The 142742-nt window shown below is 52.1% G+C and overlaps 2 protein-coding genes across 4 annotated transcripts; one reads left to right on the top strand and one right to left on the bottom strand.

The window, feature by feature from the left end:
- Positions 1 to 22502: 22502 nt before the first annotated feature.
- On the bottom strand, positions 22503 to 92816 carry BANP (BTG3 associated nuclear protein). 3 transcript variants are annotated; one of them, XM_052655493.1, is made up of 13 exons: positions 92750 to 92816; positions 75022 to 75160; positions 71360 to 71451; positions 68863 to 69062; positions 57766 to 57882; positions 56355 to 56530; positions 47103 to 47342; positions 42352 to 42519; positions 39146 to 39276; positions 37612 to 37674; positions 35708 to 35746; positions 24328 to 24471; positions 22503 to 23126 (listed from the first exon to the last, which is right to left on the bottom strand). In XM_052655493.1, exons 2-13 carry the CDS (start codon positions 75089 to 75091, stop codon positions 23055 to 23057), a joined length of 1512 nt encoding a protein of 503 aa, XP_052511453.1. In that variant the 5' UTR covers positions 75092 to 75160; positions 92750 to 92816; the 3' UTR covers positions 22503 to 23054. The 3 variants fall into 3 exon arrangements, with proteins under 3 accessions (XP_052511453.1, XP_052511454.1, XP_052511456.1); XM_052655494.1 differs by lacking the exon at positions 57766 to 57882; XM_052655496.1 differs by lacking the exon at positions 92750 to 92816 and having other exon boundaries at positions 24232 to 24471; positions 68863 to 69015; positions 75022 to 75036.
- Positions 92817 to 106184: 13368 nt separating this feature from the next.
- On the top strand, positions 106185 to 131850 carry CA5A (carbonic anhydrase 5A). Its single transcript, XM_052656362.1, has 7 exons — positions 106185 to 106341; positions 108610 to 108807; positions 121993 to 122111; positions 124887 to 124982; positions 125112 to 125174; positions 129026 to 129181; positions 131707 to 131850. The coding sequence occupies exons 1-7, from the start codon at positions 106185 to 106187 to the stop codon at positions 131848 to 131850; spliced, it is 933 nt and encodes a 310-aa protein (XP_052512322.1).
- The last annotated feature ends 10892 nt before the right edge of the window (positions 131851 to 142742 follow it).

Genomic DNA, 142742 nt, shown 5'->3' with positions numbered 1-142742 from the left:
GGGGTTCTTTCACACTGTTTGTTTCATTACTGTGTGCAACTGAAAACAGGGCAGGAAACAGCTCTGGTGGGGAGGCTCACCGTAGCTCTACACGTTTTAAGGAAACTCTAGCACCCCATGGAATAAGAAAGAATAGGCGTATTTTGACAAAATAAAACCCGAATTATAAAGAGTAACCTTGACCAAAGCCAGGACCTAGCATGTTAATATTTACATAGTTACATCAGAACTATGCAGTTTGGTGTTGCAACTGCTTTGCCAATTAGGGATTAGGAAGGCAGGACTTAAAGGTTACCGAACAACAGACAAAATGATTTATTATTCTGAGGTCACTGGAATAAAGTATAGATATACTTAAACATTTCTGGAATTTCACCTACTCACTCTCACACAGGCCCAGGGCCAGACTGGAACAGACAGGCCAGCACCACGATCCACAGCCAGACGGCAAGGGCCATGCGGCCAAAACCAAATCCCTCTCAAGCACAAATCCATCCTCTGCTAGCAGATCCCTGAGCTAAGTGCATGCACCCACCCAATGGCCATGATCAATAGTTTCAAAATTTTCAGCCTGTGAGGTGGCTTTGGATGCATCAACTTAGCTTCTATTCTCTGTCTGACTTCTTACAAATCTCTTAATTAAACTCTCTGAATTTGACACTTAGCACAGATCAATGTGGGGCACACAAGAGGCATCTGGTCAACAAAGGGCGGGGACAAAGCATCCACACCTTATCCTAGGGCTTCTCCAGAACCTCAAAAGGTCCCAGGAAGGCCAGCCCATGCTCCAGCCACATGGTTGCCACGGGAGACTGCCTTGGCACTTCAGCCTGGCCTCTGTCTCCCTGGAAGAGGTCCCTGTCCCCAGATCCCCCAGGAGACATGGCCGAGCATCCGCCTTCCATTTCCTCTCCCTGTACCTTCTGCCCACCCAGAGCCAAGTACAGAGGGCGCGTGGGAACCTTCTGTCCTCATCCGTGAGGTCCACCCGGAGCCGTGGTGACTCACACTTTCTGGCGGATTGGATGCCGCCAGCCCCGCCAGCCCAGCTGAGCGCTCCATGGACACAGGGCGGCGCCTGCCCTTGGTGGGTGGGGGGAGACGCCTCCACTCAGCTGCTCACACTGGAGCAGCTGGGAATGCCCAGCCTTCTGCCACTGATGTGTTTTCAGGTGACCCTAATAACTGACACCTGACTGCCTTCCCCAGCTGCCTGGGGTTTGGGGGAGCCCCCTTGGCTTACTTTCCCAGCCCTGTAGCTAGTAATGCCTCCCAAAAGGGCTGATGACATCACTCATGAAATGGAAGCAAAGCTCAGAGGCACAAATGAATTTATCATCTGCCTTTTCTATGACTTGTGCGAGGCAGAGGAGGGGGCCTTGAGCCCCGTCTCAAACCCTGGAGGCACCGCCAAGAAGGGACACCCAGGCCTGCTCCACCCCCTCGAGGATGTTCATCCTCAGAGACCATAAGGCCAACCTAGTGCTCCCTGGAGGCGAGAAGCCTGGAGAAAGGAGGGGGAGTGGGGGTGCATGCCCCACCCACCTTCCCAGGGCTCATCACCCACATGCAGCCAATGTCTTCTCCCTCCAGAACCCCGTGTGGTTAAGGGGCTTCTCAGCTCTGTTGGTGGGAGATCCAGGTCCCTGTTGCTGAGCGGCCTCCCCAGAAAAGACTGCTTCCCAAGCTGTGAGAGGCTTGGTCAGGACAGGCAAACGTTCTTCAAGCTGATCCCGGCATCCCTGCTCCAGGATCCCCCCACAAGCTCAGTTAGAACAACTAGGGGTGTCCACACCCACCACCCGTGGTGAGCTGTCTTCCCTCACCCGCGACCACTCTGATGTTTCTGAATTAACCAAGACCAGAGTTTAGCGACTGGGGCAAAACTGCCTTCCTCAAAGTGCTCTCCAGTTGTGGGGAGATGCTGGGAACAGAGCACCCGCTCCCACGTCCAGCTCCTCTGGCTGGCCAGCATCTTCCCTGGTGGGTGGAGGCTGCATGCTCAGCAGGTGACAGCTCCCTGCACTTGTGTCTCCATTTCTATGTCCTGCCCTCTGTGGAAATTACATCCAAGCCTGGGTCCTGGCCCCTGGCAGGAGCAGGTGTCCTTCATCTCTGCACACGGGGTGTTTGGTTGTTTTGAGCCATTTGCTTGGAAAGGAAAACAGTGACTGGGAGAAAAGCTGATTCCCACAGCCCGAGGGCACTCTCACTCTGCTTTACAGCGATGAACGTGCTGCGGGCTGCTCAGTCAGGTGCCAGGGTTCTGGGCCAAGGGAGCCTGTGCTGAAGGGAAGGGGCGGGGGACACAGGAAATGGAGTGGTGAGTTTGAACCAGGCTCCAGCCGAGCGAAGAACTGACATGAAGGCGGGGCTGCACCGCATCCCCCGAGCCCCATAGCTTCCACGAACCTGATACACATACGCCTCTGCAAAGCCTTTCCTCCTCCATCTTTCCTTTACTCTCTCGACAACTTGGAGACTGGGGGAATGTCATTACCATTCAATAGCTACAAGCATCAGGAAAACCTGCATAGACGGAAATGGACAAACTCCTTCTGCCTCTCTGCCCTCGCTGCCAGCCCTGCAGCGTGATCTCTATCCACAGAAAGGCAGGTGCAGTGCCAGGCGGCTCAGCCCCTCTGTAAATCCCCATTGCCTGCATGTGTGGTTCTCTGAAACCTTTGAAACATGGGCAATGTCTCCCTGGTTCTCTCATTAGTTAATGAGTGAAATAAAATCCCTGATGTGTGCATTTTGTACTGGTTACAGTCAGATATTTATCTTCTTTTTTAAATGACCCTTACCCACTGGGGTCTTACTGTCAGGAAATGGCCAGTGCAGCCCTGAGCCCAGATCGGCCCACTTGGCACAGAAAAGGACAATGAACCAGTCTGGTGCATCGGTAATGTGCCGACCATCTGCATTTCATTTCATCCTCATTCCTCAGACGAGGAAGCTTAGGCTTAGCCGTATATAGAGATTAACTGAAAGTGAACCAAATGCAGACTCTGCTCCTAAATCCATTACTGGCCCCAAAGCAAGCCCTCCACCCAGCACGGCCAGACACTGGGTCCTCCCTGCTGCCTGTGCCTGTGGAAGCTGATATGGGGCCCCATCCCCAAGGCCTTCACGCCTCTGGGCCCTGCTGTGAATGGCCCTCAAGAAAAGTCCAAAGGCCCAAAGGACTGCCCAGCACTCTAGAGAAGATCCCCTGGAAGAAACACACCACCTCCAAAAGCCCTAAAGCAACTTTAATATAGAGATGCCGGTCAGTAACTAACTAGCCAGCCACAGAGAAAAACACATCTACAGGTGTGGTTGCCTAGAAAAGAAGGAAAAAGGAAGAAGAGGGGTGAGCTAGGCTGGGAGGGAGGGGGAAGGAGGAGGAGGGAGGACCCCTAGTGGCTGTCCATCAGTGGCCTGGGGACCTGGCTCCTGCTGTGCAGCTGAAACACACTGAGACTTTAGTCACTAGAACCCGCCCTGCACCCTCAAGAAAGTTCTAGACTTTAATGCTATAGACATCCTCTAGGGCTACAGCTTACAGTGCAGACTCCTGGGTTCTGCCCATAGGGATACCGGATCTGATCTTCTTGGGGGCCCAGCAATCTGTATTTTTGATGAAACTAGCTAAGGTAAATCTGCCATCCCCAGGATGGATAAAGGACTCCATGACGTTGAGTGGGAAAAACACTAAAATCTTCATTTTTTTCTACCCTTTAGTGAACTAGAGTGTTTCCTTCAAGTATGAACATCGGTCTCCACGTGCAGTAGAGCCCACGGTGCCAGTGGGGCAGGGTGTGCTCAGCATGGCATCTGAGCCCAGGGGCTGCTGGGCACCACTCGGCCCTGTAAGAACTTATGAATCACTGGGTTTGCTCTACTGGGAATCTGTACTGTGATAGAGCTAGGCTCCTTGGTATGTCCAGAAGAGAGTTTTTACTTTATATGTTTAAAAGTCTTTACAATGAGAAAGGGTCCAGCACCCTAGCAGTCAGGGGCCCTTATCTGGGCCGGGACCACCCGCAGCACAGCCCAGGAACTGAGCTCCTGATGAGGGAATGAAACCCCCACCTTGGGTGGAGCCGCTGGTGTAGGAGCAGGGAGGGCCTCTTCCCCACAGGAACATGGCAGCTCAGAGATGGGTGTGGGGAAACTGGCCCTGAACACGTGACCAGTCTCTCAACTGTGATGCTGGGACAGGCCACCAGGTAGCACAACGTCATCCACAAGGGCTGGTAGCTTCAGAAGACATACCAGAACTCACCTCTAACCTGGCTGCAAAGGAGGGCAAAGGCCTCTGCATCCCTAAGCATAGCCTGTCAGAGCCTGTCAGTCGGAGACTGGGGCCCAACCAGAGAGGTCAAGGGTCTTATTATAGGTCACAGAGCAGGACATGCACTCAGAGCCTGCAGCTTCCCTCCCTTTGACACCTGTCAGTGCTCCCAGCAATAGGGTTCCCCAAGGCCTGGAGACCTGCTCTGGCCACCAAGGCATAGCTGCGCCCTCGGGCCAGACTGGCTCTGCCTCTCTTGGCCTCCGCTGCCCGGGGGGCCCGGGCTGGGTCAGAATTCAGGAAAGACAACGGGCTACTCCCCACCAAGGGCTTCACGGCTGACCCACCATGGCGGGGACACACCTCACCCCAGCCATCTTCCGTACGGAGAGCTGGATGACCCAGGGTGGACCCCAACTCGCCTGTGCTGAGGAAGGAGGGTGATGAAGGCCCCCAGAACGTGTGGCAGCTGGTCTAGTCATGGGTAGTGGGTAAGTGTGTGGCCTCCAGAATCAGTGTCAGGTTCAAATCCCTGCTCTGCCACTCACTGGCTGTGTGACCTGAGGCCAGCAGCTTTACCTCTCTGTGCTTCCCTTCCATCTTCTGTGTCTGGAACACATTAGGTGCTCAGTATCTGCTGGCTGGATGCTAAGTGTGCACCATTGATGGGAACAGCCACGAATGTTACTATGCTACACAACCTTCAGAACACTCGCCCACGCAGTCCGCATTATGACTGGGTAGGTTACTCATCCATTATCAAGGCTTAGCGAGACGGGGTCCCCGGCTCCAGCTAGGTCGAGGTCTTCCTGGAAAAGCCCCGCCTCCCCTGGGGTCTGACCAGCTTGAGTTCCCAGAGCCGCCTCGTGACTCAGATGGACTTAGTCACTCTCCAAGTGAAAAAGATTAAAGGGAGAAAACAAGAATTCATGGTGCTTTTTCTTTGGTTTTCCCCTTATTTAAAACTTTACTCTTTCAATAATGACAAATTCACAGGAAACTGACATGTGCAGGAGGGCCCATGTCTCCTCTCCCACTCCCAGGTCCCCTGCGTTAACAACCTGTACACACCTAGGAGGCGTCGTTGCTGCCAGGCTGGCCTAGGTCTCACACGTGTTTGGATTCCGTCAGCTCAGCAAGCACGTGTGTGTGGGTGCATGTGCGCATTTGTGTGCTTGTGTGTGAGCAGCTCTCTACTCACAGAGATCATTCCTTTTCACTGCCAAGTGGTTTTCCATGGAGGTTAAGGACACAGCTGTGGTTTCCAGCTTGGGCTGCTAGAAGTACAACTGCTGCGCATGTTCTCCTGTGAAGACAGGTCTTCATTTCTCGGGGATATAAACGCCCTGTGTCGTTACTGGACTGCATTTTCACTTTTAGAGGAAAGCGCCAAACCGTTTTTACGAGGGCTGTGCCATGCCGCACGCTCCCAGCAACGGCCGAGACTTGGTTCTTCCCCATGCTGCCGGAACCCGGTGTTACCAACGTGAGGACGCAGCTGTTCTGCCAGGTGTGCGGCATGTCTCACTGCAGGCCTAACATGTATTTCCCCAGGGACTCATGATGTTAAATGTCTTTTTGTGTCCCATTTGCCACATCTCTCGGATGAGGTGTCTGTTCATGTCTTTTGCCCATTTCAAATTGGGTTGTTTCTTACTGTTGACTTTTGCGAGTTCTCTGTATATTCTGGACCCAGATCCTTTGTCAGCGCTGTGATTTACAATCTTTCCTCAGCCTGGGTCTTGTCTGTCCATTCTCTCCACAGCATCTGTCAATACTTTGACCAAGCCCGTTTGATCGGGGTCAGTACCTTTATGACAACTCTTCGAGGGGCTGTGCTTTGCAACGTCAGGTCTCAGAACTTCACCTGGCCCAGGTCCTGAAGATCTTCTCCTGTTCCTTTTTCTAAAGTTGTGTCATTACCCGTTTTACCTTCAAGTCCGTGACTCACCTTGTGTTTACTACAAGGAATGCATGAACCAGAGGGGCTCTCAGAGTGTAGATCCCAGACCAGCAGGAGCAGGACTGCCTGGGAACGTGTGAAACATGCAGGTTCCTAGGCCCATGCATGCCAGCAGAACAAGACACCCGGAAGGGGCTCCTGCTCTGTTCCCCGCCACCAGCAGTTCTCATGTACCAGGGCTGAGTGGCATCCCACTGGGTGATTTCACAAGGGGCTGGGCTCAGACATCCTGTGAGAGCTACTTCCCACCCTAAAACATTAATGTTCCACGTGGTTTCTTCCTCAGAGGGTGTGTATTTCATAGCTGAGTGGGGAGGACAAATCAAGATCACTAACAAGAGGATCGAGGCCATGTGGTGTGTGCCTTGGGGACACTGTTTTATGGCAGAGGGTTTTCTGGATTCACCCCCACATGGGCGGCCACCTCTCAGGACACCTGTTCACATCCACCAAGTGTATGCAGGTAAGATGGGAACTCACTGATAAAGCCCCCAACTTAGGGGTCAGGAATGTGAACACAACACCCACATGACCTGACAGGTCCAACATCAGAGGCTTAGTCCCCTGCCTTGTATGAGGACCCAGAGGTTATGCGTGGCCCACCTGGACAATCCATCCATCTCCATCTCCAATCCTTTATCTAATCACACCTGCAAAGTCCTTCTGCCATGTCAGGTCACATATCTGCAGTTCTGGGGATCAGGATGGGGGCATCTTTGGGGGCCACTTTGGGGGCCCCCCGTCACCTCATCTTAAAACACAAGACCTTAAAACATGAGACCTACCCTCAAAGGCCCAAGGGAGCAGAGGCGCACAGGACATGCACACTCTGTGGGCCTGGCAAGGTCAACACAGCAGTGGTAGTAGGGACCACTGCCAGATAAGACAGCAGTGGCCACCTGGTGTCCACTCTCCTGGCTGGTAGGGCACTCTCTCTGGGTCTGCTCAGGATAAATGGCCCCCAGGCACTTAAGCAGGATGGGGAAGAGCCTCAGGCCAGCCCTGCCTGCCTGCCCACTGCAGAACAGAAGCAGCCGCGGTAGAGTCAGAGGTGGGGGTGACGTCCTCATTAGCCCAGACGGGAGCAGACTGACCGTGCACTCCCCGCTCTGGTTGTCTGCTAGCTGGGTTTCTTTTTAACAGGAAAAACTGACTTTCCAAGAGAAATGAGTTAAGCAGGAGGTCACAAACAAATGCATGCATGAGTATGGGGACCTGGAAGTGGGCCTCAGACACCTGACTCCCCCGAGAAGGCACCTGGCCTTCTCATCCAGCCTCCTCCATGGGCGCTCACTGTACTTGCTGTCCCTCCAACAGAGGGACACTCCTTAGAAGCCCCAACTGCCAAGGACTGTTCGTTAGTTGTGAGCAGGGGAGGCGCCGGGGGCAGGGTGGTGGGGGACGGGCTCGTAATTCCTCTGCAATGCGCTGACTTCAGAGGTGCGAGGGCACATGGTGGGGGCTGGCGGGGGCTGGACCCCGGCCCGGCACTGGCACCCATCCACCATGCTCCCTCTGTAGGGACCCACTGGCCAAGAAGGAAACGCACTGTGCTGACCCGAAAGTCACCAGATGTGGGGAGGCAAGAGATTCTGGTTATTAAATCCTCGATTACTCAGCGGGGGCTGACCTGGGAGATGACTTCCTCGCAGACTCCCTGAAACCAGCCTGCTGGGCCTGGGTCCAGACTCCGCCTGCCTGAAACTTGGCCTGGTCAGCACAGCTGGGCCTGAGGACGTGTCTTTCCATACACACACACACACACACACACACACACACACACACACAGATTGGTGCAAGGCTTGCCTTCTGAGTGTGCCTGGCCTTAGCTTCCAGGATCCACTTCTCCCTTTCAACTAAATCTGCCACCACACAGCTCACTATCATCCCATACCTAGCCCACAGCAGACATCATCAATCAATCACCAAATCCCAGTCAGGGCTTTGGAATCTTTTATAACATAGTGCTTTAGGCAGGTCCAGCTGAAATGACACATATTCACTTATCTTGCCTGAGGTTGCTGTTTGCTTTTGAATGCACACTTCATACACTATTTTGAAAAAGTTCCCCAGGGTCCCCTGGAAATCCCTTTTGCACTTTCAGAAGTGGAAATTCCTCTCCATGTCCAAGTGCTGAGGGAAGCCAGCAGAGTCCCATGGTTAATGGTGAAAGCTGGCTGGGCTGTTAACTTAGCAAATCTGGCGGAGATGGCCACGGGTCCTGAGCCTTCTGTGTTCATTTGTCACAACACGGAGAACAGGGAAAAACATGAGGTCACCATGAGAAAACATGAAGCGGTGCCCTAGATGAAGCTGGAGGCTCCTCCTAAGTTTCTGGATGCCTTCAGGGGCTCTGGTGCGAAAGGCCAGGGGTCTCACCCAGAGACACAGGCTGCCACATGGATTTGCCTTGAGGATGTGATGCTGAAGGAGGCGGAGAGACACAAAAGCCAAATACTGTCTGATTCTGTTCAGGGGGAAGGCCCAGACTGGTAAATCCATAGAGACATTGAGAGGGTTAGGGGCTCCAGCCACTGGGGAGATACAGTGACTGCTGATGGGTTGATGAACATATTCTGAAATTGTTAGCAGTGAGGCTACTGCATCACTCCACAGACTGACGGAAACCAGAGAACTGTACTCTTTAAATGAGTGAACTGTATGGTACGTGAGTTACAGCTCAAGCCATCTGATTTTGTTTTTCTTTACGATTACATCTGGGAGGCAGATGACCCCTCTCCAGCACAGCCAGGTTGCCAGCAGGCTCAGAGCTTCTGGCCAGGTGGCCTTGGCAAGTGTCTTAACTGCCCTGAGGTCCAGCTTCTGTGACCATTGAGGGGGCTAAGATAACTCCCTGTGGAACTATGGGGCCTCTGATGAGGATGAAAAACCACAACAGCAACAACCTGGTGCTCAGGAGCAGGCCTGATCCCAGAGTCAGAGGGAAGGCCCCTTTGACCACTCCTAAGGGCTGTGCCCACCCCTCGCCCCCCATGGGGCAGGGTCCATGGCTCCCATGGTGGGAGAGCAGCTCCCTGCAGAGAAAGGGAAGCAGGCTCCTACACCCTCATCCACAAGAAGCCAATGGAGTATGTGTGGTGGGGGCTCTGGGGAGGAGGAAGAGTGCCCCAAACATGGGTGGAGAACACCCAGCAAGGAGGTTAAAGCTGGTCCCCAAGAGAGAAGTGAGGGTGGCTTTGAAACTTACTCAAATGAACCCTTCATGGACCCTCCCCCTAACAGAAAGTCCCCTCCCAGAATTCCCACAAACAATCCAGGACCATCTCTGCCTAGCTGGCGCTCAGTGGATGCAGGTTTCTGTGGACACACACACAGTATGTGGGAGATGGACTAAGAAAGGCTTCCTAGAGGCTCACATTTCCATCTATTTCCCCAGTAGATCACATCAGTGCAGATTCATCAACATCCTAGGCTCTTCGCATTACCTACATAGTAGATGGTAGATAAATATCTAACCCTGTTAACTGCTGGATCTTAAACACATAACAAGTTCTGACATCTTAAAAGACCTCCAGCCAGGCCTCACCTTCTATTTTCCAGGGCAACATTCAGTTATACTGGAGAACAACAAGAAGGGGTAAATGACTTAAGCACAAAATGTGGGACTTAACGTTCAGAGCCCTGCAGTTAATAATCCTGCCACTCACTAGGTATGTGTCCTTGGTCACTAGGTATGTGTCCTTAACCTCTCTGAGCCTCAGTTTCCTCATCTGAAAATGGTAGTTGCAAAATCAAATGAGATAAGAAAAAATAAAAGCATAACATACTTAAAAAGCTGCAGGAACACTGTGTATTATTATTACTGTCATCGTTACTATTACTGTTACTATGTCACTAATATTGTTACTATGTTATTATCAACTGTTACCATTCCAGCTCTGCAGGCAACAGTATTTTCAAATCTTCTCTTTCATCTCTTTACCATTTAAGAGGTGGGGTTTTGTATTTTAATTTAAAGACTAACAGAAAACCCCCCAAACCCACGGGGGGGGGGGGGGGGGGGGGGCGGGGGGGGAGGGAGGGGGGGAGGCACCCTTCCCTGCTATGGAAGCCTGTCAGTGAGGGTGGTGGGTGCCGCTGCATGTGTGGCGGTGCCCCTCCAGGTGGTTCAAAAACTCCGCATGGAAACCGCGACTGTCACTTTCACTGGTGGCTGACTGTGTAATGGGAAACAGACACGTCAAGAAGCACCAGGAAGCGAAATGTTTTGAAACTTGCTCAAATGAAGCCATTACCAGAAGACGGGTCCCCCCATGTATCATAGCATGGTTTGTTATCCACAGTGCAGACTGGTAACAGGTTATATGCCACTGACTGAGAGGACCCCATTCTCCCCACTGTGGGTTGGGGGACCCAGCCCCGTCTCCACACTTTCTCACAACAGCCATAATGAGATGCACATTGAGCATAAAGTGTCACTAACTAGGCTTGTCTGCAGCACATCCAAGCCTGGGTGCCGAGACAGAAGACAGTTACCAGGGACGCGACAAAAGAAGAAATCGGGAGCGAATAGAAGGCCTTAAGGAAGGAGGGAGCCCTGACTGTGTGGTCAGAGCAGAGACAGCAGGCGGACCTCTACCCACCAGACGAATCTGCCTCTGGGCTCTGGCTTTCTGGCCAGCACTCTGAGTTGTCAACAGGAAAGCAGAATTCTTTGTTTCGCCGTAAAGATGTTTCCAGACTGCATTTGTTGCCACGACTTGGTTGCGAGTCTGAACGCATGAGTAATAAAAAGACAGGGATGGCTCTCAGAGCAGCACACACCAACTCCTCATGAAAGCGCTGCGTTTCGGACGCCCCCGCCGGCCCCTGGGGCCCCCCGGCGGCACTTACCCTGGCGGCGGCCGTGGCTCGTCTGCCGCGTGTCCTGCGGGCGGCTGTCGACGTGTCCTCACGACTCCGCGCGCCCAGGTGCCGACGGAAGCCACGGGGTGGCCGGCGCTGCCTCTCGCGGCCGCTTCGCCCTCGGCTGGGAAGTCTCCAGTTCCGGCGGTCTGGGATTCCCTCTCCGCCCCCGACACACACTTAACCCTGCTCGTGCCTGGCGGGTCGCACGAGCCGGAAGAAGCCCCGGCTCGACGAGAGCTCGCCCGGTCCCCGCCGGGCGTCCCTCCCGCTCCTGCTTCGTCAACTGAACCCTGTGCAAGCAGCCGGAAGATGCTCCTCGGCAGAGCTGGCCGGTCTCTCCACCCTCTAGACTGGCCCCTGGGCGGCGAGGGCGCACCTGCCGCCGGGGCTCCCGGCCCGCAGGTCTGGGGGGCGGGGGGAGGGGGCGCTGTCTTTGGCAGGGCTTCTGTGGGGGCTTCCCTTGGAGCGTGTGGCGGTTCAGACCCGCCCCTGGGCGCGGAAGGGTGGGAGAAGCGCGGCCCGTCGGCCCCCAGCCTCCGCCCGTTCCCCTCAGATGTCCGGCTGTCACGCGGCTTCAGGCCCGACCTCGTCCTGTCAGAAGTCAACGGCAGCCCCAGCCGGTAATCCCCTGGGGGGACTGTACGTGCCCCTTGGCGGGGAGGGGGCGAGGGTCGCCTCTCCTCCGAGCTGCGCACCCCGCTGCGTCCCGAGCTGCCCGTTCTGTCCTTTCACCACAGTGTCCGCCGCTGTCATCAGCCACCACGGAAACCGACTCCGAGAGCTTAACAGGGCCATTGCTGACCCGAGACGGGTCCTGAGCCCCCACTGCCCGCCAGGCGAGGCTTCCCAGCCGGAGCAGGAGTGGAAGCCGTCAACTACACCCCTCAGGGGACAGCAGCCCCGGGGGAGAACGCCCCGCCCTCAGGGGACCGGGCGCGCCCACGCACGCATGACACGCACGTCTGCCACAGACGTGCCCACGCACGCATGACACGCACGGGCACGCACGCCCGCTTCAGACGTGCCCACGCACGCATGACACGCACGGGCACGCACGTCCGCTTCAGACGTGCCCACGCACGCATAACACGCACGGGCACGCATGTCCGCCGCAGACGTGCCCACGCACGCATCGTGTTTACGCACAGGCGAGACGCGTGACACGTTTGCTCACGCATGCCCATTCACACGCGCTAAGGCACCACAGGCGCTCACGTTCTTACTCCCTTCTGACCGCGAGGACACTGTGAGAGTGGTGGTTATAATTCCTGGTCACACAAGGGTCCCGTGATCCTTCCGAACGGTCTCAGGAACCCTCCCTTCTTGACTAAGACTCCATAAGGACCCTCGGCAGCCATTAGACTGGAAGCCTGAAAAGACGCCTCCCCAATCATGGTTCTGATTCCTGGTTCCAGAGCTCTCCTTAGGTGGAGAGCTCCAGTCCACAGGGCGAGGCCCCTAAGGTCTCCTTCAGTGGCTTCCCCTGCTCCCAAGTGGAAGAAAGGGGTGAGACGCCCCTCAGCACCCACCCCCTGGGGCCTGAGAGGCAGCCCTGCATAGAGGTCTGTTGGACTGCCACCTACAGGCCTGCAAGCCTTGTGCTTGTTCAGTCTTGAGACCCAAGAAAGAATCGAGAGTCAGCAACAGACATCACTGGTTTAATGAGTAGGGGGCGCTTACATGTCTAATCAGGGTCCGGGAGACACCCCAGCATGTGGGCAGAGGGCAGGCAGGACCAGGTGGCAGGCTTCACTCCTAGGGAGAAGGGGAGGTTAGCAGTCATAGGGGGAACTGATGGGCTTATTGGTTACCTGCAGAGGGGCATTAGAACAATCACCTTCTGGGACCTGGGGCAAGTATGCAGGAAGGTCAGTCCTGTGCATAGGGGGTAGGTAAAGCTGGCACTGGTTGGACTAGGGATGGCCACCATGTCAGGTCAGACCCTGACTCTGAAGCCAGCTGCCTGGTTCAAACCTGATTCCACCACTTGCTGGCTGTGCCGCTTAAGGCAAGTTGCTTAACCTCTCTGAGCTTCAATGTACAAATACACGAAATTCAGTTGGTAATGGTACCTCTTTCGTGGGGATTATGTTCGGGGTTAAATGACTTGTAGCACACGGAACATTCTTGGAAGTGCTATTAATATCACTGGCATTCAAAGGAGAGATTCCCTCATCTCCTGGTACTGATGCTCCCTGAGAAGCCCTATAGTTTGAACACGTAAGAGCTGGCCCTGGGCACTCAGACATATGATGACAGTCAACCTGCTGACATGTGTCTGCAGCCCTGAAAATGTTTCAGACATTTGCTGCAGTCACTCCACAGGCACTCCTCTAGGGGAGGAATCCCAGATCCAGGAAACATATTACAAAGATGGTAAATAACTGGAAATGAAGGGTCCCCAAATCAGAGCGGTGGTGGGGGGCGGGTGGGTAAATTAGGAAACATCAGGACACGGGTAGCATGGTGCTCATGGGGTGATGCTTGAGTGGCTGTTGTTACCTTGCCAGGTTTGTATCTGAATATATGTTTTAGATATAAAATTAATAGATGTAATATACATTAATACATATATTCAGAATTCTACCTGGGATAGACAATTGTCTATTTAGTCTATTGTCCAGAATAGAGGAACAATGCATTAAAATGAGTAGCGTTTTTAAATCATCTTAACTGATGTCTAAGACATTCAGTCCTGAGCTGGTGGTGGGGGAGAAGAAGACTGAATAAAATACCCCCCAAACTTTAATCTTGGTGTCTGGGTGGCAGAATTACAGGTGGTCTTTACCCTCCTTGTTCTTCCTACTGTTCTGTATTGCTAAAGCTCTGTACAGTGAGCAGGACTGAATCCCAAGACAGCAGCTATTTCAGGTGGAGTGTCCAGGGAAGGCCCCTCCAAGGAGTGGCCAGGAGGGAGCCGGGACATAGCAGGCTGAGTGTGGCACCTGGTCAGGTTGGCGAGGCACCTGGCCGGGCTGCTGTCGTGATTCAGTCAAGTGTTCACCTGGGGGCTGGGTGGAGGCCCCTGGGGGACGTGGGTTGCCCTGCCATCAGCTGACTTGAGGTGGAGATCCCCCTTCAGGATGGGGCGAGGCTCAGCCACATGGCTGAATGGCTTTTGGAGAAAAAGGGGGGTTTCCTCGAGGGAGGAGAAATCCTGCCTTTGGGCTAGGGTTGTTAGGAGCAGCTGGAACACCTGGCTGTTCCCAGGTGCCAGCCCACAGCTGTGTGCACCAGGCCCTGCAAGTCAGTCTCTTTCTGTATAAAAACGGCACACAGCTTCCATCCCTGGGAGAGCCCTGCCTGGTGCCAGACCGGACCAGTCTCTGAGTAGCTACTGTGTGAAGGGACCTCGTGAGTTAATAATGCGCAGTGGTCCCCGTGGGGGCTCCTTCCTCATGACTTCCGTCCAGCTGGGCAGCTGCGCTCTGGGCAGGTAGAGCCTCTGTGGTCGTTTACAGAATCAGTGAACTGCCCTGTTTGTGGCTGCTTCTATTTTAAGAGCCCAGCCGGGCATCCTGCCCTCCGCACAGTGTTTCCTGGGGCACTTTTTCCTGTGGCAAAATGCGATTAAACATAAACCATTTCAGGTTAGACCGCCGTGTCCAGGAAAGCCATTTCCTAAGATGTGGACTGCCTGATGAGTGGGAATCTCCTTTTTAACCAAGTGCTCTATGTCGTAAACAAGGCCTGAAAACACTTTACAAGCATCAGACTGGCCAGTGTGAGCCAGCGGTTTCAGCCGCGGCCGCATTCTGAACATCCGAGTAGGTCTGAGCCTCCACATGGGATGTGTCCCAGAAGCTGAGCGGGTATCTGGCTGGGGCGGGCACTGGGGGCTTCCGGCTCTATGCGCCGCTTCCAATGTGTGGCAGAGGCTCAGAACCTCTGGTCTACCCATAAGAACTCTGATTTAGGCGTTCTCAATGAAGGCTTTTCCTTCATGGGGCAGACACAAGCAGGCCCCCTGCTAACAGCTTGCCCTATCTCGGGGAGGAGCTGAGACCCAAACATGGGCTCCCAAGCTGTGAAGCTGCTAGTCTTGTTGTCAGGTGCTGGCTGGCTCAAGGCCCTGCGGGCAGGAGTGGCCCCCCCAAGCAGGTCACCAATGCTGGTAGGAGTGCCGTTACCCCAGGGTGAGTAAGAGGGGCCCTAGGCAGGGAAATGAGACGGTTTTGTCTGTCCTGGGCGCACCCCCATGTCTATGGTCTGTGCAGGTCTGTGTGCGTGTTCCAGTCACTCCTGCTGAGTCTGGTCACCGCCACACTCGGCGGCTTCTCTCATGCTGTCAGCTGGCCAGGCCTCTGGGGAGGGCTCACCTGGGCAGTTTTCACTTGGGCTGGGATATGAAGTCGTGGTCCTGTGTCAGCTGGGGCCACGGCTGGACTGGGCTGGGAGGGTCACTTCCCATGTGGCGCCAGTGCATGCTGGCATGCGGTGTCTCTGCAAGTGGCCCTCTCTGTGGGGCTGCCACCATTCAGGAGGCCAAGGTGGAGGCTGCTGAGCCTTTTAGAGCTTCAGTCAGCTCCATCGTGTGCTCTCGGTCACACAGACCAGCCCTGATTCTGCATGGGATGGGGATGCTGACCAACAGGTGGGGTCCATGGGACCACCCTGGAGGCCAGCCACTACAGCGCCACCATGGAGGGCGGGTTGCGAGAAAGCAACGGGAGGGTCCAGGGAATCACACTGACCAACCTGAAAGTGACCAAATTAGACACGAGGGTGATCAGTGTTGAATCATGAAAGGTCAGGTAACAGTGAGCTTGCAGAGCCTAACTCAGACTCCGCGAGCCAGTCTTAGCCCTCCCACTTACCGTGTGGGGTGGGTTGTGAGCATCACAGAACTCCCTTGGCAGCAAAATGGGGACCACATGGTGCCTGACCCCCTTCTACTCCCATGTTTTGGAGATGGGAGCCTGACCCCCTTCTACTCCCATATTTTGGAGACGGGAGGGGCGACAGAACAGCAGAGTGCCAAGGGGTGATGCTGTTGTCATTTACTTACTGTAGTGAGTGACAAGGCCCTTTAAATATGTGCAGCTTTGCTGTGATAAACTCACACACTGTACGTGTGGTTCAGTGGTCTGGGTCTGCCATCACCACGAGACTCAAGCGGACATTCGACACCTGAGCAGGTATTTTCAGGCCTGAAGAGAAATACCAGTTAAAGTGGCTCCATAGGGAACTTCTTGCCCCTGGAGGTACACGGAAGCATGAAGCTTGGGGTTAAGTTTGTTCTACTGGTCCCTACACTTTTCCTGGCCGAGGAAAGGAAGGGATGCCCATGGTGGGAAGCCAGCGGTGCCCAGGGTTGGGGGAGGATCCCAGCCTCAAGGGAAACAGGACAGGGCTTCTGGTGCTTTCTGCTCTCCCACCCGCTCCCTAGTCCTCACTCCTGGTCCCCCAGATGGCCCTGCATCCTCCACCCACTAGATATCAGTAGCATCCCTGCCCGCCCCCGGCCAGCTTCCATCTCCCCAGTGTTCAGACACTGACCAGTGTCCCCTGGAGGGTGCAGAACCATCTGGTTGAGAATCATGAGGTCCTCCTATGACCCACCCTTGTCCCTCCATTCGCCAGTAAGGCTCTGGCACCCGTGGCTTGTGAGTGAGAGGACTCCACCAGCCCCACTGTGAGCCAGGGAGGAGCCAGGGACTGGGCCAGCACTCAGGTGATCCTGGGCCTTGGGGCCTAGTCCCGGCTGTAGAGAAGCTTGGGAACAAAGCAAACTGCACCGAGTGGACAGGGATCCGCCTGCAGAGCTCGTGATAAACCCAACAAAGACCAGACCCAGGCCTACAGTCAGCTACGCCCACGGCGCTGAGATCATCCTCCAATACTCGAGGGGGGAAGCACGGCAGTGATAAGCTGGGTCTGGGCTTTGGGGTCCTGGAGCTGCCCCAGGCTTTCTGGCCTGGCCGGCATGAGTCCTCACTAGGCAGGCCGCCCGCGGGTGGGCGGAGAGAGCCTGGGACTCCACCGAGAGGCCTCGCCCCACGCCCACTCACCTGGCCAGAAGCCAGGGCCCCTGTGTGATCACACCCGGAGGTCCTCGCAGGGAGCAGGGCTAGTGCTGGGGCGGCGAGGGGGCCGGGCCCCAAGGCTCACCTCATCCGGGGGACAACAAACAGGGAATGTGCTGAAGACCAGCCCCTGCCGCCCACATCCCAGGCCAGAGCCCCTCATCCCTCCCGCCTGACCCTTCAGCCACCAGTGCCCACAAATCGGGGAGTTGACTAGATGGAGGACAAACTCTGGTTTTGTGAGGCAACAGCTTACGTAACTCTGGGGTCCTTCTCAGGAAAAGCGGTCCCGGAGCCCAGACTGGCACAGCAGTGGGCACCCTGGACCCCAGGCTGGCACGGCAGTGCACACCTGATGCTGGAGATGTCCCAGAGAGCCACTGGTGCATCAGGTCTGGGCGCTCAGACCCTCCCTGGCCGCTGCCCCCACACCCAGTACAGCTAGCAGTGCTCAGTTCTACCAGAAGAGACAGCAAACCCCCATCAGCACGTCCCACCAAACCCAGATGCTCCCTCTCCCCAGCCTGCTGCCCTGGGGCAGGCCCCAGACGAGCCGGAGCCGCTGCTCTGACGGTGCCAGGAAGGGAGGTGATGTGGGGGGTGGAACGGTGATCATAACCAAATGTAGCTAAGACATCGCCGAGCACACTTTGCGGACGGTCACGGCCAGGGGAGCACAGCCTCAGAGGCTGGCGCAGGGTGGGGGTGGGGGACGGGAGCCCCTGCGGGCACCTCCCGGGGTCAGCAGGGGCTCAGGTCCAGCCGGGCAGCAAGGCTGTCTGCAGCCAGTCCTCCCAGCTCTGCCCACCTGGGTTTGCAGTCTGGTTCCAGGGTGACAGCCAAGTCCCCCTGGATCCCCAGGCTGCCATGCAGGTGTGCAGGTGAGCCAGGCTTGTCCAGTTCTCTCTTCCCTTCCCTACCCCACCCCTGGCCTCCTCTGGGCATCACAGACCCCCCGCCAGCCCTTGACCCTCTGCCCCTCCATCCAATGAGAGGGCAGCTGACCTAGAGACCCGGCCTGGGCACCCAGCAGCCGTGCTCACAGCAATGACGCTCCCTCCTGCTGGTGCAGCGCCCGGGACCCTCTGCCTCACCTCCTTCTCCCGCAGCCATGAGGAAGAGGAGGAGCCAGGCCTGAGCCAGAAACGCTCCAGGTGAACCTCACTCCTTGCAGAGCCCACCAGCTCGCTGCCCCAGGGCTTTGGGTGTGCATTTGCAGAGTGTGTATTTGCAGGAAGGCATAAGCGAGGGTGGGTGGAGTGCGAGCCATGTCATCTGGCGCTGTCTTAGAACAGGGCAGTGGGGTAAGGGGTCTTTGATGCCACTGGAGTGGGAGCCACAGCCTGACCCACCTCCCAGTTTTCTTGCAGAGAAATGGGCAGAGAGGAGGAAAAGGGCAAAGAGGAGGCATGGCTCAGGGATGCCCCACTCCGCCTCTTGTCCTGAACAATGGATACCACTGCTGCCGACTCCTTCCTCTAAACCATCGGCTCTGCTGTCCCCAGCTCCCTCAAGAGGGTCGCCAAGCTTCTCAACAGCCCCTGGGCCCATGGGAAACCGCAAGGCTAATAGGGCAGCTGGGTCCCGAACGGTGGTGCTGGGGGTTCTGCTCCATCCTGCCTGGCATGGAGGCCGCGCCCTGCCTCCCGGTGCCCAAGGTCAAGGACAAAACAGGGTTCCCGAGTTAGCCACCTCTGGACACAGAGGGAGGGGCTCCCTCTGGCCCCTTTGTGGATCTGGGCCCTTTATTACCCCCTGCCTGGTGCAGTTCAGAAAGTGGAACCCGTGCCAGGGTTACTGCCCAGCGACTTCAAACACTGGGCCCTGTGGGATGGCAGGAGAAAGGCCCTTCTGAAATGAGACTCACTGGGGCCCAAGGAGGCCTACCCAGGTGAGCAGGGGGTCTGAGTTTCGAGCCCACCCAGGCTGGTCTGAGCAAAGGCCTCAGAATTTCCTGGCATGTTCGTTTGTGCTGCAACCAGAGGGTGTGTGGGGGTGAGAGAAAGCAAGGGTGGGGGGACCTTTCAGGGAAGATTGTGTAACCAGCGTACCCCTGGCCACGTTTCCTGGATATAAAATAAAATCTCAAGCCGACGTGTCTCTCAGTCCCAGCGAGTCGGGGAGCAAATGATCTCCTGCCTGTGGGTTGCTGGGTTTGACCTGCTAGTATTTTGCATACATTTTTTTTCTCTGAGTAAGATTGTTCTGTAATTTTCTGTCTCTACTTTATCTTCCGAGGTTTGATGCCAAAGATATATGAGCCTCATAAAATGAGCTGGGAAATGTCCCATCTTATTTTCTGGAAGAGTCTGAGAAAGGATTGGATAAGGCCTTCTTTGAGCGTTTGGTATAACATTCTTCATTTTGGCTGTTTTCTCCCACTTTATTTTCCAATTCACCAGTGATCTTCACAGCTCTGCCTGATACCTACATAGTGAATTCTTCACTTTGATTTTTCTATTTAAGTTGTAGAATGACTGTTTTGTACTTTGAGACAGTCCCCAGGTCAGTTTAAATCCTCCCTCTGAACAGGTAAGCAGGTGGCAAGCCTGGGCTGAGGGCCACACTCACGGCCCGCTGTGTTGCTTTTGTCTGGGCAGCCCTTATCTGACAGTGTGCAGGGCAGTGAGTGTGCAGAACTGCTTGTGGATGGAACTCCACGTTACCTTCCTTTCTCTAGGATCGTGTTTGCTTCAGTAGGCATTGGGGACCCAGCAACTCAAGACCTGGGCAGCCCCGCTCTCCAAGAGGAGGCCCCACCCTGCGCCCCCTTCGTTCCCTGCCTTCTTTTGGATCCACCTGGTACTTTTCCTCACGGCAACTCCCTCCCTATTAGTTTGGAAGCTGTAGCTACTGCCCCTGGTCTTTTAATGGATGGGGAATTACAATGTAATGGATTGAATTTATTAACTTCCTGCCATCTTTCTGAAAACTCTCTCCAGCACACTCTTGTTATTGTTCAGTCACCCAGTCGTGTCCAACTCTTTGTGACCCCGTGGACTGCAGCACACCAGGCTTTCCTGTCCCTCACTATCTCCCAGAGTTTGCCCAAGTTCATGTCCACTGAACCAGTGATGCCATCCTACCATCTCATCCTCTGAAGACTTCTTCCTATACACACGCTACTTCTTTCTTTTCCTTTTAAGCCCCACAGACATTACTTTCTCCTGTGCAGTCCATTTTCTAGACAACTCAACACATTTTACCACTTTCTTCCCCACATCTCAGGTCTTCCATCCGGGCCCACTTTCCTTCTGCCAGAAGTGCAGGTTTTAAAATGTTTTAGTGCAGGCCTACTGACAGCACATTTTGGTCCTTTGTGTGCTTTATTATTTTTAAAACAACACTTTAAACACTTAACACTGGTTAAGAATCCACCTGCCAGTGTAGGGGACATGGGTTCCATCTCTGGTCCACGAAGATCCCACGTGCCGCAGAGCAACTAAGCCTGTGCTCTGCGACTACCGGGCCAGCACCCTGGAGCTCAGGAGCCGAAACAAGGGAAGCCACTGCAATGAGAAGCCCGAGCACCACGAGTAGCGAGTGGCCCCTGCTCACAACTAGAGAAAGCAATGAAGACCCGGTGCAGCCCAAAACGGCATGTACAAAACAGCTGCTACCATTAGAAAAATGGTAATAAGGAGGCCTACACCACGTGCAGCGCGTTGGGCCCGGCTGCCCTCTCTCAGCGTGCCTTCACGGCTCCTCCACTTCACAGCCCGTGTTGGTGCTTCCTTCCTTCCCTTTATGGCCGAGTGGCGGTGCTGCCGTGCGGGTGGACCTCTGCTGAGGGATGCTCAGCGGCTCCCAGCCTCTGGCCACTGTGACTAGTGCTGCTGTACACGTGTGCCCATGTACAATGCATGGTGTCCACTCTCCCGGGTGTGCCCCTGGGGGTGGAACTCTGGCCAGACGGGCACTGTCACCTGCGTTGCTCAACAACAGCTGTCCTACTAAAGGCCCAACTCCGCGTGGATCATCCCTCTACGCCTCTGCTTCGGACGTTCCCTCCCCCACCTTCCTCTCTGGCTGCTTCTGCATCGTCTCTGTCTTCGAGGTTCTGCACGTCCAGGTGTGGCTTTGTCTGTGTTTCTGCTCGGGATCTGCTCTGCTTCCCGAATCCCCTCACCGTCACCTCCTTCTGTTCTTTCCTCTGGGATCAGATACGTTACCTGCACCAGCTCCTTCCTCCCACTTCACCCCTCAGGCCTGGCCTCCGAGTGCCCGTCCCTGGAGGGCAGATGGGGACGGGGAACACAGGGGTGCTGTGCCACAGCGGGCGCCGCCCCGACCACCGGCAGCCCAGGGCAAGCCTCGACATCATCAAGGCCAGGACGGGGCCGGGTGAAGGCAGGTCTGAGGGGACACCCAGGAAGGCTCCCCGGCAGCAGCGCCATGGCCATGTTCCGAGTCAGTGAGCACAGCTGCTGTGGGGACTTCGCCAGCTAACAGACGACAGGGGCAGAGCAGGCCAGACCCGCTGGCCATGGTTAACACCAACCCCCTCGTGGGCTTCTGTGTGGAACTCCTTTCCTTTCCTGCCCTTCTCTTTCCTGTTTATACACAACACGGCTCCTTCAGACACGACTTCCTCCAAGGACCCCCTAGATGGAACATTCTGGGGCTGGAGGAGGCCATGTCAGGCATGGGGTGATGCTGAGCGCCCAGAGGAGGAAGAAGCAAGGCTGGCTTGGTTGGGGGAGTCGGGGAGCGGAATGCCCCGGTGTGTGGGGGGGGTGGTGCTGGGGGGCGGGGTGGTGCTGGGGGGGGGCCGGTGTGTGTGGGGGTGGTGCGCGGGGTGCTGGGGGGTTGTGCCACCGGTGTGAGGGGTGGTGGTGCTGGGGAGGGGGGGGCGGTGTGCGGGGCGTGGTGCTGGGGGCGGGGGGGCTGGTGGGGCGGCGGTGTGTGGGGGGCGGTGCTGGGGGGGTGCCGCCGGTGTGTGTGGGGTGGTCCTGGGGGGTGCTGGGGGGGTGCCGCCGGTGTGTGGGGTGGTGGTGCTGGGGGGGAGGGCGGTGTGCGGGGCGGTGCTGGGGGCGGGGTGCCACCGGTGTGTGTGTGGGGTGGTGCTGGGGGGGGTGCCGGTGTGTGGGGGGTGGTGCTGGGGGCGGCGCGCGGCGGCGCTGGGGGGCGGCGCTGGGGGGGCGGCGCTGGGGGGCGGCGCTGGGGGACGGATGTGCCGCCGGTTGGTGGCAGGCGGTGCTGGGGGGGTGATGTGCCGCCGGTGTGTGGGGGGTGGTGCTGGGGGTTGGGGGGGGCGGTGCGGCCGGTGTGTGGGGGGCGTGCCGCCGGTGTGTGGGGGCGGTGCTGGGGAGGAGGCAGCTCCCAGGAGGAAAGACTGCGACAGCTGCCGTGGTCATAAATACATTTATTTCATGTATTCCATTAGAAATGCACAATTATAGCGCTGAGCGCATCCATCCCCCTAAAAAAGTAGGTAAGCAACGTCTCCATCAAAATCATCAGTCGTCTCCTGTGAACATCTATCCTTGTTACACTGAACAGATCACACAGCAAAAGGTTTCTGCTACTCCATTTTTTTTTTCGATTTTCTTTTTTGTTATAAACACCATAGCAAATTAAAAAAAGCTGTTTGAACAGAGAAAAATATCGCAGTTCTTGATTTCCAGCGTGCACTTGACGCAACTGCACTGTGCTTCCCGCTCCTTCCCTGGACGTTCCAGGAGATCAAAAGAAACAGGGTCTCCGGGCGCGGGTGGCAGGGGCTACCATTGTCTTCGTTTCCCAGGGCACTCTCCCCATGGACAGGCGCTCGGATGCACTTCAGCAGCACGCGGGCAGACCCCTCCCGTGCGAAGCCGAGGGGCGGGCGCGTGTGAATGGTGTAGGTGGCGGGGGCCAGCGTGCAGGGGTCAGCACGCAGCGGCGGCGTGGCTCAGGTCTGGGCGGGTCAGCAGCCTCACTGGATCTGGATGGCCCCGTGCTCCAGCTGCATCTCAGGCTGCAGGGTGGGCTGCAGGGCGTCAGCCGCCTGCAAGAGGGGAGAGGGCTTTCCATCAAAGGGCCCAGGCCACGCCCAGTCACAGACATGCGTGGTTTTCAGGCACAGAGTAGAACACACACCTGGGCTGGTGGCCCAGGCACTGACAGACCCGGGGAGGCCTCTGCAGGGCCTCCGGTTTACCCCCACCGGCCCACCCACTCACCCCTCCCACAAGTGCCCCAGCACCCCACCCCCCACCAACACTGGGTTCCATTCCCACCCTGCTTCTCACTGGGGGCACCCTCCAAGTCGTCAGCATATTCACAGGTTTACGATAAGTCAAAGGGAAAAATACAGTCTTAGAGTAAGTCACTGACCATGCGTCTCAGCCACCAAGAATGGGGCCCCCAGAGAGAGACGGTCTGGCGGTTTTTGGGACTCCCTAAGCCACTGGCCAAAGGTAGTGGAGGTGGGCTCCCCTGGCAGGAAGTTTAGCTGGGTGGCTCCTGGGGCCACGCAGGGGAGGCAGAGGCCCCAGTGGGGCTGGTGCTGCTCCTCCGACTGTGGCTCAAGGCTGTGCTTTCTCAGTGCAAACGTCCCATGGACATAATAGCGTTTCCCAATAGTGGGGGTGGCGGGAGTCGGGGTGTCTGCCCGCCCGTCTGAGGGCTCAGCACAGGGCTCCTCCAGAGGGGCTGGGTTTGAGGACGCTCAGGAGAGCATACCTGTGTCACCCCCGCCCCAGCAGTCTGAGCCTGACCACACCCTGACAGACCCCGATGATTCTGCCTGTCCTACGGGCTTGGGCACCACACGGGAGTCCAGGTCTGGCTCCCCCAGACCCAGGGGAGGTCATGATGGTCTCCTGACCAAGCACCATCACTGGGGGTTACAAACCCACACGCAGGCCTGCAGGACCTCGGACCCTGGGCTGGCCCTGCCCCGACCCGAGGAGCAGCAAGGCCTCAGGTGTACTTGATTTGGTCTCTAAACTCATAGGTAAACATGTGCCTGACAGCATCTCAAGAACTGGTTTCAAGCTGGTCCCTGGGCCAGGAACCGACTTCTCACCTTCACACTTCCAGGCACTTACGAGAGACAGAATCCCAAGTGAGCACCTAGGTCCACACGGGCACCTCTCACGGTCACTTACCTTCCTCACGGAAGAAGGTCCGAGGTAGAAAGGCCCAAGCGTGTCCACACCTGCAGGAGCCCCGGGCCCTGTGCACTTCCCGAAGGGAGGACCCACCTGGGCCGCAGCGGTGTGGTCGGTCACCGGCGCCAGCTGGACGTACTGGACCTGGATGTCGCTGCCCTGGAGCGGCGAGCCGTCCACCCCTGTGGCAGCCGGGTCCGAAGAAGCCACTGCTATCAGCTGGGCCCCCTGGAGCACCTTGAGACACAGAGAAGACGCACGTCAGCACAGAGGACAGGACTGAACGACGGAACAATGATTCAAACGTGCAGCCGCATCCTGGCAACCTGGAGACTTCTAGACCCCCAGCCTGGAGTCACCCTGGCAGGAGCTGGGGCAGAACAGCATGCGATCGCCAGGCCCCAAATCCCACAGCAACCTGCCTGAGGTGTGAGGGACCGACAAGCTGCCGAGTGGGCGCGAGTCAGGCAGTGCAGACGTACCGCGCTGGCATCGCTCAGCTGGCACTCGCCCTGTGCAGGGATGCTCTGTGAGCCGGTCCCCCTGGCTGCCACCCCTGTAAGTCTCCTGCCCTGACCTTGCCCCCTGCGGGTCCTGGACTCAACCACACGCGTTAGGTGCTACGTCATTGTCCTGGTTTTGTTGTTGTTGTCCTGGTGAAAGATCCCTTAATATACGAATTTAAAGTCAAGTCAAAAACTATCTTTTAATGAAACTTATGAAATCATGGCACTCTGGTCCTGGTGATGAGCTGCCACCCCTACAAACGGAAGGCATCTATGGTACTCTAACAGAGAGCTCTTCCTCTTGGCACTGCCAATAAAGTGACTTTTCACACGATCTGCAAAGCTGATTAAATCTTAAGAATTACAAAGTCAGAAACCCCAGGATCTAAACATGCAACATTTATAATAAGGAAGGCAGGCCCATTACCAGCCTAGAGGGTAAATAAAAATAAAAATAGTAAAATGTTCTCAACTGGGAACTCATTCCAAATACCATGCCCTTGAAACATTCCCACGCTGGTTTGGTCTTGATAAGCAACTCAGGAATGAGTTGAACCCTTACCTTGTGGGCCCTCCAGACTCTTCCAAGAAAGCCACTCTCGGCACCATCCTCCACCCCCAAAAAGTTCAGGGAGGGGTCTGTTACCCAGGTTGGGGGGCGAGGCCAGCAATGGAGACAAGCGTCTCCTCCGGAATAGCAGCTCTGACTTCCTTGAGAAGGAGGACCTGCTTCTCGCCTAAGACGAGCGAGCCTGGAGCAAAGGCACCAACCAGGCCGGCCTCTGACGCTCTACCAGGAAACGCCCGGTGTCCCAGCCTCCAGGGCTGCTCCGCCCACCAAGCCGCCTTCTCATCCCAGGTTTCAGTTACCCGCGATCAACCGCAGTCCAGAAATATTAAAGGGGAAATTCCAGAAATAAACGTGTCCTAAGGTTTGCTGTTTTGGGCTGCGAGAGGACACCCTGCACCATCCTGACCTTTGACTTTGGGCCTCCACCCCCTGCCTCGTGAGCACTCAGTGGTGTCTCAACTGTCGAGGGGTCACAGGCTTCCCCTACTTCATGAGGGCCATATGAGGTTATCTCACTGGACCTGATTTACAGATTAGACGTCACACAGGTGTGCACGCACAGGAAGAACGCAGCACGGGTTAGGTACTATCTACTGTTGTGGGCATGCTCTAGGGGTCACGTGACACACCCTTGCAGGTAAAGAGGGGTGACGACAGTGCCTCCCGCAGGGAGGGTGGCCCCATGAGGAGCCCAGCTCTGCCACCCGCCCCTGACTTAAGAACATGTCTTCTCAAAGCTGGACAGGTCTGGGACAGGAGCAGGCTGTGGGGAGTGGTCAGGAAGCTGGCTCTGCGATGCTCCCCGCCCCCACTGGCCCTGAGGCTCTGGCAGGAGCCCCCAGCCGAAAGCTAGGATACCACAGCTCTGCCAGGAAGCGCACCCAGCCCAGCATGGGGCCCGCACAATCCCACAAAAGACAACCCAAAGGGCCTCAGGGAGTTCTGCAGCCCGGGCCTCTCCGGAGGGAGGGGTAGGGGTGGACACCCCACCAATAGTCACAGCACCGGGAGCACGGCGCTTCTCCTGGGAGGATAAACAGAGCAAAGTGCTTCGCAGGCCAACTGCACAGACACCGCGGGCTGGGCCGTACAGCCTCCCGAAACTTGGTCCAGCGGGGACGGGACGTGCTGACCTGGATCCTAATGGGTGACGAGGATGCCTGCTGGCGTCAAGTCTTTAGCTCAAAGCAGCAGGGTCCCCGCAGCACCCAAGGCCATGAGACCACTGGACACCAGCCAGGGGCCTCGCTCTGGCAGGGGACCAGCCCGCAGTCAGAGGTCCTGCCGGCTGGCGAGGGCCCAGCACACCTGGCCCGGCTCCCACGTCTCCCAACAGTGAGCTGTGACTCCTTCCTGCTTGCAGGCTGTAGGGTGGGGCGGGGTGGGGGCTGGGCCCTCAGGAACATCTAACTGGGCAGCAGCGAACTCCCAGGACAGCAGCCAGGAGCAGCACGCCAGGCTCTCAGGACTGCAGTGGGAGCCCCGGGGCTGAGGAGTCACGTCTGTGTGGACTCGGGTGCAGCTCACACCACTTGACTGGCCTCGGTTGCAAGCTTCCTGCATGTTTCTGGAGCATAGCCCGTTACTTTCAGACCAAAGACAAATGGCATGGGGCTTGGATGTGGAACAGCCGACCGAGGGATCCCTGGATCTACCAGCACTGCTTTTCTGGAGTGCACACATCTGGTTCTCCTCTATATTCTGCCAATTCTGAAACTCTGTTTAATACCCAACGAAGATAATGGGAAACTGGTGCAAAACCTAAAATAAATGCAAGGAACCCAAGGACTTTTCAGTAATATTTAGAAACAAAATTCTGAACCCAACCAAGAACCCACCCAGACAGACACACACCCAATCCAAAAACACAAACCAACCATAAAACCCTCAAGCACTCAGAAGACAGGCTTTCAACTTAGATGTGTGGCCAGAAATAGGCCCAGACCCCACACCTGAGGCTGCCTAGAGGAGCCAAGGTCGCCGACCAGTGTCTGCGTCTCTGCTTGAACCCCTCTGGTTAAGGTAATGCAGTCAACTCAACCAGTGGACTCCTCCAAATCTGGATGTTAATTCAAAGAGCAGCTTCTCCCATGACAGCAAGAGGAGGAGGCCAGAGGAAGATGCCCCAGACTGACAACTGGCCAGGAGACCCAGCAGCACAAAATCTATTTCATATGTCCATGCAGCAAATGCCAAAAATAAGTAACGATTCCTAAGCCTCTAAACCTGAGGATGAGAACACGAAGCCCCTACCTCGGATCCTACTTTGAGTTCCTGCCCAGGATGGTCAGACACCACCACAACCTCCAAGGAACCCCAGTAGACACAGACAGAACTGAAGAAAACTGAGCAAACAGTACTTCCTACATGTTCCTGGGGCCCACAGCACAAGGCCCAGCCTGGAGATTCCTCACAGGAGGAGTCGGGGCTCCAGACCATAGACCCAACGCTTTAGGAAGGATGCTACAGCCAGCTGGCAAGCGCGCGCTTCCATAGCTGATAGGCCAGCAGCAGAAACCAGATTTATAGCCCGGGCGACGGGAGATGCCCCGGGGACCCGGTCTCGGCACCGCAGGGTAGGCGGCAGGACAAGCAGCCTGTGCCCTCTGCTCCATGCCTCCTTGCAGCATCGGAGCCTGAGCTGCAAACACAGTCTGGGGGCAGGAACACAAAGCCTAGAAAAACACAAGAAAGCAAAAACACAAGTCTGCAGACACGTGGTATCCAGCCCACCACTTCAGAGGTGGCGTCCCTGGGAACAACTCTTAACCATGAGACTGAAGACCATCTGGTCAAGTGGGGGGTCGAGGGGGAAGAGGGTGGAACAACTCAGCCAGAGTCAAGTCCACAGCCGCCACCTCCCCATGGGCGCCAGGCCTCACTCAGGCTTCTAGAAGGGGCAGGTGGGGTGGGTAGGGAGTGGGCAAGATGGAGCAGGAAAACAAGACAGGCTTTAATTACACATGTAAGTGATCCACCCTGTCCCTGGGGAAGGGAGAGGGTGCCCACTGTCACCCTCATGGCTAAAATGCCCACCGAGGATGTGGACGCCCAGGAAGCAGAGCTCAGGCCTCCCTTGCTCCCCTGCCCCGCAACTGTGTACTCGGCTCCTACCATTTCCTTCTTTAGTTTGGAAAACTCACTGCGCAGAACCACGAAAATTACCATTGGGTTTACTCTGACAGGACAAAAAAGAACTTCTCAAAGACGTGGTGCAGTCTTTTTACCGAGGTTAAGTCAGCAGGGAGCACCCAGCAAATACCCACTGAGCGATGGCCACTGGGTCCAGCTCCACCCTGGCTGTGGCGCCCCAGGAGCCTGCCCCACCCTGCCAGAAGACTGCCCAACCCCCCAGGAGTCTGCTCAACACCCCCCAGTGGCCTGCCCCCGCCCCCCAGGAGGAGCCTGCCCACCAGAGGCCACGTCTGACGTCTGATTTGACACACACGGTCAAGCAAGTCTCTGGGCCAAAGCGGCCTGCACCCCGTTCTGCCCCCGAGCAGCACTGTCCCACGTCCCACATCCCTCCTGAGGCAGACGGGTGCTCTGGAGTCCTTCGATCCCAGAAGCCCAACGATCCACCATGCCAGCATGTGGAGACGGGTTAGATGAGGCCATGGGACGGGGCCCGTGAGGGCTCAATGCTCCCCAGGAGGAGGTGAGACACATCGAGGAACCACGTGGGGACATAACCAGCAAGATGGCCCTTGCCAGCACCCTGGTGTCGGGCTCCCAGCCTTCAGCCCCGTGGTGCACACATCTGCACCTTCCCAACGGTACCCGGCTACAGCCGCCCAACCCAGATGGGTGGCAGGAGACAAACGCCCCAGGCTTTCCCACGTCCTGCACAGGGAACTGGGGGCTGCGTTGAGGCAGGGGTGCCACTGGAAATAGCAGGCTCACACGAGAGTGCAGCCGACTACCAGCGACGTGTCTGTCTGCACACTGAGCACAGACGCCGCCCTGCTGCTGGCGTCAGGATGACACGCACACGACTGTGGCCATCAACCAGCTTGCTGTGAGCAGACAGGCCCTGCACGCCGCTGAGACCACCAGGCCAGTGGGCTCGCAGGGGAGCAGGGCCTGTAGGGGTCCTGGAGCCGCAGTTCAAGAGCCGCAACCTGGACACAGGGCACAGGTGTCCTTGTTTGTTACCCCGCTCGCCCCTCGGCCCGGGAGAAAGTGGGGACTCAGGCTAACTCACAGGCCCAGGACCACAAGCCAGAGAAAACAAGCAAACACAAGAGGCTTTGAAGGCACTGGGCGACCCCTCGAGGCCGCCGGGCACACCACTAGGCCAGAGCCAGTCACGAGGGCGGACGCATTAGGAGAGTCGAGCAGGAGAACACAGATCAGACAGTGGGAACCTCAGCATACCAGGTGACTCTAGAGAACTCTCCCTCTAAAGGGTACTCTCTCTCCACCAGCCTCCGTGAAGAAAGGGGTTTGAGCCTTTCTCTCTAGCTCTTTGGCTTCTCTCCTGGCCAAACACCTGCCCATCTGTCCTCATCTACCTGGGGTTACCCTCTAGCTCTGGGGAGCTCTACTCAGATGCCAGTACAGCGTTGCCCCAAATGTAAGACCCCCCAAGCAGTCACATCCTTAACGCTGACTTGTAAGGAGCCCCCGCTTTCCTTTCTGTTTCAGCCAAACTCCGACTGCTGTGCCAGTGTCCCTGGGCGGCTCCACAGCCTCTTGGAGCCGTGTCTAGACGGCCTGTGCAGCTAGGAGGTTCCTGCCACCCTCCACAGGTCAAGCCTCTGTCAGAGGTGTCTGCTCCAGAGGCCACATCCACTCCGAGCCGTACCACTCACCACAAGACGGCCACCCTCAGAGTCTGGGCGGGCCTTCGCTGGTCAGCACAGGTATGTGTGTGTCCATGCAAGCACAGGTCACATGGGAACATTATGGGGACACGGCTGACAGCACCTGGGCCAGCTCAGGGGCGGACGGGAGGCAGCACTGACGCTCACTGCGGGGCCTCTCAGTGAACCGTCTGCTCGGTTCACTGTGGGGGTCAACGTGAAACATCAGCCTGCACTCTTGACATCAGTGACTGTGTCTGTCTACAGGTCAAAATAATTCTAGATCAGTTTTCTACCCTGAACGTTCAGGCACCTGTCAGTTCAAGGGTCCTTCCACCCCTCCCTCCCTCTTCTCTCACACACAATACCGGCCAGGTGTGCCAGACACTCTCCAACCCAGTGGCACGGCACACCAATTTCACTTTACTTGGGGGCAGGACATTCATCTCAGTACCTGACTAGAGGAAATGCAGAAGGAGAAGCCATCCTGATTCCTCAGAACCTTCTGGACCAGAAGTCGACCTCTACTGTGGAGGCTCTGCCAGATTCTGAACACGACTTCCCCAGGGCCCAGACTGGGATCCCGCCCACCAACCTCAGACTCCAGCCCCATGAGAGCAGCGGCTTTAGTCTCATGCCCAGGCACCCTGATCACACTGCACCCTGATTTCTAGGGGCGTGATTCCTCACACCCACAGTGAAGTTAACCTCAAGAGAACTCCGAGGTTCGCTCACAAAGTGAGGGAAAAAGTGGGAAGTGGCGCTGTGCTTGGAAGGCCGCTCTATGCAGTGGCTCTGCTGCCACGTGGCCCGAGGGCACCCTCATGCCCCGGCCCTGTGAGAACTTGGCTCCCACTCTGCAGGTCCTCGGGTGCTCCTGTTTCCCCTGGCATGCAGCAGCCCAGTGCCAACTCCAGACCCCATGTGCCCGAGTCCACTGTCTAACCTCAATGCTGCGCGCGGGGCAGCCACCCCCCTTGAGACTGCAGCCCCCAAGTCCAGACACACCAGCACTAAGAGGATGGAGAACCGTCCTCCAGTGTCTACCTCATGGATGTCACGGTGCCTGGAGTCTGCTGGGGAAAAAGCTGGGGCCAGGCAGACAGGAGGGATACGTCCCCATGGCACCTCCCATCTCCCGTCCCCTTGACTGTAAAGAAGTGAACCATCCGGACAGACAGCCAGCACTTCGTGGGGCAGCTCCATCAGAGGGCTCGGCTTCCATCCACCCTCCACCAAACCAGAAATGGACAGAGTCAGCCTGTGGAGCAGGAGGGGAATCTCGCTTCGTCCTGGAGGACAGCAGCTCCCTGACGACGTCTGAAGCAAAATTCTTGGGGAAGCATCCTTAGCTGCTCTGTGCCGTCACCCAAACACCAGGATGCTGGCCCAGCACTGGTGTGGCTCCAAATTGCCAGCAGGCCCCTCTCAGAAAACAGGCAGGGACAGAAGAGCTTCAGAAGACTCCAGAGAAATCACCAAGCCTTCCTGTGTAGAAAAAGCTTTATAACTTGGGCCGCACTGAAAACAAATTTGGAATGACTCAGAAGTCACCATTTTTCAGCCTACTGAGCTGTGAGTTTCAGGTAAGCTCTCCTCTGTATGTTTCCAGTTAATAACTCATGTCTAAAATCATCAACGGACATATGATACGTTTTTAAATGGCTTAAAAACAAAAGTGCAGCAAAATGCCTTCAACCAACAGGTATCTTACAGTTAACTAATGCTACTACACTCACTCACCAACAAGGAATCACTGAGTGCTGAAAAGTCACACTACAGTGGGTGGGTGAAGAATAGAAATGAATAAATAAAGTTTCGATCTAATGGAATCAAAGCTATTTAATCGAACATTTCAAACATATATTTGAAAATGATAAAATGGGTCAGAAACGATTCTCCAATTTGAAGGCCTGTCTCTCCTCCCTTGACTGGCTGGAGTCAAAGCCTTTGAGGTGAGACTTGACCAAAGGGGTTCAGGGCCGTGGGTGATCATCCAACAACAGGAAGTGCCTTGGCGGTTTTAGCTACTTGGTCTCAACCAACATGAGCCTCCAATGACAATGTGATTCCAACAACCTACAATACCGGAAGCATGTACACAAGTAACTACAACACGCAACTTCCTCTTAAAAGCATTACCATACGTTTCCAGCCCAAATCTCAATCAACTTCCTCCTGGCCTTGTCCAACCTGAAACCATCTTGTTCAGCACAACTCCAGGGACAGGTGACAGGCCTAGACTGACGTGCCCGCAGCACTAACTAGTTACCCTCAGCCTGAAGCTGCCTTCCCTGCTGCCCACAGGCCCAGGAGACGCTGAACGTGAATCCTAGGCGCTGGGTACCCTCCCACAGCCCCAAGCCTCCTTGGGGACCAGGATTCCTGAGGAATGGAACTGGGACCAGGAGACCAGGGCCGACGGTGCCAGCTGCCTCAAGCAGGGTGATGGCCCACAGCGCCACACTCAGTGAGACAGAAGGCACAGGGCTGCCTCTCTGACTTCTCCAGGATATTTCTGGGAAGGAGTCAACACCAAACTTTCTCTGCATCTGACCTTTTATAGATTAAACTATATTTTCCACCGTTTCTGGTAGAGAAGGCTTTTCCACGAGGGATTAACCCCAAGCTACCTAGGTTCTCCAAGATGTGTGTCTGCATTTTGGCAGGAACATATTTTCTTGAAGGAAACACTTTACTTAGAAGTGAAGTGACAGTGTGTGCTGGTGGCAAGGTGTCACAGACCATTAACAGTGGACTGGAGCCCCAGGGATGGCAGAGACTGCTCCAACGCCACAGATAAAGGACCCTGCACACACACCATACCACCCCCTCACCCCCCCACCCACACACACATAGCCCTTCTTCTCATCCACTCCAAAAGAGATCTACACATAAAATGTTGGATACTTCCCATCTCTTCTAATCTTTTTCCCAGCTGGGTTTATAAGGCCTCGTTTTACGGAAAAAATTCTGAAAGTTACTGAAATTCAATTTTAAGTATAAGGACGCACACAAAAGCCAAAGGTGTCGAGAGAGGCTTTAGAGTCTCAAGAAAGCCAGAGCTGTTTATCTAGATCCTGAGGAAACATCTCACAGATGCAAGACAAGAGGAACGTGGACACATCATGCAGATTGATTTTCTGTAAGCCAGGTGAACCGTGTGTATGTGTGTGTATACATGTTTGTGTGTGTCTGGCATATTCATCACTACAGAGATGGGCTTACCAGAACATACCCATCTCCCAGGTTTCCAAGTGTCCTGATGTCATTCAGCCTGCAGACACACATAAACCTTTTGCATACACATTTTAGATTACATTAACCACACTGTAAAAAAAAAATAAAAATCTTCTACCAAAATACACATCTAGTAGAAACAGTATCAAACCATTTCATTGTTCCCAATATAAAAAGCATGACTAACACTGCAGTCTTTAAAGATTTCTCATGTGGCAAAAATCTCCAAAATATAGACAAAATCAGCCCCGATTCAAATGTTCCAACAGATACGATGCTGCCTGATGACAGAGTAGAGACATCCCACTAGGTTATAATCGCCTGACCCACAAATACCCCGGCTCCATAACCAGGCGCCTGCTGAATGCATGGAGCCACAGGAGGGAAACAGCCTACGGATCTGCTCTCACCTTCCTCACACCCACAGTCAACAGGGGGACTGACTGACACGACAAAGGCGCCAGCGCCCTCCCAGGAGCACACGGTCCTTGGGCGCTGACGAGCCCTGCAAACAGAGGCGCCTCTTCCCAACAGTCTGCTCAGGAGCACAACCTTTAGTCACGTGAATAAATGCTGGGGTCTTTGCTTTGTTTTCTTAAAACTCCCCCCAAACCAAGATGAACAGAATGCAAAACATACCCCAGAAATTGTGTAACTCTAGATTGTTTTAAATCTCAATTTTTTAATGCACAAAAGGACATCTTAAGACTAAAGCAAAGAGAAACTAAAGAGCCTCTTGATGAAAGTGAGAGGAGAGTGAAAAAGCTGGCTTAAAACTCAACATTCAAAATACTAAGATCATGGCATCCAGTCCCATCACTTCATGGCAAATAGATGGGGAATCAATGGAAACAGTGAGAGACTTTATTTTCTTGGGCTCCAAAATCACTGCAGATGGTGACTGCAGCCATGAAATTAAAAGACGCTTGCTCCTTGGAAGAAAAGCTATAAGAAACCTAGACAACATATTGATAAGCAGAGACATTACTTTGTCAACAAAGGTCCATCTAGTCAAAGTTATGGTTTTTCCAGTAGTCATGTATAGATGTGAGAGCTGGACCATAAAGAAGGCTGAGCACCAAAGAACTGATGCTTTTGAACAGTGGTGCTAGAGAAGACACTTGCGAGTCCCGTGGACAGCAAAGAGATTAAACAGTCAACCCTAAAGGAAATCAATCCTGAATATTCACTGGAAGGACTGATGCTAAAGCTGAAGTTCCAACACTCTGGCCACTTGATGCAAAGAGCCAACTCATTAGAAAAGACCCTGATGCTGGCAAAGAATGAAGACAGGAAAAGAAGGGGATGACAGAAGATGAGATGGTTGGATGGCATCACCAACTCAACGGACGTGAGTTTGAGCAAGCTCCCGGAGATGGTGCAGGACAGAGAAACCTGGCGTGCTGCAGTCCATGGGGTCGCAAAGAGCTGGACACAACTGAGCGACTGAACAACAGCAGTTCAAGAAACTCTTAACGATACACTCTAATAATAAAAAACGCAGCCAACTTCACCATCAGCCAAGTTGCCCCAACAACAAAGCACACAGTTGATAGTCGTGTCAAGTTTCTCAATGTGGATTTTACGCTACTCGGGTGGGTGGGCTGAGGTTGACACTAGGGCTGACAGGATAACCACCAACCCACCTGCCTGAGCAGGAAGCTCACTTTCAGGGCTTATGGTGCATGAATCACCCAGCAACCGTCTCCATGGGAATCTGCCAGGCCTCTCCTGGTGCTCGGGCAGGACCCTGCCTCTATAGGAAGGAAACAGCCCTGCCCTTCAGCAGCTCACGGTCAAGCTGCACGGGGCCCAGCGTGGGTGCTGAGAGATGCTGCATGCCTCCCTGCCAACCACCTCACAGCTCGTCCTCCCGATTCAGAGCAGGACACGGACAGCCCACACTGCCCTCCGGAGGGTGGTTACCTCGGGGGCTGCGTGTCTGCGTCCCAGCTCTCAAAAGCTGGCCACATCCCCTGGGGGCCTGGCCACCATGCTGTGAGGCCCCAGGCCACGCGGGGAGCCTGCATGAGGACCAAGGGGTAGGGGGGACAGCCCAGCTCCAGCCCCAGGAGAAGCCCTAGACAGAGCAGGCCCCGGGGCCTCTAGATGGCCTGCAGACTCCACAGCTCCGCATAGTTCACATCAGGTGAGCTCAGTGAGGGTTTCTGTGTCTTTTTCTCAGGACCAGAAGAAAATGGCAGCAGTTAAGAGTTGACAGAAATAAACGGGAACAAAACCTGTCTTATATTGCAGACAGAGACTGCACAGCAGTCCAGGGCCCCGCCATCCACAAGCCCCTCCCTGCCTGCAGCAACAAGAGCCGGGACCCACCACAAGTGAGCACTTACCTGCCCATCCTGTCCCACGTGGTGTATCTGCAGATTGCCCTGCAAACCAGATGAAAAAAAAAGGCAATCAACGACAATGCTTCAAGACTCAAGAGACAGAGGCAGGAATGTCCCCAGGCCATTTGTGAGAATCAGCAGGACTGTTAACATCCATTCTACAAAAACACAATCCTCCATAGCCATAAAAACCTCAAAATATTTAAGCTACATTTACAAATACGATTCTTTCTCACCAAAACAAAGCAAACCAATTAAAAAACATTGTACCTAACCCCCAACCCTGACTCCAAATGAAAATGTTATTTTCTTCCAACTTTTTACTTGGAACCAATCTTAGACTCACAGGAAGAATTTAAAGTGGCCCAGAGAGGTCCCATACTCCCCAGCAAGACACCTGACATCACGTCATGGCATCACTGCAGCCGGGAAACCTATGGGGCACAATGCAGCTAACCAGACCACACGCACGCCGGGACCTCATCAGATGAGATCCATTTTCACTGGTTTAAAAAAACAGCTGCTTTAAGTCTGGTAGGCTCTGCTAAACATCTCTCTACGGATATCCTAATTTTGACAAAATAATTACCTAATTTTTGAATGAACAAGGTAAGGTTTTAATGTGATAAGAAGACTAACTGCATGCTGGAACTTATTACAAAGTAATCATTATACTATCAGCAATTGCTTCTAATTCAGTGCACCCAATTCCTAATGGAAGCAAAAAACACTAGGTTCTATGGACGAAGGATTCAGTTAAGGAAACTGGAGGAAAAGTGAGTAAAATTGATAATAAATACTGCAATTTGGAAGTACTCTAGTGAAGTTTTAGCAGACAGTATAAAAGCAATGCATGTTGCTTCCTCCTTTTCCCACCATTGCAGATTTCCTTCAAGAGCCCCCATCGAGGGAAGGGGCAAGGCAGGTGAGCTGGTGGATGCCCGGCCCTCTGTGGGCATGGCCTCTCACCCGTGCCCAGTGAAGCGATGCCCCCAGACACCTGGGCGTGCCCCAACTTCACCTGCAGCCTGCTCCCCCACCCCAGCCCCCACAACCTGCTGCTCTGTGTGAGATCACAGACGCCCCCTTAAGAATGTTGAGCCAGCAGGCCCACAGGACTCTCCCGGAACCTGGGACCCAGAGGTTGGGGGGTAATAGCCCTGAAGCAGGAAGCAAGCCCATCCCTCAGCTCCACCCACACTGGGCACAAATGTCAGGGTGTGGGTCCAAGCTCATGGACAAAGTGCTGGGAACCACACTGGCCAGAGTGGAAAGCCCCTAGCCCCAGTCCTTCAGCCTTGCCTTTGGGAAGAAGGTGGGAGTCAAGCTGACCTTCCCAAGCCAGGCGCCCCGTGGCAGCCGCCACGCACACAGAGGGCAGGTGTGCACCCAGAAGCCCCAGCCTCCATCCTTACTATGGGTAGCAGTAAGGAGGACACCAGTGGGGAGAGGCCAGAGAAAGCTGCTAGGCGGCTCACAGGCCTACATGTACTCTCTCACAGGACTCCCTCCCCCTCAAGGCGGGCACCAGCCCCCTGAGCAGAGGAAGCTGAGACCAGTGGGGAGGACGGTGAGGCCGCAGTCTGTGGCAACCCTCTTATGCTCCTCCCACCCCTGGGCTGGAGTGCAGGAAGGTCTGTATCTCAGGCGAGACAGCGGCCTAGGGGGCAGCTCATCAGGAGCAAAAGCCTCCATACAGTGTCCAGAAACAAACCCTGACGGCCACCAGAGCGGCCAGGGCAAGAAGGCCCGGAGGGCAGGCAGGCCTCAGGTCTATGCCCCAGAAGCGTGCATCAGGGGGTCGCTGCCGGACGCCCATGTTGCCCAGGGCAGCCCAGTGGTCGTGCGCACTGCAGGGGTCGGAGTGCAGGGGGCCTATGGGCCCCGGGGCGGGCTGGCGGACTCACCTCACTGTCCTGCGTGATCTGCACCTGCTCCCCCTGAGGCACCTGGGCGATGTGTAGGTGGCCCTGTGGGATCCGCAGAAGAGAAGACACAGGAAGCATCAGGGCAGACAGGAGATGCTCGCCCCTGACTCACCCTCACAGCTCGGGACAAGACAGTGGAGGCCGGAGCCGCCAGGGTCACAAAGCACTGTGTGAGCTACTGACCCACCTCCCAAAGGACCACTTTAAGACCATAACACTAACATTTTGCAGTCATTCTTAAAGGGGCAATGAGGCCTAGGAAAACTCTGCTGAATCTTTAAATATCACTAAACGAGCAAATTTAAGAATGTGAAGGACACACAAAAAAGAGGAGAAACCAAAGTTTTCCAGAAAAATGAAGTTTTTGTGTGTTTTTTTTTGTTTTAATTGTACTATCAACCGGGAGGGACCAGAAACTGTGGACTTTCAGGCTAGTAACCTGGAGGTGCACGAGGCCACACAGCAGCATGACTAGAAAGGTGAGTGGCTGTTGTTCATGTATCCACACAGAGAACAGGTCAGTCAGCTCTTTAAATCAATGACTATGTAAACAACTGAAGTAAACATTAATAAATATAGTTCCAAAGAATCCAACTAAAATGTTTGCAGGTAGAGGCAGACAAGTAATTACTGTAAATCTTAACTTTGCTCAATGAAACGAATATCCATTATCTTATTTAAAATTCTACCTTAATCAAAATGGGCCTGAAAATAAACCACTGAAGATTTCTCTGTGGCGTTCATGTTGCCACGTCTATATAAACCCTGAATCACAGTTATCTGCTCTGGAATTCTTTCAGAGAGCTTCCTCACTAACAAGCTAAGAGTCACTGCCTCTGGGACCGTCAGCTAAACAAAGAACCACTGTTTGTAGCTGCTCTGTCTCCCCTGGAAGAAGACACGCCCCTCACAAGTGCCCCCTGTGCTCTCAGGAAGCTCTCCCTCTCCGGATGGTGCGTGGAGCACAGCATCTAACCAAGTGTCCAGGAGGCTGCCCTGCCATGAACCCGCCGGTGAGAAGGCTGGGTGACGAAGCACCCCCAGGATCCCCAGAGAGTTCCTGCCCGCTCTCCTTGGCCACAGGACCCACGAAGGTTTGGGAGGGATGTCCACCTGGGCCAGCAGCGCACGAGGCAGGGCCAGACGGGCTGGATGAGCTGGGCACCACGCCGAGGGGCACTTGTCACCCAATCCAAAGAAGCTACACGCTAAGGCCTCCAGCTTCCTCCGCTGGCCCTCAGTACAGGGTGCCCGTGCTTCTGAGCTGAGGAAATACCTAGGACACATCATGGTGCCCCCAGGAAGACAGGCAGAAGTGCAGAGTTGCAGGGACCACAAGGGGTGGGTATCTGTGAGCTGTAAGAGGCCTACCCTGACTGCTTCCGCTTTGATTTAGCACTGAACCCCTCCCCTAAGCTGTCAGGGGGGTCCAGAACTGCAGGGAAAGCTGGTCATGCCCCCAACCCTCCCCTCCCCTCCCGCCCACGAGGGCAGACTGGTGAGAAGTACGTACTACTTGGACCTGCCCGTCCTCCCCGATTTGGTGGATCTGGACCTGCTGGGCGTTGGCCAGGGCGTAGTGCAGGGCCTGTGGGGGCGGCTGCTGCAGCTCACTGGCGGGCGGCGGCGTGCTCATCATGGTCTCTGCAGGGAGGTACACACGGGCCTGAGAGATCAGCCCAGGCTGAGCCCACCTCTGCCTTCCCCTGCCCCCACAGGGAGGAAGGGGGAGCCCGCCATCCTGGACTTGGCAGCTCCTGGATGTGCAGGGTCACCAAGCAGCAGCTGTTCACATGGCAGAGATTTCTGACCTGTGGACAGAGATGAAGACCCGACCACCCCTGAACAGGGACGGTTCCCAGCCACCCACTGGGTATAAGTGAAGCTCCTCAGATGAAGCAACAAAAATGAAAAATAGGAAGAAAGTAGACACTAAAGTCTGTTTCAGACCAGCCCAAAGTAGGATTGGTCCATGGATTATTTGGGGGAAAAGCCCCACCAGCTCAATTAAAGGTAAACTTCTCAATAAAAGTTTTGTTGTTGTTTAGTTGCTCAGTTGTGTCCAACTCTTTACAGTGCCATGTACTATAGCCTGCCAGGCTCCTCTGTCCATGAGATTCTCCAGGCAAGAATACTAGAGTGGCTTGCCATTTCCTCCTCCAGGGGATCTTCCTGGCCCAGGGATCGAACCCAGGTCTCCTGTATTGCAGGCAGATTCTTTACTGCTGAGCCACCAGAGAAGCCCAAAAATAGTGTACCTTCCATGTTTAACCCAAAATGAGATGTTTGTTTTCATGTGTATCACTTTTAATCACAATGCTATCTCAACCAGGAGAATTTTCTTATACACTTACAACATTAGGACTCAGAAAAAATTTTAATTATCAATGTACACACATATTTTTGTTGTAAAGAATGGATTAGGGTTTCCCTGATAGCTCAGTTGGTAAAGAATCTGCAATGCAGGAGACTCTGGTTCGATTCCTAGGTTGGGAAGATACCCTGGAGAAGGGAAAGGCTACCCACTCAAGTATTCTGGCCTGGAGAATTCCATGGACTGGATAGTCCATGGGGTTGCAAAGCGTTGGACATGACTGAGCAACTTTCACTTTCTAAGAATGGATTACTCAAAAAACTTCTAAAGATAAAGACAGAGTGAAACTCCTTGAGAAGTGGAATACAGACATGAATGGAAGGACACAAAAGATATAAAACATCTGATTCTCGAAGAACAGACTTTTCATGCACTTTTGATAGCTGAGTGGTGTGTATCAACCTGACATGGTATAGACTCCACTGACTACCTTTTAAAAACTTGCAATATAACAGCATTAAAATGTTAACACACACAACACATCAGAAACCTGTTACTGAGCTAACCATGCAAGCAATAGCTCCCCACAAGCATGCAGCTTCTGAGAACCCATTTAAATCCATGTTTTATCATCTATATTGATATCAAAATCCAGTGCAAAAATGGGCCTTGGTTACTTGCTTGCAATCCAAGAACAATCCAAAAGCTACGACAAGTGACCGGAGACAAGGTTTCCTGCTGAGGGAAGACCTCTCCCCGCTGCTCCCAACAGAGAGACACAGAAAGGGCAGCCTCTCATAGGCCTTGCCCCCACTGGCTGGTGCTCCTACACGTCCGGAGAGACACAAGATTGGGAGCTGGTTCCCTGCAACCCTCACGTTCTAGGCCCTACACAGATGCTCCCCAATGAGAACTGCAGGGAAAGTGCTGGGGGTGTTTACACAATAAAGGGCGGCCCCTTAAACTCAAGCACGTATAAAAATTCACACAGTGTGGCCAGACAGGAGTGTGAAATACAGATGTTTTAATAAATTGATATTTTAAAAGTCCGTTGAAACTAGTGATGTGGTTTGTGCTCAAACTGGCAGTACTAATCCAGCTTTAAATAGAGTAGCCTTGGCTCAGATGCTCACGGACAGCATTTACTTGTCAGTTCCTCTCTGTGTGCTGATAATTCAGAAGTAAACAAGACAACCCCAGCTGGAATTACTACGAAGCCCAAATTTACGGAATCCTGGCTGAATGACATGTTCCTGGATTATGTCTGTCACCAGAAGAGCCTTAGGTACCAGCTTTGCTGTCTCAGGCCTCGAGTACGCAGGAAGATCAGTACAAAATCCCAGAGGCCCTTCAACCAACCACCCTGTACGTATCAAGTTTGAGCCAAGTAGGCAGTAAGTTAAGACAGAGAAACATCAAGTCAACAGGAAGTTACAGAAACTGACAAAAGAAGAACGTGCTATTCTGTGTTTCTCTCAAAGCTCTAAGGGCTCCAGTGCCTGAGGAAAGGGCCCCCTCTGGCTCCCAGGAGACCAACCTCCCGAGAGCAGCCCGAGCCCACCCCAGAGGCGCAGCATGGAGAGCTGGGTGGATGGAGGTGGCAGCGCGCCCTGTAGCACCAAGAAGTCTGCCTCCGAGACCCAGAGGACAGCTGACCCAGCAGGATGATGGGGGTCCCCTGCCCCTGAGAAAGCTCCGGTCACCCCGGCCACGGAAGGTGCTACTGGACTCTGCAGACCTTCCCAGGGCCGGCCAGCGTCCATCCCAAGGGACATGTCCTAAGAACCGGAGCCTGCCCAGCATCGGCACTGAAAAGCCTGGTCGCCACCCACCAGAGGACACAAGGCTAACGGCCGCATCGAGCTGCTCAAACCCACAGCCTCTCAGGAGGAGCACTACCGTGTTTATAAACAGAGAACAAATGAACCGAAGACACAAAAGTGCCATTAAACCAAATTACTGTCATTCAGCTGAAAGAAACACTACTAACTGGAAGAAAAACATTTAAATAAGTGAGCGAGAGTAAAGATGAAGCATGTCATCACCAGCCCCTGCCGGAGACCAAGCCTGAGGGGCAAAGGGAGCTTTAGGACCCAGCCCAGCCTACCCTACCCCGGCTCGGACCCGGTCCAGGCTGGCTCAGGGCCTCACACAGGTGCTAGCTGGAAACACAGAGTTCCAAGACTGCTGCCCAGATGGGGGATCTCAACACCATCCCGAGGGGTGGCCAGAGAGCTGGCCACAGGCTAACCCGCTGGAGGTCCTGGCCAAGGCCCTCGTGATACTGCCGAGCCCAGGATGCTCTGCTCCTTGACACCCGCATCGGAGCCTCTCCCAGGGCATGAGCAGGCATGGCGCATGCTGACTCTAATGGCCCCGGACCACCCGCCTGGCTGCTCACAAACCTGAGGCTCCGTACGAGGACGAGGATGGCGTCCTCCTGGAGAAGCTCTTGACGGCCAGGCTCTGGCCTCGCTGTTTTCGCCGCCAGGCTGTCCGACACTTGGAGTCGATACTCTGTTTGATTCGATACCAGTCGGATTCCGTGATTCCAAACTTATAGAAGAGGTGACCTGCAGAACACATCCGACGGGAGGAAAGTGAGGCGCGGCCTCCCGCCCAGCTGTGGTCAAGGCGCGGTGGGAACAGAAAGCCTTAAGGGCAAGAGCCACCTCGGTCGTGCCTGTCATGGGTGACGACGGCTTTCCATTCATTTAACTTTAACTTTTTTGCCCTGAGCCCCTCACACCAGAGGGAGACAAGCTACAAGCTGGAGGTGAGGGTTCCCACAAGCATCCTGGATGCCCACGCTCCGACTGTCCACCCAGATTTCATACACGGCCTTCTGGGTCCCAAGGCTGAGACGAAGTCAAGGGTCCTGAGAGCTTTACCGAAACTGCAGCCTGTCACCCCTATCGCGCTGCCCAGCCGCCTCCTTCCCTCCTCTCACGTCTCGGCTCCAACGTGATCTAAATGATCCTCCCCTCAATCAGCCCACTTGACCCCAGAACCCTCCCAACTGCCACCCCCTAGACATTGATGATATACACTCCGTTTCCTCCACAAACACAGGGGATCTTTGTTCTACTCACCCATGCCTGCCGAGAACCCAGAACGTCCAAGCAAGGACAGACACATCAATGTTTGTTGACCAAACGCTGATTACAATTCATCTGAAGACATTCTTCTACAGCTACTTGAGTCTGAGGCTTATGGGAGTTCCCCTGCCTCCCCGTCTGCCTCCTCAGTCAGAACAGAACTCCCTAAAGATAGAGACCAGCCCCCTCCCTGGAGCCCTCGCACACCCAGCCTAGTGGGCATCACGTCCACTGACTGCTGGCCAGGTAGGCAGGGACATCAGGCTGCAGCCCACCAGCACCCTCGCTGGTGGCCCCTACAGTACGGCAAGTTCTCAGTGTGCAACACGGGAATCTGAGACCCCCTTCCCACAGGAGATCCTGCCCTGCCAGCGTGCCCATCTCTCAGTGGACCACCTCATCTCTTCCTTGTGCTCAACTGACAGAAAGTAACTGTCAGGAACGTGCGAACCACAAGAAATGCTTTTCACCAGGGTGACCTCCTGTCTAGCTGGTCATGAAGTTCCACTGAATAAAGAGAAAATAAGTGGATGAAATCCAAAAATTTAATAATAAGAAGATTAAGCTGAAAAACTTCCTGTTTTGACTACTAAGAGCACCAAGTCTGGAGTATCTGCTGAGAGAGAAACTGATGCCCGAAATCTGAGATCTGCTCTATGGGAATCAAACAACCTGGCAAGAATCAAAACAAAGGAAGTGTCTGTTTTCTTAAGTAAACTATATTTTCTTTTGTCAAAACACCTCTTGACTTTGTGAACACAAGCTAAGACATTTTTAACTCTAAACAGAATGACAACCAAAATGTCTGTAATCTTGATAAAGAGTAATGGGGTTAAGGAGGGCTGGGTTTAGGGGATTGGGGAGAAGCTGAACCACAGTGGTCTCAGCCCCACACTGTCACCCTGCAGGGAAGGAAACACACGAGGGCCGCAGCACCTCCGTGCTGGTTTCCAGGTCATCTCTAACCAGAGTCGTCCCTCACTATTTACAAAGGGATGGCTCTAAGTGCAGGGCAAGCTCACAAAGTCCCAGCCAGTTATTCACTTGAGCAACAAGAGAACCCAAGTACCGGCCGCAGTTATAATAGAACTCAAACAGTGACCGAGTCTAACTATTGGAACTACAATCGTATAGTCACTGGGGACTGACCACTAAATACAGTCATACAGTCACAAAAAGAGCCAGCTACCGACTACAGCCGCGGAGAAGCCCAAACACAGGCCAAGAACTGAGGACCGCACACATGCCCACCACCTGGTCAGGGGCCTGCTCCAACACCGACGGACCCCTGCAGACCACCCTCTGGACCCTCATGCCTTCCGCACAAGGAAAACACCTTCCAAACGCCTCGAGGATTAACAAGACTATGCAAACTTTCAAACCTTGTTACTAACAGAAAAGAATATTAACAAGATTATGCAAACTTTCAAACCTTGTTACTAACAGAAAAGAATATGCACAAGACACAGGCGGGTATACAAATATAAGAAACAAACGAAAACGTTAATACTTAAATTCGACTTTGTAAAAACCAACCTGCCAGTTCAAAACCTGGCTTACGTCCTTTAAAGAAAAAATACACATTCTCATAGTTCTGCATTAACCATTTTAAAATGCTGCTAAGACATCTTATTACATAGTTCCTTCCAACAGTGACTCAAGACTCCGGCTCTATGGCAGATGCCCCCATGATGGCTGCCAAGAAAAACTGATGAAGGAGCCAGCAGCACTGATACCCCCTCACCCAGAGGCTTGGCTCTGCCCCGGGAACCGTACGGGGCTGGGGGCGGGGGGGAGGCGTTGCACACCGATGGCTGGCGCCACAGCAGGGCTTCCTCTCACTTTGCCAAAGGCGTCCCTCATCTTTTCTGACAGCTCTGAGCAACCTCAGCTGAGTGAAAGGAGGAGGGAAGCTGCCATAATGAGTGATAAAAAGATTACTTTGAATTAACTGCTTTTCACACTTGCTGAAGCATTTTATCTCAAGTCATTTGATGCTCCTAAGAAAACTTCATGAAATAAGAACGCCACTATCCTCACTTCAGCTCCCAAGCTGAGTTATCAGCGAGGAGTGAGAACCAGCCTGAAAATTCAAGCCTTCGGTGCCCACCCACATGGAGAAGAAATGGCCACAGACAGCCCAGCAGACCCTCCCCACCCCAGCACCTCAGGACTCTCTGTCTCAGCGCTTGGTCTCAGCTGCAGACAAGCCAGCCAGCCCCTCAGCGGCTGGTGGGGGGGGCGGGGGACTGCAGCAGGCCAGCCCCACCCCGCCACGGGCGCCCTGCACCTTGGGGTGTGAGGAGAGCCTGCTCCAGGGTGCCCTGAGAGCCAGGGCCCCACCTGCCTCTGCTTCTCACAGCCTCCCTCCCCCCACCAGCCCACACTGACCATGACTTCCTCCCAGCCCCCAGAGAGGCATGCTGGGCTGGGCCTGGAGGAGCCTGATCACCCACGGTTCCAAAGAACCCAGGCCCTGAGCACTGTACTGAAACGTGCCCCGAAGTTCGTGTTCACGCCCAGGACCCAGAACGTGGTGATGCTCCCTGGACACAAGGTCGCTGCAGACATGAGGAATTAACCACAGAAGCGGTCACACTGGAGTTCGGTGGGCTCTGAGTGCAGCAGGACAGGGCTGCCAGGAGGAAAGGAGAGGGACACACACAGGATCACATGGCCGTGTGATGACAGACACTGACTCGTGCTGCTACAAACCACGATGGCCACGGGTCACAGGCTGTGAGCCTCCACCACAGATAAGACAGACCCACCCCCAGCCCTCCCAGGGAGGCTGGCTCTGCTAGAACAATGATCTCAACCTCATGGCCCCAGACACGGCCAGCCTGTCACACACCAGACAGGCCAGTGTCAGCGGGGCTCTGGGTCCCTGTGGACCCTCAGCAGCACCATCTCTGCCCCAGGCTGCCTCGGGGAAACCTGACGACAGTCCTCATGGTCACGTGACTCCCATCTGTGCTGCTACATCACATCTCCTGGTGCTGGGGGTCTCTCCATGTTGGCCCCCTCACAGCCGTCTTCAAAGACCTGTTAGCTCAGGGCCCTGGGGGGCATGCCAGCCTCATCTCTAGTCTCATGAGATCAGCCAGAAGGCTCCCCCAGCCTGAGCAGATGCCTATGTGACTCACCAGTAAAGCCCTGAGAACTAGGCCACAGCGCTATCGGTTCAGTGGGGAAAAGGCAACTGCTCTGTCTTTAGATCCTAAGCCCCATGACAACATGGCCAATTTCTTTACATTTACAATAAAGAGCTCCTTTTTGCACAGAGCACGTGAACTGTATGGCTGGTCATCCCAGCTTCTGGGGGCCCGTTAACCCTGGGAAGCCTGAAGAAGCTGGCATCTCGCAAGTTTCTCGCTCAGTAACCTTGCTCCCTAGCTCAAAGAAGTGCTTGTGTTTCAAATGCTGATTTCCCCCCGCCCCTGGAAGAAACCAAGCAAGAAAAATACTTCTGATAATCAGAAAAAAGAAAAAATGTAAAACCCAGTCTTGTCCACAGTGAGACGGGTGTGGCTTGTGGTGGGGACTGTGGGTTCCTGACCCAGGAGGTGGCTGGCATGGCCGAAGTCAGAAGTCTGAAAAAGACACTGCAGGGACTTCCCCGGTGGGCCAGTGGTTAAGACTCCACACTTCCACTGCAAGGGGCATGGGTTCGATCCCTGATCAAGGAACTAAAACCCCACATGCCAAGTGTGGCCATAGAATTAAAAAAAGAAAGCTAAGTGTAAGCTAAGCTAAGTGTGCATGTACGGGGCACCCGCTCCCAACCAGCTCTGACCCGGAGCTCTCTGCACAGCTCCCCACCCGCCCCGTGGGCCCGCCCTTCTCCCAGGCACAGGGCACCCCGCTCCTGACCAGCTCTGACCCGGAGCTCTCTGCACAGCTCCCTGCCCGCCCCGTGGGCCCGCCCTTCTCCCAGGCACAGGGCACCCCGCTCCTGACCAGCTCTGACCCGGAGCCGCCCCACCCTACCTTTAGGGGTCCCCCAGTGCCCGCCCCCAGCGGAGCCCTCCCCTGACGGGACTAGGGGTGGCACTTACACCGGATGCCGTAGATGGTCAGAGGGTCGAGCTGCTTCTTGCCGTGCTTGCCCTGGCCCGAGAGGTTGGAGACGGCCTGTACCTCGCGGTGGAAGAGGTAGTCCAGCAGCGTGAGCGCCATCTTCTCGGCCGTGCGGCAGTTGGTGCTGATGTGCAGCATGTCAGAGGGGATGATGGCGCAGCGCACCCGCATCTCGGGGTTGTTCTCGTCCCCCAGCCACGTGCCATTGGGGTAGTCCTCTAGGAGACAGAGGGGGCCGGGTGAGCCCTGCAGCCCACGCCCCCAGCTTCCTCGAGGGCAGCCTGGGGGTCGAGTGTCCAGAGCTCAGTTCACTCGGAAGGACCTGCCCTCTCGACCTCAGTGAGGCAGCCCAGGATGCTCCCAGGACGGGCAGGAAACCAAAGGAGGAAAGGGGGCGGTGGGGCATCAGGGCGGATGGCACCCCCTCCGCCTGGCAGGAGCCCACCTGTCTGCAAGCCCAGCGGCACCCTACCAGCTCCGTCAGTGATGAGGGACAACGCTACACCCTGACAGGGGCCGGTGTCCCCAACACGCCTCCCCCCCGTCTGTCACAGCCGCCCGGGAGTTGCAGGATTGACTAAGTGTGTGAAATGGCTTAACGCTGTCAAACAAACATCAACTTTAAAAAGCCTCATCTTCTGGCCGAAGGAAACTCCACTTGGGAACGCAAATCAAGAAAACGCTCAATGCTGCTTGCACGGTGGCCACTTTCCAAGCACTCCTTCTGATCCTCACGTGGAAGCAAGTTGAGGCGCAAGGTGGCCCCTGAAAGCGCCCGCACTTGGGGGCAGAGTGAAAGGAGGGGGAGTTAAACCTCACAGGGGGACCCGGCTTCCTGCAAAGGGTCGCCAGGCCAGGGGCCTTTAAGTCATGTTCTAGCCAGGGTTGTCACTGTTTCAAGATTTCTCGTGAGATTTATTTTGAAATGTCCTGATATTTACATTCTGGCCTCTATGCACAAAAAAAGGCCCCACAGAGGGCAGCCAGCCCGCCTGGCTTTGCCACAGGCCTGGAACAGAGCACAGGCCAAGAGGCCGGCTGTCTGGGACTCGCACGCTCTGCTCTGCGAGGGCGGCCTCTCCAGGCCAGGCTCCTGAATCACGCAATTTCCTCGAACACCAGGCAAGGCTCAGCAGCCCCATTATGACGACCATGTCACCCCTGGGCCGGCCGGCCACTAGAGGGGTGAGGGAGGCAGGCTCTTGACTTTGGCTAAGGACAGAAAACAAATCACATGTCTGACTTTTGGAACTCAGAGTAAGAGATGAGTAAGAAGAACCACTTCTCAGGAACAGGCTGGTTTGGAGGCAAAGAGGGGGAGCCAAGAGCAGCCTTCTGCCATCAGCCACCTGTGGCATTTACCTGACCACAGAAGAAGCAAGTGGACACATGATCCAAATGTGATGCGAAGGGACTTCTAGAGGCACTGGCTCAGGCACTGCTGGAATGCCCAAAAGGCACCAGCTCCTAGCGAGTTTATTAACTTATCTACAGAGAGTGGCAACTCTATGCCCGGCACTGGGTCTAATGCTCAAGATTTAAACCCTCAGTGAACCTAGAATGACAGGCTTAACACCACCAGAGCAGAAGGACTGTCCTCCACCCGCAGCCATCCAGCCATGAAGCAAGTAGGGGCAGGACGGGGGAGGGAAGCGGGGAGAGAACTGGAGGGGTCACTGCAGGAGGGCGCCCTGCAGGCCGGTGCAAGGACATCAGGCTGCAGGCTTCAACCCCAACCTCCACACCGCCAAAGATCCTGCAGTTTTTCTCAGGAACAAGTATTATGAACTCTGTGTAGCCAGCTCCTATGTTTAGACAATATTTTTAAAGCAAAGTAAACACTGGACAAGATGTCAGTGTCAATTTCCAAACGGAGTCAACATCATGTCAAAGTGATGCTGCGCCTGTGAATAGAGGAGGCGGGACAGCAGGGGAGTCGGAAGGGGGCGCTGGCAGGGGGGTTCTGCCTCAGCTTCTCCGTCACAGACTCCAACTGACATCAGCTTCCCTGGGGGCTGCCTGCACACACACCCCTACTTGGCTCCCCAGAGCCTGTGTGCGCGCCGTGTACGTCCCTGCTGGACCCGCAGACCAGAGGCTGGGTAAGGGAGAGGACCAGTCCTGAAAGCCCCCAGCGAGAGGTCCGCTGGTGCCCTGGGCCGGTGCTAGGAGCGCCCACGGACCTGGCCCTGCTGCCCCAGTGGGGACGCAGCAGAGGAAGGGCCATCCTCCTTCCAGACACCACCCACCAGGAGCCACCAGGCTCCAGTGATGACGGAGAAAACAGGCCAGGGCCATACCACACCGTCCCCCACACACACAGACACAGGACACAGAGGGCAAGAGGCAGACACTGTCCAGCTGACCTGAGAGGGAGAAACGAGGATGTGACCTCATCTATTAAACTGAATTCTCAGGAAGGCAAAACACCACATCCAGTGAATGAACAAGTTTACAAACCAAAACTAATCCTGGTTTTCTATGTAAACAAGAATCACCCATCATACTGCCTGATGGAAACTACCCAGGCTTCACAGATGAGCTCTGGGAACCCTGTGGCTGACGCGAGCACGGGAGAACATGGCGAGGAAGTGACCGAATGGCCACCGTGAGCGCAGGCGTGAGGCCGCGTCCTCGGACCCACGAGGGCTGTTTCCTCATCCAGCTCCCTGCTGACACATGGCCCCAGCCCCAGAGGTGGCACATGGGCCGCAGGGCAGTTACCAGCGCACTCTGGAGGATGAAAGACGTCACTCCAAGCTCCTCCACGAGTAGAGTGCACAGCACCCTCCACGTTCCCTGGCCCAGATGCTCTGTGCTCACCCGGGGGCACCTGTCACAACTGTCAACCCAGCCCTGTCTCACCTCTGGCCCAACACGAGGCCAGACCCTAGCCTGACAGTGGCAGCGAACCGTGCCTTTTAAATGTAAAACAAGATGGAGCACCTGCCCACATAAATATGTGAGAAATCTGCCTTTTGACAATTCAAAAAGAATGTATTTATTTTGCTAAAATAGCTTGGTCCAGTTTTGGCAGCTGAAACAATAGATTCTAGTAGCTCTATTTAAAAACTACCAGTTGGATTTTAAGAAAAATAAACTTGCTTTCTACTCCAATCATTTAAATCTTTAATTAAATTAACTGACACATCTGAAAAACCTATTTGAAGAAAACCCTTCAGCAGTAACTTGAACTTTCTAACCACTCAAATAGTTGAGAATACAAATATGTGTTTCGAGGCTCTATTTTAGTTCCAGGAAAATGAAATGAGGAGAAAGTGATGAAATAAAGAGGATGACTACATTCTCAAGGGCATCAAGTGGAAGCAGAGAAAGCAGCCAGCTGTGTCCCCACCTCCCCACCCGCTGACGTGCACACATACATGTGTATATACACGCATACACGTGTGTACATCATGTGAATACAAAGGCCCACCTCCTGAGGCGGTGGCGCACACCCCGACACGTCTGCCAACACCAGGGAGACATGACTCCAAGCCGCCCAGCTGTCCCTGGACCGAGGCGTGCACACCCCTGCATCCCTCTTCTTCAAGTGTAAAGCTGATCACGTGGGGTGGACAGGATGGTCTCTAACCTGCGCCTCCTGCAAGCCAGGACTTCACATGCATTATTGCAACTCAGGGACTCCAAGAAAATGCCCCACAAGGCGCCACCCCGCCTCGAAAGCAAAGGGCCACCCCCGAATCTGTGGACCGTGACCTGCATGCCCTGCCCATGTCTCATGCAGGCTGGGAGGCCACCAGCCACTCCAGATGTCATCTCCCAGCCAAAGCCAGCCCGTCGCCCGAACTCTCTCCAAAGACGCCAGGGGCTCACCCATGGGGTCGCAGAAGCCTCTAAGTCCTGTGCAGGCGGCTGTGATGGGACAGAAAGATCCCCCAGACACCCTGGGCTCCAGTCCCCCTCAACCCTCACTGATGACTGGCTCAAATTTCTACAAGAGGGGACCAGGGACACATTTCAGTCTCCAGTTAAAGGATGGTGAACTAGCTGAGAGGGAGCAACTTTCCCCATTCGCCACAGGCTTCGGGGTGCATGGGTGCCCATGTGGGACCTGGGGAAGGTCACGGGACATCAGGTCCTCAAGGCAGGCCTCTCACTTCTCCAGGCCAGCCTCAGAGGACGCCCTGTGTCATGAGTGGGTGCTGGGCTGCACTTCCACCAGGCTTTCAGACAGGCTGCCCCAGCTGCTTGTGAATTTCTCTGTGTGTTACATGTAGGCTGTGGGGGCACTGAGGGGCCTGGGAAGGGGCTCAGAGAAGTTTCCAGAACCTGCTTCATGGGCTGCTTCCCAGCACAACCACACACTACCCTTCGTATCCTATGCCAACCCGAGTCCTTCTGAGTGAAGGTATTACACCTTTCTTCAAGGGTCCTGAACCACCTGCTCCTCCCAGGCTTCATTTCCCTGCCACACCCCTGCCCCAGCATACCCCAGGAAGGTGCATAAAATCATTTCACTGACTTGGGGCTTTGCGACATTCACAGGCTGATTTCTGACAATAAGTCAGTTTTCATCAAGCTACTTCCCTACTGAAAGCAAGTTCCAAATATCTTATATGCAGGATGAGTCCAGCTCTGTAAAAATTATCAAGTGCATAAACAGCAAGAATTAAAACTCGTCATTACGAACCTAATGAAATCCCTTCATTAATGAAGAGATCCCATTTTCAGTCCATGCTGGCTAGTCTGTTTCCCTACCTCAGCTCACCAGCTTAGTCTTTGAACTAAGAGACCTAAACCTGTACACGCACTGTCAGTACTTAACCAAAGACAGGAGTGAACACCTCTCTCTGCTAGGGGGGTGGTGGAGGGCAGGAGCTAAGGAGTAAGCCTACCGCTCACCGCCCCTTTCCCATCTAGCACTTCCCTCTGATTCAAATGGAGCCGGAGCTGCAGCAGCCAGAAGTGCCAAATTAAGACACAGTAGACCCCTGACTTCGTGACATTGTACAGGAGACAGGGATCAAGACCATTCCCATAGAATAGAAATGCAAAAAAGCAAAATGGCTGTCTGGGGAGGCCCTACAAATAGCTGTGAAAAGAAGAGAGGCGAAAAGCCAAGGAGAAAAGGAAAGATATAAGCGTCTGAATAAAGAGTTCCAAAGAATAGCAAGAAGAGATAAGAAAGCCTTCTTCAGTGATCAATGCAAAGAAATCGAGGAAAACAACAGAATGGGAAAGATCAGAGATCTCGTCAAGAAAATTAGAGATACCAAGGGAACATTTCATGCAAAGATGGGCTCGATAAAGGACAGAAATGGTATGGACCTAACAGAAGCAGAAGATATTAAGAACAGGTGGCAAGAATACACAGAAGAACTGTACAAAACAGATCTTCACGACCTAGATAATCACGATGGTGTGATCACTCACCTAGAGCCAGACATCCTGGAATGTGAAGTCAGGTGGGCCTTGGAAAGCATCACTATGAACAAAGCCAGTGGAGGTGATGGAATTCCAGTTGAGCTATTTCAAATCCTGAAAGATGATGCTGTCGAAGTGCTGCACTCAATAGGCCAGCAAATGTGGAAAACTCAGCAGTGGCCACAGGACTGGAAAAGGTCAGTTTTCATTCCAATTCCAAAGAAAGGCAATGCAAAAGAATGTTCAAACTACCACACAATTGCACTCATCTCACATGCTAGTAAAGTAATGCTCAAAATTCTCCAAGCCAGGCTTCAGCAATACGTGAACCGTGAACTTCCAGATGTTCAAGCTGGATTTAGAAAAGGCAGAGGAACCAGAGATCAAATTGCCAACATCCGCTGGATCATGGAAAAAGCAAGAGAGTTCCAGAAAAACATCTACTTCTGCTTTATTGACTATGCCAAAGCCTTTGACTGTGTGGATTACAAGAAACTGTGGAAAATTCTGAAAGAGATGGGAATACCAGACCACCTAACCTGCCTCTTGAGAAATCTGTATGCAGGTCAGCAAGCAACAGTTAGAACTGGACATGGAATAGGAAAAGGAGTACTTCAAGGCTGTATATTGTTACCCTGCTTATTTAACTTCTATGCAGAGTACATCATGAGAAACGCTGGACTGGAAGAAACACAAGCTGGAATCAAGATTGCCGGGAGAAATATCAATAATCTCAGACATGAAGATGACACCACCCTTATGGCAGAAAGTGAAGAGGAGCTAAAAAACCTCTTGATGAAAGTGAAAGAGGAGAGCGAAAAAGTTGGCTTAAAGCTCAATATTCAGAAAACGAAGATCATGGCATCTGGTCCCATCACTTCATGGGAAATAGATGGGAAACAGTGGAAACAGTGTCAGACTTTATTTTTGGGGGCTCCAAAATCACTGCAGATGGTGACTGCAGCCATGAAATTAAAAGACGCTTACTCCTTGGAAGAAAAGTTATGACCAACCTAGATAGCATATTCAAAAGCAGAGACATTACTTTGCCGACTAAGGTCTGTCTAATCAAGGCTATGGTTTTTCCTGTGGTCATGTACAGATGTGAGAGTTGGACTGTGAAGAAGGCTGAGCACTGAAGAATTGATGCTTTTGAAATGTGGTGTTGGAGAAGACTCTTGAGAGTCCCTTGGACTGCAGGGAGATCAACCCTGGGATTTCTTTGAAAGGAATGATGCTGAAGCTGAAACTCCAGTACTTTGGCCACCTCATGAGAAGAGTTGACTCACTGGAAAAGACTGTGATGCTGGGAGGGATTGGGGGCAGGAGGAGAAGGGGACGACCGAGGATGAGATGGCTGGATGGCATCACAGACTCAATGGATGTGAGTCTCAGTGAACTCCGGGAAATGGTGATGAACAGGGAGGCCTGGCGTGCTGTGATTCATGGGGTCGCAAAGAGTCGGACACAACTGAGCGACTGAACTGAACTGAACTGAACTGAGACCCCTGACACCTCCAGATCTATCAGGGAACAGCACGGCATGCCAACCCACACAGACCACGTGGGATTTCTAAGAAATAACCATTATGAAAATCCGTGGCTGTCTGCAGTGAGGCACAGAAGTACTCTGGTAAGAAATCAGAGCATATGTCCAGTGCAGCCCTGGGCTCTTATCAGAAGGAAGAGGACTCTGGCCCCTCAGCGCCTACGAGCTAATGCCACTTCTCCGATAGGCACTCTCCAGGCCTGGCGGGTCAGTCCAGGGAGGGTGTGGCAGGGAAACAGCTAATCCCCTGCTCAGGGCATCTGAATCACTCGGGATGTTGACCAGACAGCCCGTGGCAGCTCCACAGGACGCGTCCTCGCGTTAGCTCCTCTGTGTCCTTGTGCACGGCGGCCACTTAGGCGCACGCGCCATCTCTGCTCCGTCTTCACAAACCCCAGGCCAACCAAGGACACTCAACCCGACACTCAGGACACTGCAACTGCGGGGGGACCTTCCAGAGGACAGTGGTAACCTCCTACTCAGACCCCCAGAAAACCTGTACTTTTCCCCTATAGATATTAATACTAAGAAGCTCAAACTGTGATTCTTTTATGTACATTCACATCTGACTCACATTAATCATACCACATTAAGAAACGAAAACATCTTCTGTTTTTATGATAATCCCAGACTCCCCCAAATGACCCCATGTCATGTTTGGAGCCAATGCCATTTAAACCAAACAAATCAGGTCTAAAGTAAGTAGCCAGATCTAGGGAGGTTAATTTACCCAAAACCCACATGGATGAAGAATAAGAACTTTCTCTGCAGCTGTTGCAAGTGTAATTTTCATTCGCCTTCCACCAGGATGAAGTCAGGAGCACCTCTCTTCCTCACATTCAATAAGTCATAGACTAGCACCCCTGACCCAGCAATTCCACTCCCAGGTATCAGCCCCAGAAAAATGAAAACATACACAAAAACCTGCACACAGATGTGCAAAGCAGCACTGCTCACGACACTCAGAAAGTGGGCACAGCCCCGGCGTCCATTGATGGGTGATAGACAAACAGCACATGTCTCCGTGATGGGCCGTCATGCGGCCAAAAAGAAGAATGAAGCACCGGTGCGCGCCACAGGAGGGTGCCAGTGCTTCCCTCAGGTGAAGCCTGCACGACCAGCAACCCGAGACAAGAAATGGTCAAAGGCGGCGGGATGGAGGACAGGGCACGGGGTCCTGCCGTGGGGTCTCTCTGGGGAAAACACCCTGGACTTGGACCACGGTGCTGTGCACTCTGTGAACGGACTAAAGCCTGCCAGCATGTCTGCTTTAAGATGGTCAGTTTCATGGAATGGAAACCTTCTGCCTGTGCCCACTCTGACATCTCAATCCTGCAACTTCTGTTAGAGTTAAAAAGAACTTTGTTTTTAACATTTTAATGTGGTAACAAGTCTTTCAAATGGGACAATCTTTGTCCGTAGAAAAATCTACTTTTAAGAAAATATTAACAATTTGGACAGAGGAGCAGAAACACCCCACTAGCCCTCTCTAGTTAACAAACTACAACTTAAGAACTCGGTGACACGATGCTACATCTGCTGAGTAATCACATCTCTTTCCAGGCGCTGTCATAAGGCCTGTTTGGGAAACATTAACTCAACCTTCGAGAGCAGAATAGAGCTGCCATCTCTGGAGCACAAGCCAGGCCACCTCCCAGACCCAGGGCCAAGTGACAGTGGACCCCAGACCCCACAGGAGAGAGGACGGTCCTCCTACATCACATTGGGCAGGGGCGGCACAGCCCCCGGCATGGCCTCGACCTGGACTCACAGTCCCTCTGAATGGAAGCCTGACCCTTGTCAGAGACACAGGACAGAGCTGTGGTAAGACAAGTGAGCTGACCACCAGCTATCAAGTCACAACTGCCCATCACCAGAACCAGATTCAGCTAGTGAAACTGACTGAAAACGATTATGTAAATCAGTATTAACATGGAGAGATTTCTACCATGCAGTGAGGAGAAGCAAGTTATAATATGGTAAATACAGCATGTGATTTGTAGAGCTCTGGACCAGGAATGTTTCCAGTTATTCTCACTTCCTTCGTCATTTTTATATTTTATCATCTTTCAAAAGCAATAAATATATATTACTTTTCTAAACAACGGGGGGAAAAAGCCTGAGCCCTGTGGGGATTTCACTCTCCACGTGGTCAGAAATTCACGCATCACTGCCAGTCATCCCTCTCCGTGGTCACCAGTGAGCAGTCCACGTGTCACGGGCCCTGCGGCTCCAGCCCATGCTGTTCAAGGGCCACTGCACACCCGTTACCTCATGTGCGGAGAGGACGCACCTTCCGAGTTCAGGGTGATGAGGGTGACGTTGTTGCCGATGTTCTGGCTTCCTGACTGCCCGCAGTTGGAGACGGAGTCGCTGGCCTCAGACCCGCTCTCCCCGTCCTCGTTGTGGCTGTCCTCCTGACCCGGCACCTTCACCACGATGGTGTTCTGCCGACGCCCGGGCACCGCGCTGCGCGGAAACAGAGACACCAGCAGCGTGGTGAGAGCACGCATGGCAGCACGTGGAGACAGTTCTGCACGCACGCTTCCCCTCGCGTCCCAGAGAGGCGTATCCCGGCACGCGCGCCGCGCCACCAGCCTTCCCGCAGCTCTTCCTGCTCACGGTAACAGCAGGAAGCAGTCTGCGGCTCCAAGAAACTGCACGAAACTTGAAATGTTTAAAGAAGTGAAATTACAACAGGCTGTGACTTGAGGCCGGGCCTCCCATCACGGAGCGGGCCCTGCACAGCACTGCTGTCGGGGTCACAGAGACTTCTGGGAAAGCGTCTGCAGACTCAGATGACAGCCCCGAACTGCTCCGTCCCGGGACATTCTGAACAAGAAGGCCCGGGAGGACGCAGCTCTTGCTCCCAACTGTCCCCCGCTGACAGAAGCCACTCGAGCGGGCTAACAAAGCCAATCAAGAGCCTCCTGGGGGACCCTCTCACCACCACAAGGGACCCTGATGTGGAGCAGTGAGACACCGCCAGGAAACCAGACCACCACAGCTCCAAAACATGCTCAAAATAAAAAAAAAAATTTATCTGGAGACATGTGACCCTTCGACTTCCTTCAAGAGATGGCTGCACCCAGGGAGGGGAAGCAGTGAGATGTCCCTGCTCGAGGGGGCTCCATCCCGGGGCAGGGGGGGAGGGGTCGGGGCTCCATCCCGGGGCTGGACCTCACTAGATGCTCTGGACCTGCCATGACCGCCACCCTCGCCAGGCCCGTCTCATGGGCTGTCTGCTCTGTGGCCTTGGCCCCGTGTCTGCACCCACCTCCCTTGGCCGAGCTCCTGGGGGCCTGGGCCACAAGGAAGCAGCAGGACTGCTGCAGGAGGGCCTGCGAGACTCGCTGGGCAGCAGCACGGCGGGGCCAATGCCACGGGGAGGGGGGCCCGCACATGAGGGGCAAAGATGCCCGCCACGCACCCGCGCCTCAGCTTCAGGTTACAGCCGGAGCGTCCCCAGAGAAAGGAGTGGAGAAGGCACCACCTCTAAATGCCTCCACCACTTTGCCAATGAGACGGGGTGTCCGCCGACCCGACATGCTCGGACAGACAGACAGACAGATGGGAGTGAGGTGAGAGGACAGGGTGCGCGGACCACAGTGAGCACACAGGGCCCGAAGACACGGGCGACCTGGACGCCGCCCCGTCCCCGGGGCCCGGCAGTGGTGGTGAGAGGTGGGGGTCGTGCTACTGACTTGCTAATGACATTTTCCAGGGGCTCCGGTGCCCTGCCGCTCAGGGGGTCTTCCATCTTGGCTACAACGGCGTTCTGCCGATCACTGTTGAGAATTACTGTAGTCTGGGGGACGACGCTAGGGAACAAAAGAATCACAGAGAAAAGAAGACCTTAACACGACAGCGTTCATGGAGAGCAGAGTCATCAACAGTCAGGGCCCCTGCCCTGCTCCAAGCAGGGGAGGCCCAGCAGGGCCCCCGACGTACATGAGCAACACCGGCAGAGGGCCAGCTGGGGCGGTGGGGGCTTCTTAACAGAGTCTAAGCCTGCTCCTTGTTGGTACCGGTAGGAGAAGTGGCTTAGGAACGTCCATATCTTTACAGAGAAGAGACGGGTGTCACAGCTGTCACTCTACAGTCAGGGAATTCCCTTCTGAAATCTAGGCTTTCAGTCCCTTGCCAGGTGAGAGTGCTGTGCGCAAAGGGACAAACCTTTGTAGCAGGGGCCACGGGTGACTGCACAGCACTGACCGCTGGGTTCTGCCAGGCCAGTGCAGGACCCACAGCCCAAGGCCGGAGACTGTGCTTTGAAGAAAATCGTGCTCAAAGAACTGTGCCCTGACAGGGGCTGTTCCTCAGGGGAAATGTGTGTTTAAACACGTGGGAGACACAGTCGTTGAGACTTCTTGCTCCTGAGACCTCCAATCCTCGGTGCTTCTGGCCATGCCTTGTGCAGAAAGAACAGGTGGTCGGGATGCACAGCTATGTCACCCGGGAAGAAAGTCATCCCTAGACCTTACCCCCAAAAGATCAGCGCTGGGAAGACCCTGTTTTTACAGGCGGAGCACTCACATACCCAAAAGCATCCGTGAGAACCCCACCCCACAGTCCCAGCCACACAGTCAACACTCCCAAAATCAGAGGTACAGATGGTGCCATTTCCTGCCACTTGACGCAGTGAATCACAGGACCATGGGGTGTTTTCCTAAAATAAACCACAGTCACTGCACTCCATTCACAGCCGTTACCATCTTCTCAGTTATTCTACTCAGTTGTCAGTGACACCCAGGTAATCCCCCAGGCCCTGACAACCCACCCACAGGTCAGCATCACAGGTGGCCAGGTACCGAGGTGACATGTACGGGCTCCTATGTGACGGCCTCAGCGACTCATGTGTCCTAACAGGAGATGGGATTTTCCCAAGTGTGTTCCCGGAAGGCTGGTGTCACCCAGGTCCCCACACAGAGACACCCATCCCCTCACCCCAGTGGCGTGTGAGCCCTTTCACGGGCTGAGAGGTGAGCCACAAACAACAGGTTAAAACGGGCTCACACCAATGTCTGGTAGAGTCGTTAACTAAACGGGCCTCTGCCTCCCACAAGACCTCAAGGTAGAGGGAACACTAGTCTGAGGCAACCACTTCAAGCTGGAGCAGAGGCAGCCCAGGGGCACCTGGCTCCGTAGGTGTGCAGGGCCCTCAGTGACTCAACCCCCTGAGGCCCTCCTTCCAGAAGGCACGGCGTCCTAAAGATGACCCCTAGGACAGCACCTCTGGCCAACGTGGTTGCTCCCTCTCACAAAGCCTCCCCTCAACCACACCAAGAAGCCCTGTCCACCCAGACGTGAGATAGGAAGCGCCCTGCGGGGGACACTCCTCACCACCTGCCTTCCACCAAGTGCACGTGAAACCACGACTGCCGGTTTCAGCGCCCAGACAGTTGAACGTAATCTGTGGTGACGGACTGCTGAGCCTGCTGGCACGCACGGGAGGCAGTGAGGAGCCCTTCACCCCCCACACCCTGATCTACACAAAGCTCCTCAGGACTCAGAACTGTCAAATCTGAGGACAGAAACCGAAGCGGTGCTGAGCCCTGCTTCACTGTAAGTGACGGATTACTCACACTAGCCAGAGATTCAGGAATTAACTCACACTAAAGCCCCATCCATCTCGGGGGGGGGGGGGGGGGGGTACATTCACAATACTGCATTGTTAAGAATTAGTTGTAAACTAGTAGTAACTTGCATGGTTTTCCTCAACTACGTACTAATAACTATAAAGAGTTCTCAATCCAGAAGAGATTAAAAAAAAACCCTCAGGACTTTTGGTTACAAGAAATACATTTCTCAGCTTCAAGTTCTATCTGTATTTCCATTACTAAGGCGTGTAACAACCTGGTTCACGGGATAAAATTTTGTGAAGAAAATGAAATGGGAATGAAAGTCCAAAAAAGCAAAAGGGACAATGTAAAATTTGACTGTCAAAAGGTTATTCATGGGATTTTTTTTTTAAGGATGACTGTATTTGGATTATAATGGAAACACTTAAGAAAGCAATGAATCAGTCTGTTTTTAAACATCAACATTAACATGCCAGACAATATACCCTTTCCACTAACGGAGTTATGTCAACCTCAAGCTGTACAAAATAATACTTTGGTTTTCAGAAACTACACAACATCCACATGACACCAAGGATGCAGTAGTTATCCTGAGGAGCGAGTGTCAGCACGTGAATGTCCTGCCGAGGAGTCACAGCCCCAGGGACCAAGTCAGACACAACCTGGGGGGCTACTGGGAAGGGGGCTGCAGAGGTGATTAAAAGGCCCAGCTTGTTGGCATTAGATTAACCAAGAACAGATCATCGTGGGTGGGCCTGCCCTGATCAGGAGAGACCTATAAAAGGAAGTTCAAGCTTTCCCTGGTCTTGGAGATGCCAAACAGCTCCTGCCCGCGGAGTCCCTGCTGGAGATGAACCCCTTCCCCGTCCTCCTGCCCCAGACTGCACACACACGTGCCTGGCCACCCCCATGGCTGTGTCAGCCAATGCCGTGTAGGGCATAAGCCTGGGCCCGAGTGTGTGCCTAGGGTATGCATGCTTGTTTAACCTTTCGCAGACTTGGTTATTACACATAAGTTGCCATGGACACTTGTGTGGAGGTTCTGTGTGAACACGAGTTTCCACTTCTCTGGCCTAAGCGCCCGAGGATGTGCTTGCTGGGCTACTTGGTGAGGACAGGTTAGCTTGGTGGAACACCCCTGCCGCCGCCCTGCAGCAGAGTGGCGGCCACGTCCACATCCTCACAGCGGCGGTGGGAGGCCCGGGGGCGCCGCACTCGCCGGCGTCGGGAGGGTCCCTGGGGAGCTCTGCGGTCTCCTCGCCACATTTCCCTGCTGGTGGACACTGCTCAGCAGCTCTCCATGTGCTTACTCACCATCCACACCTCCTCTCTAGTGAGATGCCGGTTTCTGCTTTTTGCCCGACTGTCAGACTGGATTGGCTGGCTTTTCACTGTGGAGTTTCAAGAGGTCTTTACCCTGGACATTCCACTAATCTTTTATAAGATGTGTGGTTTAAAAATACCTTCTCCTAATCGGTAGCCTGTCTTTTCAGCTCCCAACAGGTCCTCCATGGAACATAAACTTTTAATCTTGATCAAATCTATTTATCTTCTTTTTTTCATGGATGGTTCTTTTGGTATGAAGTCTCAAAAGTTCTCCGCCCAGGCCCAGGTCTCAAAGGTTTTCTCCTGTGTCTTTATCCCAAAGTTTTGGAGCTTTACATTTTACCTTGAAAGCTATAACCCACTCTGAATTAATTTTTGTTCACGGTGAGGTTTCCACCAAGGTACATTTCTTTCATCTTTCCTGTGGACGCCAACTGCTCCAATACCATTTATTCAAAAAGCTGTCCTTCCTCCATCAAACTGTTTGTGCAGCTTTGTCAAAATCTAGCTGGTATATTTGTGTTGGTCTAACTCTGGGCTCTCAAGTCAGTTTCATTGATCAATTTATCTGTCCCTGGGTTATTCTGGTTTTAAATCTTTATGTGTTCAATTCATTCCCTCATAGTCTTAAACCATTACTACATGTTTACCTAGAACTGTATGTCTGCTTTTAAAGTTCCTGTTAAATGAAAACTTAACCAAAAGGGAAATGGCTAGACCCAGAGACCACCCTGATTGTTTTAATTCTAAGATTAGGCTAATTTGCAAGCTGGACATTCTCGCCCAGTTTTAAGATTACACTAGTTACTAGTTGAGTACTCTTGCCTAAGTATACTCTCATTCATCCCACAGCATGTGACCAAAGGCTGCCACCCTGCCGGAGAGTGACTGTGAGTGCAGGACCCCTGCTGCTCCTTAGGGCAGTCACACGAGGGCTGCTCCTCATGGGCAGGAGAGGCCCAGAACCCCGCCTGAAAGGAGGCCTCACCCTCACCCTCGACGGGCAGCAGACACTGCAGTACCTTCCATGCACACACAGGCCGACATCCAGTCCAAGGTCACACGGTTACTCAGTGGTAAAGTCAGGTTCGAGTCCAAGTCCTTGAGCAGCAGAGCCAACCTTCCTGACCAAAGTCTGTGGAGTGGGAGCTGTACCCCACAACTCCCTGAACCTCAGATTCTCGTTTTTTAACAGCTTCTCTGGGTGATTCTGATGGGTGTGCAGGTTTCAAACAACCCCAAGCACAACAGCCCTGGTCCTGCTGCGGCCGCCTGGGCCTCCCCACAGCCTCCGTGCTGTGCATCTGCTCTGTTCAGTGACTATCCCAGCCGCCCAAAGGGACGCCCAGGACACCGGCAGTCCTGTGTGGTCAAGGGGCACCCTCAGATCCCAGTGGTGTTCCCAGGCTCATGCGGCTGGTCTGCACAGTGGAAAGAACAGAGCAGGCGTCCAGAGATGCAGGGCTTGCAGCACAGGCCAGGACGCTGTCCTCACTCAGGGCAGCCTGCGCCCTGAGCTGGTTCCTCAGCAAGCGTGAGGCTGGCTGACGCTGGACACTCGCCGAACGATGAGCATTAATACTAGTGACTTCTCGCCTCCTGGGTTACTCCTCATAGCAACCCTCCCTTACGATTTTTATTCCCCTTTTACTGTTGAAGAAACTGATGTTTAGAAAGGGTAGAACCTGCCCGAGGTCTCACCACTCACAGGCAATGGAGCCCGGATTCAAAACCAAGAATCTCTCATGTCCTTTGCCACTTGCTGGTGGAGAAGAGAAATAATCCTGTTTCAATGACTGCTACCACTCACCTTGCAGTATTGGGGATTTTAATCACTTTGCTTTGATGGATTTGAAACCAAATGTCTTCAGCTTTCAGAGGTGTACTGGCAAGCATTTTCCAATTACACTTACAAAGTGGCCCCCAACTTTCCCTCAGTGTCAGGAAACTGCTCTGTGAGCAGGTCAGAAGGTCCTGAGCTGCTGTCCTAAAACAACTCATCAGTCCCACCAAGTGACCACTGTTTGAATGGACACTGTGGCCACCATCAGGGGACAAGCAGCCATGGGCATGGCTGGAGTTGGAAGGCAGGGGTTAAACCCACCAGCGTTCCTTAGGGGTCCCTGGGAAGATCAGGTCTATGTGAGCAGCACAGTTGCCCCTTATTTCCAGCCTCCAGGGAGCGAGGAGAAAGTAGGCAGGCCCTGGCCACGCGTTCTCCAAGCAAACACTCAGGAGAGGAGTCCAGCTGCTACCCACAGCAGATGCTCTAGGGTGGGGGTGAGTCCCAGGAAAGGCGGCTATCCGCAAGTGTCCACAGCTGCGCCTCCACACAGGCCGAGGGCACTGCCGCCTGGGCAGAAGCTTCGCACCTCCCACAGATAAGTTAGGTAACTTCAGTGTCCAAAGGCCAAGTCCTCCAGAGAGTCCTCACCACACAGGCCTGGGGAGGCCAGGCTGCGGTGTCTGCCTTAAACCCCACCCCCTACCTTCAGGACAGAAACCACACTTGGCACCAAGGTTCGCCGGGACCTGCCGCCCTCGGCCTGGGGTGAAAGCAACACTCATGCACTCAGCTGCGGGAATTGTTCTGGCTTATACCTGAGTCACCGTGACTAGCCTGTGTGTGGCCCATTGCCTGCTTTAATTGGAGAAGGAAATGGCAGCCCACTCCAGTACTCTTACCTAGAGAATTCCGTGGACAGAAGAGCCTGGTGGGCTGCTGTCCACGGGGTCATACAGAGTCGGGCACGACTGAAGCAACTTAGCATGCATGCATGCCTTGGAGAAGGCAATGGCAACCCACTCCAGTATTCTTGCCTGGAGAATCCCAGGGACAGAGGAGCCTGGTGGGCTGCCGTCTATGGGGTCATACAGAGTCAGACACGACTGAAGCGACTTAGCAGCAGCAGCCTGCTCTAATCCTTCGTAAAAGGGCACCCTGACTGCCAGTAGAGACCACCTATGTTGAAGACGAGAGGTCTCCTTCCATGATAAGCCCGCCTTCCCTCCTCCCCCAAGTGCCAGAGTGCGTGTGCATGCTGGGCTGCTGCTCCAAAACCTTGAAGGAGCGAATCCCTGACTTGTCTGATGCTCTCTGCTCTGATAAGATTTAAAACTGTGCTTTTCTTCTTCAGAGCAGTTCCTCAGAGTAATCTGAGAGGCTGTCTTCTGGGCTACAGTCCTCAGTTTGGTTCAGATAAGATTTCTTTTCTTCCTATTATAGATTGTCGATTGATTATCGTGGTCAGCACCCGGGTGAGGCGGTCAAGTCAGGCATTATTTCCGCTCACACGGTGATGCCCAACTTTGTCAACTGTGATGGGGGGAGTTACGGCAGAATCTTGAAAAATATTTGGAACAGTGTTTGCCTCCCTCCCATCTACATTATACTCTGCTGACACTGATCCTTCTGCAATTCAAAATAATCACTCATCCAGTTCAATCCCTGATTGGGAACTAAGATCCTGCAACCCACGCAGTGTGGCCAAAAAAAAAAAAAAAACTTCTATTTTTAGTTTTGAGTATGCAAAGAAACCTCTGATTCATTAATTGTTTAAAAATTAGAGGAATACATTAAAGCTTTATAAGAAATGCTTAAGCTTTTAAAAATAAAAACCTGGTATATGTCCATTACATCTCAATAAACATAAATAAACCATTTATACATTAAGAAATAAAGAATAAAAGTTGGTTGCTTTTAAAGGAAACACAAGCATTTTTCTAGTTAATCAGTATGTTCAGTTCAAGAGAACAGACTAGCACTAACCAGCTGGCTTTGGGTCGTTCTCGAGGAGTCTGGCTCCACAGGACCTCGCTGGGAACCAGGGATTGCTTCCTGGGTTCCGTACTGCACAGGGGCACTCATGCTGGCCCCTCAGTGGGCACCCACCAGGACAGCACCCTAAGTGGGCACCCACCAGGACAGCACCCTAAGTGGGCCTGCACCCCAGGCTCAGCTCAGTCCTAACTACTGCACATCCTTCAAGTGGCTGTGTCTGGCATCAAGTCAAAGTCACTCAGTTGTGCCCGACTCTTTGCAACTCTCACGGACTATACAGTCCACCAGGCTCCTCTGTCCATGAGTTTCTCCAGGCAAGAATACTGGAGTGGGCAGCCATTCCCTTCTCCAGGGGATCTTCCTGACCCAGGGATCAAATATGGGTCTTCTGCATTGCTGGCAGATTCTTTACCATCTGAGCAACAGAGGAAGCCCAAAGTCTGGCTTCAAACAAGTGCAGAAAGGTTGTTTTACACTAGTCCACATAAACATCCTTGAAGACACCCTTGACCCCTCCAGGTCTCACAGCGTAACAGAGGCCAATCTTGAAATGCTCATGGCAGCGCGTGAAGGACGGATAAGTTGTCACATACTGAGTCACGCAGCTCAGTGGAAGCCTCAGGTCCAGCACTTCCAAAGCCAGCACAACATGGCCTCAGTGTTAAAGCCTCACACTGCTATGTCTAGAATCACGATGAGTAAAATCCCAATGTGTGGTACACTCGCAAGAAAGGAAAAAAGGCACCCACCTAAGAATTCAAGTCCACTTTCCTTCTCCCTTGCAGAACAGCACTGCTGGACGACACACCATCCAGGCAACCTCACAGGCGGGTTTCTTATATTAAGCTTGAGCATCAAAGAAAAAGGTTTTCTTTCTTTGTCTTTTTTCCTTGATTATTTAAAGAATCTCATTCAGGTATAGAATCTGAAAAATCTGAATCTAAAAATGCCAACTGAGTTGGCAGCAGTCCACTGGTTTCTATGCTCCAGGGACCCAAGAGAATAAAAAAATACTTCTCAGAGCTGATACCAGTCTAGTCCGGGCCCACTTTCATTAGAAGTAGCCCACAGGTGAGTGGGCCTGGGGCTGTTCTGGGCCCACGTGCCTCTCGAGGAGGACGGGCCGGTGCAACTGCAGTGGACGCCTCCTCACCCACCACCCAGAGCCTGCCCCCAACTCCTCAGGGTGTCCTCACTTGTCCTGGAAGATGGTGACCTGCCCAGCCACACTCTCCACCACACCAAGGGGCCTAAGGAAACTTCAGATATGTTTTAAAATACACAATCTGGATATAAAATAATCCAGGATTTACATACTTCTTTTATTTTAAATATCTGAGGCCCAGAGTACTTGGAGAAGTACTTCATTACTCAGAACATTAAACAATTTTTAATTGTTTTTGGAGACTTCCTTCTCTGCGCTCCACTACCCACACTTAAGACTACATTTCTCATTTACTCATGTGTTTATAAATTAGTCACTTTCTAATTTAAATTTATTCTTTTTCATTGATGTACTAGGATTAAACTCTTGTCTTTTACTTCTCTCCAAATTTTCTTGTTAACAGCTTTCAACTACTGGCAGTTTTTTTTTTCTTTTTTTCTTTCCTTTTTAGAACTTACATGGAGGGAAGTGCCAGATTTAATGTCTTCTTTAAAAAATCATTCATATGCAACCTATTTTAAACTGTACCTAAGAAAACAGAGAAATGACCTTTCCTTCTGTCAATCCCACATTAATAGGTATAAGTAATGGTCGTATTAATGATATTAATAGACCTGCCAATCAGTATATTCAGTAATATGATAATGTGACAATATGATTCTTTAAAACAAGAAAAGCTGAGTTGTGTGAACTAGATTACACACCTGAGTCTGCATGAGGAAACTTTACTCTTTTGTTACTGTGAATGCACACAGAGAGCAGCTCACAGGCCTCTGCACAATCAAAGCTCCTCCCCGCAGAGCAAAGCACGGGAGGCTCTGACCAAGAAGGCTGCTCGCGGGTCTCCTGGAACGCTGGGGAGAGAAGCCTGGAAATGCCTCCCCAAGTCTGGCGGGCATGGCCACGGTGGTCCCTCACTGGCCTGTGGGAGGGGCCAGGGCGGGCAGTCCTCCTTTCCAGGCTGGGCAGTGTGGACGCTGAGCACAACTCAGCACAACTGTACAACACGCCCCGCCACCCCTGTGTCGCCCATGGCAAGTGGAGGGGGGCGCCCTGTCCTCCTCCCAGGACCCGAGACCAGGGCAGCCCAAACCAGTGGCCTCGGGGTCCACACACAGCCGCAGTGGTACCTACAACCCCGCGGACTCATCCCCATCCCCCGTCCCACGGGACCACACAGACCAGAGACGGGGAGCCTGAACATCATGCCCCTGTCCCCAGGGACAACCTTTCCCCACACGGTGACAAAGCGACAAGCCACCAGGCTGTCCTCACTCAGGGCAGGAAGCTTGCCTTCACTCTTGCCTCAGCTCTCAGAGCAGCTATCCTTGAAGGGGGGCCTGAGGGGCAGAGACCAAGGGGCTGACAGCCTGTGAGGACGAGAAACCTAACACCACCTCTCTCCCCACACCCACTGCCAACGTCCCAGACATTCAGATCGAGAATCCGGCTTCTAACTCGCTGAGCCCAGACTCACCATGTTTCACATTCACACACAAAATATTTCTGTATAATTTTAACATAATGTGAATTTCCCAGAAATTTTACTATCATTTGAGTCTAGAAAGAACTGTATGTTGTTTTACTTGTCACTTTAACAGGAACCACCCCTTCTGTAATATTCCACCACCAACTGGCATCCCAGTTCCAGGGCGACAGCCTCCCGGCCGTCAGCTGACGTGGGCCTACCCACAGCCTCCCGACATAGCCCCCAGCCTTCTATGCATTATGACATGTGGTACATTATTATACGCTATACGCTCCCATCCTTTAGTTTTTTAAATTACGAGTTCTATTTTCTAGACATTACATCTTAGGGTAAGGGGTCATTACAAAAAATTTTCCTTTAAAAACGGCACTGGTCCTGGCAAGTCTGAGTCTCTCTGCAGAGAAAACACGCTCCATAAAGTGTCCACGGGGAGAAAAGACACGACTGACCATCAGGACATGGTATAAACACTGGGTGAAACAGCACAGACCACCTGGCCTTCCTCTGGGGACAGAGACCCCTGGGGCCTCCCCAACCCTGGCTGGAGAGCAGGTGTCGGGGCCATGCAGTGTCCCCAACACACTGTGACACTTCTGAGAGTTACAAGGGCCCACACTGCAGGTGTCGTCCACAGCCATCCCAGGCAAACCAACAGACAGCCACTGGACGCTGGCCCATCCATGAATGCCCTTCCCCAATCCCACGTGCCCCAAAAAGCACTGCCCCTTCCCCAGGGGGCAGATGGGGGACCCGCAGACAAGGCAGAACCCTGGCCGGGGCCCCCACTCCTGAGCAGCTTCCCCGCACCGCCTCCTCCGCACTCAGCGGGAGGCAGCAGTTTTCCCAGAGACCCTTGGTAAAGGTCCCAGCTCTCATCAAGCACAGACAGGTGTCACCACCACCACCACCACAAGACCTCTCCACAGCCCCTCGTGGGAAAGGACAGCAATGCCAGCAGGATGGACGGATGCAGCCACCCCGGCCGGGGCTTCCACTCGTCTCCGCGGCCTGATGGTGCCCGGGACCAAGCACAGGCACCCCGGTCAAAGGCAGGGACACCCCCACATCGGCCCACACGCTCCCAAGTCTCTGATTCCAACAGTACCTGAACTACTGCACATCCCACTACAGTCAGGCTCTAAACAGAAGAAAACTAAGAGGCACAATAAAAAATACAGGCTTGAGTGGAAAGTCTGACACTCTCAAGTGAAATTTATAAAAAGCTATCTCTGAAGAAAAACAATCTCTCAAGACTAGCCAGATGGAACAGGAAAAGAGAAGAAACACACGTCCAGCTTCAAAGCCTGGCGGGCCACTTCCAAAGCAGAGATGCCCAGCTCATGCCACGAAGAGGCTGTGAGGACGGCCCAGCTGCTCGGAAAGGGCCGTGTCTCATCCAGGTCTGACTAGCGTCCCACCCTGAGTGCCGAGGGCACAGCCTGGGGAGGGGGCTCTCACCATCGCACTTTGTTGCAGGTCTGGGTGGCGCCGAGGGGTGAGCCAGCCACCATGGGCACCTGGATGGGGCTGTGCTGCTTGTTGGTAACCAGGTCCAGCTTCTCTTCCAGGGATTTACACGTGGCCTCCAGAGCCTGCAGCTTGGCTTCAATGCTATCCAATCGCAAGCAGATTGTCTGGTTAATGGAATACAGGAATGACTGCAAGAGAAAAACAGAAGAGCTTCAGGAAGGGCCTCTGGAAGTCCAAGCAGACAGTTCCAAGAACACCGAGCAGCTCTCTCCCACACTCGGCTGCATCTGTCCCCACAGGACGAGCCCGGCACTCCAGCTCTACTTGTGAGCAGCAGCGTCTCAGGAAACAAGCTGGACCCTGTCCACTCACAGCGTGACTGACTCTGCTGGGAGCAGCTGCAACTCTCAGTTACACTGAGATCCACAGAACACAGAACCTGAGTGGGCTTTACGACGTGACTTTATTAATCAGTAAACCTACACGTAAAACTAGTCAAATGCATCTATGAAAACAGATTACACCCAACATCAAAAGAGCCCAGAAACCTGCCTGCTCCCAGGACACCCACCGCCCCAAGGTGAGGGGTGGTGCCGCGGCTCCCGCGTGTGAGAGCGGCACAGCTGCCACCTAGTGGCCATTCGAAGAGCCGCCGCACCTTCCAGCGCCGTCACCCAAATCCCGCCTGGGACCAAGGACCGGCTCAAACACCAGGTGGGAAGCTGCCGCCTCCCCCAGCAGCCACTCCTGCCGTGGGTCAACAGGGACACGGAGCGACGTGGGGTGTGCCCCTGCTGGCCTCGCAGCTGACAAAGGGACGAGGCTGCCAGGCGGGAGCCAGCCCGTGATGGCTCAGCTCAGCAGAGAGGCAGTGTCCAAGGCTCCTCTGATGTAAGCATCGTGACAACCACTCACCGGTAGCTGAAGTCCCGAGGTCAAATCACTAATGACCCCACTATTTTTTACAATTTGAAGACATCAACCATGCAGCTCCCCAATTCTCTAAACAGTAAAACTTCATCGTCTTAATCCTGAATTAGAAATGATTCTGCCTGGAGTTTGGATGAACATCAGTTATTACATACCAGTAACACAACTTCACAAATCAATAAAACAAAGAAAGGCCGAGAATAGCACTTTTCAATAAGTCTTCTAGATACAAGTGATATTAATCAAAAATCATCCAAATCTATCCTTTTAGCAGAGCTCTGGCAACCTGGCGAGCACACTTTTCCCAGGACATGTGTGGCAGGTTCCAGCTGCAGCCCGAGGCGCTGCTCGCAGGCCAGGGACGCGACAGGACCGCTTTCACTTGACCTTGTCCACGTCTGACTGCTATGCTATTCACCACACAAGCCTCTTCTGCGATGAAATTCTCACTGCATTTTATTTTTAACTATATAATGTAGGGTTACTGAACCAGCGGTCCTCCATACATTTATCTGAAATAGAATTTTAACCGGATGTGTCTTCACCCACTAGGTTAAGTTCATGCTGCTTCTCCATGTTAACAAGATGAGCCAGACGTTTGTACACAGAAGGCCCAGGTAAATGGAGAATACAGCTGTACAGCACAGGGAACTTTACTCAGTGCTCCGTAATGAGCTGCGCGGAAAAAGAGCCTAAAAAAAGTGGGTACATGTATGTGTACGCTTTGCTGTACAGCAGAAACAAACACAATATTGCATAAATCAACTGAAAGTTCCTTTGGTTTTCCTCTGCACTACAGTCCTAACTTCTCACAGGAGCTGGCGTTCATCTCTGCGGCTCTGCAAACAGCAGACCCAACAAATTAAGCCAAGAAACAGCGATCGCCCACTGACTGAGCCAGTGGTTTCCAAGGCCCCATCTAGCAAACCGTAGAGTTTAGGTACCCTAAACAACAGACACACAAGTGCTTCATCACTGGGGGAATGGCGTGCATTCCCTCCGAGCATGCGAGGTCCATGGGTCTGTGTAGGAAGAGGCCACAGTCCTGGTTTATTCCCTGTGAGTCTTCAAGGGGAAACGTTCATGGCTGTACGCGCCTTGTGGGGGATTGAACAATGACTCAGAGAAACGATATGTCCACATCCTCAGCCCCAGGACCTGTAAATGAAGTCTTTCTTGGAAACAGGATCTGGGCAGATGTAATCAAGATAAGATGAGGTCATCCTAGGTGAGGGTGGCCCTGTCCTTGTAAGAGGCAGAAAAGCGACGGAGACTTGGAGGAGGCCATTGAAGATGGAGGTGGAGACTGGAGGGACACGGCCTCGAGCCCAAAGATGCCTGGGCCCCCCGGGAACTGGAAGAGGCAGGAGGGATCCTCCCTCGGAGCCTCTGAAGGGAGCTCAGCCCTGGGGAAATCCTGATTTCAGACTTCTGACTTCCAGAACCGTGAGAAAGTAAACTGGTATTGATTTAAGCTCCTCCTCACCCCAAATTGAGAAAATGTTACGGCAGCACCATGTCAGATATAAAAAGCCACATATATTAATATTTTCACCTTTATAGAAGGGTCCTGGCAATTGATCTCTAGTCGCTGGCGTTTCAAAGCTGGTTCATCTTCATCTGTCACTACATGATTCTCCAATACAACTGAAAATCGGAGACAAAAAACACTTCAATACTAAACGTTTAACAGAGCTGTTTCATGTTAAGACAGTAAACCATTCCAACACCTTAAACATAAAGGTGTCACCTAAGGTTAAATGAGAATTAGCACAACCTGTTTCATATTTTACTATTTACAGATTTAACTTAAAATTATCAGTCAGGCAGAAAATAGGATCTCTCCTTAATCTCAAGAAAAACTGAGATATTGGATAAATTATCTCCCTAATGTGCCAATGAGTTGATACTAACACTGAGACTGCAGGCTTCTTACTCAAGGCTCTATCCAGCCACCCTTTGCGACAGAAACCAATTGCTAATAACGACTTCTTCCCAACTTTAAAATAAGGTCTTGTCAGCCAGCCACCTCATTCCAAAAGCAAAACCACTCTCAGAATACTACATCTTCTCAAGTGTTGGTCATCCAACTAGTCTCAAATGTAACACACTAAGTTTCACGGAAAGCCACTCCCCTGAAGTGTGTCTGAAATGGAGGTCTCCCACCAGCACCTTCCCAGGGGGCTTCACGACTTCTCCACTGATAAGTCACTTGGCCCAGGTTCAGGGCTGACACAATATGGTCCCAATCCTGATGTCTTTATATCTGTACTTACCAGGTGATTTGTCTCAAAACTCTAAAATGTAAAGATACTGAACAGACCTGAGACACTAGCAGGAACCCTTCAGGAGTCCCAGGGAGAGCACTAAGCTACTCTCCAGAGGTGGAGTTACACCTAAAGCTCTACCTGACAGAGACCAGTCACAGGCCCGCGAGGCCAGAAGCAACCTGCTCGCCAGAGGGCTCTGCGCCATGTATTGTGCCTTCACACCTCACACGCCTCCGTAAGATATGCAGGAACAAGCTCTCACTTAATTAAGTTAAGAGAAAGGAAAAATCCAAGCCTACACGTGTTGTGGTAGCAACACAGGTTCTTAAACCTTCATTGAAGCCTGCTTACTCCCACTGGAAGCTGGTGATTAAAACAGGAGGATGAAGAGGCTCTGGCAACCACTAATCTAATCCTTTTAATTTGCTGACATCAAGTCCAGAGAAGTTAAGTGACTTGACCAGGGACACAGCGGGTCTCCTCTCCCTTGGCAGAGTGAAGCACCTCAAGGTGACGAGCTGGGGGCAGCAAAGCACATGAGGACAGAGACAAGCCTGCGGTGGCAAAAGGGGCACACACCTCGGTTCTACTTTCTATGAGCCGTGGGGCTCCTAGTTCATTCTCTTCTTTGTCCTTGAGTTTTACAATTCTGCATGCACTTCTTTTGAAATAAAACAAAAAACTCAATGTTCATTTTAAAGCCATCACGGTCACCTGGAATGGCAGACCCGACAAAGGTTATCATCATGTCTGTGTATGCAGATGGGCAAATAGACTGGCTACGGGGTGGGTACACACACAGTCACAGGAACCTAACTGAGCACGTTGATTTCAACAGGAAACCAAGAAAACATGGAAGGATGCATACGCCAAAAACTCAAAAGCAGTTCTCTTGCTAGAGTTATGGGAAACTTCTACTTCTTCTAGTTGCTTGACAGTATTTTTTAATTTTACAAAGTTTACATTTTAGAGATGAAAAAAAAAATATATCAGTCTTAAACTCCCTCCAGACGTAATGTGGGGGTACAGCACAGTGCCTGCTGGTGTGGAGGGTCCCCTGTCCTCAGAGGGCCCTCCCTGCACACAGTAGGTACCCATTACACAGCCATGAGCTGTAGTTCGCAGCCATTTAAGGAAGCTACATGGAACAAAACCAGGATCAAAAATGACTCCTCTAATCCTTCTCTGGACTGAAATCTACAGAGGGAGAAAAAAAATTTTTTTTAAAGAGAGGGAGAATTTACTTGGGAAGTAAACTGTTAAAATTTTAGTAGTTTCTAAAAACACTTAAAATTTATATTAACTGGACCATTTTTCTTTTATTATTGTATTGCAGTGTGAGTGCTTTCTAAAGAAACTGTCTACCCAACAAAATGTGACCAACTGTTATTAAAACTGTGATGCCTGGTGACAGCGCTGCTGTGTTTTCGGTTCACTGGTATATGAGGAGAGCACCAAATGAGGTCAAGGCTTCACGTTCCTGCTCCAAACAAACCGGTTTGCCTTTTACAGAGAAATCTGGGGTTAACAGCTAACTTCAGACGTCCTGACTTTGCTCAAGGATCTGCCAAGTTTTTGACTGTTTCAGTTACCAGGTGACAGTACTTCTTATAAACAATTCAGAAGCAAAATTAGGAAAAAAACTGACTCAGTTCAGTCGCTCAGTCGTGTCCGACTCTGCGACCCCATGAATCGCAGCACGCCAGGCCTCCCTGTCCATCACCCAAAAAACTGACTAAAGAGTAGCATTTCTGAAGGAGTATCTCCATATCTTCATGATTGCTTGTTCAAACCTAAAATTACACGTGCTGCCCATCGTCCATACATAACTAATTTCCCAACTAAGCTTCTTCAACTACGAGATCATACAAGATAGACATCATCACACTTTGAGATTCCTGAAAATCTTCTTTTCTGTAGGGAAAACAGTCAGCATTTCGATACTACTATTCTACAAAGAGGGCTTCCCAGGTGGCTCAGTGGTAAAGAATGTGCCTACCAATGCCGGAGACTCGGGTTTGAGCCCCAGGTCGGGAAGATCCCCTGGAGAAGGAAACGGCAACCCACTCCAGTATTCTTGCCTGGAAAATCCACAGACAAAGGAGCCTGGCAGGCTATAATCCACATCCAACAAAAAAGTTGGACATGACTTAATGACTAAACAATTCCACGAAGAATAACCGGGCAACCAAAACAATTTCTGTGATTTAATTATGCATGCTTATTATTTTAAACTTAACAGACATATTAAACACATAAAACTTTATGGAAAAAAAAAGAACACTAAAAAACCTTTTTACAAAATAAAAGTGCTGACAAAGTGTTTCATAAAGTTCTTGAAATCAAGAGTTCCCCTTATAAAATGTCTAGTATCTAGTTAAGATTCCAAAGTAGCTGAGTGCCTTGACCGTCACTAAGGAAGATCACCAGCACTGGCAAAAGTGCAGGAAAAAGTCCTCTCTCAGAATAACCGCGTAGTGTTTCTGGGACGCCCATCAACATCTTATCAAAACTCTGAATAAACACAGCAGCTCTGCTTCTGGGAACTCACCCTACAAAAATATTAATATCTGCCACGATACACAGCAAGACCTTTACTGCAGGGTGTACACGGAAGAAAAACAGTGCAAACCATGCGAACGCCGTTCCCAGGGAAGAAGCGGATGCAGGCGGGAGCAGCATGCACAGGACACCTCGAAGGCGTGCACACACGCGGCAGATGCTCTGCAGCTGCAGAAGAGGCACGGACGGGACCACGGGGACTTGGGGGGCCGGGGCGCAGGGGTGGGCTGGGGGGTGCTGAGGGACCACGGAGACAGGCGTGGGGCTGACGGGCTCACGTGCTCTGAGGATGCCCTCATGTTTCTCATGCTTTACTGAAGGGAATGAAGGGAAGCTTGTGGAAGATCCTTTGGGTTTTTCCCCCAGACTGCCCTCAACTCTGTACCTGGGTGGCCGGGACTCAGCTCCTCAACGGCGATCTGCACCACGTCGGCCAGGTCCTGTTCTGACATCATCCAGGACGCGAGCAGAGTGGCCGGTGGTTGAGCCGGAAGCAGACTCGTGTAGGACGACGTTCCTGCCACCTAGAAACAAGAGCAAGACAGCCGAGAGGGAGATGAACGACCGTGATCTTGAAATGATGGAAACTTAGGCCATGCTCTGTGTCCACAGGTTCACCAGGAGCCTGTGGACATGTCCAGTATGAGGCTCTTCTTGCCTCAAACCATCAAAATGTCCCTTGTTACTAGACGAGCCCCTACCCAGCCAGTCCCTTCCCATACCCCCTCCCAAGTCACCTTCCTAAGACAGCCTCAATGCGTCACCCCCAAGCCAGATGTCCCCAGACCCTCTTCCTGCCCACAGAACACGTCCTGTCCCTCACCTGCCCCTACCAGCTCTCAGCTCCACTACATACACCACACTCCAAAAATCATGGCAAATACACCTCCAGATCCTACCCAAGCGGACCTGTCCATCAGAGCTGTCCCCTTGCTGGTTCCCACTCCTCACACGCCCTCCCCTCAAGCAGGCAGAGCAGAGGGCCAGTGCCTGGGAGGACTGACCGCGGCACCAGCACCCTGCCAGGGCCAGGGCCTGCCCCACCGCTGTCACCCTGAGACAGCATCATGTGTGCAACACAGTCCATTCCTTTTTTCCTGCGAAACTCTCCGATTAGGCCCGGACACACCTTTCCCTAAAGAGAAACGAGGCCATGCCACTCCAGATACAACCCACTGACACAGGTCTAAACGAGGTACTTGCACACTGGGTGCCTGGAGGTCAGGACCCAATGCCACTGGAATACTTGTATCATCCTACACTTTGTATTTTAATCACCTGTAAGTAAACGCTTACGACCCAAGCAATCTATCCTCCCCAGCTAGACTTCTCGTTCCCTAGGGAACGCCCAACTCTCCAGGACAGCACGACCCCCCGCCCCAGCCATACACACACACACACACACACACACATATGCACACACACACGCATGCACACACACACAACACACAGACACACACCACACCCACACACACAACACACACACACACACATGCACACACACACAACACACACCACAGACACACACAGACACACAGTCCTGAGGCAAGTCTACCCCGACTCCAGGCAGGAGTAGCCGAATCAAGAGTCTTAGGTCATCCACTTCCAACCAGGAGTCTACTGACAGCTCCTTTAAGTGGCCAAGTTCTAACAGGCATAAAATTAAATTCATAGGTTCCACACATTTTCCTAAACCCTATAAATTCTGATTTAAACTCTATAGCTTAAATGGCAGCAGCTCCAGAATTTCTTAGGCACAACCATTTGTAGGAGGAGGATGCATTCAATTTGCTTTTTTCAAGAAATATGCTATATGAGCACAGACTATCTCTGGGGTATAAAGATAAAAGGAAATTATATTTGCTTTTACCATGTACACGTATCACCATCTCAAAAAGTACTTTTTAAAATGATCAGACAACTAAATACTGAGGCATCTGTCACAGGGAAACCGTCACCTCTGACCCCCTCGTGCATACCACTGCTGCCTCACCAGCAGCCCCAGCCCTCACAGGAACAAGCTGGGAGACCTGGAGGGCCCACCAGGGTCAGTCTCCCTGAACCTGTGTCCCCTGAAGGGGATCTCTAAGCAGATTAACTGGTCAGCACGAACACCAAAGCCACTCATGCTGTCGACTCGGTCAGGGATGCACTGAGCCCCCTTCAAGCAGGCAGTGGTCCTCAATTAGGTAACACCCTCTCACCTCAGTCTTTGAACTGATGGGTTTAAAATGTTTTAGGGTCACACACTGCTTTCAGAATCAATTTTTTTTAAAATTACAGATCCTCTTCCAAGAAAAAAGCACAGACACTGCCAAGTTCCTGAAACTCACAGTCACCTCACAGAGACAGCTGGTAGCCAACCAGTACCTGCTCTCCCTACACTCAGTGCTGTAAGAATGCGAATTCAGAGGGCACATGGCCACCTCCTGCAGCGCGCCACGGCCACGTGACCGCCCCCGGCCAATGGAGCGTGAGCGAGCCGGTGCCAGGGCAGCCCCTAGACCCTCCCCGCGTGCCCTCCCGCTGCTGCCTCCCTGACCACTTGCCTCCAGGACTTTCTTGATCTGAAGGAAAATTGCCAGTCACCTGCTCTAAAAACAACATATTCTGGAATCTGTGGCATGCAGCCAGGCTTAACCTCTGAGATCCACCCTGAAGCTCATTCACGATGGCCTGGTGCCTCAGGTCCCAGGTTAAATACCTGTCTCTCACAAAGAGCTAGTGGAAAGTGTTCACGTGCCAGATTTGAGCCTTCCCTGGTTTCTGGGGGCTCTCTGAGTGGCTTAACACTCCAAATTAACCATAAAATGCTGAACCCAACCCTCATCCAAATGAGGACACCACACATGATCCAGGGTGTTTACTCAAAATGATTCTGCTGCCAGGATAGAGTCATTTAAAATTCTGCTAACTGTGATGGTTTCAACAGAAAAAAAAAAAAAAAAAAACTAGGGCAACAAGCCCAAGAAAACTGGAACAGAACAATGCATGCAGTTGCCATTTTGGCAAATTAAATTTGCCATTTCTCAGAAGTCCTGGAGATAGTCCAGTCTTAATATCATAAAGCAGCTGGACTGTGATTAATGTTCAATAACGTCTCTAATGGCAACGAGAAGAGAGCATCCTCCAGGGTGCACACCAGCCAAGTCAACAGCCCAGCGCTCAGTCACCAGGGACTGTACAGTAAGTGACGTGAGCGCCACAGCCATCCATGTGGATGAGACGGTCTCCAGAGCATAACACTAACAGAAAAAAAGGATCAAAGGAAAACCACAGGTATGTACAGTCATGCGTCTGTGTGTGTGAATGCACACGAAATGCTCTGGGATGACACATATTGAACCAAAGCAACCCACGAGGGAAGAAGGGCAGGTAATACCAGCTGACCTTCAACCTTTATCCTCTGGACTGCTGAGCCTCCTACAAGCACATACTATTTATTGTGCTTATTACACTGGAAATAGTTTCTCTAAAACAAAGCAGTAACTACACAGATGAAGCCAACCACATCAAACCTGGATAAAAACAAGGGCGCGTTCTTCCACCCTGCCTCAAATCCCCCTCCCGGCCTGCATGCATGTGCCTCTGCAGCCATGACCGCTGGTGCCCCTGCCCCTGCCCTGCGGGCGCTCCTCCTCCCAGGCTGGGAGGTCAGGCTCTCTCTCCCTCCAGCTTGGCCCTGGGCCTCTTCTCATTGGCGCTGAAACACCGTCTCCCTGCCCACAGCACACAATCAACTTCACCTCCAACCTGTCCTGGAACTTTGCATCCTCGTGCCAAATGGCCTCCGGGCCATCTCCTCTGGGTCTCTAGTCTCAGTGTGAAGAGGCCAAACTGAACCCGCCCCTGTCCACATCTCCAGACTGCCCACCCATGCGTGGTTCTCCTCCTCTCATCGGACCTGTAGGCACAACTTCCCGCTGCCCTCGCTCCGGCCTCACCAGTGCATATCTGGACCCACGCGCTGGCCCTCCCTGGGTCTCCCTGCTCTGCCTTCACCCAGAATCGCCACCAGTACCTGTTTAAAGGCTATGGGTCACGTGAAAGCCCATCTCAGCATCCCTGTCTGCTCAAAGCCCAACAAAGGTTTCCTGCTCATTCAAGGTGTGTGCCTGGCACCAGCTAGGCTCCCTCTGTGCCCGCAGGCTCCACCCGAGGTTCCTCACTCTGCCAGCTGAGGAGGCTGCCCCAGCTGGGTGGGCACACACCAGCCCAGCCCTCATCCTCCACCGTCTGCCTATCCTTCTGCCCAGTCACACCCCACCTGCCACGCCTACCAGCAGCACCCATCTCCCAGCTGCCTGTTCCTGCTTCATCACAAAGCCCTGCCATCTAACCTGCAACACCGGCGAGGCATCCGTCTGGTTTGGCATCTGTCTCCCCTGCTGAAGACAAGCTCCTCTGGGCAGGAACCTCACCACCCCGCTCAGTGCCCCGATGGGGCCTGGCCCGCCATGTACATCAGTGCGGTGGGGCTGTGGGGGAGCCCTGGGGAGACACCCCGCTGCCCACCCAGCACAAAACTCTGGAGGGCGGCATGTCTGCTGACAAACCATGCAGTAAGGTCTGCAGAGTTCTCGGCATTAGGCTCTCATTTCAATCACTGAAGTGTAACTAAGTCACAGACCTGTTTAGCTATAACAGTGAATTGCACACGAACGACATGTTAGGTTTCAGAGTGGAAATACAAGCTGCTTGCGGGTTCTCAACGACAGACAGGAGCAGTTGTTCGTTAGCAGAAACACAGAATGGTACATTTAGTTTCGATTTTTCTAGTTTTTAAATATTTTGGACACCTGTATAAAATAAAACCACAAGACCACTGAAACAGGGAAAAAAAGAAGAGCTACTGTCATTGAACACGTGACTGAGCGCCAGGCGTAAAGGTGAGAAAAGGGAAGTCTGCAGCCCAGCAGCACTTGCCATGCGACAAAAAGGCATCAAGAAAAAGCAGCCAGGCAGAGCCTGCTGCGTCCACCCTGGGTTTTCCCAGTCACCACGAGAACTACATTACACAGTCATCCTAACAGGGACATCACAACATCTGGGGTTTTTAGGGCAGACACTGTGAAGAGCTGTTTCTCCCACTGGCCCCTAACAAGCACCTGCGGACCCTGTCCGTAGAAGGCTACATCTGGGGAGGCGCCCAAGGCAGCTGCTGTGACCCCTGGGTGGTGACCTGGCCCTGCTCCACCAGAACCGTTTCCCAGCCATCAGCTCCCTGCAGAACAACCGTGAAGAGACACGGCCCGCATGCCCTGAAGTCACAGGTGGAAGTGGGGCACCCTTGGCGAGGCCCTGGAGTCGCCATGCCAGTCCGACCTCCCTTTACAGATGCCAAATACTTGGACAACAATCCTCAGAGGTGCAAGAGTGTCCCTGTTGAGTTTAAGAGACAGAAGACCCCAAAGACAAGTCTTGGAGAGGAGTCGTGGGATCCGCCAGCCCCAGGCTCGACAGCGAGCCCACCCCCAGGTCCCAGTCCCCCAGCCACTGTCCCACCTTGGCACCAGCTCTGCTCTGCCCACCTGAGCAGCAAGGCCAAGTTCACATGCCATGAAGACCGGAGCAACAACCTCCATCTCCTCCAGAAAGTGGCCCAGTGGTGCCCAGTTAAAAACCTCAAGCTCAGAAATAGGGCCCCTCCAAGAGAATAAAGACCATTCCACTCAGTCAGACCTGTCTGAATACAGATGTAGTAATAAAAATTAATTAAAAACCAGAATGAAGTAAGCAAAGAAATCAACTCTTATTAAACCGAAACATGTGAAGAAGACTCAGCTTTGGCAGGGGGAAGACGCAGAGGAGAAATAGGGAAGAAAGAGAAAATGTGACTCTAAACGACCAGTCGGGTACCAGATCATCAGGAAGAAGCACTGATTCACAGGAACATCCAGGCCACACTAGTTCTTCTTCAAAACAGGCCCTCTAGAGATGTTTAAGTTTGAAATTAGAAGAAGGTCAAACTAGCCTCAGACAACAGGTCCTTCCCCCTACAATTATATTTTATTAAACTGGCCACTTCTAGTCACACTTCCCAAAATGGATAAACCTCCTCAAATACAAACCACTAATGCAAGAAAGGAAGCGGCCGGCTTTAAGCTGCTCCCACAGCACCGCTGTCCTCGGTCAAGATGCGCTGCTCTCAGCAGGCCCTCCCCTCTGAAAGCTGGTGAGCTCGTGCTCATGGACATGTGTCTAACAACATCCCCATCTCAGAGATTAGAACAGAAAATGTGTGAACACTTTATTCATCTAAAAATTACAAAAATCAATACATTTTAACACAAAAAACTTTTTTTTAAAACCAAAAATTACTAGAGTTCCCAAAATAATAAAAGCAAAACCTTAGCAAGAAGAGAGACCCAGTTTTGCATTTCTACAAATTTCTTCGATGTCAGACTTACTGGAAAACAACTAGGTTCTCCCATCTGTTGCTGCAGAGAAAGAGCCGGCCCCACCAGAGGCGCAGCTGGGAGAGGGTGGTGCACCTGAGCAGTGTGTTCAGGTAGCTGCAGAAACGCTCTGTAATCAACCCCAACACACTCATCAAGGGCTTTATTTCTCCCTGAAGGCAAGCTGCAGAGAGGAATCTAAAACCTTACTGGTGAACTTTTCTTTATGTTATTACTTTAAAATCCACTGATCTGTCTTGCACTTGAAATGGACACTGACCCAGGTCTGATTTGGTCATCTGGAAAATACTGGCTCACTGAGTTAGGCAGATCTTCCAAATGTTGTTTATTACAGATTATCTAACGCATCACATTCCTTAGTATCAGCACTGATCTCATCAGAAAAGTCTTGACATATTAGGAAGCTGCAGGCTCATAGTGGCAGACAAAGCTTTCTGAAATTCCAGTTCCACTTGGAAGCGCAAATGTTACCACTGGCAATAGGCTTAGCTGCTTTCCTTGCAGTCACAGGCTAACTGGCTATTTAGTAAGAAATACTGGTAACGTGTCAACTAGTCTGTTCCGGTGGTCCATGAAAAAGAGTTCAGCTAACAACCCAGGCAGAAGGGCCTGTCCTCCAAGCAACTTTCCAACTCCAAAACGCAGAAGCACTCTCCACACACACCCTGTTTTGTTACAGAGTACTGAAAGGGGCTCTACTCAGGGTTGAGACTGAACAAAATGAATGATTTTTATTGCTTCATCAAGAACATTCTTAGGTGAGAATGGCTGTTCCGAATTGCACAGCAGTGAAGAATCCCTGCAGCTCGGCAACTCGGTCTAAATGTCAGCAAAAAAAGGCAAATGACCTCTTGACAATCATTATGAAAACTACTCTCACAGCTGGGAAGGTCTCCAGGACATCCCCAGGGTTCTAGGGCCCACACTCTGTCAACTACTGCCTTCAGGAATTACAGCTCTAAAAAGAAAGCCTAAGAACCACACACACGTTAAAGTGAATTTCAGGTAATGTCTGCTATAAAATAGAAACCATAAAAGCAATTAAAAGCAACTCTTACTTGATTCACTAACTGCCAACAATAAATGTAAATACACCACAGAAGTCTACACATATCTTGCAATAAAAGCTTTGGCTTCTACATATGTAATGCCCTAAAATTTTAATTCTTCCGTGGTAGCTACTGAACAGCTTACACTGTGAAGTATTACTCTGATAACATAAAATATGACATCAGCCAAAGATGCAGGACTGTATCAATATACCGGATCTGTAGGCTTAAGCACCTGAACCTCATGACTTTTTTCAACAGGAAACCCTACGGCACTGCAGGAGCTGCAGGTGGTTGAATCCAAGGATGTAGAGGCATGGATATGGACAGCCTACTGCAAGCTACACTCTGATTTTCCACTACATGGAGGCTGGCTCCCCAATCCCCCATTGTTTAAGGGTCAACCGCACTTTGATAAATACAAGGATCCACCACTGAACAGAAGAAGCCCCCCAAAATAACCCTTACCCGAGCCAACAGGACTATATATACTAGTGAGTGACCTCAGAGAACTTCTCATAAACCTAGCAAAGGCCCCCAAGTACGGTAATGTTTTTCTCTGGGTCCACAACTCTAGCACTTCACAATCCCACCACATCTGCATGTGCAACCAGTGGCCTGTGGAGACCTTAGAAACAGCCTGGCATTCTGCCTCTTACCTCTACTCACAGTCTCCCCTCCCTCTCTCACAGCAACAGATGGAAATGATTCAAGGTGATTTCTGTCAACTATAAACATGCAAACTTTTGATGCCAGTAAATTTGCAGTTTGTAAGGAGTATGGTGCCTAATTTGTGATCATATTGGCCAGGGCAAATATTCTTGGGGAAAATATATCCGAAGTTAATAAAGGAGCCCCTTTCTCTTTTGCTAAAAAAGAAAAAAAAAAAAAGACATAATGGGACATCCCTGGTGGTCCAGTTAAGGCTGTGCACTCCCAGTCAAGGGGCACAGGTTCTACCCCCAGTTGGGGAAATAAGATCCCACGGGCTGCACTGTGCAGCCAACAAAAAAAGGAGGGACATTACTGGGATAATCAGCAAAAAGCAAAATCTGAACTAGACCTGTTGCTTAGGTAACACAGCTGCATCAAAGAGGCTCCTAATTTTGAAAACCGTTGCTGTTGTTCAGTCACTAAGTCGCGCCCAACATCAGCTTCAGCATCAGTCTTTCCAAAGAACATTCAGAGTTGATTTCCTTCAGGGCTGACTGGCTTGATCCCCACACACTCCAAGAAACTCTCGAGAGTCTTCTCCAGCACCACGACTCAAAGCATCAATTCTTTGGTGCTCAGCCTTCTTTATGGTCCAACTCTCACATCTGTACATGACTACTGGAAAAACCATAGCTTTGACTATACAGACCTTTGTCGGCCAAGTGATTTTTTGTTTTTTTAATTCGCTGTCTAGGTTTATCATAGTTTTTCTTCAGAGAGGTGTCTTAATTTCGTGGCTGCAGTCACCATCCGCAGTGACTTTGGAGCTCAAGAAAACAAAATCTGTCACTGTTTCCACTCTTTCCCCTTCTATTTGCCATGAAGTGATAGGATCGGATGCCATGATCTTAGTATTTTGAATGCTGAGTTTTCAACCAGCTCTTTCACCCTCATCAAGAGGCTCCTTAGTTCTTCACTTTCTGCCATTAGAGTGGTATCATCGGCATATCTGAGGTTATTGATATTTCTCCCGGCAATCTTGATTCCAGCTTGTTGATTCATCCAGCCCAGCATTTCACACGATGTACCCTGCATATAAGTTCCATAAGCAGGGTGACAATATACAGCCTTGATGCACTCCTTTCCCAATTTTGAACCATTCTGTTGTTTCATGTCTGGTTCTAACTATCGCTTCTTGACCTGCATACAGGTTTTTCAGGAGACAGGTTAGGTGGTCTGGTACTCCTATCTCTTTAAGAATTCTCCACAGTTTGTTGTGATCCACACAGTCTAAAGCTTTAATGTAGTCAATGAAACAAAAGTAGATGTTTTTCTGGAATTCCCTTTCTTTCTCTATGATCCAATGAATGTTGGCAATTTATCTGTCTCCTCTGCCTTTTATAAACCCAGCCTGTATATCTGGAATTTCTCAGTTCATGTAGTGTTGAGAATTTTCAGCATTATCTTGCTAGTATGTGAAATGAGCACCAACGCAGAGAAGTCAGAACATTCTTTGCATTGCTCTTCTTTGGGATTGGAATGAAAACTGACCTTCTCCAGTCCTATGGCCACTGATGAGTTTCCCAAATTTGCTGGCATATTGAGTGCAACACTTTAACAGCATCGTCTTTTAGGATTTGAAATAGCTCAGCTGGAATTTCATCACCTCCACTAGCTTTGTTCATAGTGATGCTTCCTAAGGCTCACTTGACTTTGCACTCCAGGATGTCTAACCTCCATTGTGATTACCCAGGTCATTAAGACATTTTTTATATAGTTCTTGTGTATTCTCACCCCCTCTTCTTAATCTCTTCTGCTTCTGTTAGGTCCTTGCCATTTCTGTCCTTTACTGTGCCCATCCTCGCATGAAATGTTCCCTTGGTATCTCCAGTTTTCTTGAAGAGATCTCCAGTCTTTTCCATCCTACTGTTTTTCCTGTATTTCTTTGCATTGTTCATTTAAGGACTTCTTATCTCTCCTTGCTATTCTCTGGAACTCTGCATTCAGATGCCTCTATCTTTCCCTTTCTCCCTTGCCTTTCGCTTCTCTTCTTTCCTCAGCTATTTGTAAGCCTTCCTCAGACAACCATTTTGCCTTGTTGCACTTCTTTTTCTTTGGGATGGTTTTCGTATCTGCTTCCTGTACAATGTTACATACTTCTGTCCATAGTTCTTCAGGCACTCTATCAGATCTAATCCCTTGAATCTATTTGTCACTTCCACTGTATTGGAGTTAGGTCATACCTAACTCAAGGCATTTGAGTTAGGTCATATCCGAATGGCCTAATGGTTTTCCCTACTTCAATTTAAGCCTGAATTTTGCAATAAGGAGCTCATGATCTGAGCCACAGTCAGCTCCAGGTCTTGTTTTTACCGACCATATAGAGCTTCTCCATCTTCGGTTCCAAAGAACATAATCAATCTGATTTTGGTACTGACCATCTGGTGATGTCTATGTGTAGTCGCTCTTGGGTTTTTGGAAAAGGGTGTTAACTATGACCAGCACGTTCTCTTGATAGGACTCTGTTAGCCTTGAACACTGTACTGTGGTTATATAAGAGAATGTCCTTGTTTGCAGGAAACAACCACTTAAATGTTTAAGGTTAATGGGACATTATAGCTTAAACTGTTTTGGGAAAAAAGAAAAACACTCACTCACAAACACAGAAGAGTTGCAGAGAAGAGAAAGGATAGGGCAAATATAAAGTAGTAGCATCTGAGGCCCTCAGAGAAGACTACATCACAATCATTTGTACTATTCTTACAGCTTTCAAGCCTGAAAAAAATCCAAACCCAGTTCCTATGAAGAGTTGCTAAGGCTTTTTTTTTTAAGAACAGTGCTAAGGACAGAAAGATGCATTCTCATCTGACACCAATTATACTTCAACAGGGCTGCCTCTGACTTTTCTCTCCGTGTATATTTTTCCAAAATAAAACCTCCAGGCCCTCCAAGTCAGTGGTGACGGGCACAGCTGCTGGAGGAGTGGCCTGTGCAGAGGGCCCCAGCGGGAGCACCCTTCGCCATCAGCTCGGTGTTGGTGGCTCCCCACCTGGACATTTTCCACTTGCATTAGCACGGTGTCTGGAGTCACAGACCACAGTCTCAGAGGCAGGCCCCCACCAGCAGTTAGTTTTTGTAGAAAAGTTTTATTGGAAAACAGCCACGTCTACTTTGGCTTCTGCAAAGGCAGAGTTGAGCGGTTGGGACAGACCCCAAAGCCAGAACTGTTTACTCATCCAGCCCCTTACAGAAAGTTTGTGGACTTCTCTGGAGCAGAGCATTTAACATCAGCAGTGGCACCTCTAGACTCTTGAAACTGCCTGGAGACTGAGACGGGGTATAAACAAACAGGAACTTTTACTGAGATGCAGAAAAATGATGGTGGCCTCCTGAGGGTGCTCCAGCCTGAGCTGACTCTGCCTGCTTCACCTACTATTGGCTGGAAGGAACGATTTCTGCTTCAGCTTACAGCACATCTACAGAAATCCCAAGGAGGCAAAGCAGGCTTCCTGAGCTCTTGAATGATCCCAGGAGAAGCAGGGAGGACCAGTAAAGCCAGGGGACTGGAGTGTTTTACTGACACTTGGCATGGAGGGAGCCCAGGCAACACTCTGCTTTCATCCTCCTGTACCCCTTCAGCCTCCGCTCTCCTAACACAGTAGGACTGCCTTTATACACATCTGAATTACACAGACTTAAATCACACAAATTTAAAATAATGTAAAAAACATTAAAGCCCTTTGTCTTTCAACAAAAAAAAGTGTTAGTTGAATCCCACAAACCTTAAAAAATCCAAGTGTTTCATTTCAAAACCAGAAGGCCACATAACTACAAACTGTGTTTGCACCTCTTCGCTGGTGAACAGGACACCTAGCCTTCTAGGACAGATTCAGTCAAAACGGTGGTTGGAGAGGTCGTGAATTACGCAGTTTGTTTGCAGAAGATCCCAGCAGAGAAGGCAGCTTGCCACAGCACCTGATCCAGAGGTCCACCCTGGCTCCAGCCGTGAGCACTTCCAGGACGGTGTAGCAGCAGGCAGTCCCGTCCTGCAGCCCACCTGCCAGTGCGACCACAGGGTGTACCTGGCAGTGACAGCTGGCACCCAGCCTGAGTTGTCCCCGCTCCATCCAGGAAGATCAAGGTGCCCGGGGCTCTTGCCACACTCAAGGGACACACAGTTCACACCAACAAGGAAATACCAGCACCAAGTTTTCCCTGCCAGTTTATCCAAACCCACTGCTACTTTAGAAAGGTGTAATTCTGCTTCAAGTTATTTGATGACTTTCCATCGTGAAGAGGAAGGAAAAATCACTAGAGACCAGAAGCGGCATTCTTTGCAGCACACAATGTAAATCTTTATTACAAAAGGTTTGTCAGTACAGGGCTCTGTCCCAAGCCACTCAGCGCAGTCCCCAGCTTCTTGACACCACTCCACCCCCACCCACCCCTCCTACCTGGGCTCTTCCTGCCCACTCCCTCTTTCAGAGCATTCCCCGCACTCAACTACTCTAAATGCTAACACAGAAGGACTCAGCACAAGGCAAGTATAGTCACCTTCCACAGGCACTCCCCTCACCTCTCTACCTGTTCTCATCTCTTCACTTTCTCTGGCCTTTGCTGATGGATTTCATTCTTCCACCACCTATGTACTGTCAGCAATCCAACCTTATGGGTCACCCGTCTGGGGCAGCGGTCAGCACCATCACCATCCCCCTACCCCAGTATGAGGGTCACTATAAAGACAAGGCCATCTTACTGTTCACCCCACCATGAAGGCAGGTGGTCCAAAACATAAAATCAAGTTGGACAGTCCTTGACAATGGGTAGATGTGAAAAACACAAAGAATTTAATTCAAAAATGGAATCATTTCAGGTGACTTCCACAATGCTTCGGGTGTGCTATTTGCTTGGGAAATTAAGGTTTCCATTATGGTTTAATTCAAAAGCATCCACAGATTTCAAGCAGGGGCAGGCTCTGGGTGGTCATCCCAAGCTCAGCCTCCTCTTAAGACATACCCGGAAGACGTACTATTATGATGAAGGGATGCTTGGCTGGGGCAGGAGGGTGGGGGATGAGACGGGATCAAGAGCATGCCCTCTAGATCTGAAGACAGCCCCATCTTCCCAGGAGGTAGGCCAGGCAGACAGAGCCGACAGAAAGGCAGATGGCATAAGATGAGATGATTAGCTAAAGTTCTCATTTTAAACTGGTTTCACAAACTACACAAAACTGAGAAACCAAAGGGCTGAGAATTCTTAAAAGTACTCTGAAAGGAGGGTTGATGCTAGGAGTCTATTCTTCTGAGCAGTTAAGTGAGCTCCAGGTTCTATCCCCAAATAAGAAGCACGTGTCACTTTTTAAAAGCAACTTGCAACCACAGGACCCAACAGCTGCTGTCAAATTCCTTCGAACACCCATGAACATTTCAGAATAGTTCAGGGCACCTCCAGTGAACAATTCACTATGTGCTTTTGTATTTCTGACCATCAAGTATGTGAAGTCAGAAGACACAATAATGATCTTTATCCTCCTCTTGGAAAGGGAGGGCTTTTTACACATTTTTCTAAGACATTCTCAATAAGAACCGTAATACACATTACCCACAGAACTCCTTTCTTCAAAATAAGAAAATGCTTATTTTTTCCAGATTTAAATAGTTAAAAGTGGTAAAGTCACAGGACATTTTAAAGTCAGTCTGGCATTATGACATCATGTATTTAACTGTACAGCTAAAGTCTTCAGGATTTATAGTGTAGATGAGATCATAAGGAAAAACTAAGGCTAGTAAGCTATAAGGGTGTTATCAATGAGCTGTTTACACAGACTCACCTAGAGCCTGCGCTGCTGCTGTTGTGTCCGACTCTGTGCGACCCCATAGACGGCAGCAGGCTCATTTAGCACCCACCAAACAAGGCTGGTGGGTCTTTCTCTCTTAGCTCCTTGCGGGCCATAGAGCACAGGAGTATTTCTTCAGCAAGTGCATGTACTATACCTGACGATCTGTTAACTTGCAAATTCTGAATCTTTCGCTATCTTTCCACACCTGGAACGTTTCTGAGGCACACTAGTCAAGATTCTGGCGCACGTGCCTCAATTTGGGTTTTCTCATGATTAGACTTCATGTATGCATTTCTGTCTCAATGCATATCATCAGGGAATGTGATATCATTATGTCTTATCACTGGAGATGCCAGGTTTTCCCACTATGAGGTTATAATTCTTCCTTTGTAATTTATAAACATTTGGGGAGAGATGTGTAAACATCCCAAATTGGAAGAGACTAAAGGAGACATGACAACTAAATGCAGAGTGAGGTCCTGGATTAGATCCTGAAACAGAAAAAGGACATTAGTAGAAAACTGATGAAGTTCAGCAAAGTCCACATTTCAGCTAAAGGTACTGTGACAATGTTAAGTTTCTGATTTTCATGAGGATATCTGATAATGTAAGGCGTCAATGTTAAGGGAAGTGGGTAAAGGGCACAGGGAAGCTCCTGAACTATTCTTGTGACTTTTCTGTAAAGTTCCTTCAAAAGGGTAAGTTTATAAAGCTGCAGATTGATTCCATACATCTGGACAGGGCTTCAGAGTCCATGTTTCTCACAAATGCCCAGCGATGGCAATGCCTCCACTAGCAAGGCCCTGGCAAACACAACTGGTATATTTCACTATTCACAGCTTTGGAAGGACAACCAACTAAAATGCATCAAGGTTACACTTCAAGCACAGTAATCACCACTTGCCTAAAGGCAATCCTTAAACTCTGGCCCAGTGATACAAGACAAGCCCCCTGCAGAGGCTAAAACCACAATCTTTGCTCTAACACCGTCTGTGGTTGGCATTCCCCAGCTAAGCCTGGCACCCTTCCATGGCTCTGGAGCCAGGAGAAAATCCAGTGGGAACACACACCATCCGCCCACAAGTGCAATGCGGAGGAGCCCAAGGGGACCAAAGATTTGGCCAGTCATCCCACTGCCACTGGGCATTCGTTTCCACAGTCAATGGGAGGCAAGAGAGCAGGGTGATGAGAAGGGATGCTGGAATAGCTACTCACACAGAGCGACTGGCCTCAGAGGTGAACTCTGCTCACCCCATTAAAGTGACTTTTAGTATCATATAATATATCCATAAGAAAGAATATAAGATGTGCAAGAGATTCTGCAAATTTCTGGCAGACCAGGAGGATTAATGGGGGAAGAGGAAACAGTAATAGGAGCACACAGGAGTGGACACAACAAAGGGGGCCTCCAAGCCTATAAAGGCTCGGACTCCAAACCAGGAGAGGGTGAGGGTTGTGCCTGCACATGGAAGTCAGGTCCCTGTACGAAGAGCTGTACAAGGGCCGTCCCTAGACCAAGTGGAGCAGCCCCCAATCAAAGGCATCTTCCTTAAGCAGAGAGGCCCAGAGAAAATCTGCCTTCTGGCATTTGAGGTCCCAGCACAACAGAAAGTTCCCCAAAACCCAATAGGAAACCTGCACATTTTCAAAAGTAGTCCCACGGGGGAATTCCCTGGTGGTCCAGAGGTCAGGACACCATGCTTTCACTGCTGTGGGCCCAGGTTCAATCCCTGGTTGAGGAACAAAAATTCCATAAGCCACCATGTGAGTGTGACCAAAAAATCAGCCCCCCAAACTCACGAGTTCTCTGCCTGCTTCCTCTGGCCTTAGACAACAATAATTACCAGTATTTGAAGAGTACTTGCCACACAAAGCAAGAAGCCCGTCTTTTTAAAAAGAGGAAAAGAACAGTGACACAACAGGACACAAGAAATCAGAGAACAAAAGGGAACCAAAAAAACCCTTACTAGTATTCCCAAAGTCAAGGAGAAAAATGCATTCATCAAACAATACATTATTATGAAAAAAGAACATTATAAATCCTTAGAAATTAAACTTTGATTGTGGAAATGAAAAATTTTAAAGTAGGATTGGAGGATAAATGTTTCTATCCCAGAAACAAGAATAAGATGAGACAGGAAGAAGATAATGACGGAAGATTCAGAGGGTTAATCCAAGATGTCCATCATCAAACTAACAGAAACTCCTAAAACAGAAGAGTAAAAGCAGAGCCGGAGAAGGAAATAGCAACCCACTCCAGTATTCTTGCCTGGAGAGTCCCACAGACAGAGAAGCCTGGCAGGCTACAGTCCGTGGGGTCACAAGAGTCGGACAACTTAGCAACTAAACCACCACCAAAAGCAGAGCAGAAGACATTCTCAAATGACACAAGAGACGTTCAGATTCCAGAGCTGAAGGACAAGTCCCCAGAGTCAGAAAGCAGTCAGAGTAGGACTCTACATTTTTTGGGAATTCCAGAAATGTCTTAACACCAGAGGATCCTGAAGAGTTATCCAAAAGGAATAAGGCTACTTGGCAGTAGGTTCTCACTGAAATAAAGGAAGTCAAGATTAAAACACAAGACCTGAACAAATTCAGCTGTATATAGTAAAAGAAAATGTCAAGATGATACTGGTGCTGGTCTAAGGAGTAAACAATCCAGATTAGAAAAAGACCACCACAAGGCTGGGGAGAGGGGGATGGTAACAGAGATTTAGTGCCATCCTTCAGAATCTAAAACAAGGTAAAGTGGGACTTCCCTAGCAGTCCAGTGGTTGAGACTCCATGCTTCCATTGCAGGGGGAACAGGTTCAATCCCCAGAGAACTAAGATCCCACATGCCTCAGGGAATAGTTAAATAAATAAATAAATAAAAGGTAAAGAGTCAACAGGAACAAAAAGGGCAAAGAAAAAGAAAGGCCATCACAAACAACAGAAAAAAGCAAAAACCCGTATAAGAGGGGAAATAGACTACCTAGCTGTGAATATCTGCTTAGTTATAAACAATCTGAACTGAACATAGTGAATTCAGGGGATAGAGGTGAGATGCGATATGAAAAAGTCAGTCATCCTATCTGTTAACAGCAAGTCAGGAATGTATAAAACCAGTAAAGTGCCAGCTTATTATTTATAGCTACGAAGAACTTCCTCATGAAACAGCAAAAATATAAAGTCTTGGAGGAGTGGAACTGGGAGGTGGGGTGGGGGCTGTTGTTTTATAGTCTTCCATTGACACTTTGTGGCATTACTTTATTAAAGTATCAGACGTGTGCAATTTTTTCAGAACATGGACTTGGGACAGATCGCATTCAAACCTGGCCGTGTGACCCAGGGAAGCCCCTTCCCTCCGTGGGCCGCAGCCACCTCCCTGTCCCCCTGACCCGACCGCCGCGATGAGAAGCGCTGGAAACGCCGGCGGGACCGGCCGCAGCACTGGACCCACACACGGCATCAGCTTTCTCAAAATTGGAGCCGTGACAGGACCCGACGTCCCAGGAGCACACGCTTATTTTAATCGCCAGACAAGGGGGGGCAAAGAAGCTTTAAACACACGGAGTTAACTTTACCGGCGGCTCGAAGATTCCGAGCACCGGGCAGGGGTCCCCAGGGCCGCTCCTCACTCGGGCCCGCCGCCCGCCCAGCGAGAACAGCCGCCTCCCGCACTTCCGCCCGCAGCCGTTGTCCCCGCGTCCGCGGCCGCCGGCCTCCCGGGGGGGAGCCGCCTAGCCGCCTGCCAGCCCGTGGCCTCACGACCCGGAGCGGCTACACCGCAGCAACAGCAGCACGACCCCACCCCGCCCGCCCGCGGCCGGACGCTGCTCTTGCGGGCCTGGTCCCGGAAGGGAGGCCCGCTCCGCGACGGACCCCGCGCACCGCGACGGCGGGGGCGGCGGGCCGGGGGATGGGCGGCCGGAGCCAGGTGCGGGTGCGCTGAGGCGCGGCGGGCAGGCGGCTTGACAGGGCTGAGACGGGGGCGCACAGGACGGCGGGCCGTTGGGGCCGGTGGCCGTGTCGGGGGGGCGGGGGCGGCGGCGCGGGCGCCGCGGCCGGAGGAGGGCGCAGGGAGGAGGGAGGAGGGGAGATCTCGCTCTCGCTCTCGCCCCGCGGGAAGGGGGAGGTGGAGACGCGACCGGCTGCGGGAGCTGCAATTACCGTGTGGGCTGCGGAATTCTCGTGGTGTTTGTCGGGGAGATGCGATAATGGCGTCCGTCCTCGCGAGAGAAGCCGCCGCTCTGCGCAGGCGCCGCGAGTCCCTCCCCGCGGCCCTCCGCCCTGCGCCATCTGCGCAGGCTCACCGGGAGGAGGAACGGGGACGGGGCAGGGCGCGAGGGCGGGGCGTGCTGCTCGGAGTCTCCCGCCCGCGCTGGGCTGGCGCCGACGACCGCCGGGCATGCGCACGGGTCCTGCATCCTCGCCACAGATTGGCCTCCAAACTTCTAACTTCTCTGCACGCGTTCAGGCTTCTCACTAGCCCCTGAAAAGTCGCGTTGGTGGACCGTTCAGGGAATTTGCATTTTCTTTGAGGCCTAATGAATAGGAATTAGCCCCATAGACGACTACATGTCCCGGAGGGCCCTGCGCAAGCCTCGAGCAGTGCATTCTGGGACTCGTGGTTCCTGCGTCTGCGCGAAGCCTGCTGGTACTTGTGGTCCCATCCCCCCCGACCCGTGCCAGCGCATGGAATGCTGGGACTTGTAGTTGAGGTGTGCAAGGCCGCCGCACCGGGCGCGGCTCTGGCCGCTGCTGCAGCGGGGTTCCCCTGAGCAGCAGGCGAGCTCAGGGGTTCCCAGGTTCGTCACAGGTTCAAAGACACGCTCCTAGAAAAATATATATTAATTATATGTGATATATATTTTATGTGTAATTGATGTTTGTTATGTATTGTGATGTTTGTTATGTATCCTTAGAAAAGGCAGAGAGGAACCAGAGATCAAATTGCCAACATCCGTTGGATCATACAAAAAGCAAGAGAATTCCAGAAGAACATCTACTTCTCCTTCATTGTCTATGCTAAAACTTTTGACTGTGTGGATCACAACAAACTGGAAAATTCTTATTAAGTGAAAGTGAAGTCCCTCAGTCTTGTCCGACTCTTTGCAACCCGTGGACTGTAGCCCACCAAGCTCCTCCGTCCATGGGATTCTCCAGGCAAGAATACTGGAGTGGGTTGCCATTTCCTTCTCCAGGGGATCTTCCCAACCCAGGGATGAAACCCAGGTCTCCCACATTGCAGGCAGACGCTTTAACCTCTGCACCACCAGGGAAGCCCTTAAATACAAGAATACAGTCTCTCAGAAAACCTCCTATAGAGACACAGAACTTCAGATCCAAGTACTAACATCAAAGATTTCAAGGGAGGAAAGGAAGCCAGGTTGAAAGAAGAAGGGGGAGGAGGTGGGAGATGGGGGGGGGGGGGGGCGAAAGGGGTGGCCTTACAGACATCTCCTGCCACCTACAGATACCCAGGCGTTATGGGACTTTTCCCTGGGCCTCCAGAGAAGGGAGGACTGAAACTCGACCCTACCAGAAATCAGACCAGACCAGAACCAGAATTCGAGTTCTCTGGCAAGAGGGGGTGATCAGTCGCCAATCCTCAGCTCAGGCTGAGGGCCCTTTGACCAGATTCCTGCGTCCAGGACTGGGGGACTAGAAAAACAGGGAAGGATAGGAAGGGTTAAGGAGACGAAAGAGAGAGGGAAGGGGAGAGTGGTCAATAAAATTCTTATTAAAGAGATGGAAATACCAGACCAACTTACCTGCCTCCTCAGAAACCTATATGCAGATCAAGAAGCAACGGTTAGAACAGGACATGGAACAATGGGACTGGTTCCAAATTTGGAAAGGAGTGTGGTCAATCCTGTATATTGTTACCCTGCTTATTTAACTTACATGTAGAGTACATAGTGCAAAATGCTGGGCTGGATGAAGCACAAGCGGGAATCAAAATTCCTGGGAGAAATATCAATAACTTCAGGCATGTAGGTGACACCACCTTTATGGCAGAAAGCAAAGAGGAACTAAAGAGCCTCTTGATGAAAGTGAAAGAGGAAAGTGAAAAAGCTGGCTTAAAACTCAGCATTCAAGAAAGGATCATGTCCTCTAGTCTCATCACTTCATGGCAAATAGATGGGGAAACAATCGAAACAGTGACAGATTTTATTTTCTTGGGCTCCAAAATCACTGCAGATGGTGATTGTAGCCATGAAATTGAAAGACAGTTGTGCCTTGAAAGAAAAGCTATGACAAACCTAGACAGCATATTGAAAAGCAGAGACATTACTTTGCCAGCTAAGGTCTGTCTAGTCAAAGCTATGGTTTTTCCAGTAGTCATATGTGGATGTGAGAGTTAGATATAAAGAAGGTTGAGCCCTGAAGATGCTTTTGAACTTTGGTGTTGGAGAAGACTGGTGAGAGTCCCTCAGACTGCAAGGAGATCAAACCAGTCAATCCTAAAGGAAATCAATCCTGAATATTCACTGGAAGGACTGATGTTGAAGCTGAAGCTCCAATACTTTGGCCACCTGATGCAAAGTCCTGACTCATTGGAAAAGACCCTGATACTGGGAAATATTGAAGGCAGGAAGAGAAGGGGATGACAAGAACGAGATGGTTGGATGGCATCACTGACTCAATGGATGTGAGTTTGAGCAAGCTCCAGGAGATGGTGATGGACAGGGAAGCCTGGCGTGCCACAGTCCATGGGGTCGCAAAGAGCTGGATGGGACTGAGCCATTGAACAACAATGTATTGTGTATAGAATGTCCACATGTAATAATGCAATGTTATTTATATGTGATTATAAACACAATATAAATATGGTTGTATTGTATTTAAAGAGCATAAAAGCATGTTTGTGGGTACTATCAGTCCCAAACTATAGACAATTCTCAGGAATGTTATTCCTGCTTACTGGTATTGCTGGGAATATCACTGCTTTTCATTTTTCTTCTTTACACTTGCCTCTGTGTCCTGAGTTGTTGCAGTTCAGTTCAGTTCTGTCGCTCAGTTGTGTCCGACTCTTGCGACCCCATGAACTGCAGCACACCAGGCCTCCCTGTCCATCACCAACTCCCGGAGTACACCCAAACCCATGTCCATCAAGTCGATGATGCCATCCAACCATCTCATCCTCTGTCACCTCCTTCTCCTCCTGCCCTCAATCTTTCTCAGCCTCAGGGTCTTTTCAAATGAGTCAGCTCTTCACATCAGGTGGCCAAAGTATTGGAGTTCCAGCTTCAGCATCAGTCCTTCCAATGAACACCCAGGAATGATCTCCTTTAGGATGGACTGGTTGAATCTCCTTGCAGTCCAAAGGACTCTCAAGAGTCTTCTCCAACATCACAGTTCAAAAACATCAATTCTTTGGCGCTGAGCTTTCTTCATAGTCTAGCTTTCACATCCATACATGACCACTGAAAAAACCATAGCCTTGACTAGATGGACCTTTGTTGGCAAAGTAATGTTTACAACGAGCTAAAATTCCTTGGATCCTCCAAACATGAAATGGTGGCGCTATTTTTTTTTTTTTTTTTTTTTTTTTTTTCAGAAAAGAAACGATTTACTGTGAGTTTCCTGCCCACCTCTCTTTTGCCAATAATAAAACGCTACTCAAGGCAGTAACCAGCTCTGGAGCCTTGGGCAACCTTGTTGGGGCTCTTCCAGAATTAGCCCTCAGGGATCTTCTGAGACTGGTCACCAGATTCCTCTGCAGGAAAAGTGCCCTCAAGAAATTCCAAAGAAGGTTAGAGCAGGGAAGATCGTGGTATTGAAATGAGATCTGTCCTATTCACAAGTGAGGAAGAGTCCAAAGAGATTGGAAAGTTGCTCTGCAAGGTTACAGAGCTGAGGAAAGATGAAAGTAGGGTCCTGAATCCAGAGCACTTGAATCTGGATTCCAGGGTCTGCTCACAGTGGGGAAAGGGTTTCTGAAGCCAACCACAAAAATCCCAAGAGAGCTGTGCTTTCTGTCCCCACCTCTTGCAAGGATACTTGTATATCTGACTAGAAAGCAGATGAGTGTAAGATGATATTTTTCACACTGTTTTAAAATATCACCAAGTCCTCATCTGCAGCCCCCTTTCAGGTGTGGGCTTGCCTTCTCCTTCCTTTCCAGGAAACTGCTCAGTCATCCTGAGTCACTTTTAAGTGGAGCAAAACAGTAATTGTCCTTAGGCTGGAGTGCTAGACTTCTCTTTTCTATTTTTGATGTTTCTGTTTCATTTACTTTTATTTGGGCTTCCTTGATAGCTCAGTTGGTAAAGAATCTGCCTGCAATGCAGGAGACACTGGTTCGATTCATGGGTCAGGAAGATTCCCTGAAGAAGGGATAGGCTACCCACTCCAGTATTCTTGGGCTTCCCTTGTGCCTCAGCTGATAAAGAATCCATTTGCAATGTGGGAGACCTGGGTTCGATCCCTGGGTTGGGAAGATCCCCTGGAGAAGGAAAAGGCTACCCACTCCAGTATTCTGGCCTGGAGAATTCCATGGACTCTATGGTCCTTGGGGTCACCAAGAGTCAGACAGAGCTGAGCTACTTTCACATTCATTTTCACTAGCTGCCCAGGAACTGAGACAAACAGAGGTGTGCAGTATTGACACCTAACTGATTTACCATGGTTTTTAAAAAACCAAATAGCTAGAAATCAGCAAAGACCACTGCCTACCAATGAAATTCACTTCCCTACCATAGGGGACCCTTCTCCTTGCCATCAAGCCTTACTAGAAAATGATCCAGGGGCTCCCCCCGACCTGGCCGCCCAGTGGTTAGGACTCCAAACTTTCACTGCCAGGGGCCAGGGTTCAATCCCTGTTTGGGAAATTAAGATCCCACAAGTCTCTCGGCCAAAAATAAATAAATAAGATAGAAAGAATCCAATCCAAGTTTCCAGAGTTAACTAGGCTGAAGACAGATTGATGGGAGCTTTACAGAAAGAGAGGGAGGTGCACGCTGGCCTGGATGGCCCCAGAGATGGGGGCCCATGTGGATGCACACGTGCCAGGCGTTTGCAAATATCTCCCTTGTTTGAAACTGTGCAGGGTCCACTTCAGGCACACCCTGGAATCCTTAGAAGCATCCTGTTCCTGAAGATGCACCCATCACGGAGAAAAGTAAGTTGTTTATGAAGCTGTCAGTCACCCAGGAAAAGCCTAGAAGAGAGTATAAAGTCCACAGAGCAGGGCTGTGAGAGCAGGCTCGACCTGGGCTTGGAGTCCTCGCTCTCCTGTGACAAGTCAGCCGCCTCCTCTGGGAAATGACATTTCAAACCCACAGCTCACGGGCATGTTGGGAGGATTCAGGGAAGCAGAGTTTGTCAACGGTTTAGCGGAGGGTCTGTCTCAGGAAACGGGCATATTACTGTGTGTTGAGTTACCTCCCCTAGGCCAGGCACATGATTATAATACCGTTTCATTGTGCAGGACGTGAATTTCAGAGAGGTTAAGCAACACTCTTAACTGTAGCGTGGCAGTGCTATTGCTTCGAGGAGGAAGCTTGCGAGCTGTGTCAGGAAAGGTACTTAAGATGTGGGATGTGGAGGTCCCTGTCAAAACTTGCCAAGGGACAAGTTTTGTCTTTGTCCTAAGATAACTTGAAGCCTTTATAAGATTTTGGGACAAGGGTGGGTATGATGAGATTTGCATTTTCAAAACTCACTCTGGCTAGAGTGCTGGAAAATGAGTTGGGGGTGGGGAGGAGGGGTCCTGAGTGGACCTGGGGAGAGCAGTGGAGGCTGTATTAGGGGTCCAGGCAAGAGATGATGGAGACTTGGACTAGGGCGGTCACAGTGGTGGTAGAGAAGCAGGGGGGACAGAATCAGAAGATTCCAAGGGGTGATTCAACAGGACACAAGCACAGATCTGACCCTCGGGTGGGTGGGGGTAGGGGGGTAGAGCGCTCGATGCCACCTGGACCTGCAGATGTGAGACTTGATGGATGGCTGTGCTGTTCCTGGAGCCTGCCCGGGGCAGTGCCACCCTGGGCCCCCTTCTGTAGTTTCTCCCCCTCCCCAGACATTGGGAAGAGACCTGGTTTGGGGTGAACTGGGGTCCTGGGAACAGAGCTCAGAGACATCCAGGGGAATGGAAAGGAGCAGGATCCAGCATGCCCTGTAGCTCCACCCCCACCTGGTGCGGAATTCCACCCAACCCAGGACCGGCAACTGCCGCGTGTTCTGAGCCATGAAGAAATTTAAGGAAGTATCATCAGTAAAAATTCGCTTAACGTAAAATTAACCATTAACCATTCAAAGGTGTACAACCCAGTGGCACCAAGTGCATTATTCACGGTGGTATGCAACTGTCAGTAACTGGTTCCCGAATGTTTTCATCACCTTTCCCCGTTACCTGCCTCCCTCCCCCCTCCTCCCCCAGCTCCTGGCAGCTGTCTGTCTGGATGTTTCATATAAACAGCATCGTACGTATGTGGCCTTTTTTGACTGGTTTCTTCCATTCAGCACAATGTGTTCAAGGTTCATCCTTGTAGCCTGCGTCAGTGCATCCCTCCTTTTTTTTTTAATTACTAAACTTTATTTTTTAGGGAAGCTTTCAGTTCACAGCAAAATTGAACAGAAAAGTACAGATTCCCCATATACCCTCTGCCACATCCCCAACCTCCCCCTGATATCAGCATTCCTTCCGGAGCCAGAGTGGTGCATTTGTTACAGTTGATGACCCTGCATAGACACACCATCACTGCCCGGAGTCCCGAGTCTACATCAGGACTCACTGTTGGTGTCCTGCAGTCTATGGATCTGGACAAACATGCAATGACGTGTATCCCCCTTTATAGTCTCATGCAGAGTAGTTTCACTGCCCTAAAAATCCCTTGTGCTCCACCTGTTCCTCCTTCCTCCCCACAATCCCTGACAAGCACTGATCTTGTCACTTTCTCCATAGCTTTGTCTTTTGTGTAACACCATATAGTTAGAATCAGCCTATAGCCTTCTTGGATTGGCTTCTGTCACTTAGTAAAACACATTTAAATTTCCTCCACCTCTTTTCATGACTTGACAATTCTTTTTAACACTACGTAGTATTCCACTGCCTGGGTGTCCCACAGTTTATTCATCCTTTCACCCACTGAAGGACATCTTGGTTGTGCCCAAGTTTTAGCAATTATGAATAAAGCTGCTATAAACACCCATAAGCTGTCAGCTCCTATGAGTAAATACCAAGGGGAGCAATTGGTAGCTCATATGAGAAGAGGACGGTTACTTTTGTGAAAAATCACCAAACCGTCTTCCAAAGTGGCTGCACCATTTTGCATTCTGTGGTTGTTGTTCAGCCGTTCATTCATGTCCGACTCTTTGCGACCCCGTGGACCACAGCACCCAGGCTTCCCTGTCCTTCACCAACTTCCGGAGTTTGCTCAAACTCATGACCGTTGACGTCCAGCTTCTTGGTGATTTCCTTCATGGATATTGTACCTAAAAAGTCACCATCATCAGCATCAAGTCCAAGGTCATCTAGATTTTCTCCCATGTTGCCTCCTGCTAGGAATTTCGTAGCTTTGCATTTGCATTTAGATCTGTGATCTATTTTTTAAATATATTTTTAATTGGATGATAATTACTTTACAATGTTGTGCTGGTTTCTGCCATACAACATGAATCAGCTATGAGTAGACATATATTCCCTCCCTCTTGAACCTCCCTCCCAACCCTCCCACTCCACCCTTTGTGATCCATTTTGAGTTACTTTTTGTGAAGGGTGTGAGGTCTGTGTGTAGACTGACTTCTTTGCACATGGACATGTGTCCGGTTGTGTTAGCACCAGTTGTTGAAAAGAGGATCTTTGCTTTGTTCCACAGTAGAAATCAATTGACCAGTTATGTGGGTCTATTTTCAGTCTCTAAATTCTGTCCCAATGATTGATATGTCTCTTTTCTGGCCAATACCATGCTGTCTTGATCACCATAGCTTCATTCCTTTTAATGGCTAAATAATTGCATTTATATCACTTTTGTTTATTCATTCATCCACTGATGGACCTTTGGGTTATTTCTATCTCTGGTTGTTATGAATACCACCCCTATGAACTCGGATGTACATTTGCGTGGTTTTATGGTTTCATACCTCTTGGATGCATACCTCGGAGTGTAATCACTGGGTCACACCAGGTACGACTCTCGATTTAACTTATTGGGGGACCTGCTTCACCTCCTAAATGACACTCCTCATTGTTTTGGGTGAGCAAATGCTGACTTGCTGATTGAGAGAGGCCCACTTGGAGGGGAGCTGACAGTAACCCCTGGGAGCCACAGGGGTGTGCCATCTTGAAAGTGGGTCCTCCAGCCCCAGGTGAACTCCCGGTCTGATGCCTCTTAGAGCAAAGAGAGCTCTTCCCACAGAGCCCAGCCCAGACTACAGGTGTGTGAGCCCAATAAATGATTGTTGTTTTTAGCCACTGTTTGGGGGTGGTCTGCTGGGCAACAGCGCATCATTGGGGTCGAGAGTCTATGCACACCTTTTATTCCAACCAAAGATCTCCTTGGACCTGGTAAGAACATGGAACAGATGATTGACCGTCTACCTATCATACCGCATACAATGATTGTGCACTTTATGTATACGCCCGTGGAAGTGAAGACTAGTCTTGTGGTGGGGCCCAAAGAGATAAAGAGCTCAAGGCCACACACGTGAGCACTGTCTCTGCCTCTTCCTAGCGAGAGGACTTAGTCCTGTCACCACGCTCAGCGGCAGGTACGTCATCTGTAAGGTGGAGACTAAGTCAGGGCCCTTTGGAATACACAGAAAACAAATTAAACAAGCTTCAGAAAAGGAAATTATTGATGCATACCTGAAAATTTGGAAACGGACTTTAGGATATAGCAACAGGAACTGCTCGGCTGAAGCAGTGTCATTTTCTCTGCGTGTATCTCTCTCATTCTGTCTTTGTCTCTCCCACCCCACCCTTCCCATCTTGGGGCTCACTCTTCTCTCCATCCTTGGATCCATTCAGGATCTCACAACGCGTCTGTGAGCTGTTTCATAACGCCCAGGGACAGACAGGCCCTCTCTCCGACAGCTGCAGCCATTTCCAGGGCTGACAGGTACTGGCCAGCTCAGGTTACCTGTGAGCCACTTTCCCTCTGATTGGCCAAGCCTGATATACACCAGGGAGCGGGGAGGAGTCAGCTGGCAGGGGAGGGAGTATCCTGGGGAGAACCCTTAGGTGCTGTTATCGAAGGAGACGTGGCCAGGCATGGGGGAGACATCAAGGCATTTGCCCTAGCACATGTCTCCCTGGGCTCAGGAGAGACCCAAGGAGCAGCCAAGCTCCAGCTGTGATGTGGACGACGCTGAGGTTTGTCCAGCAGAGGGGAGGCTCTTTTCTCCCAGCAGCTGTTGAGTCACTCTTTCCAGAAAGAGAGGCTTGAGAGCGTCTCAGGGGTGGAGGAGGAACTGGTTCCCTTGGGCTCCCAGGCAGCCCGGCTTCATTGTTTTCATTTGACTCAAGGCGCAGAGCAGCGAAGCCAGACAGGTGATGACCATCAGGGCAGCACTGTGGTGTGATGTCCCTGTAAATGTGAAATTTCCACTACAAAGCATCCCCTCAGGCGCTGCAGATCTGGAGACAGTGGGATCCATAAAATCAGTAAAAATGCAAGCTGAAAATTGTGGTATAAACAATCCAGTGCAGAAGCAAAAGAAATTACTATGAATAAAACATATTGAAACATCCATGTGTTCTCAAGATTCTGCTCAGTGTGAGTTTTTTCTGTTTACTTTTTCTTCCTTTCTCCTTTTTGACTAAAATAGAATTCCTTTATGGACAGTGTTGGCTTCCCTGGTGGCTCAGTAGTAAAGACTCTGCCTGCAGTGCAGGAGAACTGGGTTCAATTCCTGGGCTGGGAAGATCCCTTAGGGAAAGGAATGGCTACCCACTCCAGTATTCTTGCCTAGAGAATCCTATGGACAGAGGAGCCTGGTGGGTTACAGCCCTTGGGGTCGCAAAGAGTCGGACACAACTGAGCAACTATCACTTTCACTTTTCACTATAGACAGTGTAAGTATCTGCTGGGATCTTAAAGCACTTTGGAGAGCACTTGGTTGCATTTAGGAGAAAATTTGAATTTCTGTCATTTAAGCACTATTTATAAAGAGTAATGCCAAGAAATTTGAGCGGTCTTTTAGAAAATTTTTCTCAAAGAAAAATTATTTTATTTGATCACACTCATTTCAGCAAAAAGGCTTGGAGTCTACTCCTCCAATGCATGTGAAATTATGTTTGAATTCTATCCAGACCTCAGGTTCCAATGTACTGTGTCCTCTAAGAAACATATGGAAAAGAGAAATTATAAAAGGTGAGAGAGGAAATAAAAATAGAAACTTCAGTTTTTCTTTCTGCCATTTGAAAGATGTGATTGGGGAGGCCTAACAAGTCCAAAATCTGACGGGGTGGGCAGGGGAGTGTGGGGTGAGGTCCAAAGACAGAACGTCTGCTTGCCCAGGGGAATCTGTCTGTTCAGTTAAAGCTTCCGACTAATCAGACAAGGCCCACTCATACTGTGGCAGATAACCTACTTTACTCAAAGTTTTACATGTTAATCACATCCAAGAAGACGCCTACCCTGAAATATGCGGAATAACGTTTGACCCAATATCTGGGCATCACAGCTCAGCCAAGCTGACACAGAATTCACCATCACAAATCCACATGCTGCTGCTGCTAAGTCGCTTCAGTCGTGTCCGACTCTGTGCAACCCCATAGACGGCAGCCCCGTCCCTGGGATTCTCCAGGCAAGAACACTGGAGTGGGTTGCCATTTCCTTCTCCAATGCATGAAAGTGAAAAGTGAAAGTGAAGTCGCTCAGTCGTGTCCGACTCTTCGAGACCTCATGGACTGCAGCCTACCAGGCTCCTCCACCCATGGGATTTTCCAGGCAAGAGTACAGGAGTGGGGTGCCATTCAAATCCACATGAGGACTCGCCAATTCCTGCAGAGAATTATAGTCCATGAAGCCCACTGATTAGTGTTTTATGTGTAAAGGAGATGGCCAAAAATTAGCAGGTGTTGAGTTGGATAAATTGAGACTCTTCGGCTCAAAATATAGGTGAGTGGATGAAAGTGGGACTTGGCACAATCTCTCAGGTGAGCATCATGACATACGGGTCAACAGCGTCAGTGCTTTTCTGTTTTGACCCGAAAACGTCAGACCTAGGAATTCCGTTCAGAGATGTTCAGTGCAGTGTTACAGATAAGACAAAAAAAAGTGCATCTGGAGAGAGAGAGACATGATAAATTATGATAAGTGTTTTAATGAAATGCTGTGTTGAAATAAGCTATATACACTAATGGAGAAAACTATTCATGACAACAATTTAAAAAATTTTTATTGACATATAGTTAATATACAATGTTGTGTTAATTTCTCCTGTACAACAAAGTGACTCGGTAATACAAATACATACATTTTTAATATATTTTTCCCGTTATGATTTCTGCATGTGTAAGCGCATGCTAAGTTGCCTCAGTTGTGTCTGACTCTTCGTGACCTTATGGACTGTAGCCCACCAGGTTCCATGGGATATTTCTTGACAATTACTAAGTGGCTAGATACATACCTTCTACATAGGAAATGGTTATCTCCTGTATTTTATTTTATTTTTTTATTGCCTGGCCGAACTGTGAAGCTTGGAGAATCTTAGTTCCTGGACCAGGGACTGAGCCCATGCTCCCCGCAGTAGAAGTTCAGAGTCCTAACCACTGGTTACTGCCAGGGAAGTCCCTTCTCCTGTATTTTAAACAAACGCAATTTACACATATATAGGCTTATATATATGGAAATTTCTAGAAAGAGGGACAAGAAACTGCTATCAGCAGTTCACTCTGTGAAAAACAGACTTTTCACTTTTGAAGCCCTTAAAATGTTTTCTGTAGCATGCATGTATATGGCTTTTATGTATTTTTTTAATGGCAGAGAGTTTAGCTCCTACTATAACAGCAGTTGAATTGGTGTCTGAACCAGCCATGAGGATGTCCAGGACAAGCTGAGAGTGAGGATGTCCACAAGGTACTTTCTAAGTGAAGCAGGGCCCTGCCATGTGGCTGCAGGGAGCAGGGAGACTCCAGATCCATAGAGACAGCCAGGGAAGAGGTCTACCTATGGCCTATGGTAGGGAGGCTGAAAGTGGCAGGGCAGCTGCGGGTGCTGAGGACATGCCCCAAGGAGCCAAGGGAGCGCTCAGGGTGTCAGCTGATGGATTTGTGATGCCAGGACCTGCTCCTTCAGGGCACAGTCAGGTCCTGCAACTCGGTGCTCAGCACACAGTAACTAATGGAAGTGGTATCATCTAAGCACTTGCCTTGCATCAGTTCATTCAACTCTCACGGCAACATAACAGAGGACCTACTAGTATTGCCCCACTCCACTGAAGCAAAAGTCAGTGAATGAGTGAATGGGTGAATGAATGGATGAACGAAGCCACCCAAAGGTCGGTACATTTCTAAAATGACTCCACAGGAAGAAAAGCATCTATGTTCGAGAGTTGGTTTTTGTTGCTTGCAACCCAGGCAGTCAACTTATGGGCACGTCAGGGAACTGCACGGAAACTGCAGACCCAACTATGGGTCCAATCAGCAGGTTTCTTGGGCCCTTGGGAACACCAAGTGGACTCAGAGTTCAGGACTGCCATCCTGTGGGGTTTTCAGGTCGAAGAATCCAGGATTCTAGGATCAGTTACGACTCACTCTCTTGAAGCTTATATGTTTAACCCCGCCCCAAAATTTTTACATACCTTTTCCATCTGAACCCTGCCATCTCCATTTCACAGTAGGAAGTATCTGGGGGAGTAAACTGCTGTATAGTCCAAAGCAGGTTTTTTGTTGTCTGGCATCTACAGATATTACAAGTTGTGTAGTTAGGATAACCATCTGACTTATTATCCGAATGTGGACATTTTGAGCATGAAAAGGGGCATGTTAATGTTTATGCTGAGACAGGAGGCAAAAGCTAGAAGTGTCCCAAGCCAAGCAGGACATCGTACTTTGGGGAGAATGAATTCCTATCAGATCATGCCTGTTTCATGGACACAGGATGGGCTGCTTCCCAGGGGCCCTGGGCAGAGGGGCCACCTGCTCCCCTGCCTTGTGCACAGGCAGCTTTGGCAGATTCCCATCCTGCCCCTCTGACCCCGCCGCTCCCTGGAGACACACAGCGTGGCTCTGGGCCGGGTCTCGAATGGCCCGAGGCTGGAGGGACCCACAGCCAGGGTCACACCCAAACCGGGACTTTGCTCTGGTCTGTTTGCTCTAGTCTGCTCCCTGGTCTGGCAGCAGGCTCTCCACAACCTCCCCTCACTCTCTGGCACCCTCACCCCACTGTTTATCTGGTCAAAGCACAGTGACCCAAGGGGCCGGCCACAGCAAACGTCCCCAGTCCCAGGGCACCCTTCCCTAAGCCAAACCCCACGTCATCCGATAAGTTGGGGCGGGCGTGGGTTGAAATTTAACCATCAGTGCTTTGGGTGAGGTTCTACAAAAGAGATGGGCCACCCCCACCCCACCGCTTGGCTGTCCTGCCTGAAGTGAGGGCAGAGAGTGGGGAAACCCCCTCTGGTTGTTGGGTCCCCCGGGAAGAGAGGCAAGATGGTCAGGCCCCCAGTGCTGGGCTGGAGTCATCTGAAGTCCTCAAGCTTGTCTCTCCTGGCCAAGCAGATATGGGGCACCCTCCGTAGCCACTTGCTAAGGCCAGCGCGATGTTGCTCACAGGTTCCCTGTGCACAGAGAAGGAGAAATGACGCTTGTAAGTAGAGCCTCCGGTCTCCCAGATACAGACTCCCGCGCTGTGTGTCTCATGTTATGGCGTCTTTCAAAATAGGAGATGGTTGGAGCCAGATGGCTTGGGTTCAGATTTCTACTCCGTCTTTCCCGAGGGAGACGTGGGCTGGTCCTTAACCTCAGATCTATCAGGAGGGTGAGATGCTCAAAACAAGCAGAGAGCGAGTGACAACCCCTTCCCCTCCACAAGACAAGCTGTTATTACTCAATATTATCCCCTTCTAGAACGAGCCATCCCGGCCAGTCGTTAGGGCTCCAAGCCCCAGCAGAGAACATCTCAGTAAATTTGATAAATAGGCCGCCAGCCAGTTCCGTCCAGAGACTAGCCCAGGTTAGCCTCAGCCTGGCGGTGGTGTCCTTGGTGTCCTGTGACCTTGGACTTGCCCCTCCCTCTCTCTGGCCCTCAAGTTCTTCCTGTGTCAGATACAGGGCCTGCAAGCACCCCTAAGTTCACCTCTGACGTCAGTATTCCACACTTTCCAGGTTAGGACAGTTGGCAGAGCTTGGGCTTTGGAGCTAGCCTCCGTGTCGGGCATTGGTGACACTTGTCAGCGGGGAGAGCTGGCAGGTTGTTTCGCCTCCCCAAGCCTCAGTTTTCTCATCTGTAAAACAGGATGATGAAATCACATAGGGGGCCATGTGAAGATGAAATGACTCGAGCAGGAAGCCTGGCACACACTGGACCCTTAAAAATCCTACATTAGTCGCTTAGTCGTGTCCGACTCTTCGTGACCCTCCAGACTCTAGCCCACCATGCTCCTCTATCCATGGGAGTTTTCAGGCAATACTGGAGTGGGTTACCATTTCCTTCTGCATGGGATCTTCCTGACCCAGGGATCAAACTCACACATCCTATGTCTCCTGTATTGCATGTGGATTCTTTACCCACTGAGCCATCAGGGAAGCCCAAACATTCTTACTTTTTCCAATTTTGCCGTGGGTCCACACCTGAGGATGATACCAAAATCCCCATCTCTCTGCTGTCCTCAGTCTCTCCTGGCTTCATACTCCAACCAGCGCTGTGTGATAAGTACCATTAAGATCCACCTTTTACAGGTGCTGAAACTGAGACGCAGAGAGATTAAGGAACTTGCCGAGGGGCACACAGCCACAGAGTGGTGGGGCCAGGACTCGGGTTCAGGTGGCCTGATGCTCTTCATGGTCACCGAGTATAAAACAGGAGCCAGGTGTGAAGACATCTACAGATACGTGAAGAAAACCAAGGCGCAGGTCCACTTTGTACTGAGCAGTGCTTTTGCTCTTTTGAGAAGCCTTGAGTGTGTTTCTTTGAGCTTGGAGAAAAGTGCCAGAGGCTGAGCTCTACATCAGCCGCCAGAGCAGCTGCCTCTGGGAATCCAGGAGGGAGGGTCTTCCTCCGTGAGCAGACCCTTCTATCTGGTTTGAAACTTGCAGGGAGTCTGGGTGGGGCCTGGCGTTCTGCATCTGCAGCCAGGCAGTGACCCACCTTGTGTGCCTGCTCAGTCATGTTAGACTCTGCCACCCCGCGGACTGTAGCCCATCAGGTTCCTCTGTCCATGGGATTCTCCAGGCAAGAATACTGGAGTGGGCTGCCATGCTCTTCTCCAGGGCATCTTCCCAGCCCAGGGACTGGACCCACCTCTCTCATGTCTCCTGCATTGGCAGGCGGGTTCTTCACCGCTAGCGGCCACCTAGGCTGGGGACCCCAGCTTGTGTGCTGTGTAACTGAACGCCTGGGGGTTGCCTGTGCCAAAGCTTCTATTCCAGGCCCTTCTGAGCAGGGTTTTCCGTGGATCCTGGGACTTTGGTTTCCCGGAGGACCCTCGGGTTTCCTGTTCTCTGACACTTGTCGCAACCCCCATGGGTCCACAGCCCTCCTCCGCTTGCCTCCTTGGGCTGGGCTGGGCTGGACCCCCGCCCCCCACCTCCCCGGCACAACTCCCTGTGACTGCGCTGCGACAATGACCACAGGTCAGAACGACTGTGCGCAGCCACAAGGCTACGGCGAGCTGCGCTCCCCGCGAAAAGGAATCGGTCCTGGGCGTGGTCCCGGGGAGGAGATGGAGCGAAGGCCCCGCCTATAAGGGCGGGGTTACGAGGCCGAGGGTCAGGTGGTCCCAGGCTCCACGTGGGGCCAGGTTCCCCAGTGCTGGCTCCTCTGGGACCAAGTTTGCAAGTTTCTGCCTCCTCACTCTGAGGCTGGAACGGCGCCCATGCACCATGAGGGTCTCCTCTTCCCTGTCTCTGCCCCCAGTGCACCCCGTCTGGAAGGGTCCAGCCTCCGTGCCAGGGGGCACCCGGCAGTCCCCCATCAACATCCGCTGGAGGGACAGTGTCTACGATCCCCAACTGACGCCCCTGGGGGTCTTCTACAAGGCGGAGGCCTGCCTGTATGTCTGGAACACCGGCTACCTCTTCCAGGTGGAATTCGACGACTCCACCGAGGGGTCAGGTGAGCCTGAGAGGGGGTCTGGGCCCCTTGCTCCTGTGAGTCCTGAGAGTGGGTCACAGCAGAGGGGGGAAGGCTGAGGCTGGTGGCGGGGATGGACAGAGTGATGGTCACTCTAAAGCTGGTGATGCTGACCAGCTATGTTGGTGTCACACCACTGGGGGATGAAAGGGAACAATGCGGTCCTCCCCTAGGGGTTACATTCCAGGGGCTGGAAGGAAGAAACTGGGAGCAAATAAAACATAAATACATTGCACTCAGAGGAGAAGAGCAGAGTGGGGTGGAGGAGAGAGGCATGGAGGTGGGAAGTCCTGGAAGGAGAGGAGGAAGAATTGTGGCCAGGCGTCCAGGGTCTGGGAACCTCATTGGTCCTCGCTCAGAGTGAGATGGGCAGTGACGTGGCTGACATCCAGCTGCTTCAGGAAGAGGTGGGGAGCGGGGTCGAGCAGGAGGCTGTGTGGAGTGCTGGTGATGGAGGCTGCGGGGCAGGGCTCAGCATCCTCCCAAGAAATCTGGTGACCATCTCACTGAAACCTCACTGGGATGCCTTACAAGTGTAGGGTGGGGACTCTGTAGGTTTGGGAAGTTTCCTTCCACTGCTGTTTTACTTGGCAAGATTGGCTGTACTGGAATTTTTTCAGCACCTAGACACATCATCATAAGCCTTGTTTACGCTAACCGTGTTCTCTCTCTGGGAATAAGGAATTTATGACAGGCAGAGGATGCTCATGTGACGAGCCCCCAGTGAAAACATGGAGCATCACGTCTCCCATGGGCACCCCTGGTGGGCAGTGCACCACATGTGTTGTCATAGCTTGTTGCTGGGATTCAGGGCATCCCTTGTCACTCCAGAAAGGACCCTGGAAGCCTGGTCTCCTCCAGACACGGCCTCGCCCTGTGCTGATGTTGCTTGCATCCTTTCTCTGTAATACGTCTTAGCCATGCTTATGACTTAGTGTGCCAACTTTTCTCTGTCTTTGTTGGTCTGTTCCAAGACTAGATTCCAAAGGAGCAGCTAAAGTTGGCTTTTCAGGTTTAATATGCTTTGTATTAATTTTTTTTTTTCAATTTTGTGCAGCAACTTTAAAAAACAGACTCTACCTGAGTTCTGGGAGTTGTCCTAGGGAACCATCAAACCTGTAGACCCCCAACACAGCCCCCAGACCCAAGCCCTCTCCAGGCCAGCCCTCGGTCCACCTCCTCCCATACGCCTAGTAGTCTTGTTCACTAACCCATCACCCCGGTGAGGACGTGAATGCCACAAGGGGAGGATCACTCTTACTGGACACTGCAGGTGCTCAATAAATTGGAGGATAAACCATGAATGAAAAGTTAAAGGTATGAATGAGCCAGGCAGAGGGACTGGTCGGTGAAGGAAGGCTCAGCCTGACCCTCCCCGACTGTGATGGACCGATGGTGCAACAGGGGATGGGAGCCCTTTTTCCCTGTGCCAGGCCCTGTGTGCTTCTTACACATCGTGACTCAGTTTTCTACATGGTGTCCATAGTGTATATATGTCAATCCCAATCTCCCGATTCATCCCACCTCCCCTTCCCCACTTTGGTGTCCATATGTTTGTTCCCTCTGTCTGTGACTCTTTTTCTGCTTTGCAAATAAGATCATGTACATCATTTTTCTAGATTCTACATATATGCGTTAGTGTATGATATTTGTTTTTCTGTTTCTGACTTACTTCACTCGGTATGACAATTTCTGGGTCCATCCACATCTCTACAAATGGCACTATTTCATTACTTTCTATGACTGGGTAGTATTCCATTGTATACATGTACCAAATCATCTTTTTCCACTCATTGATCAATAGACATTTAGGTTGCTCAACACAGCGGGTTTTTTTTTGAAATATATTTTGGAGTGGCTTTTTTTTTTTTTAGTGCCTTCCATTTTATTTTTTTGTATAAACTCATTTATTTATTTTAACTGGGGAATAATTACTGTACAATATTGTGATGATTTTTGCAGTACATCAGCATGAATTGGCACAGGTGTACATGTGTCCCCACATCCTGAACATGACATCCCACCTCCCTCCCCACCCAATCCCTCTGGATTGTCCCAGAGCACTGGCTTTGGGTACCCAGCCTAATGCATCATCAGCTCAGCATTTTTAAAGGCCAGGTAAGGGAGAAGTGTCTCAGGGTCTGTGATCAGCTTGTGCACAATTCTCTGATCAGCTGGTGATGATAAACCCTGAGGCTCCAGCAGGTCTGGGAACTGTGTGTTCAGTTCAGTTCAGTCAGTTCAGTTGCTCAGTTATGTCTGACTCTTTGCAACCCCATGCACTGGAGCATGCCAGGTCTTCCTGTCCATTACCAATTCCCAGAGCTTGCTCAAATTCATGTTCATTGAGTCGGTGATGCCATCCAACCATCTTACCCTCTGTCATCCCCTTCTCCTCCTGCCTTTAGTCTTTCCCAGCATCAGGATCTTTTCCAATGAGTCAGTTCTTTGCACCAGGTGGCCAAAGTACTGGAGCTTCAGCTTCAGCGTCAGTCCCTCCAATGAATATTCAGAACTGATTTCCTTTAGGACTGACTGATTGGATCTCCTTGCAGTCCAAGGGACTCTCAAGAGTCTTCTCCAACACCACAGTTCAAAAGCATCAATTCTGTGGCGCTCAGCCTTCTTTATGGTCCAGCTCTCATATCCATACAAGACTACTGGAAAAACCATAGCCTTAACTAAGCGGATCTTTGGTGGCAAAGTAATGTCTCTGCTTTTTAATATGCTGTCTAGTCATTGATCTGTTGCTTTTCTTGGTCATTGCTTTTCTTCTAAGGAGCAAGCGTCTTTTAATTTCATGGCTGCAGTCACCATCTGCAGTGATTTTGGAGCCCAAGAAAATAAAGTCTGACACTGTTTCCATTGTTTCCCCCATCTATTTGCCATGAAGTGATGGGACCAGAGGCCATGATCTTTGTTTTCTGAATGTTGAGCTTTAAGCCAACTTTTGCACTCTCCTCTTTCACTTTCTTCAAGAGGCTCTTTAGTTCTTCACTTTCTGCCATAAGGGTGGTGTCATCTGCATATCTGAGGTTATTGATATTTCTCCCACAATCTCGATTCCAGCTTATGCTTCATCAAGCCCAGCATTTCTCATGATGTACTCTGCAGATAAGTTAAATAAGAAGGGTGACGATATACAGCCTTGATGTACTGCTTTCCCTATTTGGAACCAGTCTGTTGTTCCATGTCGAATTCTAACTGTTGCTTCCTGACCTGCATACAGATTTCTCAAGAGGCATAAAATATGAAAAACTCCAAAGGTCACTTTGGACTTTTGTGTGTGTATTGTTAAGATACATTTGACAAAATAATTCTGATTCCCCAGGGGAAAGGGGCTGGTGGTTGAGCTTGGTACTCACTCTGCCCCCTGGTTGGCAGAGCAACCAACACCCTGACCGAGATCCTCGCCAAGATCACATGCCGGGGACGTGTGAGTCCAGGGGAAATCTTGGCACTGTTTCTCGAAGGGGGAAGGTGTGCTGGACAGACAGACATGCAAACACTCCCTTTCACAATCACTCCCATTGGATGAATGACAGCACGCCACAGACAGACCCCGCAGTGGAGGCTCTGAGCATCTTCATTCTATGTAAGGAGGAGGCTGGGGGCAGGGCCGGAGGGGTCTGGTTCAAGTCCAATTCCCCCTGATCCTAAAGCCAGCATTGCATCACTGTGTCAGCTGAGTACTGACACGTCCAGGCACGGCTGGTCAGAACCCTGCCTCCCCCAACTCTTCCTTCCTCTGAGCGAAATTTTTCCAGGAGAGGGATTCCCAAATGGGGGACGATGGCGCCTGCAGCATGGGCCGTTCCCCGGCAGAGCAGCACAAGCGGCAGCACCTCGATCCCCACAACTGCCGCGTCGGGCCCCCGCTGATGGTCATCACCCTGTTTCAGTCACTCATGTGGGGTGAGCCTGCCTGGAGCAGGAGAGAGCCGAGAGGGGAGGACCCCAGGGGTACTGGGGAGGAGAGAGTCACACTCCCCAATTCTTCTGGGAGCCCCCACCTTGCGGTTGAACCTGGGCTGACCCTGGCCCCCCTGATTCTGATCGCTCTCAAATTGAAGACTCTTGCACCCTGTTGGAGCCAGGCCTCTGCCTTGACCGGGTCCTGACCCCCGGTTTCTGGCTCCTCCACTCCTTCTCAGTCTGGCTTGAAGGGCCCCACCCTGTCCTGCCACAGACCAAAAGAAATATCTGGGTGTCTCTCCCCAGCCATATAAATTAGTTGGATAATTCCCCCTGTGGCCTGTGTCCACACCCGCCAATCTGCTTTCACTTTACTTGTCATTTTCCCCAAAGCCCAGTTTCCTCTGCCTTTCTCTCCTGCTCAATTTCACATGCTGCTCCCGCCCTCCAGCCTTGAGCCCCCTCAGTTCAGACTTGTTGTCTTCCTTGTTCACCTCGAATGGAAATTGGGAGCTGCCTGGAGCAGAGGAAATGGAAAATGCAGCTGAAAGACGGGAAGAGCTCAAAAAAGTTCTGCAGTAAGAAAATGAAAATCATTTTCTTGGGAGTGAGACACTCCCATGATTTTTTTTTTTTAACGCATAGACAGAAAGGGAAAGCCTTGGGGCAGGAAGGGAGGTGAGTGGAGAAGGACATGGTGCAGAAGTGACCATGCACAAAACGTTCACGTTGGTCAGGTCACGCCAGCAGGTCAACGTAGGAGCCCCAGAGACTCAGAGCTGAGGCTGAGGGCGCTGGGGTTCCACGGGGTGAGGGACAGGCGTGCTCGAGATCAAGGCCCGCCAGCAACGATGAGCAACAGAGCTGGAGCCAGTGGTTCTTTCCAAGGAATGTGCGGCTGAAGGCCAGAGAAGGAAAGCTGCCGGGAGGGAGGAACACAGCGCCGGCTCCAAACAGACTCGTGGTCACACCCCACAAGCCCCTCACAGGCCAGGCCCCCCTCATCTCAGCTCCCGAGAGACCCTCTTCTTAAGGAGTGACAGCGCCACTTCTACCCGATGGGCAGTATAGGTGCAGAAAATGGGGTTGAAGGTCAAGGGCCAAAGGCCACAGGTAGATCCTGCTGCTCCGCTCCTTGTGGAGGCGCCGGTGTTCTCTGAACCAGGTCCTAGCTTACCACCTGCAGTGACTTCTCTACCGCCGACAAGTGCATTTGAATGCCTGTTACGTGAGTGTTGGAGAAGGCAATGGCACCCCACTCCAGTACTCTTGCCTGGAAAATCCCATGGACAGAGGAGCCTGGGAGGCCGCAGTCCATGGGGTCGCTGAGGGTCGGACATGACTGAGCGATGTCACTTTCACTTTTCACTTTCCTGCACTGGAGAAGGAAATGGCAACCCACTCCAGTGTTCTTGCCTAGAGAATCCCAGGGACAGGGGAGCCTGGTGGGCTGCCGTCTATGGGGTCGCACAGAGTCGGACACGACTGAAGTGACTTAGCAGCAGCAGTAGCAGTACGTGAGTGTGTGAATCAGGGTGTACTTTTCAAGGCATTTAGTTCCACCTGCCCCTGTGCAGGAGGCCAGGGCGGCTCTGCCGGCCTCATCCTCTGCATCTCCAGCACTTAGCAGAAACTGTGGCACATTGTAGGAACTCAGTGCATATATGTTGAATGAATGAATGATTTTCCCTTCTTATGCTTTGTGGCTGGCCGAGCCCCTTCTGAAGGACACTTTCTTAAAATACATTTATCCCTCAAAGTCTTTACATGCAGGTCCTATCTTGGGGGTAATAGTGGCTGTTTCTGATGATGGCAAATCTCCACCTTGATGATGAAGATGGCGACCATGATGTTAATAATAACAGTGAGACAGTAACAATAGCAGAAGGTGCTCCCACTGCTGGAGCTCCTCCCGGTGCCAGGGGCCAGGCCAGGAGACATTTTGTAAGGGCCAGCCGCGTTCTGATGGGGAAGGCGTCATCGTCATTGCGCAGATGTCAGATCTGAGGTGCAGAGGAATAAGACCACTGTGCAGAGAGACGCTGCTTGGAAGCAGGGGCTGTGCTCACGCTTGCCTGGCTTCAGACCCAGAGTCGATATGCAGTGATCCCAGAGGTTAGGCCCCAAGAGCAACCTGATCTGCCGCACTTCTGGATTTTGGAATTCTGGGGTGGGGTTTGCCCCTCAGTGCTGGCCCCAAGTTGTGGCTTCTGCTTACCTGGAGAGAATGACAAAGACCTCCCTGATCCAGAGAACACTTGGAGCATCAGATCATCAGATGCGCTAAGATGTTAAATCCCAGGGGGGCGCCGAGAACAGGCTGATCCTCAGTGCCACGGAGTTATTTGCAGTTCTAAGTATTAGTTGCTCAGTTACATCTGACTCTTTGCAATCCCATGGACTATAGCCCGCCAGGCTCCTCTGTCCATGGGATTTTCCAGGTGAGAATACTGGAGTGGGCAGCCATTCCCTTCTCCAGGCAATCTTCCTGACCCAGGGATCGAACCTGGGTCTGCCACACTGCAGGCAGATTCTTTACCATCTGAGCCACCAGAGAAACCTGGCCATTCTAAGTAGAACATCTCAAACTGATACCATTGAGTTATTTGCAGTTTTGATTACATAGAACATCTCAAACTGATACCATTGAATTATTTGCAGTTTTGATTAAATAGAACATCTCAAACTGTTCTCAGACTTATTTTAAGCCTTAAAACAACTGTGCCTGCCAAATGGCCTGTTTATCCTGGTCAAAGCACCAAAGTACTAATAGATGGCTGTTATCAGCAGCTGTTATGAGAACAGAGACAGTAGGTCTGGGCTGGGAGTCAGGCTCCAACATCGCTGTCCTTGGGGATGCAATTCCCCAGCTGTGTGTTGAGCACCTGCACCTGGAGCCTGCGGGGGGTGGGGAGGGGGGAGGAGAAGATGGGGGTGGGTGGAGGATGCATGGCCTCCAGTCTGTGAACAGTGGCGCTGCTGGTGGAGTCTGGGGCTGGCAAACTAAAAGCCCCCTTGTCACAGATTGGGCTCATCTTTTCAACTGTTTTCTTGAAGGGACTTACTCTGACACTGTCATTATGAAAAGTCACTAAGATTATTATTATTATTATTATGGTTTCCAAGGCAAACCATTCAATATCACAGTAATCCAAGTCTATGCCCCAACCAGTAACGCTGAAGAAGCTGAAGTTGAACAGTTCTATGAAGACCTACAAGACCTTTTAGAACTAACACCCAAAAAAAGATGTCCTTTTCATTACAGGGGACTGGAATGCAAAAGTAGGAAGTCAAGAAACACCTGGAGTAACAGGCAAATTTGGCCTTGGAATGTGGAATGAAGCAGGGCAAAGACTAATAGAATTTTCCCAAGAAAATGCACTGGTCAAAGCAAACACCCTCTTCCAACAACACAAGAGAAGACTCTACACATGGACATCACCAGATGGTCAACACTGAAATCAGACTGATTATATTCTTTGCAGCCAAAGATGGAGAAGCTCTATACAGTTACCAAAAACAAGAGCAGGAGCTGACTGTGGCTCAGATCATGAACTCGTTATTACCAAATTCAGACTCAAATTGAAGAAAGTAGGGAAAACCGCGAGACCATTCAGGTATGACCTAAATCAAATCCCTTATGATTATACAGTGGAAGTGAGACATAGATTTAAGGGCCTAGATCTGATAGATAGAGTGCCTGATGAATTATGGAATGAGGTTTGTGACATTGTACAGGAGACAGGGATCAAGACCATCCCCATGGAAAAGAAATGCAAAAAAGCAAAATGGCTGTCTGAGGAGGCCTTACAAATAGCTGTGAAAAGAAGAGAGGCGAAAAGCCAAGGAGAAAAGGAAAGATATAAGCATCTGAATGCAGTTCCAAAGAATAGCAAGAAGAGATAAGAAAGCCTTCTTCAGTGATCAATGCAAAGGAAAAGAACAGAATGGGAAAGACTAGAGATCTCTTCAAGAAAATTAGAGATACCAAGGGAACATTTCATGCAAAGATGGGCTCGATAAAGGACAGAAATGGTATGGACCTAACAGAAGCAGAAGACATTAAGAAGAGGTGGCAAGAATACACAGAAGAACTGTACAAAACGATGTTCATGACCCAGATAATCACGATGGTGTGATCACTCATCTAGAGACAGACATCCTGGAATGTGAAGTCAAGTAGGCCTTGGAAAGCATCACTACGAACAAAGCTAGTGGAGGTGATGGAATTCCAGTTGAGCTATTTCAAATCCTGAAAGATGATGCTGTCAAAGTGCTGCACTCAATATGCCAGCAAATTTGGAAAACTCAGCAGTGGCCACAGGACTGAAAAGGTCAGTTTTCATTCCAATCCCAAAGAAAGGCAATGCCAAAGAATGCTCAAACTACTGCACAATTGCACTCATCTCACATGCTAGTAAAGTAATGCTCAAAATTCTCCAAGCCAGGCTTCAGCAATACATGAACCGTGAACTTCCAGATGTTCAAGCTGGTTTTAGAAAAGGCAGAGGAACCAGAGATCAAACTGCCAACATCCACTGGATCATGGAAAAAGCAAGAGAGTTCCAGAAAAACATCTACTTCTGCTTTATTGACTATGCCAAAGCCTTTGACTGTGTGGATCACAATCAACTGTAGCAAATTCTGAAAGAGATGGGAATACCAGACCACTTGACCTGCCTCTTGAGAAATCTGTATGCAGGTCAGGAAGCAACAGTTAGAACTGGACATGGAACAACAGACTGGTTCCAAATAGGAAAAGGAGTGTGTCAAGGGTGTATATTGTCACCCTGCTTATTTAACTTCTATGCAGAGTACATCATGAGAAACACTAGACTGGAAGAAACACAAGCTGGAATCAAGACTGCTGGGAGAAATATCAATCACCTCAGATATGCAGATGACACCACCCTTATGGCAGAAAGTGAAGAGGAGCTAAAAAGCCTCTTGATGAAAGTGAAAGTGGAGAGTGAAAAAGTTGGCTTAAAGCTCAACATTCAGAAAACGAAGATCATGGCATCCGGTCCCATCACTTCATGGGAAACAGATGGGGAAACAGTGGAAACCGTGTCATATTTTATTTTGGGGGGCTCCAAAATCACTGCAGATGGTGATTGCAGCCATGAAATTAAAAGACACTTACTCCTTGGAAGAAAAGTTATGACCAACCTAGATAGCATATTCAAAAGCAGAGACATTACTTTGCCGACTAAGGTCTGTCTAGTCAAGGCTATGGTTTTTCCTGTGGTCATGTACGGATGTGAGAGTTGGACTGTGAAGAAGGCTGAGTGCCAAAGAATTGATGCTTTTGAACTGTGATGTTGGAGAAGACTCTTAGAGTCCCTTGGACTGCAAGGAGATCCAACCAATCCATTCTGAAGGAGATCAGCCCTGGGATTTCTTTGGAGGGAATGATGCTAAAGCTGAAACTCCAGTACTTTGGCCACCTCATGCGAAGAGTTGACTCATTGGAGAAGACTGTGATGCTGGGAGGGATTGGGGGCAGGAGGAGAAGGGGACGACCGAGGATGAGATGGCTGGATGGCATCACGGACTCGATGGACATGAGTCTGAGTGAACTCCGGGAGTTGGTGATGGACAGGGAGGCCTGGCGTGCTGCGATTCATGGGGTCGCAAAGAGTCGGGCACAACTGAGAGACTGAACTGAACTGAACTGAAGATTATTTTATCCAGGGTGGCTGCCAGTTGTTTTAAAACAACCCAGTTGTTTTAAACTGAGTTCCTAATTTTGCTAAAGAAAGGACAAGTGTTCAGCTTGAACTCCTCTACAAAAGCCAAGGGCTGGACTTTCAAGCAGGCCTGGGTTGGGGTCGCTGGTGGACCTGGCGCAGGTGACTAGGCTCCTGTGAGTCTCAATTTTCTCATCTTGAAATTGGGCCAGCAGTAGCTGTTTGCAGGGTCATTGTGAGGGGCGGTCACTGGGGAAGGTGGGGGCTGTGCACGATACTTAGTGTATAGCAGGCATTCGGCAAAGGCTGACTCACCCGTGAATGGCACTTGGAGCACGGGCTGGCTGTCCACCAGGCCTGACAGGTGGGGTGAGCAGTGCCAGGACACAGGAGATGCTGACCATTGAGAACCGACGGGACCCTATCCCCAATCAGCCGCATCATCCCATCGCAGAGATGAGTGCTGTAGCTGCTTGCTCTGTGTCCTTTGGTGCTTCCAGAAGACCAGGTGTTCTGCTAAGAAGTTTGTGTTTAATCCTTGCAGCATCCCTATGGAGTAGTTGCTAGGATCCTCCCCATTTTACAGGTGTGGAGACTGAGGCTAGGAGCAGTTTGGTAACCAGACCGAGATCACTGCGTTTGAAGGTGATGGTGCCAGCACCGACCCAGTGCAAACCCCCGTCCACTGCAACAAAGGACCCTGTTCTCTGGTTTTGAAGTAAAGACACCGGTGCCCGGCTCGTAGCTGTCTGTGCCCATCCATCTACCTTTACAGACATGGTTCCAGAGAAGGAGGAGGAAGAGGCTCGAGGTGTAGAAAGGGGACACCCGAGCTTGTACCGGAGCAGCTCCTGTACCAGCCGGTGCTGCTTCTCTCCTGAAATGCATGTGAAGGAGGGAGGCCGACAGGCATCGCAGTTACAGGCTCCCGCTGCACCTCCACCGGCCGGCCGCAGGGCGCCGCTGCAGCCCAGCCCAGCACCAACGCTCCTCGCACGGTGCTCTGCTCCCAATCCGCACCTGCAGGTCGCAGAGCTGGCAATGGGCAGCAGCCGCGGGGTGTGCTTGGTCCCAGCCAGAGGTGGCCACCGCCCACTGACTGATGACCAGGTGTCGGGGAGGAGAGGCCCCGCCGCCGACAGGAGCTCGTCTTCGCTGTGGCCTGGATTCCAAAGCTGACCTCCGTCCACAGTCTCTTCCTTAAGTGGCTGCCTCTTTGGGAAGCAGGCAGGAGGGAGGCCCCTTGTGAGAGGCTAGCCTTGGAGGGTTCTGTGGGCAGCTGGATGCGGAAGGCAGGGGAGCAAGTGGGGCATGGGGTGGGGAGCAACTGTGGGCCGTGGGCCCTGGGCCCTGGTCCAGGCCTGGCTGGAGGACGACCTTGGGAAAATCCTCACCTGCCAGAGGAGGGGGTGATGCCCATGCCCAGCCCCCTTCCCACTCCCCACTGTCTGCTGGTGACCACCAGCATGCAGGGAGTTTTCTACAAGGTTAGTTTTGGCCGGTCTAGCCAGTGCCAGCTCATGGTGGGTTTGTGCCTCGTATAGTTGGTGTCGCTCTCTCTGGAGACCTTATGTGGTGTCTCCAGAGTCCTCAGATGCTTAAGCTGGAAGGGACCACCAGGACCACCTAGCTAGGAATCTTTTCTTCTTTAATCAGTGAAGAGGCCAAGTCCCTGAAAGGTGGCACGGTGTGTGGTTGCTGGCATCATTGTTGTCACCATCTGATGACTGCACATAAAGAGGCCATCCTGCCAACACTGCTCTTCTCACAGGTGGGACAGCTGAGGCTCCAAGAGGCTGAGCAACTTGGTCAAGGTCACACAGCACATGCACGGGTTAGTGCCTTTTGGTGACCCCACGTGTCTGCTGGCCAGGGCTGCCACCTCCCCTGCCATCAGAAATGGCACAAAAGTCCCACCACCGGTATTGGCGTAATTTCCTTAGGTGATGTTTTGTGCCCAAGGCCTGGGTTTGGGTTCAGACCTGATGTTGAATCCTACCTCTCATTGCCAGGATAACCGGAAACCTCTTTGACCTCTCCTAATAAATTGAGAAACTACACAAGGAACTTTCCTGGTGGTCCAGTGGTTAAGACTCTGAGCTTCCACTGCAGGGGGCATGGGTTCGATCCCTGGTCAGGGAACTAGGATCCTACAAGCCAAGAGGTGCAGCCAAAAAAACAAAAACTGTACAAAACTACAGAAGCCGGTCAGCTCAAGTATCCTGACTCCTTGAAAGAAAACACCACCCCTTTGTATTTCCAGCCACAGAAAACCCAGTAAAGTCTTGTAATCTGATCCCAACAAGGAGGTTCCCTGCCTATAGAAAGGCTCCTCCTGACCCGCTGACTCAGGCTTCATGATTTACTGTGTTTTTAGATAATAACTTGTGGAGCAAAGAGTTCCTTCTCTGTGTGCATTTAAAGTGAGATAGAATGTGTGTGTTCAGGAGAATGAAGTCATGGACTCTCATGACGAGGTGCCCATAGCAATGTCCTGGAGCTGCGTGCTCACTTTCAAGTGAGCACAGATCAAGCGCAGAATCGTGGGCTGAGTCTGTTGTCTGGTTCATGGTTCAGTGCCTTCTGCTACCAACACCTTCAGAGGCAAAAGCACTCAGAAAGCACCCTGAGCCCAGTAGTATCTGACACTTGCAATAGCATCTGTTGCGTCACTAAATATTTTCCCTGCTTTTGCTGCATGGAGGAGCTGATACCAGCAACCCCTCACCCCCACCCCACACTCTGCCAGTGTCTTCCAGACTCATCCCAGGATCCCAGCATCCCAGGGCACTCACCTCAAACACAGGTGGGATGTCCAGCAGTTACCATTACATTCTTGCACTTGGTGGTGGAGCTCTGTTAGGAAAGCGCAGCTGGAGACGGGCTAAACCCTGTGCATCCGAGCCCTGCCCCACCCCCGTGAGCTCGTTCAAATGCAGGCTCCCAGCCCCGGCCCTGAACCTCTGGGGCCCACAGTTCAGGGATGAGCCCCCGTGCGTCACGATCACAGCTCTTGGGGAGGCTCTCCAGGGATCTGGAGTGACTTAGACAGTGGTCATCTGGTGAGGCTGGACCGAGCAGGGGCTGCCTGGAGATCAGCCCTGGCGGGAAAGTAGCGCCTTGTAGCTCAGAATTTGTGTATTTAAACATCTTGCTCATTGCATATTAGCTTATGAAATTGTTTGGTGATAGAATTCTGTCTGCCATTCTTTCATTCAAAAGACATCTCTCTCTGTCTCTCTTTTTTGACTAAAGGCAAGTTGAAAAGTCTTACAGGACTGGCACGCATCTCAGAAACGGTTTTTCTTGCCTTCCTGTTGCCTGCCTGACTGCCATCTGGTGGCAGCTCCGGACTCTGCATCTCTCCCGGGCTCCCCATGAGTCACGGCGGCCCACCGGGGCCAGGTGACTTGGGACAGACAAGCTCCCACCTTTCAGCTTGGGATTTCAGCAACACGGATCTCTCAAGAGTGACAGAGTGTGACCTCGGTGTCGTCGGGGTCACAGCAGCTCCACAGTCTGACAAGCAGACTAACACCATGTCCACGGCTTCACTTTCCAGGAATCAGCGGTGGCCCCTTGGAAAACCACTACAGACTAAAGCAGTTCCACTTCCACTGGGGAGCAGTGAACGAGTGGGGCTCAGAGCACACGGTGGACGATCACGTGTACCCCGCAGAGGTTCGTAGCAGCTAATATGTGGGGGCTTCCCGAGGGCCTCGGTCACCTGAGGTCAAGTGACCAAGCATCCTGGTTGCTCAGAAAGGATTTCCTGGGACATGGAACTCAATGCTCAAGCCAGAACCATTGGCCACCCCGTCCATTCACTCTCAGGACTATCCTTAAGGGGAGAGTAATGTTAGCACTTTCACTGAGTGAAGGAAGAGACTGGGGTTCTGAGTGGCACTGTAACTTGCCAGAGTCAGAAGGCTGGGTTTCAGGAGACAGTCTGTGCCCTTAGCTCAGCCTCGCTTGAGGCTGGTCCACTGGGGACAAGCTACCTGTCCTTAGAGGCATTCGAGGCCTTTTACTGAGAATAGAAAATCTTTACAATAGAAATTACCTCCTTAAAACAAAGTGATATTTGGGACATTCCAAAATGGGAGTCAGTAAAGCAAAGGAGCAGAGACAAAGGTCAGGAATTGAGTTTGAGGTGGTAAGTGGGGCCATATAGATGCCCCCCCAATATTTTATTATGAAATTTTTCCAACTTACCCCCTCCAAAAAAAAAAGAACTGCACAGTGAGAACCCGTAAAGTCACTCGCCATATAGATCCTGTGTTGATATTTGCCGTGTTCACTCTATTTCACCCCCATCCACCCACCAACCACCTGGCTTTCTGATGCATTTCAAGTTCTGGACTGTCTCTGTCGCCATCATTATGGAAGTAATACTATAGAACCAGAGTCCAGTCAGACCAAAACCTAAACATTGCTGTGATCACACAGCCAGAGGTGGCCTCTGGGGACAGTTGATAATTAGGGAGTGACATTATCGCTCAAACAATTAGTGATTGTTATAACTTCCCTGGTGGCTCAGAGGGTAAAGCGTCTGCCTACAATGTGGGAAACCCGCGTTCGATCCCTGGGTCGGGAAGATCCCCTGGAGAAGGAAATGGCAACGCACTCCAGTACTCTTGCCTGGAAAATCCCATGGACTGAGAAGCCTGGTAGGCTACAGTCCACGGGGTCGCAAAGAGTCGGACATGACTGATTTCACTTTCACTTTCATAACTGCACACATTTTTACAAATATAACAAAAATGAAGGAATAGTGGCTTGTAACACACCTGCTTTCAGCAAGCCACCTTTCTCTTAATCACTGTGTTCCTGCTCCTTGGTCTTCAATGAGCAGCTATTTCAGCAGAGGGATTTGCTGCGATGTGCTCATCTAGGAGTCGGACACGACTGAAGCGACTTAGCAGCAGCAGCAGGAACCAGATCAGAGCTTGGGACCCACCAGAGCCTGACTGTCCCTGAGTCAGGTGGGCAGGGGCTGTGAGGCCGTGCTGGCCATGCCACTGGCCCCGGTTGGAACAGGCCATTTCCTGTGGGGTTTGGAAGGCAAGGCCAGCCCCCTACAGCAGGGTCTGAGAAGGAGGTAGGCTCTGGGCGGGGCCCCGAGATTTCTTCTATTTCTGGAAGACCCTGCAGGACAGTGGGTAGGGAATTCCAGGTGAGACATGGGAGGACAGAGGGAACCCACGCCACCCTCATGGTCCCCAGTTTGTGTGGTCAGGAACAATGGGACTTGTTGGCAGTGAGGTGCCACCTGGGCCCAGCACCCCAGCAGGGCCCCCCACGTCCTCGAGTCCATCAGCCGACTGGGGGAGGGTCTTGCCGAGCATGAGAGGTTGGAGGCCTCTCTGGGCCGAGTCCTCATGGTCTCAAGGCCTGGGTCAGGGTTCAGAGAGGCCTCCACCACCTCATACGCTGCAGCAGGAAATGCCAACACTCAGGCCCCGTCCCGGTTCCATCACGCAGAAACCAGGGGTCCTGGCTCTGCCTCCTGCTCACCAGTGCCCCAGGTACGCCCATTCCCCCAGCCATTCCCTGCTGATTTAAATCCCTATCATCTGGCCAGCTGTGATGCTAAGTTCAGACTTAGGAAAACCAGTGGAAGGTGTGAAGAATAAGGAATTCAGGAAAGGGTGACAGAAAAAGTGCCATTTGGGTGGTGTACTCACATTTAAAATTATCCTCTGTTTATCTGAAACTCAGATTCAACTGAGAGTCCTCTGTGTGATCTGGCAGCCCTGGTTCAAGCCTGTCCATGTGTGCATGTACTTAGTTGCTCAGTCGTGTCGGACTCTCTGACACCCCATGGACTGTAGCCCACCAGGCTCCTCTGTCCATGGGATTCTCCAGGCAAGAGTACTGGAGTGGGCCACCATGCCCTCCTCCAGGGGATCTCCCCAAACCAGGGGTCAAACCCAGGTCTCCCACATTGTAGGCAGATTCTTTACCATCTGAGCCACCAGGGAAGCCTGAGCTATCTGAGTGGTAGCAAATAACCCAACCACCCGTGTGTGTTTGACAGAGTTAAAGCGAGCCTCCTTTCTTTCCCCCTGAGAACTAAGGCTCTGCTTTCCGGGGTTTGAGTGAGCCTGGTCTGGGCGAGGTGGCACTAGTGGTAAAGAACCCTCTTACAGGAGACGTAAGAGACACGGGTTTGATCCCTGGGTGGGGAAGATCCCCTGGTGGAGGGCATGGCAACGCACTCCAGTATTCTTGCCTGGAGAAGCCCATAGACAGAGGAGCCTGGTGGGCTACAGTCCACAGAGTTGCAAAGAGTCGGACATGACTAAAGCGGCTTAGCACACATGCACGCACATGCACAGGCTGGGCGACCCGGCCTGCAGCCGTGAACTCACAACAGCCGCACAGAGAGGAGCGAGGATTCGCCTCTGGCCTCTGCTACCTGGTGACGGGGGACTCTCTCCTCCTGGGTTCCAGCTGCACTTGGTTCACTGGAACGCTGTGAAATACCAGAACTACACAGATGCCGTGATTGGAGCTGACGGCTTGGCCGTGGTAGGCGTATTTTTAAAGGTAAGTGGGCCGGGGCGCATCTATCCTAGTGAGACCTGCTTTCTGGGCATGGTCTCCTTAGGATGACATGTGCTTGTCACCCTGTCCCCGGCCCTGTCACGTGACCACTCCCCATGCCACGCTGTGCAGCTGGGGGCCCGCCACAAGGAGCTGCAGGAGCTGGTGACAGTCTTGCCAGACATAAAGCACAAGGTAAGCTGCGTACTTTGAAATCAGCATAACCAAAAGAGCAAAATTGCTTAGAGTAATGGCTCCTTTGCAAAGAAAAACAAATAAACAAACTAGTTGGGAGAGAGGAGCAGTACTGAGGGAGTCAGTCCGGTCCTGAACCTGGGGCTCCCTGGGGCTGATGCCTGCTGTCTCCAGCTGGCTCACCCACTTGAACCTGTTCCTGTTATTCCCAAGTCCTCCCCACTGGGTGTAACGGGGTATCCCAATACTCAGCCACTCAGGCATCATCTTGAAGATTTTTGCCTCATCTGCCGCCAGTAGTACTATTAGTTATATAGTATTTTTCATGAGATTAATCCACTTCAAAATTTTCAGTCTTGTCCCAGGCAACAACCTCAACCAAGTGATAATGTTAGTTTTAAAACCAATTGAAATGAATTCCCAACTATGGCCATTTAAGAATGTCCACCAGCAAGCCACCTGGCCTCCTTAGGGTCAGCCCCATCCTGGGAGAAGAGGGAGGTGGGGTGAGGGGGTCCCATCCGGACCCAGCACAGCCCAACAGTCAGCATGGCCAGCGAGATACCAGCTAAGAGAGGACTTTGATGGAGAAATGGAAATTCCTATACGACCTGCAGTTTATTTGTTCAGTGCCGAACAAAAGAATTCAGAGAGGGAAGGAGTCACCACATGGTCCTTGGCCGTGGGGACGGATGGGGCTCTGACGTGTCTTGACAATAGCCAGAGTGACTCCAGAGGGGAGCTGGGGACTGGCCCTTCCTCCGACGCTTTTCAGGGGCCGTTTGATCTGTGCGGCACACTTCCCTTGATGTTGGGCTCCTGGGACCAGAGCAGCTCGCTCCCCCGCTGCCCATGTGCCAGCTCAGGAACTCGGCAAGGTCGAGGTGCTGGGAGCCTCCTCCTCGCTGGTCTGCAGCCAGAGCAAACCTGGACTGTTCCCTGCAGTGTCCACCCCCGAGGCGTGGGCCTGCCTCCTCGTGGGAAAGAAAGAGCTGCTGTGCGGTGCTGTGTGCTAAGGGGACTGCGCTTCTCCAAAGGCTCTGGGCAAACACACAGGCGAAAAGGTGCCAGAGGGGGTGAGGGAGGAAGCTGCCGGTCCAGTTCTGGTCCTGATGCTTGTCCCAGGGCCTCAGCTTCCTCAGCTGAAAAATGAGATTTAGAAGCTTAGGAGAGAAAGGCCCCGCCTTGGAGGACAAGGGTCTATGCCTCGTGGGTCAGGGGAGTGACAGCTTGAGTCATCTGTCAGTCTGCACTCCCTCCTGGTTCCCCAGCGTCTGGGTGGACTTTGCACACTGGTGGCAGTAGGGGTCACCTCCGTGAGGTCCAGCTCTGAGGGACGGGGCAGGCCTCCTGTAGCACCTGAGTCCTGCCGCTGTTTGGTCACATGGCTTTGGAAAGGTCTTTTCTCTCTGTCTTAATCAGTGAAACAGACATAAAGGCTGGTTCTGGAAATCCAAGGTGAGAGCCTCAGAGGCCATCGGACAGGTCAGCACCTTGGGACCAGGGTCTAGGGAGAGGAGGTCTGAGGGGGTTTATCTTTCCCCCAACACCTGCTGGTAGGCCTTCCTGCATTTTGTCCTGTGTGCATATGTGGCCTGTGCTCAGCCAGGTGAAGGAATGAAGCACTGACACCGGCTGCAACAGGGATGGACTTTGAACACGTCATTCTGAGCGAAAGAAGCCAGATGCAGAACTCCCCAGGTTATGTGATGCCACCTCAAGGAAACATCCAGAAGGGGCAGATCAGGGAGGCTGTGGCGGGGTGGGGGTTAGGGGATGTGACAGCTCAAGAGTCTTTACTGGGGCTCTTTCTCTCTGGAGCTCTGTTTTGACGAACGTGTTCTAGAATTGACTGCGCTGAGGGTTCACATGTCTGTGAACATGCAGCCTTAGGACTGTGCATTTTAGATGGGTGGGCACCACACTACAGGAATGTCGTTTCCGTGACGCCCTTTAAAGTCGTTGACTAGACACTGGTTATAAGCCATCTGCTGTCTCTTTCCTCCGTTAGAAGTGCATTCCACAACGGCAAGGAGTGGGTCCACCCTGTGTGCTCCGGTAGCCCCAGCAGCTAAGACGGGTTTACCGTGGGTGCTCGTCAAATAGCTGAGTGGGCAAGTGACATGGAATCCCTCCAGTCACTAGGAACCTGGAGACAAGTTTCTGTCCTTTCTAGAGCATGGAAAGCAAGCCAATGTGAATTCTGAACACGGGGCTCCCAAGCATGGCATGAGCTGACAGAGCAGCCTGGAGCACTAGGCTCTCCTGGTCCATCAAAGCCCCCCACCGCCACCGTGAAGAGAAGGAAAATCCTGATACGCATCAGGGAATCCGGCCAGAGCAGCGTGGCCTCCTGCACATGTGTGATTGCATGACTGTCGTCAGGGAGGGCTGCTTTAAAGAGAGGATTAGCGGTCTCAAAAGTGTGATATTTTCTGGTGTAGCCACTACGGAAAACGGTCTAGTGGTCCCTGAAAAATCTAAACATGGAGTTACCATGGGGTCCCACATTTCTACTTCTGGTATATCCTCGAGTCATTAAAAGCAGGGACTTGAAGATATATTTGTACACTTGTGTTTATAGCAGCTTTATTAACAGCACAGATGTGGAAGCAACCCGAGTGTCAGTTAGTGATGATGGACACACAGAACGTGGTCCATCGGCACAGTGGAATATTACTTGGCAGTAAAAAGTGGGAAATTCTGGGACTTCCCTGGTGGTCCGGGAGTTAGGACTTCAAGCTCCCAAAGCAGGGGGCCCAAGTTTGATCCCTGGTCAGGGAACTGGATCCCACATGCTACAACAAAGAATTTGCATGCCACAACTAAAGATCCAGCATCTGGTGCAGTTAAATTAAAAAGTAAGTAAACAAATATTTTTAAGAGGAGTGGGGATTCTGACACAGGCCTCAACACAGATGGTCCTAGAGGACATTGTGATAAGTGAGATAAGCCAATCACGAAAGGACAAATCCCATATTATTCCATCTATACGAGATCCCTAGAGGTCACATTCATACAGACAGAAAGTAGATGGTGAGTGCAAGGGGCTGGGGGAGGAGAGGAGAACTGGAGAGGGGAGGAGAGCTGGGGGAGGGGAGGAGAGCTGGGGGAGGGGAGGAGAGCTGGGGGAGGGGAAGAGAGCTGGAGAGGGGAGGAGAGCTGGGGGAGGGGAAGAGAGCTGGGGGAGGGGAGGAGAGCTGGGGGAGGGGAAGAGAGCTGGAGAGGGGAGGAGAGCTGGGGGAGGGGAAGAGAGCTGGAGAGGGGAGGAGAGCTGGGGGAGGGGAGGAGAGCTGGGGGAGGGGAGGAGAGCTGGAGAGGGGAGGAGAGCTGGGGGAGGGGAAGAGAGCTGGGGGAGGAGAGGAGAGCTGGAAAGGGGAGGAGAGCTGGGGGAGGAGAGGAGAGCTGGAGAGGGAAGGAGAGCTAGTGTGTGGTGGGGACAGAGTTTCAGTCTGAAATGCTGAAAACCTTCCACAGGTGATGGTGTGATGGTTGCACAACAAGGTGAAGGTACTTAACCCCGCTGAACTGTGTGTTTTAAATGGCTAAAATGGCACATTTTGTGTTGTGCATGTTATTTGACATCAGCCTTGAAGACTGTGATGTTTTCACAGCCAACGTGTAGGAAACATGAGTAGCTTTAAAAGAAAACAGGCAAACCTGTGTGGACACCCCTGCTCAATGCGGAAGGCCATGTCCTCTTGTTACAGTTTCCAAATGTGGCACCGCGGCCATGGCCTTTATCCCAGGGATGCGCTCTGCTCCAAGCCAGTCACTGAGATGAAGCCGAGCGCTGTGCCCCCTTTCTGGCCTCCTCCACCCACCTGACAGCGCACGGTCTCCTCCCCCAGGACGCGCGAGCAGCCCTGGGCCCCTTCCAGCCCTCCTGCCTGCTGCCTGCCTGCCGGGACTACTGGACATACCCGGGCTCCCTGACCACGCCGCCACTGTCCGAGTCGGTCACCTGGATCATCCACAAGAAGCCCATTGAGGTGGCTCAGGACCAGGTGAGTGGCACCTGTATCCGGTGCGTGGGGCTTCACGGGGATCCCTCTGTTTTGGCAGTTTCACTGAGACAGTGTGAGCGAGCATTGTGGGGTTTCATGCTTTGGTGCATTTTTGATGTTCCTTCACAAGAACAATTTCCAGTTGAAATAGGAGCTCGTGGGGGTTGAACAGAAGTTCCCAGTATTGCAGCTCTTCTCCTGACCTAGAGATACTGGTGTGTGAGAGGGAGATGGAGATAGAGACAGAGACAGAGAAGGGCGAGAGACAGACAGAGGAGAGAGAAAGAGAGACAGACAGAAACAGAGGCAGAGAGACAGAGACGAAGGGAAATAGACAGAGATGAGAAGGGGGCAGACGGCGGTGGACGAAGGGGAACAGAGGCGGGGACAGACAGTTGCGCTGAGCACCTTCTAATCATAGTGGTCAGCCTCAGGTGTGGCGGGCTTCCCGGATGATAGTCGCTGGAGCAAAGCCGGCGCCTGCTCCTTGGTCTCCACTGGGGTAAAGCAGCTTTACAGAACAGAAGTGATATTTTCATTGGGACATGGGTCCTTGCTCATTCAGGGACCTCTGTGGGTATTTGCAGATGAGTAAATTAGGCAATAAAGGGGTGTCATAGATGAGTGCTGGAGAGCTGTGAAAGAAGTAGGGTCACTGCAGGAGAAGAGGAGGATAAGGGTCTGTCCCACTTCTTTGCCCGACAGAACAGTAAGAACTCACATTGTGATAAGAAGTTATAGAATATAAACGCCCAGAGAAAATTCCAGAGGGGTCGGATCAGTCAGCTATTGCTGCAAAATGCCACGTAACAAACCACTCCCAAACTCAACAGCTTAAACAAGCATTTATTTTTCCCTACTCACAGATATTTGGGAGCTAGGACGCCGTTTTAGCCGAAGTTGGGCATTGGGTCAGGCCGTGTCTCTCACGGTTCTTGGACCAGTGGCCACCCAGGGCTGCTTCTCATGGCACAAGATAGCAATGAAAAGAAAGGCCAGCTCACACAGGCACATTTATGGCCTCTGCTTGCGTCACAACTGCTCCTATCCTGTTGACGAAAGCAAGTTATGATGGCCAGGCCAAGGCCAGAGGGGCAGGGAGGAGGCGAGTACCTACTTGCTGAGTGATGCCCTAAGCTGTCACACAGAGGTGCACCAAAAAGTTAACCCTGGTTATCCCAGGGTCACAGGTCTGCCGTGGTTCTTATTTTCTTTCTCTTTCTGTATTAAATATTGTGTGTCTGGGTATATGTGTGTGTGTTAGTTGCTCAGTCATGTCTGACTCTTTGTGACCCCATGGACTGTAGCCCACCAAGCTGTCCATAAAATTTTCCAGGCAAAAATACTGGAGTGGGTACCCATTCCCTCCTCCACGGGGATCTCTCCAACCCTGGGATCAAACTCTGGTCTCCTACACTGGCAGGCGAGTTCTTTACAGTCTGAAGCAGTAGATATTACTCATATACTTTTTTCAAGTTGAAGTATCTTTTTCTCCGGGAATGTCCAGAATCTGGAGAAAGTCTGTCTGTCTAGAGCAGAGTTCCAAGATGACAACTGTGCAACAGGCATGCTCCTCTTGCCCAGCCTCTGCCCGGGACAGACATTTATAATCGATCACAGCAGCATTCACCACCTTTGTTTCGGCTATGCACTTCCTGAGGGCTCTCGATGAGCACTTGGATGTCCTTCCAGCCTTTTGCTTCTGTAAAACATCCTCTTATTTAAAAGTCATGAGATGGGACTTCCCTGGTGGTCCAGTGGCCGAGACTCCACACTCCCAATGCAGGGCGTCAGGGTTCAATCCCTGTTCAGGGAACTCAATCCCACACGCCACAACTAAAGATCCTGCATGCCACAACAAAGATCAAAGATCCAGCAGGCCGCAGCCAAGACCCAGTGAAGCCAAATTTAAAAAAAAAAACCCTTGAGAAGATGCTGTTGTGTGTGTGTGTTCAGTTGCTTAGTTGTGTCCAACTCTTTGTGACCCCATGGACTGCAGCATACCAGGCTTCCTGAGGTGATGCTATTTGCTTTGAAAGATTAAAGGTGAGATCACCAACCTTCCCACAGAATAGAACTGTTACAGACATGGCTGAAACTAGCCACCCTCACCAACAGCCCTCTGTTACTCAGCAGATGTGTGGTAAACACCCATTAGGAGTCAGATGTTACAACGGAGAGGGTGGGCAAGTGGGGGGCGGGGGGAGGTGACACAGCGCAGTGGTCATAGTCTCTGCACGCCGCTGCCCAGCAGGAGAATAGAAACCTCAGTCGATAGTTTCAAGGCAGGGTGGTGAGTATCACATAAAAATGCAGGGTGGGGTTGGGCGGCTGTAGAGGCAATATGAGCACCCGCTGGATGGCAGGAACGAGCCTGAAAGGACATTGCTGTTCTGCCGCATTGCTTTCATCATACAGGGCCGTCCCCAACTCAGGCTGGGAGGGCCCTGCACCAGACGGGACAGGCACAGGGGCCGGTTCACTCCGTGCCCGCGCCCAGTTTACATCGACACCCTCCCTTCCAGCTGGCCGCGTTTCGCTCACTTCTGTTTTCTGCGCCTGGTGAAGAAGAGAAGGGGATGGTAAACAACTACCGCCCACTCCAACCCCTGATGAACCGGAAGGTCCGCTCCTCCTTCCAGGCCACTCACGAGGGAGCAAGACTCTAAATTCACTCTGTCCACGCTAACAGGTAGAACTGACTTTAACAAGAGAAAGTATTGTTTCCTGGGCTTCACGGTCCCATCGTGTGTAACCTTTGAAATTAAAAAGAAAGCAAAAGGTTATGATTTCCATCAATGTACTTGGCAGTTGCAAGGAAAAAAATGGTTTCAAAGAAGCTTGAGCATGCCAGGGAATGGAAGTCTGGGACATGGGATCTCTCAGAGGACTCTCAGCAGTACCCAGGCCTCAGGGGCTGTGCCAGCCCCACTGACCGAGGTCGTACACCCTGCCCTCTCTTAGGTCCACAGTGTCCTCTTTCCAGACCGCCAGCACTTGGCAACACAGAGCCCGGGACTGATGGCCTTCCTTCCCAATTCCAAGTTCCTAGTGTGCCAGTGTCCTGGGCTGACTGATGATGCAACCGGTGACCAACACACTGTGGGTGTGGGGTACCCAGCAGGGCCTGCCTTTCTTCCCACAGTGCTGAGACTGGAAGTCCAAGGTCAAGTGCCAGCTTGGCTGGGTTCTAAAAGGGTCTCTCTTGGCTTCTTGTTGTGTCCTTGGGTGGGTTTTGTTTTGTTTTGTTTTTTTGGTGTATGCACACAGAGAGAATTCTCTCTCTTCCCCTTATTCTTTTTTAAATATTTATTTTCTTTGTTTATTTATTTGGCTGTGCCAGGTCTTAGTTTTGGCACTCAGAATCTTTGGTTGTGGCATGTGAACCCTTAGTTATGGCATGGGGGATCTAGTTCCCTGACTGGGGATCGAACCCAGGCCCCTTGAATTGGAAGCATGGAGTCTTAACTGCTGGACCACCAGGGAAATCCTTCTTCCCCTTCTTATAAGGCCACCAACCTTACCAGGTTAGGACCCCACCTGTAGGACCTCACTTAAGCTTAAGTACCTCCTAGAAACCCCTTAAGTACCCTGCACCCACAGCTTGTTCGTCCCCAGCCACATCATCGGTCACAGCAGCCCCAGGACACCGACACACCAGGAACTTGGAATTGGGAAGGAGGGACGTTAGTCCCGGGCTTTGTGTTGCCAAGGGCTGGCGGTCTGGAAGGGCGAGGACTTAGGGCCTCAACATGTGAATGCAGGGGACACAATTCAGCCCATAACGGTCACAAACTGCGCCGGTGGGCGGGGCGGGGCGGGGGGGGCTTAAAACATGCAACAACAGAAACTTACTGAGTCAGAGTCTGGAGGCCAGAAGCCCAGCTGAAGGTAGGGCTGGCTGCTCCAGAGTCTCTAGTCGCCTCCGCCGTTTTCCAACTTCCAGGGGCGTCTGCTTCCTTGGCTGGCAGCCCCTCACCCATCTTCAAAGCCAAAAGGAGTTTGACAAAGTGTCTGCTTGGGACGTGTCGCCATTCAATTGTGGTTGTTCTGCGGGGTGTGTCATGATTTTTCACTGGGGTTTTTTTTTAACTGTGGTAAAATCCACATAGCATAATGTTACCATCCTAACCACCCTTTAGCGCACAGCTCGGTGGGCTGGTGCATTCACAGTCGTGCAGCCATCACTGCCGTCGGCCTCCAGAACTTTCTCACCTTCTTAAGCTGAAATTCTGTCCCCACTAAACACTAACTCCCCATGCCCCCCACCCTAGTCCCTGGCACCTATCGTCCTACTTTCTGTCTCTAAGGTTTTTAAAAAATATTTACTAATTTATCTGCCTGCGCCAGGTCCTAGTTGAGGCACACGGGATCTTTGGTTGCAGCCTGGGAACTCTTAGCTGTGGCGTATGGGGTCTAGTTCCCTGCCCAGGGTTTGAACCCGGGCCCCCTGCACTGGCAGCAGAGCCACTGAAGCACCAGGGAAGTCCCCTGTTGATAAGATTTTGACTGCTATATGAGCCAAACATAAATGGAATCATGCAATGTTTGTCTTTTTGTGTCTTATTTCACTGAGCATGATGTCTTCAGGATTCATCATATGGTGGCAGGTGTGGGAATTTCCTCCCTTTTTAAGGCTGAATAATATCCTAGCACGACTGAGCGGCTGAACTGAACTGAATATCCTAGCTGATAATGGTATTTTTATTTTTTGTAGCATCACACACATCCCCCTCTGATAGAGATGAAACTCCACAAAAAAACTTCATCGTGTCATCTTCCAGCTTCACTGACTCTCAGGTGAACACTGAAAAACAGCCCAGACAAGAAGGCAAACATTCATCCACCTAGCAAGGTGCAGTGATACCTTCCATTTCATCTGGGCAGATAAAGAATAAATAGACTCATCACAGTCCATGAATAGCATCTAAGATCAAGGAGAACCTGTATTATGGATGTGGTTTGTTTTGGCGGAGGTTCAGGGTTTTTCCCCAGTCACAGAACTTCCTACAGTGTCAACAATTTATAGTCTGGCCCTGGGCTATTCCGTGTTCTGGCACCCACTACAGAGAAAACAATCCTGAACTTCCTTATACACATTTTTCCTGAAAAAGTGCAGCTGCTCGTCAGCGCCCATCAAATGTCAGTGCCGAGCAAAGGCAGACACGGTCACTTTTCAGCACAAAACAGGACAGTTTGGGTGCATTGGTGACAGGCTTGAGTGCAGCTGCCTTGGCTGGTGCCGACCATTGGGTGTTGGGTGACTCCAAGGCTGCAGACCTGCGGTATCTAGCAGGGAAGGGGATATTTTAAAGTTTGGTTTGGACTCCAAATTGTTTCTTGTCTTTTGGGAAATTGTAGCCATTCTTGAGTCTCTAGCCCATCAGGAGAGTTTCCTGTGGTCGCCAGAACAAGTTCCACACATCAGGGCCCTCCTGCCCACCTCTTGTAAGGGCCCTGTGGGGACACTGGACCCATCCAGATGCCAGGATCATTCCCGCCTGGTGATGCTTAGCTCAGTCATACCCATGGAGTCCCTCTGCTGGTTAAGGCCACACGTCCACAGGTCATGGGACCAAAATGTGGACACGCTCTCTGATTGTGCAGTGTTTCAGAGCTCTACCATCCTCCAGGGAAACCCTTGGATACAAGTAGCCACTGAGTGCTTAGAATGTGTTCTGTGTGGTTGCGGACTGATTCTTTATGGCTGTACTGGGTCTTCGTTGCTGTGTTTGGGCTTTTCTCTAGTTGCTGTAAACGGGGCTGCTCTCTAGTTGCAGCATTCAGCCTTCTCCTTGTGGTGGCTTCTCTTGGCGTGGCTCTCGGACTCCAGAGCGCAGGCTCAGTAGTTGTGGCTCACGGGCTTAGTTGCCCCATAGCATGTGGGATCTTCCCAGGCCAGGGATCGAACCTGTGTTTCCCTGCATTGGCAGGCAGATTCTTAACCACTGTACCACCAGGGAAGTCCCAAGGGACTGAATTTTAATTGTACATACGTTTAATCAATGAGAATTGAAACATCACATGTGAGAGGCCAGCAGCCAGTGTGCTGGACTTGATGTGAACAGGTTTGTGCGTTTGTAAACACACCCTCAGGGTGTATGTTGCATCCCATTTACAGGAAACACTGTGCTGTCCCCTCGGCAGCTGAGGTTTCCGAGGCTCTTTCAGGAGCAGGTAGTGGCGCAGGGCAGGGTCAGAAGTGCTGGGATGGGGGCTGGGGTGCAGGGACTGCAGAAGGATGGATCGGGGACATTGGTCACTCAGTGGCAGCTGAGCAGTCAGCCCTCTGCTCACATCCTTCCTCAGCTACGCAGGCATCACAGAGTCACTGCCACCAGGTACCCAGCGCCACCAGGAAAGGTGGCCTCTGTTTACTGAAGCAGGACACGGGTAACTGTTCTCAGATAAGATGGTTTAAAGCAAACGTGGCATTACAAGGATCAAGTTGAGTGGTGATGCTGGTGAAAGCAGATTGGCTTGAAGAGTCAAAACAGATGCTGAGAAAGAAACAAGATCAAAAAGGACATGTTTCTGTCCAGCCTCTGAGCTGACGTCCCCACTCAGTTATAATCAATAATTCAAAGGCGTTTGTCCAACATCAGGGCTGTCAGCACCCGTGACAGTGACGCAGCCGGGCCGCCTTCCCGGCCGGGCCTGGGCTAGGCGTTCTCATGACGTTCAGCCATCCTCGTCCCCGCTGCGTGTCAGAACCACATGGGGGCGCGGGCCTGACCCCTGGTGCTTGTGGTTCCCAGGGTCTGAGGAGTGATGTTTTCAAAAAGCTGCCCAGGCAACTGGGTTGAGTGGGCTGCGATAAGGTCAGCCCACTTCCATTTGTTACAAGAAGCTCTGTGAAAGTTCTGTGGGGTCCCCCCACAACGGGTTTTAAAGGGGAAGCTGGGCTCGCTGGAAATGTTGGAGGCAGGAGGCGATGGAACCGGCAGGAAGCCCATCTGGATTGCAGGCCGCTGTCGGGCCAGGCACAGCCTTCCACTCCTGTCTGTCTGATGTGTGCGACCGAAGGCGAGATACAGCCTCACGGAAGAAACCCGAAGCCCTGAACTTAACAGTCTCATTGTATAATGATCTGTGGTTCTGCCGTGATGGAAACGCCGACCCAAAGGCACGTGTTCAGGCAGCCTGCAGTTTATGAGGGTGGGGTTCTCAGGATGGTGGGAGGCAGCACAGTAATTGGAGGGGGTCTTCGGGTTGGGAGCTGCGGTTGATAGCAGCTGTGTGTCAACAGTCCACAGCCCATCCGTTCCCACGGAGACTTCAGGACAGAGAAAGGCTGGTGTCCAGAGGGGCCTTGCTGGAGCAGAAAGGACCATGGGGCCCTGAGCTGGACAACGCCCACCCCTTGGTGACATCCTGTCCCAACAAGAGCCCCGAGAGCAGATGGGCGCTTTCGTCTCCTCTTTCATGTCCACGCTGGGCCTTCCTCTGCGCACAGAAGTCTTAGTCTCCCGGTAGGTGTTCTGCTTTGTAGGTTATTTTAAATCTGGCATTAGCCCTGGGACTCTGAGATTCTCCTGGGTACCACACAGAGCCCGGATGCATTGAGCAAAACCACAAACATGGGGGAGGAAGGACGTCTGTCTCAGCCCTCAAAGCCACAGTACAGAAAACAAACACAGGTCCCGGCACTCCCCGTTCTGAATGGCGGCCAGATGTGGGGCTGAGGCCAACGGGTCTGCGGGACCTGCTCGCTGTGAGGTGACTGTGGCTGAGCTTTGTGCCCTGGAATTCCGGGCCAGCCTTTAACTTCAAAGCTTCCCCACTTTACTTTCATGTTATTTTCTCGTTTTGTCAAAGTACAGATGTGGACCCTGCCCACACCCCCTCCGTTGTCCATTCTGTGCCAACCGGGAGTCCAGCCCCTTCCCACGCAGCACCCCCCTCAGCATCCCTGGAGGCCCCACTCCCACCTGCCTGGTGTCGGCTCCTCCTCCTCTGCTGGGTCACCTGCTCCCCAGAGCTCCCGACCGCGCCTGGTGTGCCCCCTGCACACCAGCAAGAATGAGGCTCCTCCTCTGTGGGGCTCATCCCTCCGCCCACCCAGCACTAGGGCCAGCCTGGAGGGTCCCTCGGGACCCCCGTCCCTTCCTCCCGTGTGCCAGGCATCCGTGGGTCCCGATGGTACAGCCCTCCCTGCCGAGCCTCCCATCCTCCATTCTCCATGTCCGCACTGCACCCCAGCCACCCCGTCTCCAGACAGCATTATGTCGCCAGCTCTCTGGCTTTGCCATGTCCAGCATCTCCCCCAACCACCCGCTCTTCTCTTGGCAGAGACTTGGGCGGGAAACAGCAACTTGGCCATCTCTCCTGCTTCCATGTTCAGGACCACGGCTTCTGCTAAACTTAGGAGGAAGCACGAGCTCCTTTCCCCGCGGGTCTGGGGTACAGCCCCACCCAGCTGGGGTTGCTATGCCCCGTCCGTGGGCCTGGGCATCAGTCAGTCCCTTCTCCTCCCCAGCCTTGCCCCGAGCACGGCGTCCCTGCCTCCTCACCCCAGCCGCGCCCTGGTACCCTCGCTGTTCTCACACTGGCACCTCGTTCCCAGCTGTTTTCCCGAAGGCGGTCGTCTTGCTTGCCTGCTCTGAGGGCTGAGTGAATACCCGCTGGGTGGACACTGCCCGAGGTGCTCTGGCTCCAGGTGCTGCCGGCCACCCCGTCAGCTGTGCCCGCTGCCCCGACCCTGGACTGCTGCCCCCTCCCAGGAGCGCCCTAGCCCTCCAGCTCTGCGCCTGAACTTCTCTGCATGCCCAGGCCCGCCTCCTGTGATGTTCTCCTCCATCACCCAGCCCTCAGTGCCGGGGCCTCCCACCCGTGCGTGCTTCCCCTGCATCGCACGTTCTTGGGGGCTTACAAGTCGCCCACAGGCCTTGGGTCCTCGGACAAAAGCTTTGTCCTTCCGAAGTCAGCCGTCATGGCATGTTAGCTGAGTAGGTGGAAGAAAGTGAGGTATTAGATGTTTCAGATCACCAGAAATTCACCTCCAGTCAGGGCATCTGGTGCTTATAACTTGAGAAGTCCAGAGAAAGCAAGCAAAGTGCAGCAGGTGGGAAGGAGGTGTGGAATCTTCATGAAGCAGGCGTGGGGCAGGCATGGGGCAGGCGTGGGGCAGGCGTGGGGCAGGCGTGGGGCAGGCGTGGGGCAGGCGTGGGGCAGGGATGGGGCAGGAGTGGGGCAGGCGTGGGGCAGGCGTGAGGCAGGTGTGGGGCAGGTATGGGCAGACGTGGGGCAGATATGGCACAGGTGTGGGGCAGACATGGGGCAGGTGTGGGGCAGGCGTGGGGCAGGTGTGGGGCAGACATAGGGCAGGAGTGGGCAAATACGGCACAGGTTTGGGGCAGGCGCGGGGCAGGTGTGGGGCAGACGTGGGACAGGTGTGGGCAGATACAGCACAGGTTTGGGGCAGGCGTGGGGCAGGTGTGGGGCAGGCATGGGGCAGGTGTGGGGCAGGCGTAGAGCAGACGTGGGACAGGTGTGGGGCAGACATAGGGCAGGGGTGGGCAGATACGGCACAGGTTTGGGGCAGGCATGGGGCAGGCGTGGGGCAGGTGTGGGCAGATACAGCACAGGTTTGGGGCAGGCGTGGGACAGGTGTGGGGCAGGCGTGGGGCAGGTGTGGGGCAGGCGTGGGGCAGGTGTGGGGCAGGCGTGGGGCAGGTGTGGGGCAGGCGTGGGGCAGGTGTGGGGCAGGCGTGGGGCAGGTGTGGGGCAGGTGTAGAGCAGACGTGGGACAGGTGTGGGGCAGACATAGGGCAGGGGTGGGCAGATACGGCACAGGTTTGGGGCAGACATGGGGCAGGTGTGGGGCAGACGTGGGACAGGTGTGGGCAGATACGGCACAGGTTTGGGGCAGACATGGGGCAGGTGTGGGGCAGACGTGGGACAGGTGTGGGCAGATACGGCACAGGTTTGGGGCAGACGGGGCAGGTGTGGGGCAGGCGTGGGGCAGGTGTGGGCAGATACGGCACAGGTTTGGGGCAGACATGGGGCAGGTGTGGGGCAGACGTGGGGCAGGTGTGGGCAGATACGGCACAGGTTTGGGGCAGACATGGGGCAGGTGTGGGGCAGACGTGGGACAGGTGTGGGCAGATACGGCACAGGTTTGGGGCAGGTGTGGGGCAGGTGTGGGGCAGGCGTGGGGCAGGAGTGGGGCAGGTGTAGAGCGTGCCTGGTTCACCATGGAGAGGCAGGGAGTAGCCACACTGCTCGGCCCTCACAACAGGAGGCATCGTGTAGAGGAATTAACAACATCCTCCCAGAGGTTTCTGAAACGCAGAGTTGAACTTCAAGCCCCCGAAATCTGCCTTCACTGCTCCGCCCTGCCATCCCTTCCCTGGCGTGCGTGGCGCTGTCGCCTCAGCCTCTGTGATGGAGCTGGGAGGAAGGGCCAGGTAGCCCAAGTGAGCAGCTCTGAAAACCATGGGGACAAAGAGCACAGGTCCCTCCAGAGGCGATAGGATCACAAGAGCCGCCTGGACCCCGGCCCTGCTCAGCACAGCGTGGGGGGTGCGGGCTCAGTCTGGGGCAGTTTCATCGTGAGAGACAGCCCGGCTCAGGTTCCCTGACCCACAGGTTGGGTCACACCTTGGCGGTTCTACAGTAGAAAGGCCCAGCTCCCACGTCTGTGGAAAAGTTCAAACGTGCGTCAACAGGAAAGAAAGGTCTTCTGTTTCCGCCGTCCTTAAGATACACTCACTAACCACCGCATTGAAGATAAAAGCTGTGTATTTTTTCAGTGTTGAGATTATTCTGTCAGAATTTCCTCTGTCAGTCAGTGAGTTTGTTTTATTTTACTGGAATTGAAATAGGGAAATTATTTTTAAGCAAAGCGAAACCATCTGATCCTTTTTACTGAACTCTGGAAATCCAGAGAGGGGCCACCCTCCAGATGCGCCAGCTCCCTGAACACACAAACACAAATCAAAAGTGTGAACATCAGAAACAGGCCTGACACTCAGGCTCCACTTGCCATGGTCTCTGCCTTGTTTCATAGTTTCGTAATGACACACAGCTCCACCCCAGTCTGACACCAGTTTATTGAACACCCCCCGGCCGCGTGTACCCATTAGTGGGCAAGACTGGGAATTTGGGTGACGAGATGCCGAGCCGAGACCCCAGCCCCCATGGTGTCTGCATCAGCAGGGGAGACGGTCCAGAGATGATGGGTGGGGCAGGCCCGGCGGGGGCAAAGCGACAGGTGGCCAGGGCTCCGGGAAAAGCACCATGGGGCAGGAAGCCCGGTACCCAGTCAGGGTGGGTTTCACTGAGAAGCTGACAACGGAGCAAAGACTTGCACGAGGTGACGGGGTGGGCCGTGCAGATACCAGGATGGTTCTGGAAATTTCAGGAACAGCAGAGGCCAGTGTGGCCAAGATGCAGTGTGTGAGGGTCACAGTGGCAGGAGAGGAGGTCAGAGACTGACCAGACAGGCCACATGCAGGGATGGGGGCTTTGCTCTGAGAGGCGTGAGGACAGCTACGGGGCACATACACGTCTCACCCAGCTTCTCAAAGAGGGGAGACGTGGGGTGACAGACAAACCCCAGGTGGAAAGCCCCCCAAAGGGGGAGTGAGAAGTGCCAGGTGCAGGACACACTTGTGTCGTGATCTCCAGCCCTACCAGCTGGGGGTGTGAGAGAAAGCAGGGCATCAAAGATAAGGCCAAGGGGACTTCCCTGCTGGTCCAGTGGATGAGAAGCTGTCTGCCGATGAAAGGGACATGGGTTCTATCCATGGTCTGGGAAGACCCCACGTGCCACAGGGCAACTAGGCCCGTGCACCACAACTACCGACCCTGCGGACACTACAGTCCGTGCCCCCAACAAGAGAGGCCACCGCAATGAGAAGCCTGCAAGCGATTAAGATTAAGCACAATCAAAAATTAAAATAAATAAATATCGTAAAAAAGAAAGAATAAGGCCAAGGGCCTTGGTGCAAACAGCTTGGAGGATGGAGTTGCCCTCAGTTGAACTGGGAGGCCGAGGTGGAGAGGCTCTTGGGAGGTGAAGGAGAAAGCTGATCAAGGCTACAAATCTCCCACTTCCTGCAGCTCTTGAATTCTTGCTAATTTTCTTTCTTTCTGCCACACATGTGGCATGCAGTCCCCTGCAGTGGAAACATGGAGTCTTAACCACTGGCCCACCAGGGAAGTCCCTTTGTGGTCATTTTAAGTTTCAAGAGCTGTGCTTTTAGCCTTAGCCATCTTGTTTCTCCATTACCCACACAGTTTCTAGAACCTAAAAGGGGCAAAACCTAAAGCAGGGGCATACGCTGAGTGGAGGAAGAGTCTCAGGCTCTCAACCAGCAGGGCAGCCCCATGGGCCATGTAGGAGCCCAAGTGCTTTGGGGCGACATGGGTGATGCCCCCAAAATGGACTGCTTGGCAATTGGACACAGGGAGGAGGGTCTCATCCTGGGGCATCTGGGATCTCCCAAGGGAGCTGTCCAGTCACATGGGTGTGAGCAACAGAGACACCTGAGGCCTTCCCGTCACCGTGTCCACTCGGGATGGAATCACAGACAGGCCAGGACAGATCATGCCGGAGTCCTTCCTGCCTGCCCGAGCTGGCCACGAGGAGTTGGCTTAGCGCTGTGAGCCACCTCATCCTCCACGCTTCACTCCAGATGTCCCCGAGGTGGCCAGTCCGAGGAGGGAGGGGATGCTGGGTCCCGATGACCTGCAGACTCACATCAGTGTCTACAGGACCCTAGTGGAGGTCCCGGAAGGACAGCGACTCACCTGTTCTCCTTCCTTCCAGGCAGAAGCTGGTTCTCTAGGGCACTTTCCCCAGCTGCTGCGGCTCTGGGCCCCGTCCCCTCCCTCTCTCAGGAAAGGCTGGGCTGCCCATGGAGCTGGTGTTGGTGTTGAGAGAGAGGCTGGCGGGGGACACAGCGCACCAGCCAGGTGGGCCTTCCCTGTGCCTGCACAGACTAACGAAACAGCGAGACCCAAGGGGCCCCCACACGGAGGAGCTCCACCTTTTATAACATCTCACAGTGGTTTGGGGCCACTGAGACCGTGTGCCACAACCCGTAGGCTTTAAAGACCTGAAGTTTGTCCTTTCGGGGTCTGGAGGCTTGCAGTCTGACATCAGGGCCGAGCCCCCTGCAGCCTGAAGGGAAGGGTCCTTCCTCCCTCTTCCCACTCCCGTGTCACCGGTGGTCTTGACTTGTGGCCGCATCTGCCCAGCCTCTGCCTCCACCAGCACCTGATGTCCTTCATCACGTGGCCGTTTCTTAGGAGGACTCCAGTTGTACGGGGTTAGGGGTCACCCTGCTCTGCGACGACCTCCTCCTAACTAGTTCTACCTGCAGTGGCCCTACGTCCAGAGGAGGTCAGGTTCTGAGGCTCTGGGGTTAGGACTGCAGCGCCCTGTTTGGGGTGGGGGGGGGGACACTCTTCAACTGTAACAGTGGGCAGGGCAGCAGCACATCCCAGAGGAGCCCCCCACCCCAGGGTGAGGCAGGAAGGGAGCAGAAGTGTAGACTGCATTTTATCCGCGTGAAGAAATCGGACTAGAGTCCAGTGGCCAATCCTCTACTGG

The sequence above is a fragment of the Budorcas taxicolor genome, chromosome 18, assembly GCF_023091745.1.
Source record: "Budorcas taxicolor isolate Tak-1 chromosome 18, Takin1.1, whole genome shotgun sequence".
Classification (NCBI taxonomy): domain Eukaryota; kingdom Metazoa; phylum Chordata; class Mammalia; order Artiodactyla; family Bovidae; genus Budorcas; species Budorcas taxicolor.
This window is presented reverse-complemented; position numbering and strand designations above follow the sequence as displayed.

Excerpts from the sequence above, each read along its gene's own strand:
- BANP (XM_052655493.1), bottom strand. The coding sequence starts at position 75,091 with ATGATGTCAGAACAGGACCTGGCCGACGTGGTGCAGATCGCCGTTGAG. Across the intron at positions 69,063-71,359 it reads GCCAGGACCCTTCTATAAAG|TCATTCCTGTATTCCATTAA; the intron begins GTGAAAATATTA and ends TTTCTCTTGCAG. Across the intron at positions 47,343-56,354 it reads CATCACCCTGAACTCGGAAG|AGGACTACCCCAATGGCACG; the intron begins GTGCGTCCTCTC and ends TCTGTCTCCTAG.
- CA5A (XM_052656362.1), top strand. The coding sequence starts at position 106,185 with ATGGTCAGGCCCCCAGTGCTGGGCTGGAGTCATCTGAAGTCCTCAAGC. Across the intron at positions 106,342-108,609 it reads GAGAAGGAGAAATGACGCTT|TGCACCCCGTCTGGAAGGGT; the intron begins GTAAGTAGAGCC and ends CTCTGCCCCCAG. Across the intron at positions 129,182-131,706 it reads TTGAGGTGGCTCAGGACCAG|CTGGCCGCGTTTCGCTCACT; the intron begins GTGAGTGGCACC and ends CCTCCCTTCCAG.